The sequence below is a fragment of the Salmo salar genome, chromosome ssa08 (assembly GCF_905237065.1).
Source record: "Salmo salar chromosome ssa08, Ssal_v3.1, whole genome shotgun sequence".
Classification (NCBI taxonomy): domain Eukaryota; kingdom Metazoa; phylum Chordata; class Actinopteri; order Salmoniformes; family Salmonidae; genus Salmo; species Salmo salar.
In genome coordinates, this window is record NC_059449.1 from 7,234,822 (window position 1) to 7,357,529 (window position 122,708).

The 122,708-nt window shown below is 43.3% G+C and overlaps 7 protein-coding genes and 1 pseudogene across 15 annotated transcripts; 4 read left to right on the forward strand and 4 right to left on the reverse strand.

Moving 5' to 3' along the window:
• Positions 1-29,690: 29,690 nt before the first annotated feature.
• LOC106609892 (vacuolar protein sorting-associated protein 37C) lies at positions 29,691-40,082 on the forward strand. 3 transcript variants are annotated; one of them, XM_014208931.2, is made up of 5 exons: positions 29,691-29,940; positions 31,485-31,593; positions 32,651-32,822; positions 36,701-36,783; positions 37,074-40,082. In XM_014208931.2, exons 2-5 carry the CDS (start codon positions 31,501-31,503, stop codon positions 37,797-37,799), a joined length of 1,074 nt encoding a protein of 357 aa, XP_014064406.1. In that variant the 5' UTR covers positions 29,691-29,940; positions 31,485-31,500; the 3' UTR covers positions 37,800-40,082. The 3 variants fall into 3 exon arrangements, with proteins under 3 accessions (XP_014064406.1, XP_014064407.1, XP_014064409.1); XM_014208932.2 differs by having other exon boundaries at positions 29,692-29,917; XM_014208934.2 differs by lacking the exons at positions 29,691-29,940; positions 31,485-31,593; positions 32,651-32,822 and adding an exon at positions 32,841-33,451.
• Positions 40,083-43,542: 3,460 nt separating this feature from the next.
• cd5 (CD5 molecule) lies at positions 43,543-48,692 on the forward strand. Its single transcript, XM_014208960.2, has 6 exons — positions 43,543-43,832; positions 46,339-46,755; positions 47,036-47,152; positions 47,642-47,692; positions 48,034-48,102; positions 48,396-48,692. Exons 1-6 carry the CDS (start codon positions 43,730-43,732, stop codon positions 48,473-48,475), a joined length of 837 nt encoding a protein of 278 aa, XP_014064435.1. The 5' UTR covers positions 43,543-43,729; the 3' UTR covers positions 48,476-48,692.
• Positions 48,693-52,146: 3,454 nt separating this feature from the next.
• On the forward strand, positions 52,147-65,411 carry LOC106609891 (transmembrane protein 132A). Of its 2 annotated transcripts, XM_014208929.2 has the most exons (12): positions 52,147-53,001; positions 53,173-53,438; positions 53,716-53,939; positions 54,138-54,347; positions 54,764-55,308; positions 55,932-56,084; positions 56,410-56,605; positions 56,936-57,079; positions 59,932-60,134; positions 61,633-61,852; positions 62,035-62,226; positions 62,395-65,411. In XM_014208929.2, the coding sequence occupies exons 2-12, from the start codon at positions 53,186-53,188 to the stop codon at positions 63,289-63,291; spliced, it is 3,237 nt and encodes a 1,078-aa protein (XP_014064404.1). In that variant the 5' UTR covers positions 52,147-53,001; positions 53,173-53,185; the 3' UTR covers positions 63,292-65,411. The 2 variants fall into 2 exon arrangements, with proteins under 2 accessions (XP_014064404.1, XP_045578642.1); XM_045722686.1 differs by having other exon boundaries at positions 52,147-53,438.
• A 3,086-nt stretch (positions 65,412-68,497) lies between these two features.
• Positions 68,498-74,751, reverse strand: LOC106609916 (DNA repair protein complementing XP-A cells homolog; annotated as a pseudogene).
• A 2,007-nt stretch (positions 74,752-76,758) lies between these two features.
• LOC106609890 (sodium/potassium/calcium exchanger 2) lies at positions 76,759-97,566 on the forward strand. Of its 4 annotated transcripts, none has more exons than XM_014208924.2 (11): positions 76,759-77,126; positions 78,679-79,802; positions 81,052-81,114; positions 90,805-90,837; positions 92,244-92,367; positions 92,604-92,696; positions 93,152-93,225; positions 93,368-93,502; positions 93,613-93,702; positions 93,977-94,143; positions 94,402-97,566. In XM_014208924.2, the coding sequence occupies exons 2-11, from the start codon at positions 78,861-78,863 to the stop codon at positions 94,649-94,651; spliced, it is 1,971 nt and encodes a 656-aa protein (XP_014064399.1). In that variant the 5' UTR covers positions 76,759-77,126; positions 78,679-78,860; the 3' UTR covers positions 94,652-97,566. The 4 variants fall into 4 exon arrangements, with proteins under 4 accessions (XP_014064399.1, XP_014064402.1, XP_045578644.1 ...); XM_014208927.2 differs by having other exon boundaries at positions 93,155-93,225; XM_045722688.1 differs by lacking the exon at positions 81,052-81,114.
• A 651-nt stretch (positions 97,567-98,217) lies between these two features.
• On the reverse strand, positions 98,218-99,838 carry LOC106609915 (sialic acid synthase-like). The gene is made up of 3 exons (XM_014208958.2): positions 99,605-99,838; positions 98,527-98,742; positions 98,218-98,405 (listed from the first exon to the last, which is right to left on the reverse strand). Exons 1-3 carry the CDS (start codon positions 99,734-99,736, stop codon positions 98,298-98,300), a joined length of 456 nt encoding a protein of 151 aa, XP_014064433.2. The 5' UTR covers positions 99,737-99,838; the 3' UTR covers positions 98,218-98,297.
• A 113-nt stretch (positions 99,839-99,951) lies between these two features.
• LOC123744189 (sialic acid synthase) lies at positions 99,952-111,885 on the reverse strand. The gene is made up of 6 exons (XM_045722689.1): positions 111,652-111,885; positions 110,574-110,789; positions 110,354-110,453; positions 110,022-110,176; positions 105,475-105,741; positions 99,952-102,029 (listed from the first exon to the last, which is right to left on the reverse strand). The coding sequence occupies exons 1-6, from the start codon at positions 111,781-111,783 to the stop codon at positions 101,826-101,828; spliced, it is 1,074 nt and encodes a 357-aa protein (XP_045578645.1). The 5' UTR covers positions 111,784-111,885; the 3' UTR covers positions 99,952-101,825.
• LOC106609889 (sialic acid synthase) lies at positions 99,952-120,341 on the reverse strand. 3 transcript variants are annotated; one of them, XR_006770773.1, is made up of 7 exons: positions 120,098-120,341; positions 119,415-119,630; positions 119,194-119,293; positions 118,864-119,018; positions 118,356-118,622; positions 112,923-114,103; positions 99,952-100,847 (listed from the first exon to the last, which is right to left on the reverse strand). XR_006770773.1 is itself a non-coding variant. In XM_014208923.2 (6 exons), exons 1-6 carry the CDS (start codon positions 120,227-120,229, stop codon positions 113,900-113,902), a joined length of 1,074 nt encoding a protein of 357 aa, XP_014064398.1. In that variant the 5' UTR covers positions 120,230-120,341; the 3' UTR covers positions 111,999-113,899. The 3 variants fall into 3 exon arrangements, 1 of the variants encoding a protein (XP_014064398.1); XR_006770774.1 differs by having other exon boundaries at positions 99,952-100,823; positions 112,872-114,103; XM_014208923.2 differs by lacking the exon at positions 99,952-100,847 and having other exon boundaries at positions 111,999-114,103.
• Between the last annotated feature and the right edge of the window lie 2,367 nt (positions 120,342-122,708).

Here is a 122,708-nt window from a genome sequence, read left to right on the forward strand (position 1 = left end):
GGCCGTGTTAATGTACCGTAGTTCATTGCTATTTCCCCTGTTTTGTTTTCTTTCCTCTCCCCTCTCCTCTTATATCGTTTGCTTGGGCTAAACAAGAAAACCTTTCCCCACTTCGAATCCAGTAGAGCGCAGAGTGCATGCAGTGAGGTCTATGTTTGAAGAGCGTTCTACGCTCTAGAATTATGTTTGGTGTCGTTGGTCTGGAAATGAAATGTTCCCATATCTTGATTTCATAGTAATACATCTCCCTCCTCGCCCCTTCCATCCCCAAGCGCACATCTGTTTTTCATCCAGCGGCAACATTCCACTATATGCAATGGGGACTAGGCCAACTCTGACATGTGGTTTTCATACTCTCTCGGACTCTCTCTCCCCCTCCCTCCCTCCCTGCCTGCCTCCCCCCTCCCCTCTCTCCTTCCCTCCCTCTCCCTCCCTAGCTCTTCTTGTCTCTCTCCTCTCTCCCCCTGTCTCAATCTCTCTGGCTCTCGCTCTCTCTTCCAGTCATTCACACCACTCATTACCTCAATACAAATCCTTGCTAGGTCAAATGCACCTCGCTCCTCTTGCAGTTTCAGCTCAACATAAACATGCACATGCTTAAAGGGATACTTCGGGATTTTGGCAAGATAAATGTACGGTCCAAACAGTTAAAAGACACACCCAATCCCCTCAGCCCTCAAATGAAGTGGACACTTCTGATGATGTATCATGATGTCTGACGAGTATACACTTGCAGGGCAAGGGGCGAGGGAGGGAGGAAATAAAAATTGTTGTATTATTAGTGAATATGATTGGCTTGTTTAGGATTCCTGGCAATGTAAATAGTTTGTATTGTTAGGGTTGAACTGGCTATTTGTTACCATAACCTATATAATATACCGGGGAAGCTATGCTACAATATTAAGTATATAAACTACGGATAAATCAACTGCTGAAGACAAGAACTACACCCGGCGACAGGAAGTGCGTCACGAGGCTGGGACCAGCTTGCACGCCGACGATAGGATGAGCAAGTTTAAACCACGCTCATCCTCCCTCTGACAGGCCAGCATTGAGCGGGAACTATCTCTGTCAGAGTATATAAGGGAAAACAATAGGATGTGACGCTCTCTTCTCTGTCTGCCCTGCGTGGTGTCACAGCGAGACCGTATATATACGAACAACTTATTTACCATACACGTGTTTGCAATAATTAAAGAACAAAGAAAACTTGAGTTACTCTTTGCCAAATAATTTGTTCTAATACCAGATTTGAATTGACGCGACCCGACAGTATGTATGCTTGTTTGCATGTGACTATTCCTCTTTTGTGTGTTGATATTTATTAATACAAAAAAAATTAAAAAGAGGGAGGAAGGAATGATTTTTAAATGGACCATCCTTGGCCGGAAATGTGTTACTTGTTCATCCAGTGTTGCCAACTTAGCAACTTTGTTGTTATATTTAGCGAGTATTCAGACCCCTCTAGCGACACATTTTCAAAAAAACGACTAGCGACAAATCTAGCAAATTTTTCTGGTGTTATTGGAGACTCTGACGTGAAAGCACGTATCGTTCTTACTCTTCTCAGCGAGCAGCGGGTGCTGCCGTGGGCCCCATCCCCGTCCCAAAGCACTCACAGGCGGCCCAGTCCTTGTGCAGCAGTCCCTCCCAGCTGCAGTCAGAGCATCCTGCAAATGAATCGCGCATGTGGGAAGCCGCCGCTGGCTGATCCCGCCCTGGCTTACATTCAGGGCGGGATGTAAATGTAAAATGCTCTTTGTCTAAAATAAATCACTGCACAAAAAATAAATCACTGCATTTGACTCACACAGCCTGTCACTTACTCACCTTGTCCACTGTGTGTGTGCCTCTCTGTGACATAAGCTAAACATCTAGCTGGCTAGCTCATCATGTCTCAGTCTAAACTGTACACTCAAAAATACAGAAAGGAGTGGGAATCAAACCCTGAATTCAAAGGCTGGTTGAAGCCGTTTACTGGAGATGATACACGGGCATACTGCCTGTATTGTAAGGCTGATTTCTACGCCAAACATAGTGATGTAAAACAGCACATGACAACTCAAAAACACACTCAAAAGGCAAAGCCTTATAACAGTTCCACCCAAAACAAGCTGCCATTTATGGTTAAAAAAATTGACTGCAAAAAAGGCTGAGGCCACCATGGCATTAGCTATCACTGAACACTGTTCCATGCTGGCATGTGGTCACATTGGAGAAGCATGTAGAGCTGCTTTCTCAGACTCCACTGCTGCTACCCAATTCAAAATGCACAGGACAAAGTGCACAGAAATGATTAATGGTGTTCTAGCACCATACTTTATGAAAAAGTTGGTCGCAGATGTGGGTGACCAGTGTTTCAGCCTCCTCCTCGATGAGTCCACGGATGTAAGTGTTTCTAAGTACCTGGGGGTTGTGATAAGGTACTTTAGTGACACCAAGCAGACAGTTGTATAAACATTTCTGGGGCTTGTTGAGTTGGAGGGAGGAGATGCCAAATCTATAGCCCGTGCTGTTGTGGCTTTCCTCGAGAAGTGTTGTCTTAAAAAAGAGAAACTCCTGGGAATAGGGACTGACAATGCCTCTGTTATGGCGGGGATTAACAATGGGGTCCATAAAGTGCTGAAGGAGGAGTATGGCCTCAAATATCTGGTTCTTATTCACTGTGTGTGCCACTCTCTGCAGCTTGCTGTAAGTCATGCTTCCAATGACACCATCCCCCGTTGTGTGGAGTACTTGGTACGAGAGACTTATAACTGGTGTTCAGTGTCTCCAAAGCGCAGGGAGGCCTACAAGGCCATATATGATACCATCAACTGTGGGAACAAAACTTTACAGATAACCAAGGTGTGTGCCACACGTTGGCTCTCCATTGAACCCGCGGTTTCACGCATTTTGGACCAGTGGGAGGAGCTTAGGCTGCATTTCGCAGTCACCAAGTCCAGTGAACACTGCTACATGGCTGAGGTTTTATACTCCATGTACAGTGATCCTCAAGACATATCGTATCTGACTTTTTGAAGTCAGTGCTGGGTGAGGTACAGTTGGCCATCAAGGCTTTTGAGGAAGAGCAAGTAGATCCTCTTAAGCTACTTGACAGCTTGGTTAGCCTGATCAAGTCTGTGAGCAGCAGGGTGCTGAATCCACTGGCAAATGTTGATGTACTCAAAGGGCCAATAGCTGGATACATCAGTCCCAAACCGTACCTTGGTTACCTTTTTGAGTCAAAGGCAGCTGAGCTCCACCTTGCGCCTGAGGATGAAAACAATGTCCGAAAGCGGTGTGTAGCCTTCACCATCTCCCTCAATAATGAGTTGAGGGTGATACTGCTGGACAACATCGAAGCATTGCAGTACATGTCAGTTTTCAATGTGGAGGAAACTCTAAAGCCCTGGAGAAATAGAAAAAATAGCCAAGCTCCTTGGCTACTCCCCTGCAGAGATAGACAAGATTGTCCAGCAATGGCGTGCCATCCATCTTAGTAAATGGAATGAGACAAAAAACACACTGGGCTTTTGGAGTGAGAATTGGAAGTTCAGGGATGCAGCTGATATCAACCTGTTTCAAGAACTTGCCATGGCTACTGTGTCTGTGTTGTCCTTGCAACACTCGAATGCTGAAGTCGAAAGAGTATTCAGCCAGATGAGTGTGGTAAAAAGCAAACTTAGAAATCGGATGTCCTTGCAGACCCTGTCGGGTCGCGTCAATTCAAATCTGGTATTAGAACAAAATAGTTAGCAAAGAGTAACTCCTGTTTTCTTTGTACTTTAATTAATGCAAACACTTGAATGGTAAATATGATGTTCGTATATACGGTCTCACTGTAACACCACGCAGGGAAAAACAGCGAAGAGAACGTCACATCCTTTGTTCTCCCTTATATACACTGACAGAGATAGTTCCTGCTCACTGCTGGCCTGTCAGAGGGAGGATGAGCATGGTTTAAACTTACTCATCCTATCGTTGGCGTGCAGGCTGGTCCCAACCTCGTGACGCACTTCCTGTTGCCGGGTGTAGTTATTGTCTTTAGCAGTTGACTTATCTATAGTTTATATACTTAATATTGTAGCATAGCTTCCCTGGTATATTATATAGGTTATGCAAACAAATAGCCAGTTCAACCCTAACAACCCTTAACTCCATCCTGTACATTCGATATATTACATTACATTACATTTAAGTCATTTAGCAGACGCTCTTATCCAGAGCGACTTACAAATTGGTGCATTCACCTTATGATATCCAGTGGAACAACCACTTTACAATAGTGCATCTAAATCTTTTAAGGGGGGGGGGTTAGAAGGATTACTTTATCCTATCCTAGGTATTCCTTAAAGAGGTGGGGTTTAAGGTGTCTCCGGAAGGTGGTGATTGACTCCGCTGTCCTGGCGTCGTGAGGGAGCATGTTCCACCATTGGGGTGCCAGAGCAGCGAACAGTTTTGACTGGGCTGAGCAGGAACTGTGCTTCCTCAGAGGTAGGGGGGCCAGCAGGCCAGAGGTGGATGAACGCAGTGCCCTTGTTTGGGTGTAGGGCCTGATCAGAGCCTGAAGGTAGAGCCTGCGCCGCTTCCTGTGTGAGGCAGGGTCGTACTCTGCGAATGTTGTAGAGCATGAACCTACAGGATCGGGTCACCGCCTTGATGTTAGTGGAGAACGACAGGGTGTTGTCCAGGATCACGCCAAGGTTCTTAGCACTCTGGGAGGAGGGGACAAGGGAGTTGTCAACCGTGATGGCGAGATCATGGAACGGGCAGTCCTTCCCCGGGAGGAAGAGCAGCTCCGTCTTGCCGAGGTTCAGCTTGAGCTGGTGATCCGTCATCCACACTTATATGTCTGACAGACATGCGGAGATGCGATTCGCCGCCTGGTTATCAGAAGGGGGAAAGGAGAAGATTAATTGTGTGTCGTCTGCATAGCAATGATAGGAGAGACCATGTGAGGATATGACAGAGCCAAGTGACTTGGTGTATAGCGAGAATAGGAGAGGGCCTAGAACAGAGCCCTGGGGGACACCAGTGGTGAGAGCGCATGGTGCGGAGACAGATTCTCGCCACGCCACCTGGTAGGAGCGACCTGTCAGGTAAGACGCAATCCAAGCGTGGGCCGCGCCGGAGATGCCCAACTCGGAGAGGGTGGAGAGGAGGATCTGATGGTTCACAGTATCAAAGGCAGCAGAAAGGTCTAGAAGGATGAGAGCAGAGGAGAGAGAGTTAGCTTTAGCAGTGCGGAGAGCCTCCGTGACACAGAGAAGAGCAGTCTCAGTTGAATGCCCAGTCTTGAAACCTGACTGATTAGGATCAAGAAGGTCATTCTGAGAGAGATAGCAAGAGAGCTGGCCAAGGACGGCACGTTCAAGAGTTTTGGAGAGAAAAGAAAGAAGGGATACTGGTCTGTAGTTGTTGACATCGGAGGGATCGAGTGTAGGTTTTTTCAGAAGGGGTGCAACTCTCGCTCTCTTGAAGACGGAAGGGACGTAGCCAGCGGTCAAGGATGAGTTGATGAGCGAGGTGAGAAGGTCTCCGGAAATGGTCTGGAGGAGAGAGGAGGGGATAGGGTCAAGTGGGCAGGTTGTTGGGCGGCCGGCCGTCACAAGACGCGAGATTTCATCTGGAGAGAGAGGGGAGAAAGAGGTCAAAGCACAGGGTAGGGCCGTGTGAGCAGGACCAGCGATGTCGTTTGACTTAGCAAACGAGGATCGGATATTGTCAACCTTCTTTTCAAAATGGTTGACGAAGTCATCCGCAGAGAGGGAGGAGGGGGGGAGGGGGAGGAGGATTCAGGAGGGAGGAGAAGGTAGCAAAGAGCTTCCTAGGGTTAGAGGCAGATGCTTGGAATTTAGAGTATGATATGATATGGTTTAGATATGGACTGAAGCTGTCTGGTGAGGCTTGCTATGAGCACCAGCTGCCTGATAATGTTTTGGCACATCAGCTGCTTACTCATTTAAGTCAGCTCCCTCAGTTGCTGAACCTGCCATAGAGAGCCTTGACCAAAATGACGATGACCTACTCTTTCTGTGAGCCAGCTGTGTGTGTGTGTGTGTGTGTGTGTGTGTGTGTGTGTGTGTGTGTGTGTGTGTGTGTGTGTGTGTGTGTGTGTGTGTGTGTGTGTGTGTGTGTGTGTGTGTGTGTGGAGGGGGGTCTGGAAAAAACAAACAATTAACCCGAATTAGGGCCAGACTAGTTACCATAATTTTCTCACATTGCCATTGACAGTTTTTGCTATTGTCTCTTTTTGGTCCATTTAGATTGCTCATGTAGATTGTATACAATTTTTTAAAATAAAAAATAAAATAAAAAACTAAGTAACTCTGCCAGAGTGTCTCTTTTGGGTCACTTTTGCCGGTCCCAAGCCCGGATAAAGGAGGAGGGTTGGAATTGCGACATTAAAAAAACAAGAATCGGCAGAAGAAAGTTCATTTGTAGTTCTAAACATATTTAGGGTGTTTTTAACTCACTTTTTGTCTCTCCCACGACGTTAATCCTCTCTCCTACAGCCAGTGATGCCAATTTAGCAATTTTGTTGCTAGATTTAGCAACTTTTCAGACAACCCTGGCAACTTTTTTTTCAAACAGCACCTACGTTTAAACATTTATTAGCTACGTTTAAACATTTATTTGGAACTTTTAGCAACTTTTGAAAAGTGACTCAAATGCTAAAATGCACGCATTTTCCCTCTAAATGACACAAAAACGATTTTCTCTGTCACACACTCAGTCACAACACACGTGCCTGCCTGCAAAAGTGCATTGTCCGTGACGTCAGCAGAAGGCCAGCAGCAATTTCAGATAATTGCAAATCATTGTTGGCTGACTGCAGCAGCAGTAGGACGGGTTCAACGAGCCAAACCCAATGAATATAGTTGGTCGCGAATGTTTGATCTTGAACAGAACTTACATCAATCAACATGTCTCAATCAAAATTGTACAGCCAGAAGTACAGAAAAGAGTGGGAGTCTGTACCTGAACAAATGTCGAATCATATTTTTTGCCGAGATGGCCAGTCAATTTGAGTAACGTATTGTGTATTCTACGTAATGACGCAGTTTTACGTTATCACGCAATGACATCACAATGTCATTTAGCAACTTTTGCAACAAATCAACCTGCCTCTAGCAACTTACCCTGAAAATTAGTTGGCAACACTGCCTACAGCGTCCATCACAATTACATGCACATGGCCAATTATGCAAATTAGGTGATGATGACATTTAGCGACTTCTAGCGACTTTTAGGACAGCCAATAGCTTCTTTCCTTACTGAGGAGTTGGCAACACTGTGTTCATCCCGCAATGATTGGGTTTTCAGACACTTCATATGCGCTACAGTCAATTATGAGTGCATGTTTACTAATATTAAATATATAATTATTAATATACGCCTACTGTATGATAGCTAGCAAATGAATTAGCTAACTAATGTTAGCCTGCCTAGCTGGAACTTCTGAAGAAGGAAAATGTTTTATTTCTACAATTTCCAATAGATAACCAAACAAAAACATATTTCCTTTTTACGAGAGGTGTTTGTGCCATCATGTGCATTAGTAGCACAATTTCTAATTTATTTGCATTTGTTTTTTACTTACACTTGTATGTTGACTTCTCCATTGATGTTGTTTTTAAGTTTTCACTGACTTTTCTTAGCGGATGTACAATCGTCGCAAATTGAATTATGGGGAGTTTCAGGCCCCTGAGTGAACATAATTGTACACTCGCAAACTCGACTAAAAACGAGGGCTGAGGGGCTTACGTTGCAAACTTCCCTTGCTTGGCTATTCCCTTGCTTGGCTAATCGTTTGGACCACCCTCCAAGATGGCGACGGGGATTCCCCCAAGGGCATAAGGTGAGGGTAGGTGGATGAGGGTGTGTCTTTTTTATGAGTTTGAACCGCCGGCAAAGGTACTCATTGCCAAAATCCAGAAGTATCCATTTAATAAGCAGAGTTCATATATCATGCTGGAGAGCATAGAACTCTGTGAATCATCAGTCAAACCTTTGAACCCAAAATTGCAAACATGCATTCTACTGTTTGTCTGCGTTCCAGTCCCTGTGATTACATTTTGTGTTTGTATTGGTTACATTTTGTGGTTGATTCTGATAAGCATGTCTCCTCTCCTCTTTCCTTTCTCTTCCTCTCATTTCTCTTTCCTCTCCTCTCTCCTGGACCAAACTCTTTCATTCAGGATGATATCATCCACTGAGTCAGGAACAGATGTTCCTAAACTACATCGCCTCTTCATCAAGTTTGACCCAGAGGTTGTAGCGGTAAGAGAATTGAATGAGTAATGGGCATAAATTGAATGATTACTAAACACTCATACATATAGATAGTCAATACATCTACCAGACTGCTCTCTCCCTCCTTGTTGTACCGTTCAATTGTCTTAAGAGTGGAATTCATATATCTATCGTGTCACCATGCATCAGACATCACTTGCTCCATGGAGTACACACTTGCTCACTCCCCCTCATGGACTTAAAAGCATTGGACTGGTGAAAGCAAGGGCTAGAAGGACCGATTGTCCTCATTATACATTTTGCACTAGTAATTTCTTATGATCAAGACTGAATGGAACTGGGAGAAGGCTAGAATCGGATCACAGAGCTTAGTTTTGTAATCATCAGTTCCTTTACATGCAGTTCTCTCTTTTCTCCACCAGGTGATGTCGATACTCCTGGGTCTAATCCAGGTGCTGTTGGCTGTGCCTCTGTACTACATGGACGTTGGTTTACCCAAACTACACATCGTGCTCCCTTTATTTATTGGCTTCCTGGTAAGATCCTAATTTGATAAAGTCATAAATATCCTTGTTTCTGTCACAGGAGGCTGCTGAGGGGAGGACAGCTCATAATAATGGCTGGAACAGAGCGAATGGAATGGCATCAAAGACATGAAAACCATGTTATTTTATTTTTCTCTATACTTTTTTTCCCCTTACCATACCATCCCTACCCTAATTAGAGTAAACTAATGGACAACAATATGTTTACTGCTACTTACAGCTATTTTGCTCACATCTACGGTACCTGTAGTTAAGAAATTATACATATATTCCTAATTTCTTCAAGTGCTGGATTTTCACCCACAGCGACCAATCCACCACTCATCCAGATCTTAACTCCAACCCTCCGATATCCACAGATTTACTCATCTTTCCCAGTATAATGCTATTTCCTTTTGCAATACATCCCTCCATTTTACTATGATGTCTTACGAGGGTCCTGAACCTAACTATTTCTAACATTTCTACCGATATTGCCCTAAAAATAAATTCTTTACTCGAGTATAATGATATTTCCCATTGACTGCATGTGTTTTCAGATCCCCTAACAATACCGTTTGCAAGTCCATCTGAACCCTGATATTATGACATAACAACCATTCCTGGACCAGAAAATATATTCTATTGATTATGTTTCCTTGTGGCAGAGTCTGCACAAGGCTGACTGTTCAATGCCCCATATACTGTACTGAGCATTCATTTTGTTGCAAGTATTTATATAATAGCTTAAATTAAAGCGAAGGGATTGATGTGTCAGTTCTGGATTTATTTATTTATTTTATTTCACTTTTATTTAACTAGGCAATACAGTGAGCTCCAAAAGTATTGGGATTTGTACAAATTTTTTGTTGTTTTGTCTCTGTACTCCAGCACTTTGGATTAGAAGTGACACAGTGACGATGACGTTAAATTGCAGACTGTCAGCTTTCATTTAAAGGGTGTTTTCATTCATATCGAGTGAACCGTTTAGAAGTTACAGCACTATTTGTACATAGTCCCCCCATTTAGGGGACCAAAAGTATTGGGACAAATTCACTTACAGTACCTATCAAAAGTTTGGACACACCTACTCATTCCAGGGTTTTTCTTTATTTCTACTATTTTCTACATTGTAGAATAATAGTGAAGCTATCAAAACCATGAAATAACACATTTGGAATCATGTAGTCACCAAAAAAGTGTAAAACAAATAACACATGGAATCACCAAAAGAGAGTTAAACAAATCAAAATATAATGTAATGTGGCTGCTACCGTCTCTTATGACCGAAAATAACTTATGAACATCAGAATAGCGATTACTCACCTCAAACTGGACAAAGATTTTTTCTTTAACGAGTCTGACGCAAAGGATATACTGCTTTCTCGGGAACGGGCCAAAATCCCTGTCATATGCATGAAGAAAAGACAGAGAAAAAAGGGGGCAGAGAATTCGTAGGCGAGTGAGTAAACCCCCACTACCATCTGTTCTATTGGCTAACGTGCAATCATTGGAAAACAAAATGGATGATATACGATCAAGGTTATCCTACCAACGGGACATTAAAAACTGTAATATCTTTCACCGAGTCGTGGCTAAACGACGACACGGATAATATAGAGCTGGCAGGGATTTTCCATGCGTCGGTAGGACAGAGAAGCTACGTCCGGTAAGAAGGGGGGTGGGGGTGTGTGTCGATTTGTCAATAACAGCTGGTGCGCAATGTCTAATATTAAAATGGTCTCAAGGTATTACTCACCTGAGGTAGAGTACCTTATGATAAGCTGTAGACCACACTATCTACCAAGAGAGTTCTCATCTATATTATTCGTAGCCGTCTATTTACCACCACAAACCGATGCTGGCACTAAGACTGTACTCAACCAGCTGTATAAGGCCATAAGCAAACAAGAAAATGCTCACCCAGAAGCGGCGCTCCTAGTGGCCGGGGACTTTAATGCAGGCAAACTTAAATCCGTCTTACCTAATTTCTACCAGCATGTCACGTGCAACCAAAGGAAAAAAGACCACCTTTACTCCACACACAGAGAGGCATACAAAGCTCTCCCTCGCCCTCCATTTGGCAAATCTGACCATAATTATATCCTCCTGATTCCTGCTTACAAGCAAAAATAAAGCAGGAAGTACCAGTGACTAGCTCAATACGGAAGTGGTCAGATGACGCAGATGCTACGCTACAGGACTGTTTTTCTAGCACAGACTCATCCAATGGCATCGAGGGGTACACCACCTCAGTCATTGGCTTCGTCAACAAGTGCATCAACGACGTCGTCCCCACAGTGACTGTATGTACATATCCCAACCAGAAGCCATGGATTACAGGCAACATCCGCATCGAGCTAAAGGCTGGAGCTGCCGCTTTCAAGGAGCGCGCCCTCAGACGAACCATCAAACAGGCAAAGCGTCAATACAGGATTAAGATTGAATCTTACTACACCGGCTCCGACACTCGTCGGATGTGGCAGGGCTTGAAAACTATTACGGACTACAAAGGGAAACCCAGCCGCGAGCTGCCCATTGACACGAGCCTACCAGACGAGCTAAATGCCTTTTATGCTCGCTTCGAGGCAAGCAGCACTGAAGAATGCAGGAGGGTACAAGCTGTTCCGGACGTGTGATAACGCTCTCGGTAGCCGTAGTGAGAGAGAGCTTTAAACAGGTCAACTTTCACAGATTACCAGGACGTGTACTCAAAGCATGTGCGGACCAACTGGCAAGTGTCTTCACTGACATTTTCAACCTCTCCCTGACCGTGTTTGTAATACCTACATGTGTCAAGCAGACCACCATAGTCCCTGTGCCCAAGGAAGCGAAGGTAACCTGCCTAAATTTTTACCACCCTGTAGCACTCACGTCGTTAGCCATTAAGTGCTTTGCAAGGCTGGTCATGGCTCACATCAACAGCATCCTCCCGGATACCCTAGACCCACTCCAATTCGCATACCGCCCCAATAGATCCACAGATGACGCAATCTCAATCGCACTCCACACTGCCCTTTCCCACAGGCACAAAAGGAACACCTATGTGAGAATGCTGTTCATTGACTACAGCTCAAAGTTCAACACCATAGTGCCCACAAAGCTCATCACTAAGCTAAGCACCCTGGGACTAAACACATCCCTCTGCAACTGGATCCTGGACTTCCTGACGGGCCACCCCCAGGTGGTAAAGGTAGGCAGCAACACGTCTGCCACGCTGAACCTCAGCACTGGGGCCCCTCAGGGTTGCATGCTTAGTCCCCTCCTGTAGTCCCTGTTCACCCATGACTGCGTGGCCAAACATGACTCCAACACCATCATTAAGTTTGCTGACGACACAACAGTGGTAGGCCTGATTACTGACAACGTTTAGGCAGTCTATAGGGAGGAGGTCAGAGACCTGGCAGTGTGGTGCTAGGACAACAACCTCTCCTTCAACGTGAGCAGGATAAAGGAGCTGATCGTGGACTACAGGAAAAAGCGGGCTGAACAGGCCCCCATTAACATCGACGGGGGCTGTAGTGGAGCGGGTTGAGAGTTTCAAGTTTCTTGGTGTCCAAATCACCAGTGAACTACCATGGTCCAAACACACCAAGACAGTCGTGAAGAGGGCACGACAACACCTTTTCCCCCTCAGGAGACTGAAAAGAATTGGCATGGGTCCCCAGATCCTCAAAAACGTATACAGCTGCACCATTGAGAGCATCCTGACCGGTTGCATCACCGCCTGGTATGGCAACTGCTCGGCATCTGACTGTAAGGCGCTACAGAGGGTTGTGCATACGGCCCAGTACATCACTGGGGCCAAAGCTTCCTGCCATCCAGGACCTATATACTAAGTGGTGTCAGAGGAAAGCCCCAAAAATAGTCAAAGACTCCAGCCACCCTAGTCATAGACTGTTCTTTCTGCTACCGCATGGGAAGCTGTACCGTAGCGTAGGACCAAAAGACTCATTATCAGCTTCTACCTCCAAACCATAAGACTCCTGAACAATTAATCAAATGGCCACCCGGACTATTTACATTGACCCCCCCCCCATTTGATTTTACACTGCTGCTACTTGCTGTTTATAATCTATGCATAGTCACTTGCATAGTCACTACCTACATGCACAAATTACCTCGACTAACCTGCACGTCTGCACATTGACTCGGTACCGTTACCCACTGTATATAGCCTTGTTATTGTTATTTTATTGTGTTACTTTTTATACATTTTTACTTTAGTTTATTTGGTAATTATTTTCTTAACTCTTTCTTGAACTGCATTGTTGGTTAAGGGCTTGTAAGTAAGCATTTCATGGTAAGGTCTATATACCTGTTGTTTTCGGCGCATGTGACATATTTGATTTGATTTACAATCTTGGCATTATCTCAACCATCTTCATGAGAAAGGCTTTTCCACAAGTCTTGAAGGAGTTCCCACATAATCTGAGCACTTGCTGGCTGCTTTTCCTACACTCTGCGGTCCAACTCATCCCAAACCATCTCAGTTAGGTTGAGGTCAGGTGATTGTGGAGGCCAGGTCATCTGATGCAGCACTCTATCACTCTCCTTCTTGGTCAAATAGTCCTTACACAGCCTGGAGGAGTGTTTTCGGTCATTGTCCTGTTGAAAAACAAATGATAGTCCCACAAAGTGCAAAGCCGATGGGATGGCGTATCACTGCAGAATGCTGTGGTAGCCATGCTGGTTAAGTGTACCTTGAATTCTAAATAAATCACTGACAGTGTCAGCAGCAAAGCACCATCACACCTACTCCTCCTCCATGCTTCACAGTGGGAACCACACATGTGGAGATCATCCGTTCACCTACTCTGCGTCTCACAAAGACACAGCGGTTGGAACCAAATATCTCAAATTTGGACTCATCACACCAAAGGACAGATTTCCTCCGGTCTAATGTCCATTGCTCGTGTTTATTGGCCCAAGCAAGTCTCTTCTTCTTATTGGTGTCCTTTAGTAGTGGTTTCTTGGCAGCAATTCGACCATGAAGGCCTGGTTTAGGCAGTCTCTTCTGAACAGTTGATGTTGAGATGTGTCTGTTACTTGAACTCTATGAAGCATTTATTTGGGCTACAATTTCTGTGGCTGGTAACTCTAACAAACTTATCCTCTGCAGCAGATGTAACTCTGGGTCTTCCTTTCCTGGGGCGGTCCTCATGAGAGCCAGTTTCATTATAGCTCTTGATGGTTTTTGCGACTACACTTGAAGAAACGTTCAAAGTTCTTGAAATTTTCCGCATTGACTGACATTCATGTCTTATACAACTTCTTCAGGATCGATGGGTCCCCTGCGGGACGGTTGAGCTAACGTAGGCTAATGTGATTAGCATGAGGTTGTAAGTAACAAGAACATTTCCCAGAACATAGACATATCTGATATTGGCAGAAAGCTTAAATTAATCCAAACTGCACTGTCCAAGTTACAGTAGCTATTACAGAGAAAGAATACCATAGTATTGTTTGAGGAGAGTACACAGTTTTGAACATGAAAGTTATTAACCTGTTAGGGCTAGGGGGCAGTATTTACACGGCCGGATAAAAAACGTACCCGATTTAATCTGGTTATTACTCCTGCCCAGAAACTAGAATATGCATATAATTATTGGCTTTGGATAGAAAACACCCTAAAGTTTCTAAAACTGTTTGAATGGTGTCTGTGAGTATAACAGAACTCATATGGCAGGCAAAAACCAGAGAAGATTCTGTACAGGAAGTGCCCTCTCTGACCATTCCTTGGGCTTCTTGACTCTCTTTATTGAAAACTTAGGATCTTTGCTGTAACGTGACACTTCCTACGGCTCCCATAGGCTCTCAGAACCCGGGAAAAAGCTGAATGACGTCTTTGCAGCCCCTGGCTGAAAAACATTAGCGCCTTTGGTAAGTGGTCTATCAGAGGACAATGAGACTGAGGCGCGTGCACGAGGTGACCCCATGTTTTTATTTTCTCTCTCTTTGAAGTAAAACACAGATTCCTGGTCGGAATATTATCGCTTTTTTACGAGAAAAATGGCATAACAATTGATTTTAAACAGCGGTTGACATTCTTCGAAGTACGGTAATGGAATATTTAGAATTTCTTTTGTCACGAAACGCGTCGGGCGCGTCACCCTTCATAACACTTCGGATAGTGTCTTGAACGCACGAACAAAACAGAGGATATTTGAACATATCTATGGATTATTTTGAACCAAACCAACATTTGTTATTGAAGTAGAAGTCCTGGGAGTGCATTCTGATGAAGAACAGCAAAGGTAATAACATTTTTCTTATAGTAAATCTGACTTTGGTGAGGGCTAAACTTGGTGGGTGTCTAAATAGCTAGCCCTGTGACGCCGGGCTATCTACTTAGAATATTGCAAAATGTGCTTTCACCGAAAAGCTATTTTAAAATCGGATTTCGTCCCACCTTCCCTAGAGAGGTTAATAAACAAATTAGGCACATTTGGGCAGTCTTGATACATTTTGAACAGAACTGCAATGGTTCATTGGATCAGTCTAAAACGTTGTACATACACTGCTGCCATCTAGTGGCCAAATTGTAAATTGCACCTGTGCTGGAATAATACATTATTTTACATTTACATTTAAGTCATTTAGCAGACGCTCTTATCCAGAGCGACTTACAAATTGGTGGATTCACCTTATGATATCCAGTGGAACAACCACTTTACAATAGTGCATCTATATCTTTTTTGGGGGGGAGGGTGGGGGGGGGGGGGGGCTGTTAGAAGGATTACTTAATCCTATCCCAGGTATTCCTTAAAGAGGTGGGGTTTCAGGTGTCTCCGGAAGGTGGTGATTGACTCTTCTGTCCTGGCATTGTGAGGGAGCTTGTTCCACCATTGGGCTGCCAGAGCAGCGAACAGTTTTGTCTGGGCTGAGCGGGAACTGTGCTTCCGCAGAGGTAGGGAGGCGAGCAGGCCAGAGGTGGATGAACGCAGTGCCCTTCTTTGGGTGTAGGGACTGATCAGAGCCTGAAGGTACGGAGGTGCCGTTCCCCTCACAGCTCCGTAGGCAAGCACCATGGTCTTGTAGCAGATGCGAGCTTCAACTGGAAGCCAGTGGAGTGTATGGAGGAGCGGGGTGACGTGAGAGAACTTGGGAAGGTTGAACACCAGACGGGCTGCGCCGTTCTGGATGAGTTGTAGGGGTTTAATGGCACAGGCAGGGAGCCCCGCCAACAGCGAGTTGCAGTAATCCAGACGGGAGATGACAAGTGCCTGGATTAGGACCTGCGCCGCTTCCTGTGTGAGGCAGGGTCGTACTCTGTGAATGTTGTAGAGCAAGGCCTTTCTCTTGCATTTCAAAGATGATGGTGCAAAAAACTTTGTTTTTATCTTTTACCAGATCTAATGTGTTATATTCTCCTACATTCCTTTCACATTTCCACAAACGGCAAAGTGTTTCCTTTCAAATGGTACCAAGAATATGCATAACCTTGCTTCAGCGCCTGAGCTACAGGCAGTTAGATTTGGGTATGTCATTTTAGGCAAAAATTGAAAAAAAGGGTCCGATCCTTAATGATCTGTCATTTCAATTTGCTTATTTGAGCTGTTCTTGCCATAATATGGACTTGGTCTTTTACCAAATAGGGCTATCTTCTGTATACCAACCCTACCTTGTCACAACACAACTGATTGGCTCAAGCTCGTTAAAAAGGAAACAAATTCCACAAATTCACTTTTTTGAAATGCATTCCAGGTGACTACCTCATGAAACTGGTTGAGACAATGGCAAGCCTGTGCAAAGCTGTCATCAAGGCAAAGGGTGACTACTTTGAAGAATCAGAAATATAAAATATATTTTGGTTTGTTTAACACTTTTTTTGTTACTACATGATTCCATATGTGTTATTTCATAGTTTTGATGTCTTCACTATTAGCAGGAGGAGCACTGCCAGAGCCCTGCAAAATGACATCCAGCAGGCTCAAACGGTCAGAAACAGACTCTATGAGGGTGGTATGAGGGCCCGACATCCACAGGTGGTGGTTGTGCTTACAGCCCAACACCGTGCAGGACGTTTGGCATTTGCCAGAGAACACCAAGATTGGCAAATTCACCACTGGCGCCCTGTGCTCTTCACAGATGAAACAGGTTCACACTGAGCACATGTGACAGACGTGACAGAGTCTGGAGACGCCGTGGAGAACGTTCTGCTGCCTGCAACATCCTCCAGCATGACCGGTTTGGCGGTGGGTCAGTCATGGTGTGGGGTGGCATTTCTTTGGGGGACCGCACAGCCCTCCATGTGCTCGCCAGAGGTAGCCTGACTGCCATTAGGTACTGAGATGAGATCCTCAGACCCCTTGTGAGACCATATGCTGATGCGGTTGGCCCTGGGTTCCTCCTAATGCAAGACAATGCTAGACCTCATGTGGCTGGAGTGTGTCAGCAGTTCCTGCAAGAGGAAGGCATTGATGCTATGGACTGGCCCGCCCGTTCCCCAGACCTGAATCCAATTGAGCACATCTGGGACATCATGTCTCGCTCCATCCACCAACGCCACGTTGCACCACAGACTGTCCAGGAGTTGGCGGATGCTTTAGTCCAGGTCTGGGAGGAGATCCCTCAGGAGACCATCCACCACCTCATCAGGAGCATGCCCAGGCATTTTAGAGAGGTCATACAGGCACATGGAGGCCACACACACTACTGAGCCTCATTTTGACTTGTTTTAAGGACATTACATCAAAGTTGGATCAGCCTGTAGTGTGGTTTTCCACTTTAATTTTGAGTGTGACTCCAAATCCAGACCTCCATGGGTTGATGAATTGGATTTCCATTGATTATTTTTGTGTGATTTTGTTGTCAGCACATTCAACTATGTAAAGGAAAAAGTATCCACATTAATGCAGAAGTGTTTAGAAACATATTCTATTGTTATTTACAATAGAAGTGACTCCAAAATTGCACAATATGTTATTTACCATTCAATGGCCATAATAAATAGGTATGGTGACAGAGGGCTACCTTGTTTTATGCCTCTTGACAATTCAAAGTTCTCAGAGGAGTAACTGTTATTTATTATTTCACATAATGGATTGTTGTACATTACTTTTTGTAACGGCTGTCTTCGGGTAGAGAGGACCAAAATGCAGCAGGAATGTGGATGCTCATCTTGACTATTTATTTTAAATAAAGTGAACACCAAAAACGAACAACGACAGTTTAACAGGCTATACACATAACAGCAGTGCTAAATACAACTACCCACAAAATACCAAACCAAACACACACCTATATATAGGACTCTCAATCAGAGGCAACTAGAAACACCTGCCTCCAATTCAGAGTCCAACAACCAATCCTAAACCTAGAAAAACTAAACCAGACAGAACGTAGAAATACATACAAAACACAAGCCCTCTGCCACGTCCTGACCAAAACTAATACAATTACTCCCTCTGCTGGTCAGGACATGACACTTTTACCCATCTTATGAGAGAGTTCAAAAATCCCGGGACTGTATCAAATGCTTTCTAAAAATCTGCTATAAAAATTATACCTGGTTCATTCTCATAGTTTTCCTTTATTTATAGTAGTTGTCTAATGTTGTCTCCAATATATATTACTTTTAACAATCCCGTCTGATCGTGATGAATAATGTCCGGTAGGACCTTTTTTATTCTATCAGAAATACATTTTGCAAATATTTTTGCATCACAACATTGAAGGGTGACCATGTGTTTGATATATTTGATACCATTCTACCAATTCCGCTCCAGCCATTACCAAGAGCCTGTCCTCCCCAATTAAGGTGCCAAGCTGCCTGTGGCTTCTGTTTATTTTATGCATAGGCTATATGTGATATAGTGTACATCATTGGATGGTTTGGCTTTCTTTTTTCACATCTGTAGCAATTGAAACAACACAACAGATATTGTTTATACTTTCTTTTAAAGTTTGTGACGGCAGGGTCGTTCGCCTTGGCCTGTGAGAAGTCTCCCAGCAGACAGCTAGTAAGACATTACAACAGTCACATGTTGCATTGGAATATACACTGCTCTAACCGGGTGTAATAGATTCCATTATTTAAATGTCCACCTGGGTCTACCTGTAAAGTAACCCACATGTTAGGCTGAACATGTTGCCCATAGGCTACTGTGCAATGTAAATACCCTATTACGTGCATGAGAAGATACATCCATTATATAGCAACATTTAGGTCCTATATCTTTTTTCTCTTAGGAACAGTAAAGTTTATCGTATTTCATCTTTGGGGCCAGGAGATTTTCCTATCTTCCATGTTGTGTCTTCCTCCCCAGCTGACGGGCTGTGCCTACACTAACGTGGCCAGCCTGGTAGCGGGCCTACTGGCTCTGTGTTTGTACAGCATCTCCCTACACTCCGTCCAGGGCTCTGCTGCACCCTGCACTCTGCCAAACACCAACCTGTACACATTGACGGCACAAAAGTGCCCAGGAGAGTACCTAGAGGTAAGGAATGATTTGTGGGTGGTTCATAAGCGTGTGTGTGTGTGTGTGCGGTGTGTGTGTGGACAGTTTGTCTTCTTTGCCACTATACTATTTTAGTGCCCTGTATTGTGTGTGGCACTGTGTTTTTTTGTGTTGTTGTTTATCCTTCCTTGTGTTTTTCTCTGTCCCAGGAGTTCTTCAGGAGTCTCACAGTCCTACTCATCGTTTATGACTTGGGGGCTCTTACCCTCCACTCTCTCCTCTCTTTCTCCGCGCTCAAGGGACTCAAAGTGGGACTGTGCCAAATGATCAATTAATCAATTAGTCAAACTGATTAACCAATGGATGCTAATTGAAAAACCTATTTTAGAAAAATATGAATCTGTTTAATCAGATTTTTGTCAGTGACCACATTTCCTTTAACTTGTTTAAGTTAAAGTTTGTTTATTTCATGGGTTTGTTTGTTCCTTTCGAGCTTTACAGGCTTACAATTTTTTGAGAAACCTAATAACATAATTTGTATAAACTCCATGGACTGATGCTTATTTAGATTGAGGGTTGTGTTTTTCAGTGTAAGGTCACTGCTGGCTTTTTATAATAACCTATAAATATCAGTAAAATGATATAGAATCACCTTGATCCCCTCTGTCGAAGACGCTTGGACCTTCTTTTTTTATATTTTCAGTGGTATTGTTAACAAACATGTCCCCATAAAGAAAATGAGAATTAAAACAGGTTCAGCCCCTGGTTCGACCGTGATCTTGCGGAGTTACTCCACCTCAAGAATTGCATTTGGCGAAAGACTCGGCACACGCATACTCAGGCTGACTGGCTCTCGTTCAGGCAAATGACAAATAAGTGCACTCAGGCTATCCGGAAGGCCAAAGTTAGTTACTTTAAGGAGTAGTTCTCGCTCTGTGGGTCTAACCCCAAGAAGTTCTGGAAAACGGTTAAAGACCTGGAGAATAAACCCTCCTCCTCACAGCTGCCCATGTCCCTTAAAGTTCATGATATGGCTGTTACTGACAAGAAGCAAATGGCTGAGCTCTTTCATCACCACTTCATTAAGTCAGGTTCCTATTTGACTCAGCCATGCCTCCTTGCCCATCCAACATTTCCTCATCTTCCACCCCTTCTGATGTGACTACCCCCGATCCTTCTCCCTCTTTTTCCCCTGCCCCACTACAACGTTTCTCTCTGCAGGAGTCACTGAGTCCGAGGTGCTAAAGGACCTCCTAAAACTTGACCCAAAAAAAACATCTGGGTCAGATGGTTTAGACCCTTTCTTCTTTAACTTCTCTAGGGCCAGTGGGACGATTTTGTCCCACCTACGTAACAGCCAGTGGAATCCCGTGGCGCGTTATTCAAATACCTTAGAAATGCTATTACTTCAATTTCTCAATCATGTGACTATTTTACACCATTTTAAAGACAAGACTCTCGTTAATCTAACCACACTGTCCGATTTCAAAAAGGCTTTACAACGAAAGCAAAACATTAGATTATGTCAGCAGAGTACCCAGCCAGAAATAATCAGACACCCATTTTTCAAGCTAGCATATAATGTCACATAAACCCAAACCACAGCTAAATGCAGCACTAACCTTTGATGATCTTCATCAGATGACAATCTTAGGACATTATGTTATACAATACATGCATGTTTTGTTCAATCAAGTTCATATTTATATCAAAAACCAGCTTTTACATTAGCATGTGACGTTCAGAACTAGCATACCCCCCGCAAACTTCCGGTGAATTTACTAAATTACTCACGATAAACGTTCACAAAAAACATAACAATTATTTTAAGAATTATAGATACAGAACTCCTCTATGCACTCGCTATGTCCGATTTTAAAATAGCTTTTCGGTGAAAGCACATTTTGCAATATTCTAAGTAGATAGCCCGGCATCACAGGGCTAGCTATTTAGACACCCACCAAGTTTAGCCCTCACCAAAGTCAGATTTACTATAAGAAAAATGTTATTACCTTTGCTGTTCTTCGTCAGAATGCACTCCCAGGACTTCTACTTCAATAACAAATGTTGGTTTGGTTCAAAATAATCCATAGTTATATCCAAATAGCGGCGTTTTGTTCGTGCGTTCAAGAAACTATCCGAAAGGGTAAAGAAGGGTGACGCGCCCGATGCGTTTCGTGACAAAATAATTCTAAATATTCCATTACCGTACTTCGAAGCATGTCAACCGCTGTTTAAAATCAATTTTTATGCCATTTTTCTTGTAAAAAAGCGATAATATTCTGACCGGGAATCTGTGTTTTAGTACAAAGAGAGAGAAAATAAAAACATGGGGTCGCCTCGTGCACGCGCCTCAGTGTCATTGTCCTCTGATAGACAACTTACCAAAGGCGCTAATGTTTTTCAGCCAGGGGCTGCCTCGACATCATTCAGCTTTTTCCCGGGTTCTGAGAGCCTATGGGAGCCGTAGGAAGTGTCACGTTACAGCAAAGATCCTAAGTTTTCAATAAAAAGAGTCAAGAAGCCCAAGGAATGGTCAGACAGGGCACTTCCTGTACAGAATCTTCTCTGGTTTTTGCCTGCCATAGGAGTTCTGTTATACTCACAGACACCATTCAAACAGTTTTAGAAACTTTAGGGTGTTTTTTATCCAAAGCCAATAATTATATGCATATTCTAGTTTCTGGGCAGTAGTAATAACCAGATTAAATTGGGTACGTTTTTTATCCGGCCGTGTAAATACTGCCCCCTAGCCCTAACAGGTTAAGGTTGCTGCCCCTATCATTGCCAAGCCTATCTCTGACCTTTTTAACCTGTCTCTCCTTTCTGGGGAAGTTCCCATTGCTTGGAAGGCAGCCACGGTTCGTCCTTTATTTAAAGGGGGAGATCCAGCTGATCCTAACTGTTATAGGCTTATTTCTATTTTGCCCTGTTTATCAAAAGTGTTGGAAAAACTTGTCAATAATCAACTGACTGGCTTTCTTGATATCTATAATAGTCTCTCTGGCATGCAATCGGGTTTCCTCTCAGGTTATGGATGTGTCACTGCAACCTTAAAGGTCCGCAATGATGTCACCATTGCCCTTGTTGTGCTGCTATTTTTATTGACTTGCCCAAAGCTTTTGATATGGTAGACCATTCCATTCATGTAGGCCGGCTAAGGAGTATTGGTGTCTCTGAGGGGTCTTTGGCCTGGTTTGCTAACTACCTCTCTCAAATAGTGCATTGCATAAAGTCAGAAAATCTGCTGTCTCAGCCACTGCCTGTCACCAAGGGAGTACCCCAAGGCTCAATCCTAGGCCCCACGCTCTTCTCAATTCACATCAACAACATAGCTCAGACAGTAGGAAGCTCTCTCATACATTTATATGCAGATGATACAGTCTTATACTCAGCTGGCCCCTCCCCGGATTTTGTGTTAAATGCTCTACAACGAAGCTTTCTTAGTGTCCAACAAGCTTTGTCTACCCTTAACCTTGTTCTGAACACCTCCAAAACAAAGGTCATGTGGTTTGGTAAGAAGAATGCCCCTCTCCCCACATGTGTGATTACTAACTCTGAGGGTTTGGAGTTTGAGGTAGTCACCTCATACAAGTACTTGGGAGTATGGCTAGACAGTACACTTTCCTTCTCTCAGCACATATCAAAGCTGCAACCTAAAGTTAAATGTAGACTTGGTTTCCTCTATCGTAGTCGCACCTCTTTCACCCCAGCTGCCAAAATAACCCTGATTCAGATGACCATCCTACCCATGCTAGATTACGGAGACATAATTTATAGATCGGCAGGTAAGGGTGCTCTCGAGCGGCTAGATGTTCTTTACCATTCGGCCATACCTTAGATTGTAAACTGTCATGGTCAAAACATAGATTCAATGGTTACAAAGATGGGGAGAGGTCTAGCCGTAATAAAGAGATGCTCTGCTTTTTTGACACCACACTACAAAAAGCAAGTTCTGCAGGCTCTAGTTTTGTCTAATCTTGATTATTGTCCAGTCGTGTGGTCCAGTGCTGCAAGGAAAGACTTAGTTAAGCTGCAGATGGCCCAGAACAGCACGTTTTGCTCTTAATTGTAATCAGAGGGCTGATATAAATACTATGCATGCCAGACTCTCTTGGCTAAGAGTTGAGGAGAGACTGACTGCATCACTTCTTTTTATAAGAAACATTAATGTGTTGAAAATTCCAAATTGTTTGCAAAGTCAACTTACACACAGCTCTGACACACACACTTATCCCACCAGACATGCCACCAGGGGTCTTTTCATAGTCCCCAAATCCAGAACCAATTCAAGAAAATGTACAGTATTATATAGAGCCCTTATTGCATGGAACTCTGTTCCATCTCATATTGCTCAAATAAACAGCAAACCTGGTTTAAAAAAACAGATAAAGCAACACCTCGCGGCACAACACCTCTCCCCTATTTGACCTAGATAGTTTGTGTGTATGCATTTATATGTAGGCTGAGTGTGCCTTTTTAAAAATGTATGTAGGTCTGTCCTTGAGCTGTTCTTGTTTAATGATGTTCTGTATAATGTCATTCTGTATTATGTGTTATGTTTTGTGTGGACCCCAGGAAGAGTAGCTGCTGCTTTTGCAACAGCTAATGGGGATCCTAATAAAATACCAAATATACCAAATACCATAAGATTTGACAATGCTCTTTATAGGGCACATCACTGCACTCTATTCTCCTCTGTAAACTGGTCATCTGTAATGCTCGGGCATCGTGGGTGAGAAATCAAACGCAGGAAGCAGCGAATACAGGATAGTGGCTGTTAATAGGCCAAATGGCGAAAAACACAAGCCACCCCAAACAGTGATGAGAGCGCACACAAAAACAAAGTGCCCCAAACACAGGGGGAATTACACAGTCGGCGCAAAACTAGCGCAAAAATACAACCAGCGTGTACACAAGCATTCAACAGATAAACGCAATCCCGCACAAAGAAAAGGCTGACCAGCTAATATAAATAGCCCCGCTAATCACCCCCACTCAGAACAGGTGCACACAATCACAAACAGGGGAAAAACAAAAAGGGAATCAGTGGCAGCTAATAGGCCGGTGACGACGACCGCCGAGCGCCACCCGAGCAGGAGGGGGCGCCACCGTCGGTGGGAATCGTGACAGTACCCCCCTCCTGACGCGCGGCTCCTGCAGTGCGCCGACACCGGCCTCGAGGACGACCCGGAGGGCGAGGCGCAGAGCGATCCGGACGGAGGCGATTGAAATCCCTCAACATGGATGGGTCCAAGACGTCCTCCGCCGGCACCCAGCACCTCTCCTCCGGACCGTACCCCTCCCAGTCAACGAGTTACTGCAGGCCCCCCACCCGGCTTCTCGAGTCCAGAATGGCCCGTATGCTGTACGCCGGGGACTCCTGATGTCCAGAGGGGGTGGAGGGACCTCCGGCACCTCACCTTCCTGCAGGGGACCAGCTACCACCGCCCTGAGGAGAGACACATGAAACGAGGGGTTAATGCGGTAATAGGAAGGGAGTTGTAACCGATAACACACCTCGTTTATCCTCCTCAGGACTTTAAAGGGCCCCACACACTGCGGCCCCAGCTTCCGGCAGGGCATGCGGAGGGGCAGGTTCCGGGTCGAGAGCCAGACCCTGTCTCCCGGTACGAACACGGGTGCCTCACTGCGGTGGCGGTCAGCACTCCTCTTCTGCCGTCCACTGGCCTCCTTCAGGGACTCCTGGATGGCTCTCCAGGTTTCCTTGGAGCGCTATACCCAGTCCTCCACCGCAGGAGCCTCGGTCTGGCTCGGGTGCCATGGTGCCAGGACCGGCTGGTAACCCAAAACACACTGAAAGGGTGATAAGTTAGTAGAGGAGTGACGAAGTGAGTTCTGGGCTAAATCCGCCCAAGGAATGTACCTCGCCCACTCCCCTGGCCGGTCCTGGCAATACGACCTCAGAAACCTGCACACCTCCTGGTTCACCCTCTCCGCCTGCCCATTACTCTCGGGGTGATAACCGGAGGTCAAACTGACTGAGACCCCCAGCCGCTCCATAAACGCTTTCCAGACCCTGGATGTGAACTGGGAACCTTGATCAGAGACAATGTCCTCCGGCACCCCGTAGTGCCGGAAGACATGGGTAAATAGGGCCTCCGCAGTCTGTAGGGCCGTAGGGAGACCGGGCAATGGGAGGAGACGGCAGGTCTTTGAAAACCGATCCACAACCACCAGGATCGTAGTGCTCCCCTGAGACGGGGGGAGATCTGTCAGGAAGTCTACTGACAGGTGCGACCATGGCCGATGTGGAACGGGGAGGGGCTGTAACTTCCCTCTAGGGAGATGCCTAGGAGCCTTACTCTGGGCGCACACCGAACAGGAAGAGACATAGAACCTCACGTCCTTAGCTAAGGTGGGCCACCAGTACTTCCCCCTGAGACTCCGCACTGTCCTCGCCACACCAGGATGGCCCGAAGTAGGTAGCGTGTGCGCCCACCGAATCAAAAGATCACGAACACCGAGCGGCACTTACTTGCGACCCACGGGACACCGTGCAGGCGCAGGTTCCAATACTAATGCCCGCTCGATGTCCGCGTCCACCTCCCATACCACAGGTGCCACCAGCCTAGACGCTGGAATGATGGGAGTTGGATCGATGGGCCGGTCCTCCGTGTCATAAAGACGGGACAGCGCGTCGGCCCTCGTGTTCAGGGAGCCTGGTCTATAGGAGATCGTAAACCTAAACCGGGCGAAGAACATGGCCCACCTTGCCTGACGCGGATTCAGTCTCCTAGCTGCCCGGATGTACTCCAGATTTCGATGGTCGGTCCAGATGAGAAAGGGGTGCTTAGCCCCCTCAAGCCAGTGTCGCCACACCCTCAAGGCTTTTACCACCGCTAGCAACTCCCTGTCCCCCACATCATAGTTACGTTCCGCCGAACTGAGCTTCTTCGAAAAGAAAGCGCAGGGGCGGAGTTTCAATGGCGCACCCGAGCGCTGTGATAGCACGGCACCCACCCAAGCCTCGGATGCGTCCACCTCTACTATGAATGCTAGAGACGGGTCCAGATGCGCCAACACGGGTGCTTCGGTGAACAGCGCCTTCAACTTCTTGAAAGCTCCGTCCGCCTCCGTCGACCACCGCAAACGCACCGGCCCCCCCTTCAGCAATGAGGTAATAGGAGCCGCTACCTGGCCAAAACCCCGGATAAACCTCCGGTAGTAATTGGCAAAGCCTAAGAACCGCTGCACTTCCTTCACCGTGGTTGGAGTCGGCCAATTACGCACGGCCTTAACGCGGTCGCATTCCATCACCACCCCCGTGGTGGAAATGCGATAATCCAGGAAGGAAACGGCTCGTTTGGAAAACACACATTTCTCAGCCTTAACGTATAGGTCATGCTCCAGCAGTCTACCAAGCACCTTGCGCACCAGGGACACATGCGCGGAGCGGGTGGCGGAATATATCAGAATATCATCGATATAGACAATCACGCCCTGCCCGTGCTGGTCCCTGAGAATCTCGTCTACAAAGGATTGAAAGACAGTTGGAGCATTCTTCAACCCATACGGCATGACGAGGTACTCATAATGGCCCGATGTGGTACTAAATGCAGTTTTCCACTCGTCTCCCTCCTTGATACACACCAGGTTATACGCGCTCCTGAGATCCGGTTTTGTGAAGAACTTTGCTCCGTGAAATGATTCCACCGCCGTAGCGATGAGAGGTAGCGGGTAACTAAACCCCACCGTGATCGCATTTAGACCTCTGTAATCAATGTACGGACGCAGACCTCCCTCCTTTTTCTTCACAAAAAAGAAACTCGAGGAGGCGGGTGAGATGGAGGGCCGAATGTACCCCTGTCCCAGAGATTCCGTGACATATGTCTCCATAGCCAACGTCTCCTCTCCAGTGGAACTGTAGACTCCCTGACTAGCCCTGACCCTAATGGTCGGCTATCTAGGGAGTGCACGGGGAAGGGAGAATCTATCAGCACTCGTGGAATGCCCAGCTTAATGGCAAGTCCGCGATCCATAAAGTTCCCAGCTGTGCCTGAATCGACTAGCGCCTTATGCTGGGAAGAGGGGGAAAAAATCAGAAAACAAAATAGGTAAGAACACGTGACCAACAGGGGGATCTGGGTGAATCTGGTGCTGACTCACCTGGGGTGACCGAGAAGTGTTCTGCCTGCCCTCTCGACTCCCAGACTGGCTCCTCCAGCACCGGTCGGCCGTGTGTCCTCTCCGACCACAGCTGGTGCAGGAGGACCCACCTCCTCCGGTGCCCCTTGGCACAGCCCCCCCCACCTCCATCGGAGTAGGGCCGGGGGTGCACGGGGGTGGAACGGACAGGACCCTTTCCGAACGCCCGCGGGCAGCCAGCAGATTGTCCAGACGGATGGACATATCGATAAGCTCATCCAGGGACAGAGCGGTGTCTCGACAGGCTAGCTCCCTGCGGACGTCTGCCCGGAGACTGCACCGGTAATGGTCTATAAGGGCCCTGTCGTTCCACCCCGCCCCAGCAGCCAAGGTCCTGAACTCCCGCCGCTCTTCCTTCCAGAGGGTGGTCGAAAACGGCCCGAAAGCGGCGGGTGAACTCTGGGTAGTGGTCCCTCGCCGTGTCTGGACCATTCCAGACAGCATTTGCCCACTCCAGAGCTCGGCCCGTCAGGCAGGAAACGAGGGCACTCACGCTCTCCTTTCCCGAGGGAACAGGTCTAACGGTGGCCAGGTACAGCTCAAGCTGGAGCAGAAATCCCTGGCACCCAGTCGCCGCTCCATCATACTCCCTCGTGAGCGAAAGACGATGCGCGCCAGAGCCAAACGCAGTGGGAGGCGGAGGTGGCTGCGTCGGAGGAGCCGGAGGTGGAGAGAGGAGACCACTCCCTCCCATCTTTCTATCCTCTCCATCATCTGGTCCATCGCGGATCCGATTCGGTGGAGGACAGTAGTGTGGTGGAGCACGCGTTCCTCCATCGAGGGAAGGGGGTTGGCCGCTGCTCCTGCTGACTCCATAGTCGTGGTGCGGGATTCTGTAATGCTCGGGCGTCATGGGTGAGGAATCAAACGCAGGAAGCAGCGAATACAGGGTAGTGGCTGTTAGTAGGCTAAATGGCGAAAAACACAAGCCACCCCAAACAGTGATGAGAGCGCACACAAAAACAAAGTGCCCCAAACACAGGGGGAATTACACAGTCGGCGCAAAACTACCGCAAAAATACAACCAGCGTGTACACAAGCATTCAACAGATAAACGCAATCCCGCACAAAGAAAAGGCGGACCAGCTAATATAAATAGCCCCGCTAATCACCCCCACTCAGAACAGGTGCACACAATCACAAACAGGGGAAAAACAAAAAGGGAATCAGTGGCAGCTAATAGGCCGGTGACGACGACCGCCGAGCGCCACCCGAGCAGGAGGGGGCGCCACCCGAGCAGGAGGGGGCGCCACCGTCTGTGGGAATCGTGACATCATCTCTGTATACCCGTTGCAAAACCCAATGGTTGATGCTTATTTATAAAACCCTCTTAGGCCTCACTCCCCACTATCTGTGATATCTACTGCAGCCCTCATCCTCCACATAACACAACACCCGTTCTGCCAGTCACATTCTGTTAAAGGTCCCCAAAGCACACACATCCCTGGGTCGCTCGTCTTTTCAGTTCGCTGCAGCTAGCGACTGGAACGAGCTGCAACAAACACTCAAACAGGACAGCTTTATCTCAATCTCTTCATTCAAAGACTCAATCATGGACACTCTCACTGACTGTTGTGGCTGCTTTGCGTGATGTATTGTTGTCTCTACCTTACTGCCCTTTGTGCTGTTGTCTGTGCCCAATAATGTTTGTACCATGTTTTGTGCTGCTACCATGTTGTGTTACTACCATGTTGTTGTCATGTTGTGTTGCTACCATGCTGTGGTCATGTGTTCCTGCCTTGCTATGTTGTTGTCTTAGGTCTCTCTTTATGTAGTGTTGTGTTGTCTCTCTTGTCGTGATGTGTGTTTTGTCCTATATTTATATATTTAAAAAAATAAAATAATAATAATTCATCCCAGCCCCGGTCCCCGCAGGAAGATGTTCTTAACTGACTTGTCTAGTTAAATAAAGGTTAAATAAATAAATAAAATAAAAAATAAGGAACAACATATTCTTTCCCTATTGTTAGAATGTTTCACTTGTGGTTAGTCATTATTTTTGGATATAGTGCTGCCAATATGTTTTATTAGTAAGCCTTTATAGTGAGAGTCATGATGACAGGTATTGGCCGTTGACATAATGTTTCCACTTCTTCCAACCAGACTTCCTTTACTTTACTGGTTACCTCCCTGCTGACATTCATGGAATACTCTTGTCACGTCGGGGTGGGTTTCCCTTCAAATCAGCTGCGCGCTGGATGAAACCATTGCCCCAAGAAGTGGACGAACTGTCAAAGAAAACTGTTCATGCTATCTAAAAATGTGTGTGTTAAAAGCAGCAACATGATCACAATATATTTTCATTTTCTTTAGTTAGAAAGGTTATTAAATTATTGACAGTGCATTTAATAACCCCCCCACGGAAGCAGAATATGGGTCATTCCAAAAATGGCGGCTGTTTCTGTTAGTGTGAAGTGAAACTTTCCAAATATTGCTGATAAAACATAGCTATTCTTTAACCTATTTTTATGATTGTCGTCGAGCAGATATTAAAGTAATTATTGTTGGACTACTGCTGTATCTGACATCAAGCAACACGATCGAATGACGTCGTTTTTTTTGAGGATTTGAAGATCGCGAACGGTGGGCTTTCCTCAAAGTTGACGGTAGCAAGATTGCCTTTCATTGAATGTGATCATAACGATTGTTGTTGTCATCCCTACACGGAACTCGAACAACCCGTTAAGGCTAGCTAGCCCGTACAATTACGTTAGATTTGTCTTTTACCGGCTATTGATCCTCAACCATATTGCCTTGTTTGTATATTGGGGTCAGGGCTCCCGTGCCCGTTTTACGTCATCCGTCAATGTTGTGTGCCCTGTCGCAACGAATTTCTTGATTTGCTAGCAGCATAACATAAGTAATTTTTCCCGCTAACTTGCTTTATAATGTGATAGCCAGTCTTCTTAGTGTTGGTCAGCTGATGGCAAGCCATCAATCGAGATAGCTAGGGTGCGTTCAGCAGGGCACAATGTTGTGGAGCGTTACAAACATGCCTTTCTGACATGTAGAATAATAAGGAGCCACGACGACAGATATCAACAAGGGGGTCAGCGCCCACTCAGCCCAGTCAAAGCTCTTCTCTGTCCTGGGACCCCACTGGTGGAACAAGCTTCCCCCTAATGCCAGGACAGCGGCGTCCCAGCCCATCTTTTGCAAATTTATTTGAAACCCTCGTCAAAAGAGTGTCTTAAATAAGAAAACAATTCTCTGCGATTGTCTTTTCCTGCTAGCACTGACTTTGTTGATAATTACTTTATTGAGGGAAAATATACCTACCATGACTGTAGTAGGTTGTCTCACCTAACTATCTTAACATGAATGCCCTAGTCTCTCTGGATATGAGTGTCTGCAAAATGACTAAATGGATCTATTCATGTTATTTCTAACTGCAACGTTCCACAACATTTGCCTACTGAATGTGGCCCATGTTTAATGACTAGGCAAAGATGTAGCCAAGATAGCAAGCAGCTGAAGTAACTTAGGCCTGATCAGGATTTAGCTTGGGTCTGGTTTATCAAAGCATAAAATGTATGTAGTATCGCTTGGGCGATAAACCGAAAATCAGAGACATATCAAATTTGAACACCGACCTTACCGATCACTTATCGCATCCATTTTGCTGATACCGTTCATTACGATAAGTAGCCTATACTAGAGAAATGTGAAGTTTGAAATGAAATAAGTTTGCTAATATGGGTGAATCTAATGGGACAATTGATGGCTACAAATATCAAACTGGTAGTAGTTTAAAGGATAATAAAACATTTAAAAAACTGTGGTGCACATTAATGTTATGAACTTATTGTTCTGTTTATCGTTATTTCATCAATTCAGGCAATTTATTTCGATATAGATTTTTGTCCATATCGCCCAGCACTCCTATGTAGCATCATGGCGGTACAATGCACCATTTTAGTGCTCACATATAACTGCCAATTCTGTCTTGTATGATAATGTTAGATTATAGTCTAGAAAATTGATTTCCCACTTAATATTTAATCAATCTACCAGTTCATTTATCAATTTGTGTGGATCTATTTGGTGTCCTGTCAGTTAGCTTTAAGTTTAATTTCTCAAATTATCTATGTTCGGTAAACTGATGACATTTGACATTGACAGCTCACTTTTCCCTCCATGTGATTGACAGCTGTCCTGGCAAATCAATGGACAAGCTTCAGGACCTCAGCCAATCCGAGTTGGAGGATTTGCTGGACAATACAGAGCGGGTGGAGTCCATGGCATTGGAATCTGATGAGGTAAGCAATCACGTCTTTGCTTTGTCTTATTGTCTGTCGATTGTGTCTTAAATAGATTGAGATGTCGCCTGGTCCCAGATCTGTTTGTGCTCTAACCAACTCCTATGGTCATCTATTATTTTCATACGCCATGTTTGGCGTGACATTGACCACAGGAGTTTGCAAGATGGCACAAAACCGATCTGGGACCAGGCTAGTTGAGATGCGCCTCTTACTGAAATGCCTCCAGTGGTTTTTTGTATCTGAGTAAGGGATAATGACTAGCCAAGTTTGTCTATAGGCCTATCTCTGAGCTGAGGCCTTGCTTTTTCTGTCAGGTCACACGACTTGCTATTACTCAATGTAGGACCTAGATGAGTGATTCATCTGAGGATGGACATCTAGGTCTCATCTCACTCTGACCAGTAGCAATGTCCAAGCTCATCCTGCCATCAACATAATTTTTTTTTTTTAAAGAAATGTTGTATTTTTTATTATTTTTTTCATATTGACTTACTTCTCTTCCACCTTTGTCCATAGGTCCAAAACACTAACCATTGAGTTTCATTTGTTTATCTTCACTCTTCACGTGGGGAGTTATGTTCACTAGATGCAAATGACCTGTTCCTGGCTAACTCGTCTTGTTAAGTTGTTGCTGTCTTGGCTAGCCAAGGTCTGCCTAAAAAAAAAAGATTCCTTTTCTCAAGCAGGTCTCAAAAGGGAGGACCTGGCAGCTTCTGTCATACACCGACTGGTACTGTATGGTAATGTTGTCATTCAACGTATTGCCGTGACGTCCTGATCATAGAGTCACGTACAGGAAGAGAGAGTAGTGCCCCGAGCAGGACTTGAACCCGGGTTGCCTGACCCCCAAGACGAACGCACTATCCACAATCCCAATAACGCTATCCCAAATGGGAGCGATCATAACATGCTGATCAAGGCTAGGGTCGTTATGAGAGTTAGCGAGCTATGGAAGTTAACGTCCGGTCGATACAATGTCTGCCGTGCATAGTCCCGGTCAAAAAGACATGAAGAAAATCCAATGTGTTATCGACTCGTTCTTCCTCGTCTGTAGATTCAGAACATCCAGCTGGAAAGGGAGATGGCACTGGCCTCCAACCGTAACCTGGCAGAGCAGAACCTGGACATGAAGCCTCGCCTGGAGAGACAGAGAGAACATCTAGTGGAGAGATACTCTGAACTGGAGGGAGTCAGAGAGACCTACAGACAGCACTGTGACCAGAAAGGTAAGGAATGAGAGATGGAGAGATACTCTGAACTGGAGGGAGTCGGAGAGACCTGCAGACAACACTGTGACCAGAAAGGTAAGGGATAGAGGGAGGAATGAGAGATGGAGAGATACTCTGAACTGGAGGGAGTCGGAGAGACCTGCAGACAACACTGTGACCAGAAAGGTAAGGGATAGAGGGAGGGATGAGAGATGGAGAGATACTCTGAACTGGAGGGAGTCGGAGAGACCTGCAGACAACACTGTGACCAGAAAGGTAAGGGATGAGAGATGGAGAGATACTCTGAACTGGGAGTCAGAGAGACCTGCAGACAACACTGTGACCAGAAAGGTAATGGATAGAGGGAGGGATGAGAGATACTCTGAACTGGAGGGAGTCAGAGACCTATAGACAACACTGTGACCAGAAAGGTAAGGGATAGATGGATGGAGGGAGTCAGAGAGACCTACAGACAACACTGTGACCAGAAATGTAAGGGATAGAGGGAGGGAAGGAGGGAGTCAGAGAGACCTACAGACAACACTGTGACCAGAAAGGTAAGGGATAGAGGGAGGGATGAGAGATGGAGAGATACTCTGAACTGGAGGGAGTCAGAGAGACCTACAGACAACACTGTGACCAGAAAGGTAAGGGATAGATGGATGGAGGGAGGGAGTCAGAGAGACCTACAGACAGCACTGTAGCCAGGGAGGGAGGGATGAGATGGGGAGGTTATTGATGGATAATAGATAGACAGATTAAGAAAAGCAACATTATAGAGGAAGAGAGAGAGGATATGGAAATAGAAATATCAAGATGGAGAGATGAGAGGGAGGGGGAGACAGACAGATGGCAGGACCAGACTTGAGAGAGAGTGTGTAGTGTAGGGATAGATCTTGTCTGGCCTGTTCAGATCCTGGACACTCAGTTGGTCTCTACTAGTCAAACACAGTGACGGCGTCCCAAAAGTACTCTCTCGCCTATATAGTGCACTACTTAGGTAGTATAGGAAATAGGGTGCCATTTGGGACTAAACCTTGGTCTCTACTGGTTACACAGACACACACAGACAGACCCCCTCCCACCCCCCAGGCTTCCAGATCTGGCCTGTGTTTCTGTCTGGATACCACCTCATCAGCTTCCTTTCCACTGCCATCAGCTCTTGAAGCAGACCAGGCCGTGTGATCTGTGTACATGCACACATACATTCCTGCAGCCTTGTTTTGTAAGCTTTTCACGAGAAGCTGTGTTTGTGATGGTGTCCGTTTGCAGGGCTGGAATTGGATACGGCTCATTATAGTTACGTCATATGTTTTTCCTGAAGGTGATTAGGTAATATGGAATGTGTTGTTATTTCACCCCTGAATCAGTCCTCCTAGTGATTCACCTTGACTGGGTGTTAACCTTTACTCAACCAGCATAATGGTGCGAGCTTGCCCTCAATGAGAAGTCTACCAAAGGTATTTGAAGATGCATGAAAGTAGATTTTCCTGTTGCGTGTGTATCCATGTTTATCCACCATTGAGCTTCATGAGATTTGTTTGTTCTCATTTTTAAAGGTGTTTAATAGGCTTGGGCGGTATCCAGATTTTCATACCGTCCTTCTCTCGTCCCGGGATTTACGGTGTTACCTGTATGGCATACATGGGGGCGCTAAAAACGCAAGGAAACCCATTGTGCCACTATTACCAGAATGCTAACAAAATTAGCACAAACTAATAGTGACATCGCATAGACGCTGTTAGCTAAATGCTAACAAGCGAAAACGAACAAATGAATTGCAAATCCAGCTCATGAAGTTATACAAGCATAGTTAGTAACTACCGAATGATGTTTTTGGAGAGTGTGGACGTTTACGAGAGAAATCGCGCAAATGAACAAAGTTGTGGCACGTGCTTTTCTGAAGGAAGAGCAGCATGTGTACATGGAGCAGATGGGAGAAGAATGGAGGAGAAAGAAAACTATAGTAGGAAGCACAGGGGGTGAAAAATATCCAAATTTAGTAGTGAATTGCGTACAATTGTAACTTCATCACCTCTTGTGTGCCGCACAACTGGGATTCGCCGATAGATATCAAACGCTACAGACTCTCTAGCTCGCTTTCTTCCATTGTGCCATTTACAGACAAACACGTGACTGTCTCAACTGTTCTGCGGAATTATGGTAAGCTTCATAATGTAAAATAATGTGACAGGTGAAATGAACGCAATTTGCTTTATCTCCTAACATATTGCACTAGTTGAGTGCGGGTAATAACTTAAAGTAGCTACAAATGTTCCAATTTATTGAAAAGCTTCAAATAAATAGTTTTGACGGTATTGAAAAAACCAGCCTGTGGCTTTTTCCCAAATACCCCGGTATATACAGTATACCTCCCAAGCCTGGCGTGAGACATTGTGCTGTCGGTGTTATGTGTGTCTACGGGGACTGAGAAGCTTGGCATGACATTGAAGTGTGGGAGGTGTTTATGCGCCTTTCTCTTTCTTTCGCCCTCTTTCTCCCTTTCTTTTTCTCTCTTACACTCCCTCCCTCTATGTCAAATCAAATCACATTTATTTATATAGCCGTTCTTACATCAGCTGATATCTCAAAGTGCTGTACAGAAACCCAGCCTAAAACCCCAAACAGCAAGCAATGCAGGTGTAGAAGCACGGTGGCTAGGAAAAACTCCCTAGAAAGGCCAAAACCTAGGAAGAAACCTAGAGAGGAACCAGGCTATGAGGGGTGGCCAGTCCTCTTCTGGCTGTGCTGGGTGGAGATTATAACAGAACATGGCCAAGATGTTCAAATGTTTATAAATGACCAGCATGGTCAAATAATAATAATAATCACAGTTGTCGAGAGTGCAACAAGTCAGCACCTCGAGTAAATGTCAGTTGGCTTTTCATAGCCGATCATTGAGAGTATCTCTACCGCTCCTGCTGTCTCTAGAGAGTTGAAAACAGCAGGTCTGGGACAGGTAGCATGTCCGGTGAACAGGTCAGGGTTCCATAGCCGCAGGCAGAACAGTTGAAACTGGAGCAGCAGCACGGCCAGGTGGACTGGGGACAGCAAGGAGTCATCATGTCAGGTAGTCCTGAGGCATGGTCCCAGGGCTCAGGTCCTCCGAGAAAGAGATAGAGAATTAGAGAGAGCATACTTAAATTCACACAGGGCACCGGATAAGACAGGAGAAATACTCCAGATATAACAGATTGACCCTAGCCCCCCGACACAAACTACTGCAGCATAAATACTGAAGGCTGAGACAGGAGGGGTCAGGAGACACTGTGGCCCCATCCGACGATACCCCCGGACAGGGCCAAACAGGAAGGATATAACCCCACCCACTTTGCCAAAGCACAGCCCCCACACCACTAGAGGGATACCTTCAACCACCAACTTACCATCCTGAGACAAGGCCGAGTATAGCCCACAAAGATCTCCGCCACGGCACAACCCAAGGGGGGGTGCCAATCCTATGTTGGTCTCTTACACTCCCTCCCTCTATGTTGGCCTCTTACACTCCCTCCCCTCTATGTTGGCCTCTTACACTCCCTCCCCTCTATGTTGGCCTCTTACACTCCCTCCCTTCTATGTTGGTCTCTTACACTCCCTCCCTCCTATGTTGGTCTCTTACACTCCCTCCCTCCCTCCTATGTTGGTCTCTTACACTCCCTCCCTCCCTCCTATGTTGGTCTCTTACACTCCCTCCCTCCCTCCCTCCTATGTTGGTCTCTTACACTCCCTCACTCCTATGTTGGTCTCTTACACTCCCTCCCTCCTATGTTGGTCTCTTACACTCCCTCACTCCTATGTTGGTCTCTTACACTCCCTCCCTCCTATGTTGGTCTCTTATGCTCCCTCTCCATTTCTGCCCCATCTCTTTTATTCTCTACCTCTCTCTCTCCCTCCAGATGGCGTCATGGGGCAGGTATCACCAGAGGGGTTGTTCTCCAGACTCCAGACAGAGGGCGCCAGCACAGAGACGGAGTCAGAGGTGAGAGGCCACAGTGACAGACGACTCCGGCAGATTATACTGTTGGCGAGATTGGGAAATGTCTATCTATCCTTAAACACAGGACCAATGACGACAACGTGATCTACTTATCTCTTACTCTATTGAACGCCGTACAGAGGACCAGCAGTTGGAATAAGACATAATTATAATAATAAATAATACGTTCTCAGACATTGTCAATAGTGTGTCCATATTTACCCCGATCCCCCTCTCCCGTTCTTTAACACTCACTCTGTCTCTTTTTCTCTCTTCATCTCTCTCTCCGTCAGAGTCTGGCAGATGAGTTTCTGGACGGCCAGCTGTCACTGGACTCGTTCCTTGACCGCTTCCTCTCCCTCCGCTCCCTCGCTCACAAAAGACGAGTGCGGATAGAGAAACTGCAGGAGATCCTGCGCCAGAAGAAGGAGACCGCCGTCGGTGACGCCGGCTCCATGACTTCACAAACAAGCGCCAATCAGGACCCAGCGACAACACAGTCATCGCCATGGAATCATCATCATCAAGCTCCTCAGCAACAACAACCGCAGCAGAATTCCAATCCCAACAATCACTCTAGTTTCCAAAACCCTTCTTCCCAAAATGGCCCCGGCTCCACCCTACCTTACACCCCTTACCCCGTCTCCCCTCCTAACCCGACAGCCACTTCCGCAGTATCAGGACCAGGCCCGTCCATTCCTCCAGGTCAATTTCCTCCCTACCCCAGCCCCGGCTCACCTTTCACCCCAGCGGCGGGCTACTCAGCCCGTCCCGCTTTCGGGCCTCCGGCCAATGCCTGCCCGTACCCCACCCAGCCCACGTTCCCTGGCGTCCCCGGCTCAGGGTCTGCGTTCGGGCAGTACAGCGCCCCCAACATCGCCCCCTACCCCTCTGCGTACCCTTACGGTGGGGTAGAGGGGTATAGCTACCCCACGGGCCCCGCTCTGCCCAACTCTCAGTCCTCCACAGGCAGGCCGCTCTACAGGCCCGGGTTTGGAGTGCCACAGCCCTACTCCTGAACCTCCCTCTGCTCTCACCCCGTCACTCCTCTCCCACCACACATTCTCCAGTCTCTCCCTCATTTTGCTCTCTTTTTTTCTGACTCTTTCTTTCTCTCTTTCTTTCTTTCTCTCTTTCTCCTTTCTCTCTCTCTCTCTCTCTCTCGATCTGCCTCTCGATCTGCCTCTTCTCCTCCCCTCCTGTCATTCTCAAGTGCATAACTGTCTCAGGACCTCCCCTTGTGTTCCAATGTGTTGTTAGAAACACACTCCCATTGGCTGTCGTCCCCTTCACTCTCCCCTCTCTCTCCTCCTATTGGCTGTTGGCCCTTTCACTCTTCTCCCTCCCTTTGTGGAATACTGAGCCAATCAACAATACCTTGGCCACGTACGTTTCAGATAGAAATGGAGCTGACGTGACTCCTTATTCTACATGTCAGAGAGTCATGTTCTACATGAAATATATCTACACATGTATTCCTTATCACTGGTTTCACCCCTGTAGCACAAGTCCCTTGTGGCACTGTACGGTATACGCATTGGAGTACATTTGACTTGTTCTAACACCCATATCATTCTACACCGATGTCAGATTACATGTGTTGATCATATTCCTTCGTACATGATGATGTTAACTTAATACCCACCGAAACCAAAACGTTTTACAGGTGCAGTTCTGTTCAGGAATTCTGTTGTTCTGTAAACTGTCTTTGTTGCTCTTCGTTCTGGTTAGGAAGTACTTAAGACAATACTAAAGAAGGAAAAACCTACGAATAGGAACTCTAGGATCTGTCCGTGTAATCTTATTCATTATGATCTAAAAGGCTAAACTGATCCTATATCAGTACTCCTACTCTGAGAGGCTTTATGAATGCGGGCCCTGATCAGTGGTCGTTTTGGAGACTTCAAGCACCCTATCTTCTTTCTTATTCACCTGGCTCTGCATGTATGATGTTTGTTTCTTTGCCTAATCTGGACATCTTTACAGGTGTAGGATCTTAATTTGACCTGTTTCTCACAGCAGGAAAATAATCCTGCAGCAAAATGACACGTGAATTGTGTGGATTATAATTAATGGAGGTTTTTGTAGGGTTTGATAAATTGTCAGGGCAAATGAAGTCTGAAATGAATAACTTTAGAAGCCATTTTTCAACCTTGAATATACTATAAGTTAGAATTTTCTGCTGTGCAGGACATTTCCTGCAAGAACAGGGTGATCAAGTTAAGATCCTACATCTGTATGTCCTAGAAGTTTAGCTTCCAAGTCCTTTCTTGACAGGATGTTTTGGTTGGTTGTTTAGGTATTTTGATGCCTATTGACAATGACGTCATTATTTACAGAATCATATCTGTATTCTCTGTCGAGAATCATGCCTGTTTCTCTTCTCTAAGGTCCCTCTGTTTTCTCACTTCACACTCCGTTTTGTCTCTTCCCCCACGAGGCTCACTTGGCGTTAAACTCACCTCTCGTCTTTCTCACCTCACTCTCTATTTCACCCTGTCTCCATAATCTGCCTGTTGACATGAACTGATGCTTGACAATGATTACAATGAGGAAATTGTTTATTTCTATAAGTTCACTTTCAATGAGAATAATATAATGTGATTTGTATAAATTATTAAAGAGCTGTTATCAATAACGGGTGACATGACATTAAAACAAGGGATTAATAGACTGCACCCCAAATGGAACCCTATTCTCTTAGGGCTCTGGTCAAAAGTAGTGCACTGTATAGGGAAGTGGGGGACATTTGGGACCCATCTGCCTGCTTTAGCTCAGAAAGCACAAGAGGAGAGAGCTGTTACTGGGGGAGGGGGTTCTACAGAGATTCATACGTCTCATACAGCATTCATAGACGCATCTTAAAGTCATGAGCTCTTCAACCTTAAATGGAGCATTACTACATTGGTTGTCATCATGCCCTATGAAGGTGTTATGAAGCTTCTGTTTAGTTGTTATGTAGGGCTTCATCAAGTTAACTGGTTGGACTGACTGGTGTAGTCTACGACCAGGGGCAGTGTCTTACTGGGATTATCACACTACAACTGTCCCAAATAGCACCCTACCCCCTACAAAATGCACTACTTTTGACCAGAGCCCTATGGGCAGAGAATGGGGTTCCGTTTGGGACACAACCTAACACTCCGTATTTAAGGAAGAAACAGATGAGTCAGAAATGGGGTTTTAGAAGCCCAACGGATACGCAGCATTGATAAGTGGGAAATAAAAATACAAGCTTGGAGCTTGTTTTAAGTTTCTTATTTTTTTGTGTGAATATTAATTAAACACTGAACTTGATCTAAGAGGGCTGTGTTCTGACTCGTAATTTGAATTATTTATTTATTATCTACTTATCTTTTTTCTTTTCTCTCGTGTTGGGAGAAAATACAAATACCACGATAACTACCTGACGTGGGGCGAAAGTTAGTTTTGACTGTTACTCCAATTGCTTCAAGATGATTTAAATCGGATAGAACTTGATAGAGTTGAATTGATTTGTTCTGAAAGGCGTGGGCCTTGCTTGTATTGTCTCAAACAGAGTTTACAATCAGGTCTTCCTTCCCCCTCGCTGACTGTGATGATATTTTTCTGATGTGGGCCGAGATGACCTAACCAGGGAGATGACACAGAGAAGAAAGAGAGAGAGCGACGGACCTCTGCGGTGAAAGGAGGGCACTGAAATACTAGGTGACTTCAGTGGAGGAAAAACTCCCACCTAACCTATCAAATATTCCTACTCAGTGATCATTGTCATCAATCAATTGTTGTGGAACGAGTTCTGTAGCCTATAATATATGTGAAGTAAATTAAAGTGTAGTCTATAATATATCATACAGTACAGTAGGTGTATGCAGGCTCAATTGTACATTTACTGATAGACAAACAGAATACAAATCCATACTGTTACAGAATGATTTTTAAAAATGTGATAATTTGAGAAATGTTGATTTTTTTTTTGTTTAACAACTCTAAGAGGAGGGGAAAGCGGGATGGTCCTAGGTTTTGAATATTCAGTCAAAGTACGGAGAGAAGTGTCTCATAGAGAAAGGAGTAGGAGGGCAATTTTTACGGGGCTTTCTACACATCTACGGCTCGGTAAACCAGAGACTAAAGATGAGAGAAAACGAGAGCAAAAGAGGGAGGGAATGGACGGGTGTGAACGAACAGAAAACATGAGTAATGGTTGAATTAAGAGAAGAAAATAAAACATTAAGTACAGTGCCTTTAGAAAGTATTCACAACCACATGACTTTTTCGACATTTTGTTGTGTTACAGCCTGAATTTTAAATGGATTAAATGTTGACTTTTAGTCACTGGCCTACACACAATACCTCATAATGTCAAAATAGAATTATGTTTTTCATATAAATATATATATATTTTTTTACAAACTAGTAAAAAATGAAAAGCTGAAATGTCTTGAATCAATAAGTATTGAACCCCTTTGTTATGACAAGCCTAAATAAATTCAGGAGTAAAAATGTGCTGATCAAGTCACATACATTGCATTGACTCACTCTGTGTGCAATAATAGTGTTTGACATGATATTTGAATGACTACTTCATCTCTGTACCCCACACATTCAATTATCTGTAAGGTCCCTAAGTCGAGCAGTGACTTTCAAACGCAGATTCAACCACGAAGACCAGGGAGGTTTTCCAATGCCTCGCAAAGATGGGCAACATAAAAAAAAAAGCAGACATTGAATATCCCGTTGAGCATGGTGAAGTTATTAATTACACTTTGGATGGTATATCAATTCACCCAGTCTCTTCAAAGATACAGGCTTCCTTCCTAACTCAGTTGCCGGAGATGAAGGAAACCACTCAGGGATTTTCACCATGAGGCCAATGGTGACTTTAAAACAGTTACGGAGTTTAAGGGCTGTGAAAGGAGAAAACTGAAGATGGATAAACATTGTTGTTGCTCCACAATACTAATATTTCAAAACATGCATCCTGTTTGCAACAAGGCACTAAAGTAATACTGGGGGAAAAAATGGAATAGCAATTAACTTTTTGTCCTGAACACAAAGTGTTATGTTTGGGGAAAATCCAATACAACACATTACTGAGTACAACTCTTCATATTTTCAAACATAGTTGTGGCTGCATCATGTTATGTGTATGCTTGTATTTGACTGGGGAGTTTTTCAGGATAAAAAAAGGAACGGAATGGAGCTAAGCACAGGCAAAATCCTAGAGGAAAACCTGGTTCGTTTTGCTTTCCACCAGACACTGGGAGATGAATTCACCTTTCAGCAGGACAATAACTTTAAACACAAGGCCAAATCTACGCTGGAATTGCTTACCAAGAAGACAGTGAATGTTCTTGAGTGACCGAGTTACAGCTTTGATTTAAATCTACTTGAAAATCTATGGCAAGACCTGAAAATGGTTGTCTAGCAATGATCAACAACCAATTTGACAGCTTGAAGAATTTTGAAATGGATAATGGGTAAATGTTGCACAATCAAGGTGTGGAAAGCTCTTAGAGACTTACCCAGAAAGACTCTCAGCTCTAATTGCTGCCAAAGGTGCTTTTACAAAGCATTGATTCAGGGGTGTGAATACCTATGTAAATTCGATATTTCTGTATTTCATTTTTAATAAATTAGCAACAATTTCTAAAAACATGTTTTCACTTTGTCATTATAGGGTATTGTGTGTAGATGGCTGAGATAAAAACCATTTTTTTTTAAAGTAGTCCATTTTGAATTTCTGCTGTAACATAACAAAATGTGGAACAAGTCAAGGGGTATAAATATTTTCTGAAGGCACTGTAGGATAACAAAGAATATAATAATAATAATATAGTTATTAATTAGGATATGAAATAATATGGTCATTTAGCAGACACTTTAATCCACAGTTAATGTATTAAGTTACAGTTAAAGAGAAGGTTGTACACAACACTATCCACAAACTAACAACAGATTTATAATATCCCCCTTAAATTCTCTAAATTCCCAAACAATATAAATTATAATTAATACACAGTGTACAGGTAACTGCCAAAGTAAAAGAAACACTTGAGTAAATGAGGGATACAAAATATATTGAAAGCAGGTGCTTCCACACAAGATGCTTCCTGAGTATATTAAGCAGTTAACATCCCATCATGCTTATCATCCTTTATTAAAATGCCCAGTTGCCCAAGTATTTTGGCTACCATGGCTAGAAGAATAGATCTCAGTGACTTTGAAAGAGGGGTCTCAAAGATACATACTGTAGGGTGTTTAAAGCATGTGTGAAATCTCAACCTAATTGAACACTTATGGGAGATTCTTGAGCGGTGCCTGAGACAGCGTTTTCCACCACCATCAACAAAACACCGAATGATGGAATTTCCCGTGGAAGGATGGCGTCGCATCCCTCCAGTTCCAGACAGAATCTATGCCAAGGCGCTTTGAAGCTGTTCTGACGGCTCGTGGAGGCCCAGTGCCCTATTGACACTTTGTGTTGGTGTTTCCTTCATTTTGGCAGTTACCTGTAGATGTGGCCTATGCAGGAATCAAACTCATAATAGGGATATTGCTGCAAACAACTGGTGTACCTGGCAGTGGTGTGTACCATGATCTATTGGAGAACACATACACACACACACAGGTGCACAGGTGTTGGAAGGCGTATGAAAATCAGGGTCATGACCTGACTCAACAAAAATGTCTAAAGGTGAAGAATTCTCATTTTTCTTTCTGCCCCTTCCTCCCACTTATCCTCCACTCTTCTTCATTTCACTTCTTTCTTTTCTTCTTCTCTCTTTCTCTTTGTACCTGTCTTTGAAGTGAGGAAGTTTGCAGAAAATCTTGCAGAAGAAAAGCAGCAAACGCCGAAGATGAAGAGAAGGCTTTATGGATAGAGAAAGAGAGGGTGGGGAGAAAGGAGAGCGAGGAGTTTAGACTTCTGCACCGTTTCCTCTCTCTTCAGTCTTTCTGTCGTTTTTGCATGCATTGTCTCTCTTCTCTTCTTCTCTCCCCTGTTTTTCTCAAGCTGGTCATCTCCAGGATGAATAGAAGGCTTGTACTTACAATCCTGGCCCTGAATGTTGGTAAGTCTTTATTTAAATAGAGTCTCGTGTTATCCGTGAGTCCATTATGATACACCATTTTCTCATGTTCGGATACACTATACTGACACTGACAGTTGAACTTGAAGCAGCAGAAGTGTAGTCATTGGCTGCGTCCCTATTCCCTATCAGAGATGGGCAGTATTTCTGTTACATGTATTTGATATATGTATTTCAATTACTTCTGAGTATTTTAAAATGTGTATTTAACTGGGCTAAACTCCAATGTATTTTGTAACAAGATACTTTCGAGAGCTGTCATTTTTATTTTCAAAATACTTTTCTATACCATTTGTTTTATAGCGGTTCACAATTTTGTGTCCCCCTTTCTCCCTGCATTGGTATCAGCATTTTGATGGCACTATGGTGTACTAAAAGCATCTGCTAAATCAATTAAATATAAATGTAAATGTGAAATTGTACAATTGCAAAGGATGCTGAGTATTATTCTAATTAAGTTCAACCCGAAACAAGGCCAATAATAATCAGTGTGCTTTGCAGATAATTTTGGTATGTTCATTTTCACATATTTATTTACATTTTGGTCATTTAGCAGACACTCTTATAGAGAGTGATTTACACTCAGTGCATTCAACTAAAGTAGATAAACAACAACATATCAAAGAAAATACATTTGTTTTTGTCACATGCTTTGTAAACAAAAGGTGTAGACCAACAATGAAATGCTTACTTACGGGTCCTTTTCCAACAATGCAGAGTTAAAGATAAAATATAAATAACAAAAATAAAGAGTGACACGAGGAATAAATACACAGGGAAAAACGAATAACAATAATGAGTAAAAATGGCTATATACAGGGAATACCAGTACCGAGTCGATGTGCAAGGCAATTGAGACACAGTGCATTCAGAAAGTATTCAGACCCCTTGACTTTCTCCATTTTTTTTATATTCTAGTCATTTAACAGACACTCTTATCCAAAGCAACTTACAGTAGTGAATGCATACATTTCATGCATATTTTTATTTACTTTTATTTTTTATTTTTTGTACTGGGCCCCCGTGGGAATCAAACCCGCAACCCTGGCATTGCAAACACAATGCTCTACCAACTGAGCCACAGGGAAGACATTCTCCAAATGTTGTTACGTTACAGCCTTATTCTAAAATGGATTAAATAGATTTTTTTCCCTCATCAATCTACACACAAATATCACATTTACATAAGACCCTTTACGCAGTACTTTGTTGAAGCACCTTTGGCAGCGATTACAGCCTTGAGTCTTCTTGGGTATGACGCTACAAGCTTGGCACACCTGTATTTGGGGAGTTTCTCCCATTCTTCTCTGCAGGTCCTCTCAAGCTCTGTCAGGTTGGCTGGGGAGCGTCGCTGCACAGCTATTTTCAGGTCTCTCGGGTTCAAGTCCGGGCTCTGGCTTAGCCACTCAGGGACATTCAGAGACTTGTTCCGAAGCCACTCCTGCATTGTCTTGGCTGTGTGCTTAGGGTGATTGTCCTGTTGGAAGGTGAACCTTCGTCCCAGTCTGAGGTCCTGAGCGCTCTGGAGCAGGTTTTCACCAAGGATCTCTCTGTTCTTTGCCCTGTTCATCTTTCCCTAGATCTTGACTAGTCTCCCAGTCCCTACATTTGCAAACATTTCTAAAAACCTGTTTTCATTTTGTCATTATGGAGAATTGTGTGTAGATTGATGAGGATTTGTATTTATTTAATCCATTTTAGATTAAGGCTGTAACGTAACACAATGTGGAAAAAGGAAAAGGGTCTGAATACTTTCCGAAGGCGCTGTAGCTATGTACATATAGGTAGAGTGACTAGGCAACATGATCACAGTCACAGCACGTAAGACATTTCTGTAACTGTTACTGAGAATGTTGACGCTGTTCGGGCCGGCTACTTGCAAGTGTATTTCTGTATTTTAAAAAGCAAAGTACATGTATTTTAATAAAATACATTTCTAAATACAAGTATTTTGTAGTTGATACATTGATCTTTATCGTATTTTGTAATTGTATTTTGTCATTTATGCCCATCCTTGTTCCCTATGGGCCCTGCTTAAAGGTAGTACACTATAGGATGCTGTTTGTTGTTGTTGTTGTAGTAGTAGTAGTAGTAGTAGTAGTAGTAGTAGTAGTAGTAGTAGTAGTAGTAGTAGTAGTAGTAGTAGTAGTAGTAGTAGTAGTAGTAGTAGTAGTAGTAGTAGTAGTAGTAGTAGTAGTAGTAAATATCATCCATTTATCCATTGAGCATTTCCTTAATTTGTTGGATTAATTGATAGATTACAGAGGGTTTAGGCTAATCCAGGCCAATTTTAGTCCTCGCTGCAGGCGGCCAAACATTGCCCGTTAGACTGCCTTGGTGATTAGTACCTACGGCATGACATGTAATATTGATTTTAAAAAATCAAATCAAAATATTTTTGGTTGATATAGATTCCAAGATACCAATTTACTTTCTTTGTTGTTGTTTCCGTGGTATGAATAATCTCTCTCTCTCTCTCTCTCTCTAGTAACCAATGAAATCAAGGCATCCACCTCCCAACTTCTCACACCATCCAACTCCACTCCTGCTACCACCAGTCCCCCTGCTCCCACCACTTCCTGTGTGTGTAATATCTCCACTTCCTGTTCCTCTCCGACCCAGCCCGAGGCTCCGCCACCTGCGCTGGGTGTTATCAAGGTCAAATGGGAAGAAACGTCCTGTAAGGGGGACGTACACCTGTCTCTCCTCTCGTCTCATTCCTTACCACTCTGCTTTAACAGTTTGACCCATCGTAGCCTTCAACATGCAGGGTTGTGTAACAGGAAGGGCTGTGAGGGCTCCCCAAAGTGGACGAAGATCAATCCTAACACTTTGGGTTACCAGATCAATATGAATGGAAGTGTTACCAACAACCCCTGTACAACACTGAGGATCCAATGCGAAGGTGAGTCCTGTATGTTTGTGCGTCCTTTCTGCATATATTTCTCTAAGTGTCTGACAGTGGGTTTAAATACCACACATGTACTTGAATATCTTTGTAAGTACACTTTTCATATATTTTTGTCAATGTTTTATAAGGTGCTGTAAAACAATAGCCTGGTCCCATATCTGTTTAGGTTGTCTTGCCAAAAGACCATAGGAGTTGGTAAGACTGTACAAACAGATCTGGGACCAGCCTAGTAAAGTCATGGTTAAATATGAATCTCATCTCCTGTCCACTCCAGTCATCCCAGATCAGTTAGTGGGCTATAAGGTGGTGACTGGTCTGCTGTGTGTTCTGGTGCTGGTGGTGCTGGTGGTGCGTTTCGGGCAGCCCTCCCTCAAGGCCCTCCGTAGGAGACGTGAGTACCAGAGACCTGGGCCCGTATCCACGAAGCGTCGCAGAGTAGGAGTGCTGATCTAGGGTCTGTCCATGTACTCGTATTCATTATGATCCAAAAGGCCAAACTGATCCTCGATCAGCACTTTTACTCTGAGATGCTGTGTGGTAACGGGCTCAGATCTAAACACTTAACACACGAACATACATTTAGGATGACAACAAAGCACTTAAATGACTGCAATAAAGTACTTAAAGAAAAAAGTCCACAGTGCTTGGACCAATCCAATAGCAGTTGATCAAATAATGTGTCATCAGGTCATTGCAGAAAAGAAAAGCATATTGATACCAGGGTTGGTATGGTGGCATGTGGCATTTATTTTATTCATATTTTGTCAGTTACGGATCAAGTGTTTATTTTGTCATTGAGGCATGCTATCTCGGTATTGTGCGTTGGTAATATAACATTCTCACATGACCTCTAATCAACATGTTAATGTCTGTGATTCAGTGTCAGACAAGAGACAGAGTCAGTGGATCGGACCGACGCAGAGCCAAAGTGGTGAGTCAGTGACTCGTAGACACACGCACACCCACCAGGCCAAGGTGCAGGCCTAAGTAGGAGAGACGTGGAGTCGTTGAATAAGGCGTTGAGTTGATGAGTTCATGTTACACACACACAGATTTCGGTTGTTCTCTCTCAAATAATGCAATATCTTGGCAAGCGATGTAATCCATAACCACCTCTTCCCCTCTGTCTCTGTCTGTCTGTCTGTCTGTCTGTCTGTCTGTCTGTCTGTCTGTCTGTCTGTCTGTCTGTCTGTCTGTCTGTCTGTCTGTCTGTCTGTCTGTCTGTCTGTCTGTCTGTCTGTCTGTCTGTCTGTCTGTCTGTCTGTCTCACAGTCTCCTACCATAGAGGGAAGGCTGGACTCCAACTTAACGACAACACAGACAAGAGACACTCCTACCCTGGTGAGGCACACACACACACACACACACACACACACACACACACACACACACACACACACACACACACACGCACACACACACTCGCACACGCACACACACACTCGCACACACACTCAAACACACACACAAACACACACACACACACACTCTTCCTCTCTCCACTCTTCTGTTAACACGGGCGGAAGCCTAACCTGAGAATTGTGTGAATTACACAAACTTTGAATGACGCATGCAAAGGTATCTCAGGTTTAGTACTGGACCCTAAAGCGTTACATTCCCTCTCGTTCTCCCAGGATTGGAGAGGCTGACGGTGAACAACAGCCGAGAGCCTTCGTCTAACAGAAACAGTGACTATGACTCTTATAACTTGTGATCATCATCATCATCATCAGTCATATCCTTCATCCGCTATGACAATATACTGTACATGTATTTTTCATATTTTATAATATTTTTTATATTTTGTTATTTTTTTATGCTAAATGTAATATTTTTTAAGCACATAATATCATTGTTTGGGGGGTTTCTGTACGTAATTCAATCATTCACTTCTTTTATTGAATAAATGTAAAGTTTGTTGTTGAATAAAACGTTGGGACCTCATACTTATAAGTGAACAGGATGCACAAGAAGGCAATGAAAAGCAGGATGAAAGAAAGAGGGAGAGAAAATAATGTTGTGAGAAAGAAAGGGGGATAAAAAAAGATGTAGAGACAATAGAAGTGATGAGTGAGGGGTCTCGCGCGCGCACAAACTTCTGATTTCTGCAACGATGTGGCTTCCTGTGCCGTTGACACCAACATCCTGTTTCTGTTATTTCTGTCACACTGCCGTTCCCCTCGTTCTCTCGTTCTAAATTGATGTTCACCTTACACCTCTGTCGCTCTTCTCATCCTCAAATAACCTCCATCACCCTTTTGTGTTCTTGTTCCTCCATCCGTCGTTCCTTTCTTCATAATCCCCCTCTTTTTCTCCATCTTCCTGTCTATTCATTTGGCTGTCGTGTTTCCATTTTTCTCATTTACTTTCTCAAAATAAGACTATTGTTGTAGAGGAGCTTGTTCTTCCGCATCTTTTCATGTCTCTTTTGAGTTGAATGAAAGAATGTTTTCTGTCTGGAATTGAAGTGGAGAAGATTGTGCTGACGCCATCTTATTGTAGAAAAACATTGTCTGGCAAACCGAGCCGCAGTCAGTCTTCCACGTGTGTGTGCGTGTGTGTCAAAAGGTCAAATACAGGGTGCTTATACATGTCCTGTTTCACACATGTACAAGAGTGCAACCTATAGAGGTTGTGGTGAAATGGAAATGTTTTTTGCATCTCCCATTCCCCCTGAGACACCCTTGGAGAGTGGGGTCACGGTGTGTGTGTGTGTGTGTGTGTGTGTGTGTGTGTGTGTGTGTGTGTGTGTGTGTGTGTGTGTGTGTGTGTGTGTGTGTGTGTGTGTGTGTGTGTGTGTGTGTGTGTGTGTGTGTGTGTGCGTGTGCATGCGCGTGCGTGCCTGCGTGCGTGTGTGTGCATGCATGAGTCTCTCTCTCTCTCTCACACACACAACTATACATTGTATGTGTGTGTGTGTGTGTGTACATGTGAGTGCATGCAGGGCAGTGTGTAACATAATATGTGTGTCTGTGAGCGAGAGTGTGTGGGTGTAGTTCTGTGTCTTCCTCTCTGTCAGGTCACGCTAGACTAGACGATTAAATCTGTCCCGTCAGAGGAACAATGACAGATGACAACAGATTACACACAGAGATTATCTCAGAAAGAGGGAGAGATGTGGAGTGAGAGGGTGATGAAAGAGGGGAGAGAGGAGAGAGAAAGAGGAAAGAGAGAGGAGAGAGAGAGGAGAGAGAGAGGAAAGAGAGAGGAGAGAGAAAGGAGAGAGAGGAGAGAGAGAGGAGATGAGAGAGGAGAGAGAGGGGAGAGAAAGGGGAGAGAGAGGAGATGAGAGGGGAGAGAAAGGGGAGAGAGAGGAGAGAGAGAGGAGAGAGAGAGGAGAGAGAGAGGAAAGAGAGGAGAGAGAGAGGAGATGAGAGAGGAGAGAGGGGAGATGAGAGAGGAGAGAGGAGAGGAGAGAGGAGAGAGAGGAGAGAGAGAGGAGATGAGAGAGGAGAGAGAGGAGATGAGAGAGGAGAGAGGAGAGGAGAGAGGAGAGAGAGGAGAGAGAGAGGAGATGAGAGAGGAGAGAGAAGGGAGAGAAAGGGGAGAGAAAGAGGAGAGAGGATGGAAAAACTGAAGTATGATCAAGTGAACCTGCTGTAAATACAGTCACTTTGACACATTGAGTGAGTGAGTACAAACAAAATACAACACCCATGATGAGCTTTAACAGGCATCCAAATATTAAAATGGCACTCTCACTCACACACATGTCATGCAGTATACACACTCACTGAAATATCTGTACTCGGTCAAGTCCAGTCCATGTAAATAAAGATGATTAAGTTATTAGGATGTAATAACACCTCATCTTATACTGCTTCTTGTGATAGTTCTTCATTTCTTGTTTTGACTTTTTTAGTGTGATTATTTGTGTGTTCATATTGTACTGTTAGACACATACTGCCCTGCTGGAGCAAGAAACGTAAACATTTCACTGCAGCTGCTTTAACGTCTGCTCATCTGTGTACGTGACAAATACAATTTGGTTTGACCAAGATCAAATTTTTTTTAAAACATGTTAAGAAAAGAGAGAACGGGAGAAAAAGAGAAATGAAGTCAGTGAAGTAAATGAAGAAGCTTGAGGATGCCGGGTAAAAGAAAGGAGGCAGTACGAAGAGAAAAACAGATGGATCCAGGAAGACATCTGGGAGTGTTTGTACTAGTAATATGAGAAAGCTTTGTGAAACGTAATGCTATGGGTTTTACACTAATCCAGCCGTGTCGGGGACGTGGGTTACGTCTCAAATGTCACCCTATTCCCTATATAGTGCTCTACTTAGTGCACTGTGTAGGGAATAGGGTGCAATTTGGGGCGCAGGCATTGTCCCTAAGCCCCTTCTGTTGGCCTATTACAGGTGTGTCACTGCACAGAAATGCGGAGAGAGGGGGCGAGAGGGAGCAAAACTATCCCGAATTAAATGAATATAGCAACTCTCTCTGAGTCCTCTCAATCTCTCCGCATTTCTCTATCTTGTTCTCCTCCTCTCTCTCCCCCTTTAGTTTCGATCCATCCTCCTCTCATCTCAACATGTTTCCAGACAGATATTCAACCGCCCACCTCCAGTTTTGTTTGTGTGTACACTACCTGTGTTCTGTAATGGCTGCCGTCAGATGATGATGTCGCAGTTATGATATCACGGTGTGACACCATCAGACACCATTTGAACTGTGATGGGGGAATCAGAGAAGTAACATGAAAACATGGAACAGTGGGTGTTTATACGGTGGTGGGAAATGATGGTAATACCATAGTTAGAGAGAGAGAGGTGGGGGAGAGAGAGAGAGAGAATGGTGGGGGAGAGCGAGAGAGAGAATGGTGGGGGAGAGAGTGGCGGGAGAGAGAGAGAGAGAATGGTGGGGGAGAGAGTGACAGGGGAGAGAAAGAGAGAGAGTGGTGGGGGAGAGAGTGGTGGGGGAGAGAGAGAGAGTGGTGGGGGGAGAGTGGTGGGGGAGAGAGAGAGAGTGGTGGGGGGGAGAGTGGTGGGGGAGAGAGAGAGAGTGGTGGGAGAGAGAGTGGCGGGGGAGAGAGAGAGAGAGAGTGGTGGGGGGAGAGAGAGAGAGAGTGGTGGGGGAGAGAGAGAGAGTGGTGGGGGAGAGAGGGAGAGTGGTGGGGGAGAGAGGGAGAGTGGTGGGGGGAGAGAGTGGTGGGGGAGAGAGAGAGAGTGGTGGGGGGAGAGAGGGAGAGTGGTGGGGGGGAGAGTGGTGGGGGAGATAGGGAGAGTGGTGGGGGAGAGAGTGGTGGGGGAGATAGGGAGAGTGGTGGGGGAGAGAGTGGTGGGGGAGATAGGGAGAGTGGTGGGGGAGAGAGTGGTGGGGGAGATAGGGATTGGGGAAAAGCAAGGAGGAGAGGAGAAGAGGTGGGGGGGGAAGGTTTAGCGGGTTCACTTACAGATATGTCATTTAATCAAACCATGATTAGTAAAGGATAGACGGAGAGAGAGAGAGAGAGAGAGAGAGAGAGCGAGAGAGAGAGAGAAAACATAAAAAGATATAAAACAATCTGGCCACTAGCTGAAAAAAAAAGAAGAGAGGAGAGAGCAGGGGATGGATGGAGCGATAAAGAGTGGGGGAAGGGGGGTGCTTAGCTAAAAACTTTAGGGCGAATCAATCTTGCAGAGAAAGGGGGGAGTACGTAAGAAAGACGGGAGAAGAAGAAAGAGGAGAAGGGAGGGGGAGGGATGCGGTAGAGGGAGAGGGATTATTCACCGTTTCAAATGAATAATTCCGTATTGTGTGAATCTGGCACACACAGAGAGAAAGGGAGGAAACGAGAGAGAGCATCACATCGAAAAAGACCTAAAGATCAAAGAGATCCACCAAAAAAATAGAGAGAAAGAATTCTCAACTGCCAAGAAAAGGGGAAGAACAAGAACTGAATTTTTTTTTTAAAGTGTTTTCATGACCTCTAAAATCTCTCTGCGTTGGACTTGGAATAAGCTTCTCTGCCGTTACAACCACCAGATACCAACCAACTAAAGAAGACTTCGCTTTAACATAAACTTTGGAACAGCGAACAGGAGCTGAAGCCCTGAACATACGATAACAGAACATGAAAGAGAAACGAACAAACATGGCATTGGAATAAAGAGAAACTCAGAGTGAGCACAGGTGCCGAAGAGAAGAGAACAGAGAGAGAGAGAGAGAGAGAGAGAATCGAGTGAAGAGAAAAAAAGAAAAGAGAAGGAAAGCATCAGAGGGTATATTATTTCTGGGTCATGAGAGTACAACACCTGCCAGGTGAGTTATGTTGTTAAGCACAGCAGAATGATGTAAAATATATGTCACGTTTTAGTTTTGATAGTTGTAACTATATGAGGCGCTGTCAGTGTATATGTGGTCCATGTAGTAAAACACTGTTTTATCAACCACTAACGAGCCTGCCGTTTCATGAGGATGTTGATGATATAGGACCTACTGGTTTATGAACGACAGTTTTTGGATGTATGGCCAATGTAAGCCTACTCCCCGGACGCATTTTTTGAACGTGTGTGAACCTGAACCATCGCAGCACCTCTCAACACCTCAGAGCTGTAAGGATGTTATGGCACTTTTGAGGTTGTGTGGTTTTTCGGGATCCTTCGGGGGTGCAGTGATGGGTGAGCTCAGCTGCCCCAGTGCATCGTGGGGGAGAGAGGGCGTGAAGGCGCTTGTGCTCTATTCGCTCCTAGTACTCGGTGAGTGAGGTTATTTTTCTTCCAAAAATCTATGCGTTTGTTATGAAAAATCTATTGTATTTATATACGTTTTTTATGAGTATATATATATATATACCAACAATTTATCTGCTACCCTTTTCATGTGTTTAAAATAGCTGATATTTGTGATTTACAGTAGGTGTAGGCCTAAAAATGTGTGTGAAATTGATGTGAAATATACCAAAGAGAAGAGATACAAAACAATCAATATTTCCCTCCTCTCCTTTTCTGTCGATCTCTTTGTCTCATCCACCAGTACACACATCCCATGCCCAGCCTCCCCTCCCTCTCTCCCTCCTGGCCAAAATCGTTGTCCCCCCTCCCTGGCACGCTCTGCCCCTGTCGCAGGCTGATCTTGGCCCACTGTTCTCCAACTCCAGCCCCTTCGCCTTCACCCAGTCCCTGCTCATGGTGCCTCCGGCTGGGGAAGCCTCCAAAGCTGGGGTTCGGGCTTCATTCGGGCCTTACTCTGTCAGCCAGGTAAATCAATTGGGATGGGGATCCTTGACAATCAGCAGAATGCTGTAGATCTCCGCTTATACATTTGGAGAATTAGTTCCATAGATTTTATGTTGCAAGATAATATGTAACGCAGAGATCTTCCTCTAGCCCTCTCTCTAAGTAATCCTGTACTCTAACAGTGTAACCCTCTCTCTCTCTCCTTCTCTCACTCCTCAGCTGGTCTCTGGGCCCATCCTCCCCCTCTCCCCTCCTCTGTCTGCATCTCTCCTCTCTAAACACGTGGAGAGAGAGAGGGATGAAGGAGGAAAGGAGAGGTACAGGGTGAGGGTGTTGTTCCATGTGCGAGGGGACACCAGCAGAGGGAGCTGTATCACCCTCCACGCCTTCAAAGAGACCGAGGAGCAGAAGGCTTCCTGTATCACACAGGTGTGTTCGTGCCACACACTATATTTAGCCGCCATCACCTGTGACCATTCAAAAGACTGACGCCGGACTGAAAGTTCTCTTTGGAACTCTAGTGGGACTCTGAATGATGGATATGTTGTATTGTGTTTTTGTTACACTGGCCAATACACTGAAATGTTCTGTTCTATATAAAGTATGACGCCTGTTCTATATAAAGTATGACACGTGTTCTATATAAAGTATGACACGTGTTCTATATAAAGTATGACCCTTGTTCTGTATAAAGTATGACACTTGTTCAATATAAAGTATGACACATGTTCTATATAAAGTATGACACTTGTTCTGTATAAAGTATGACACCTGTTCTATATAAAGTATGACGCCAAATGCTCACCAATCACTCTCTTCATCCATTCCTCCTCTCTCCTTCCCAGCCTCCACTGGGTCTATGTGTGGTGACCCTGGCCCTACCTAAGGACTGGTTTGAGGCGGACCAGACCAGCCAGCCCTACCTCATCCCCAACCAGCGTGCCAGGCACACACACCGACACCGCACCCGTAATCGGGGACGACGGCACGAGGGTGTTGTCGTCGGTGGAGCCGGTGGCATCCCCTTCCCAGGCACTCTCCGATACAGCCCCGCTCACGCCGGCGACCGAATCCAGCTGTTCTACTCATTGTTCGGCACAGCATCCAACCTCAAACTAGCACCCTCTAGGTGTGTGCAAGACAAATTACCACAGTCTCAGAGAGAGTTGTTTTATATAGGATCTGTGACTCTGAGGGAGTACAGTAAGCGGAAAGAGGCCAACGGGACCAAAGAGGAAATAGGCTGTTGCAATGGACAGGAAGAGGAGGAGCTACGGTTGGATTCCAACGTGCTGATTCGCTATTGCAGGGGACCGGTCCAAGCGGGACAGCCAATAAGGGTTTCTGTGAACCTGAGGGCCAATTTCAGTGCAGAGTTTGTTGTTATCCGGTAAGTCTTTGTTACGTGATGCTCTGTGATGTAAGTGATAATCCAGCAAATTTAAAAGGGAGACCTGATGACGACTTAAATACATATAGGAACGTAGCAGTGTGCTGGTTCTTCTCTTTTACTGATAAGTACTATATTCATATTTCCATATCAAACCATGTCTCTCATTGCCAGTGTATCTGTCTAGTATGAATAGTATGTATACAGTATGTAGTACATGTACGTTGGGGACGGCAGGTAGCCTAGCGGTTAGAGAGGAGAGCCAGCAACCAGAGGTTTGCCACTTCGATTCCTGGGTCCGACGGGAAAAATCTGTCAGGAAGTGAGCAGGCATCCGGAAGGTTACTGGTATCAAATCCTAGATGCCATTGTCTGCCGTTGTGCCCTTGAGCAAGGCACGTAACCCCCCCACAACAACAGCTGAACGGGCGCCTAGTGTGACAGCCCCCCGCTCCTCTCCAGAACCTGTGCATGTGTCTTTCAGAGGGGTTGGGTTAAAAGTGGAAGTCAAATTTCATTTGAACAATAAAGTGGTCTTAATTTCCATTTGAGTAATTTCCCAGACGCTCTTATTCAGGGCGACAAACAGTAAGTCACACTATATCTGTATGTATCTATCCCAGACTGAAGGTGAAGAAAGGCCTTTTGTCTCTGGTTGCCCAGCGCTCCCTGAACTCTGACCTCTGGGTTGTGAGCCTGGAGAGAACCCAGGGCTCCAAGCATGATGTCATCTCCATCATCTGCCACAAACTGGCCGGACACATGGACAGCGACAGGTATTACTTCATCATATATATTACTGTACAATATTACTCAGGTACACTATTACCTCAGTGAAGGAACGTATTCAATTGAACCGGTTTGTAACATGTCGGTTACATTTTTGACTATATACATTATTCAAATTGCATGCAAGTGATACCACATATGTGGGAGAATGTTACTCTATTAAATATTCCAACATATGTGATTTATTTCCATCAAATCACTTTTTTCTTACCCTCCCCACCTCTTCTCCCTACTCTCTCTCTCCTCCCCACTCCTCACCCCTTTTCCCACCCTCTTTCTTCTGCCGCCGTCCTCCCGCCTCCTCTCCCTCAGTCCCGCTGCTCTGCAGCAGGTTGCCTGTCTGTCAGTCGACAGCTTGCGAAGGAGTTTCGGGGTTGCCATGACGGTATCGGCCAGCTGGCGGGTAGAGTACTCAGGCCGTAAAAACCCTCCGCCACCACACGGCGGAGTAGTGAGCAGCTTCTCCTTCACAGACAGAGAGATAGTGGGCATCTCTCCCATAACTGAAGTAGGTAGAACTTTATTCAATCAGGGTTCGTTTCCCGGGACACAGAATCTCCATTGAACATGCCTCTTAGTCCAAAACTCTTAGCCAGGGGGGAAAAAAAGAGTCCAGAACTCTTAGTCCGGGAAATTGGTTTCTTCTTGTTACATAGCCTGTATGTACTGTATGTACTATGCAGTAGACTAATGGATAGTGTGATAGCTACAACCAGCACATATCCATACATCTACGGATCTCTTAGTGTTGCGGTGGACTGTTTCTGCCTTAAAAAAGCTCATTATGCTTATTCCTAAGTAAGGCCAATAAACTGAACTTGTTGTCATCAACACACAGAGTGGCATGATCATCAACACGGCCATCTTGACCAGCGAGCCCGTGTCACTTCCTGTCATTGTGCTGGCAGTGGGGCATGATGGGAAGGTGTCTGACATCACCGCGGCGGTGAAGTGCCAGTCGTCCAACGATGATATCGTCAAGGTAACCAGACACGACTCTACACACTGTATACACACACGCACACAGGGCTCCTGTCCAATTCCGTTGTTTTCTGTATTTTTTTTACGCTGATATCAACTTTTTTAGTACATAATGTCTCCGCCATCATTTTCTATGACCGAAAAGAGCTTCTGTACATCAGAACAGCGATCACTAACCACGATTTGGATGACAATTTCTACTTCAACGAGTTGGCACCTCTGGACGTCGGCACCTCTGGACTATCCCTAATCCCTGGGACGCGAAAGAGGAAGCAACGGCGCAAGAGAGGCAAACGAGCTGGCATCCTGACGAAACTACGTTGGCGAGCAAATAAACTACCTCTGCTCTCCTTTCTATTGGCGAACGTACGATCACTAGAGAACAAACTGGATGAGCTCCGTCTGAGATGATCCTATCAATTGGACCTGAAGAATGTTTTTTTGTTAACAACAGCTGGTGCGCGATCTCTAATGTTAAGGAAATCTCGAGTTTTTGCTCGCCTGAGTTAGAATACCTCATGATAAGCTACAGACCCTAATTTACCAAGAAAGTTTTCATATATATTTTTCCTAGCTGTCTATTTAGCACCACAAACTGATACTGGCACTAAGATTGCACTCCACGAGCTGTATAGGGTCATAAGCAAACAAGAAAATGCACATCCTTTGGCAGCGCTCCTAGTGGCCGGTGATTTTAATGCACGGAAACTGAAATCCGTTTTACCTCATTTTTACCAGCATGTCACTGTGCAACTAGAGGCGACAAAACTCTTGCTCACCTTTACTCTTCACGCAGAAACACATACAAGGCTCTCTCTTGCCCTTCCTTTGGCAAATCTGACCATATCCTCCTTATTCCTGTTTAAAAGCAAAAACTCAAACAGGAAGTACCAGTGACGTGCTCAATACGGAAGTGGTCCACAGAAGCAGATGCTAAGCTACAGGAGTGTTTTGCTAGCATAGGCTGCAATATGTTCCGGGAATTCATTCAATAACATTGAGGAGTCTTCCACATCAGTCACCGGCTTCATTAACAAGTGCATTGATGAGTCGACAACGTCGTCCCCACAGTAACCGTACGTACATATCCCAACCAGAAGCCATAGATTACAGGCAATATTCTCTCTGAGCTAAAGGCTAGAGCTGACACTTTCTAGGAGAGGGACACTAATCTGGACGTTTATAAAAAATCCTGCTATGATCTCCAATGAGCCATTGAACAGGCAAGCGTCAAATGAGGACTAAGATCGAATCCTACTACGCCAGCTCTAACGCTTGTCGGATGTGGCAGGGCTTGCAAACTATCACAGATTACAAAGGGAAACCCAGCCGCGAGATGCCCAGTGACACCAGCCTACCAGACTAGCTAAATGCCTTCTATGCTCGCTTCGAGACAAGCAACACTGAAGCATGCAACACTGAAAGGCTGGTCATGGCTCACATCAGCACCATCATCTCTGACACCCTGGACCAACTCCAATTCACCTACCGCCCCAACAGATCCACAGATGACGCAATCTCTTTTGCACTCCACACTGCCCTTTACCATCTGGATAAGATGAACACCTATGTGAGAATGCTGTTTATTGACTACAGCTCAGCATTCAACAACATGGTGCTCTCCAAGCTCATCACTAAGCTCAGGACACTGGGACTGAACACCTCCCTCTGCAACTGGATCCTGGATTTCCTGACGGGCTGTCCTCAGGTGATGAGGGTAGACAACAACACATCCGCCACACTGAGGGGCCCCTCAGGGGTGAGTGCTTAGTCCCCTCTTGTATTACCTGTTCACCCACGACTGCACGGCCACATATGACTCCAAAACCATAATTAAGTTTGCAGATGACAATGAGACAGCTTATAGAGAGGAGGTCAGTGACCTGGCAGTGTGGTGCCAGGACAACAACCTACCATCAACGTCAGCAAGACAAAGGAGCTGATTGTGGAATACAGGAAACGGAGGGCCGAGCACGCCCCCATCCATATCGACGGAGTTCCTCTGTGTCCAAATCACTAAGGAATGAACATGTTCCATGCACACCAAGACAGTCGTGAAGAAAGCACGACAGGAAATCTTCACCCACAGGAGGCTGAAAAGATTTTGGCATGGGGCCTCAGATCCTCAAAAAGTTATACAGCTGCACCATTGAGAGCATCTTGACTGGCTGCATCACCACTTTGTATGGCAACTGCCTGGTATCCGATCGCAAGGCGCTACAGAGGGTAGTGCTTACAGCCCAGTACATCACTGGGGCCGAGCTCCCTGCCATCCAGGACCTCTATACCAGGCGGTGTCAGAGGAAGGCTCAAAAAATGGTCAAAGACTCCAGCCACCCAAGTCATAGACTGTTCTCTCTGCTTCCGCACGGCAGGCGGTACCGATGCACCAGGTCTGGAACCAACAGAACCCTTAACAGCTTCTACCCCCAACCCTTAAAAATGCTAAATAGTTAACCAAATATCTATCCGGACTATCTACATTGACCCCCCTTTTGACTCATCACATATGCTGCTGCTACTGTTTATTATCTATCCTGTTGTCTAGTCACTTTACCCCTTCCTATAGGTACGTATCTACCTCAATTACCTTGTACCCCTGCACATCGACTGGGTACTGGTACCCTGTATATTTAGCCAAGTTATCATTACTCTTTGTGGATTTATTCCTCTTGTTATTATTTGTATATTTTTCTCTCTGCATTGATGGGAAGGGCCCGTAAGTAAGCATTTCACTGTTAGTGTACACCTGTTGTTTTACTAAGCATGTGACAAATACAATTTCATTTGTTTAGATTGATTTGACACACAATCCTCCAATCCCTTTATCACCATCTGACTTTATTCAACAAGGTGTCAAGCGACTGCTCCACCCTCTTCGTCGACGGAAGTGAATCAGGGGTGGGCAGCACCTGTGTAGGGGTGGAGTTTCTCCTGGGCACGCTCAGTGGGTCCCTGTGTCTGTCCGTATGGGCTCCTGTCGTCCCGCTGCGCGTCACACTGTCCGACAACGAGCTGAGCGCCATCGAGGGCTGGAACCACTACACGGAGAACGGGTGAGTCCCTGTACGCGTGTGTGCGTGCGTGTGTTTAGAGAAAGATGAAGACACATTGAGCAGGAATTACATAAAAGCAGGATTAGACATGGCCATGTCATTAACATCAAGATTCCTAAATCAGTTGATAGAACGATGGGGATTGGAACAGTTGGAACTCCCATTTTGATCTATTTTTATTTAACCTTTATTTATCTAGGCAAGTCAGTTAAGAACAAATTCTTATTTACAATGATGGCTTGGCAATATGTTCTTCTTTTAGCATAATCTCCTTTCCTAATCCATTTTTGTCTGTCTCAAGACCGAGCAGGAGGTTGAAACACCAAACCAGGAATGTCCAGTGGTGTAAAAAGTACTCAATTGTCATACTTGAGTAAAAGTAAAGATACCTTAATAGAAAATTACTCAAGTAAAAGTAAAAGTCACCCAGTAAAATACTAGAGTAAAAGTCTAAAAGTATTTATATTTAAATGTACTTAAGTATCAAAAGTTAAAGTACAAATAATACAAAAAAAAATACTTATATTAAGAAAACCAGACAGCACAATTTAAAAACTTTTTTTTTTACGCATAGCCAGGGTCACACTCCAACACTCAGACATAATTTAAAAACAAAGCATTTGGGATGTTCTCTTGATAAGTGTGCGAATTGTACAATTTTCTGTCCTGCTAAGCATTCAAAGTGTAACGAGTACTTTTGGGTGTCAGGGAAAATGTATGGAGTAAAAAGTACATCATTTTCTTTAGGAATGTAGTGAAGTAAAAGTTCTCAAAAATAGAAATAGTAAAGTAAAGTACAGGTACCCCAAAAAATGACATAAGTAGTACTTTACACCACTGGCAATGTCTGGTAGAACACTGAAGGGCTTGTGTTCCACTTGGCACACTAATCCCTATATAGTGCAGTACTTTTTACCTTAGCCATATGAACCCTTGTCAAAAGTAGTGAACTATATAGGGAATAAGGTGTGATTTGGTCTACTGCCAAAAAGCTTCATTCACCGTACAAACACTTCAGGCAAACAGCTAGTAGAAGAGACTACTAATTCCCTAACCCAGAGCTTTAAAATAGGCTCTCTGCATTATCCACCTCTAATTCCTAGATGGCAACTCAACATTTCAAACACTAACATTATGACTTGCTGTCACATCTCAACCAGGGGTCAAATGGGGTCAATTCTATTTCAATTCCAGTCAATTCAGAAAGTACACCAAAATTCCAATTATCTGCATGCTTTTCATGAGGAAAAATTGGAATTTGATTGGAGTTTGGTTTACTTTTTGAATTGACTGGAATTGAAATGGAATTTACCCGAACCCTCAACATATTAAAGCTTATGATGTCTCCATTTTTGGTTTTACCCAGCTTCTATGCCACATTCAGATTTGTGTAATAGCTCTCTCTCCTCCTCATCCATCCATCCTTCTCTCTACCCCCCACCCCCTCTCTCATACCCCCCTCTCTCTCCCTCCCTCCCTTTCTTTCCCTGCTCCCCAGCTGTTCTCCAGTGTACCAGAGGTCCACGGTTCAGGTTCTGGCCCAGTTCAGTGCTCAGGGGGGCCAGGGTCAGCTGACCTACCTGCTGGGCTCCTCTGATTGGTTTGTGGATGCCACAGAGATGGTCCGTAATTGGCTGAGGGTAGAGAATCCTCGCGTGGCGGTCTTCGACAAGCAGAGCAATCTGATTGGTCTACACCCGGGGAAAACTTCAGTTCATGTGAGTATCATGTGATACGAACAAGTAATATGATGTTGTATTTTGAATAGCGTGGTGAATTTTAGTTGAGGGATAGTCATTACAAATGATGAAATCTGAAATATATGTATTACCTATGGAAAGTAAACTTGAACAAGACACAAACAGCCAATACATTTATTGGCACCTCTCTCGTCTCTCAGGTCATATCAAGCCAATGGGACGGTGTTCTGGGTAGCTGTGATGTCATCGTGACCTCTGAACACGTGACCCCAGGTGACCTCTCCGTGCAGGTTGTGGGAGGACTCGGTATGTCAATCAATGCAAGCCCTGCCCATCCTGCTGTTGTCACGGCAACCGTGACAGCATACAACATCCTCTACCAGCATGGGCAGGTGAGTTCAGTGTTTTTCTTGACCCACTAACTTCACTAAAACGTTTTAGTTTTACATAACAGTAACTTCAGTGGGACATTTTTGCTTCAATGGTATGACACTGAACGTTTCTCTCTTTCTCTCCCCCCCTCCTTATCTTCATTGTCCTTCTCGCTCTCTCTCCACCAGGAAGCGTCCATCAGTGTCTGGCTCCAGTTCAGCGATGATAGCGCCACGTTGCTCCCCACCTTCAGCCGTGGTACCTTCGCCCTTCGCCTCTCCTCATTGGCAGAGACCGTGGTTGCCGTGATGCCCGGCCCATCGCCGCGTGTCGTCGCACAGGGCGAAGGGGGCGGGCCTTTACTGAAAGCGGAACTCCTGGTCACCACCTGCAAGCCAATGACGAACTCCGTTGACGGGGACCTGGCCAATTCGAAGGAAGGAAGCGGGACCAAGAGGCTGGCTAAAGGATCAGGCTGGATCAGGGTGAACCTGGACTCGGACCTTCGTCCAATGGGGAGCGAGGAGGCGGACTTTGAGCTGCTTGACATTTCGGACATGCTGGTGGAGTCATCGGACAGGGATGTTAAGTACAGCAACTTCCTGGACAATGACATCATCATAGGGAACGTCACCACCGTCAAAGGTGACGACTATTATGACAAGGCCGGCGATGGGATGATCGCCAGGAATGACCTGGAGAGAGCGGTGTTGACCCCGAATCACAAAGAGAGCGCTGTGTTCTTCTCTCCCGGGTTGGAGAGAGAGAGGGAGGAGAAACCGGAGGATACAGAGCTGGGGCTGGGTGTCGGGGCAGTTCTCTCCCTTCTCTGCCTCTCCGTACTCCTCTTCCTGGTGAATTGTCTGCCCTGCGCTTTGAGGGTGAGGAGGATGAGGAGGAAGGACATGAACATGGAGGGGGTGGAGGGAGTGGTGAAGGAAGAGGGGGAGGAAGGAAAAGAGGAGGAGGCAAAGGATGTTGCAGAAAAGATCGACAAAATAACATCGTACCCCAGGGTAATATCACTCCATGAGACTATTCCAGAAGAGAAAGAGGGGCAGTCAGATCAAAGCATTGACCATTAAGGCTGCATCCGAATAGGCACCTTAATCCTTTTAAGAGTTAAGAGCCCTGGTCAAAAGTAGTGCACTATGTAGGGAATACGGTGCCATTTTATTCAGGAGAGAAAGGTTGTTGATAAAATCATCATTAGGAAAATTGACTGTACAGTGTCACCAACAATGTATCTTAACGTCTTACAAGGTCATCTTCGTGTAGGCTAGTCTTTTTCTCAGTTATTTATTTATTTCTGAATGTTTGTCTAAGTTAAATATGTGTCCAGAAACAATGCACGTACACGACTGTACATATCTGCCATATTTATTTTATTGGTATTGTTTCACATTCATCCATATACAATTGGCTGTCATATCTTTTCGATTTAGGACTCAATGCAATCCGTATCGCTGAAGTTCACCGCTATATTGCAATTGAATTTTAAAGGCAGCGTTCCCACGTTCGCGGAGACTGAATTCACGATTAATACTGCACGTGTCAGCTCAATCGGAAACGACCTTTACATTTCAAGCGCGCTGTAGCGCTGAACTTCGGTGATACGGAATGAATCAAGACCTTTTAGGCCTATTGACGGAATAGTATAGGGTTGCAAAATCCTGGTAATTTTCCCCAAACCAGTTGTAGGATGCCGACATGCTTATTCCCTCCTGATTCCAGAGATTCTCCAACTGGGATTTCCGTAAAAACTGGGATTTTGGGGCATGTTACCAGAATGTGCAAATCTATTCCTGCACATGATATTGTTCTGGTTGATCTCATCAACCAAAAGGAAAACCCACTAAATACACATTATAGAATAACTCATGTGAAACTCATTATTCTCCTGCTTGGCAAAGGTTGTAAATTAACTTAAAATGACATCCTAACAATAAAATATGTATTTTTCCATTTGATTTAGTGATTAGGAAATAGTTTGATTCCTTGATCAACTTAAAAACAAAAGAACAATTATCTGGTCTAATTTATCAGTCAATCTGTCCAGAGTTTGGCTGTGTTTGCACCCAGAGGTATTGTTCTGATATGGCCAGAGAGAGAGAGCTGTCTGGCCCATATGGATGCCTTAGAGATGTCATGTATCCAGCTACCTCCAACTGATGCTGGGTGCCACAGAGCACTTTGTACTGGGAAATACTCTCCAACTAGTTCCAACCCAAGCAGGTTGTCTGCCTCAAACACCAACCTCCAGGTGTTTCTTGGACTATGAACCTGGCCAGTAGAGCTCACTAACAGAGTGCTATTTCCAACTCCCATGTGGCAACCAAGTAGGAACAATCAGTGGCTTCATTTTGTATTTATTTAACTAGGCACGTCAGTTAAGAACAAATTCTTATTTACAATGACGGCCTACACCAGCCAAACCTGGACGACGCTGGGCCAATTATGCGCCGCCCTATGGGACTCCCAATTACGGCCGGATGTAGCCTGGATTCAAACCAGGAACTACAGGGATGCCTCTTGCACTGAGATGCAGTGCCTTAGACGGCTGTGCCACACGGGAGTGTAAGGCTCTCACCTCATACGCGTGGAGTTGTAGGTTTGATCCCAGGTAGTCGCTGTGGTTGTGTTGACACTGATGATTGATGGGCTGTGACAACTGATGAGGGTTTAATATTTGAGGGTCCCCTTCCTGTGAACACCAGCGGTGATGAAGGGAAACTTCTGGAAAGAGTAGACACTTAGTATTTTAAGAGATTTTTGCCTTTTTCTTTAAAAAAAAACAACACGTGTCTACTTTTTCTGTAGGTTTCCCTTCATAACCGCTGCTGGTGACTGTTCTAGAATCACAGGGGGAACCCCAGGATTTGTGTTGTTGTTGAAAACTCTGTTTATTCAGTTTTACACACAAGACAACACAAAGCAATATAAAGAATATACTCAACTAGAAAAATACAAATAAAAAAATAATAAGAATTAGCTTTAAAGATACCGTACTTTAGACAAGTTAAACACAGCGGGCAGAAGGCTACAAAGGTTAAAGGGCAATCTGTAGTACAGGGACAGAGCAAACACCTCACCATTGATCCTGTAAACAGACAAGGGATAGGGGTGGAGAAATGTAACCTATCACAGACAATCATGGCCACAGACCGACCATCCACTGGACCAAAAATAAAGTTTACAATGCTTTAAAAGAAAAAAATGAATAATAATTTTATGTAAGCGTGTGGTGGAATATTGACTCAGAAATATAACACTTTTACTAGAACCTGTGAATTCAATATAGACTTTAATACAGAGTAGAAAAGCCGAGCCCTTCCATGGAAGGACTCTTTTACAAACTTAACTGAGGCGAGCCCCTCCATGAAAGGACTAAATTCTGATATTACAGAGTCCTGCCTTTATAGGATTCTGTCTTTGCATAACGTATAGAGTCCCCTCCCTCTATATGAAAATAGCTTCCCTTGACCTTTCTCCATCTCAGTTCTTGCTTGTTAAACGCCCACATCTGACAGCTGTATAGGTTATAATGGTAGTGGGGCCCTGGTCATATGTGTTCCATTCCTTATATAGCCATTCTGTCTCAGCTCTTCAAACTGGACAGGCTAGATGCTGCTAATAATGGAAATGTAACCATAGTCATGAGATTTGCTCCAACAAGTGTGAACAAAATGTTTTAAAAAAACAAACCTTAAAAAAAACAGGGCAAAACAAGCTCACATTTTAGTCTCTGACCAGGCAAGATGAACACGGCCTCCGCAAGTCACAATCAATAAGCACATCAAACTTAATGGTTATTTTTGTTTTAATATGAATGGCATCAGAGGATGGACTGTTGTAAGGAAGACCAGAATGGAGCCCAGGCCTCATAAAACAGTTTGGGGTTCCCACGTTTATTGAATTACATTTTTTCTAGTTTCAGAGAGCACAACACATCTCCCACCCAATATTTATAAGATGGGGGAGCTGCCATCTTCCAGTTCTGTAGTATTAGCCGTCTAGCTAAAAGAGATGTATAAGCAACAGTGTCCGACTGGATTCTTGACAGGGGGGGTACCTATGGGCAGTAAGGGGAGACGGATCAATAACAGTGTCATATATAAGTCAGAGAAATATTTAAATATTAATTCCCAGAAACCTGACAGTTTATGACAGCCCCAAAACATATGCAACAGTGTGGCTGGTTCCATTTAACATTGACACAGGTAGGATCAAAATCAGAGAATATTCTTCCAAGTTTGGCCCCGGACCAGTGGGTACAGTGAACCACCTTGAATTGAATGAGGCTGTGTCTAGTGCTAAAAGAGGACAAATGCACCTTTTGCAGCACAGATTCCCAGGTGTCTACCCCAATTTCCTCCCCCAAATCCTTTTCCCATCGAGTCTTTAAAGGCAGCAAAGAAGGGTTCTGTAAGTCATTAATGATTGCATATACATCTGAAATTGCTCCCCTAGGAAGCTTGTACAGCTCAAAGATGCTCTCTATAGCTGTATTCGCAGGCCTATGGGGAAATTCAGGTGTGTTAGTTCTGACAAACACAGAAGAAAGTACAACAGGTTTAAACGATTCAGACAACATCTGGACCCAGAGTGGTCTTAGGCCAGTAAATTCAGTCTGCAGCCAGTACAAAAGGGCTCTGAAATGCACAGCCCAATAGTATGTCTGAAAATTTGGTAGAGCTAAACCACCCAATGCCTTAGGCTTCTGTAAATGTTTTCTACCAATCTGTGGTACCTTGCCATCCCAAATCAAATTAATTAATTTGACCATTTCCCTGTCCTGCTAGGCATTCAAAATGTAACAAGTACTTTTGGGTGTCAGGGAAAATGTATGGAGTAAAAAGTAAATAATTTTCCTTAGGAATGTAGTGAAGTAAAAGTTGTCAAAAATATACATGGTAAAGTACAGATACTCAAAAAAACAACTTAAGTAGTATTTTTACTTAAGTACTTTACACCACTGCAGACTACTTCATTAGTTGCTTGGAGGGAGGCATCAGCATTATTCTTTTATGCCACTCTAGAGCTCTAATATCAAGTGTTTGACCATCAGACTTGCCAGTCTTAACTTTGCATGAGTAAGGCTTTGAATCCCCCATTGTCGGTTGTATTAAATTGTCTAGGCATATTGCACTAGCGTTTATGATGCGAATGCAGTAGTTTAAACCTCGCATTCATGTAGCCCCTAAGAAATATGATGGTCAATTTGCCATGGGCGTGATGTGACTGACTGCTTGGGGATATAGTTAAAATTATCTTTTGACCACACCAGTCTATCAAAAGCTCATGTCATAACAGTACATTATCAATAGCATAGATTAGGGTTATATTCTTCTTATAAAACTCACCGAAAATGTTGGAGCTTGCAGATTGTGATTCTGGACAGGACGTCTCTTTGAAACAATTCAGTACACGTCTATAGCCTGTACCCACATTTTAGGTATGCTTTAGGCCTACACTAGCCTTTAGGCCAGGGTCCGCCAAATGGCGGCCTGAACTTTGCCTGTGCGTGGTTTTATTTGGCTCCCCAAGTTCTCTGTGCAATGACTGATTTATTATAGAGATGTGCTCGTATACAAAATGAAAGCAATGTTGGAAACGATTATGTTTTAGTCAAATATACCCGTTTGGGCTTCTTGCGGTCAATTTGCAGTTTACAAAATTATTTGAAAAAAAATAAAAATAATTGGCCCGCGACTGAACGTAGTTGACGACCCCTGCTTTAGACCTGTCCCCCCCCTTAATAAAAAGTCAACCACAAAGCGCTGCATTTAAAGTGATATAGCGCGACATGCTGAGTCACATCCAACAAATGTTGCATAAAAGAAAGACACGACGATACGCGTTACATTAACTATATTGTTGGACAAAATAATACAATTGAAATTTTAAAAAGGGGGAGTAATATTGTGCCTTCACAGGAGTCCTTCACTCGTTAGATGTACCACGTGCAGGTGGTTATGACCAGAGGTTGCTTCAGAAGCCTGGGACGGCGCACAAATATTTCAAGTACGAGCACGGATTGGAGCTGGCGACCAAAATCAAACACAGATCATAAAAACGACCCCATTACTTACAGCGCGATTCGGGCAACGGAATGCAAAGAAGAAAAAAGTTTGACTACCATTTTCAATGAGTGTTATGCAAATTAAATAAATTCTTATTTGGATTAATAAAATTTCTATCAAACTTAACCAAGAGGGGGGGAACGGCACATTCGTTTTAGAGATTGTCTACAGATCTAAAACAAGTCAAGTACAGAGGCAAAAGAAGTGATCACATTATGGAAAAATATATTTATTTTGCACATCCTTCTAAACATAATCTTATAATCGTTAAATACAAAATGGAAGTTAACATGCGAAACAGTTGATAACGTAACATTACAGCCATCACCAGCTTCTGAGCAGTACGTTTCTCTGTAAAAATGTGTTGATGTATTAATGCTCTCTTGTGGTGGCTTTGTGTATGGCATGTGCTGAGACGATTTCAGGTAGGCCTCCTCGCTTCAGCTTCAAGGCATGTGTTAAGTATGAGGTATCAGTCATTTGAATCTCAGTTTTACATGTCAGGTGTATTACCAGGGGTCCACAAAACATTAAAAAAAAAAAAAATTACCCTGTGAGCCGCCGGGATCCGATTTAAAAGACTCTAGGCTACATCTTCTCATAGGTCAGTTCGTGTCAACAGGTGTTACAGACCTTCCTGTAGAGATCCTCCTCTTCATGCACTAGTTCCTCAGGGCCGTGCTGGTGAGCACTGGTGTCCTTTGTCCACACGCTGCTCCTCACCGCACGGCGGAGCTCCAGTCACAACAGAGAAACGAACAAGCTAAGAAATGATCAATAACAGGTGTAGGAATTATTCGATAATGACTTAAAAAGAAAAATCGGCACACTGTTTGCCAGTATCACTTGTGTTTACAGCCTTCTGATAAGTGAGCTCAGTAAACACAAATAGAATGGCAAGCACAGCGTGTAGCTTTTTAGGTTTAAGTCAATAAAGAAGAAATACAACTGAAGGACCCGTTTTCTACAATCCACAGGAGGTGCTAGTGTTCTCTCTGTCACTATCTCTCAGATAGTTTTGTAATGAGAAAAGGTGACAAAAATGGGGAAATTTAAGATCACTAAAGTTCATATTCAGTTTAGAGTGGTTAAAACAATGTTTAGCTAAAATATATTTTCACTTTCTGTAATACACATGATTTCCAGTGTTCCGTTTGTGACACTCAAGGTTCAGGTTGATGGTCACTAGACTTGATACTGAATGTTATGGATTATTCTCCTGTCTGTTGATAGTGGTTGACGCCAGACTGGAAGTACAAGGACCGAGGACACACTGATTATTCACTGTTGTATTGTACTGATGACATCCTGTAAACACTGTGATTCTGGAGCAGCTGAGACACTCACTGCCTTTTGTTTTGTCTTCCTACAAGCCTCTTGGGCTGGTGTTCACAGAACATTTAGTGCTGTCTGATTAGGATATAAAAGCCCTGTCTCCAAGAGGCCAGTTAGACATTATCTCTGCTTCAACTAGATTTTTAAAATGGACTTTACCAACAATTGGTCTTCTTCTTGTTATTCTGGGAATTCCTATTACAATGACTTATTTGTTGAAGTGACATTGTGTCTGAGTGGGAATCAGAAAACAGTGTTACCGACCTTTGACCTTTTGGTTGACGCGCTTCTGCACCTCCCTGGTCTCCTCGGAGCCCCACACCTCTAAAGAGCGCTTCTCCACCTGGAAACACACAGCACAATATCATGTTTACTTAGATAACCTAAATACATATTTACCATCAAATACACATTCATCATTAAGAAATGCATGCAACATTTTGAAACTGAACACAGTCAGTTTTCTTCCGTTTGGTGCCTAATGAACAAACCCCGGAACACACCGAGGTAGGGGGAAACTGGTACAGCGGCAGTACGTTCAGGACAAGGTGAGGGAAAGCTAGCCTGGCATTCAAACTGATTGAAACAATATTGGTGAGAGCAGCATGTAGTCTGATTTCACCAGGCTAAGGGAAAGCAGCCGGTTAGAAACAGTGATGTTGGGTATTGGTTAGCTCGTCCTACCTGCAGCCTGAGGTAGAGTTTGATGTCTCCCCAGTGAGGGTTGAGTGGGTTCTTCCTCAGGACAAACCTCAGCACTGGCTCCCTCTGGTCCAGGTCACAGTCCTTCAGTAGGTAGAGCTGCTTAGCCTCCGTACGGGATATCAGCTTGTGTTTCACCTCGTCGTCTCTGATCAGGGGGACATTAACAAGATATAATACCTGTTCAGATGCATTTTTGCATCCTCTTACCACTGAAGCACAATGCGAAACAAAGCAAGTTAAAGCACTGTATGTAATACTACAGTGCACTCCGTTTATAGTGAATATATGGTTCTAGCAATCAACCAGTCATACTGATCAACTTGTCCTGCACATATGTGAACACTATTATGAGAAGCACACAGTACAATAATAAGTATATATTTATATATTACAATATAGTTATTTGTGTTGGCTGTCATTGACACGAGAAGTAAGACTTTACCTGCAGTTGTCACAGACTGCCAGGTCGAAGCCGTTGCCGAGGTAGGAATCCATAAAACGGCGTGTCACAGTCATCACACAGCAGATAGTCTGCCTCCATCGCCGGGGCTAGGAGGAGGACGGAGTCAGAGAGAGCAGCAGAGGTCAACACTAAGCCTGAATGCCAGTTAGTCTCTGCTCTCCTGAAAACTACTTATGGAATTGCCAGTAGACAATGCCAAGTAGACTGGCACCCAGGCTCAACACTGCCAATACACTACTAGTACATTTAAAATGACTACGTTCTAGTCATTTTAGCACACACACACACACACTTATCCCGAATCACAGGCAGTGCAGAGAGAGAGTGAGAGGGCTAGGAGGGAGAGGTCAGCCAAGGTGTCTTGTCAGTAAAAACAGATCTACTAGTCATTCAGATAGTGGTTGGTCGATTGTCACTGTGCCATAAATAATGTATTAGGAACTTCATTTATAATAGGGGACGTCTAATACCTGAAACTGACTCCACTCAGAAATTGGAATGTGGTATTACATGAATCCACAAAGGGCCACATGAACCAACAAAGCATATTTCTCTGTTACACCAGACATGCAGAGGATCTGCAGATAAGATTCATTATATTTACATCATGCAACAAATGTGAATACTTCCCCCTGCCATATTTGATCGACTATTATTGGACATACCTGGTTGATGCACAACTTGACTTGTCCTTTGCTCCTTCTGTCGCTGTCCTTCTTCATCAATGAAGAACCCTCCTCCAGACTCGACTGTCTTGGCGACTTTAGCCGAGGTTCCACCCCCTTCTCCCATCGATGGTCTGTTGGCCAGTCGGGCTTGCCTCAGCATCACAGCCCGCTGTCTGTTTCGTTCGATCTTGGCTCTCATCGCGGGGGACAGATCGCAGTTCTTGGCTTTGGACTCCGAATGAGAAGAAGCATTTATCATTCACCGGCGTGTAAGGCTCCAACAGATCCATTGCAAAAAAGCATGTGCTAAATAACTGAGCTGTAAGCTAAACTCTCCAGCGTCTTGGAAATTGCAATTAAGTAAAGTTGTTTACCAGCAAGACAGCGGGCAGAGGGGGTACATTTGTTTGTGTTTTTAATTTTAACGTGTGGGCTCGAGTTGCCGGCGGCTGCCATTTATCGGTTGCACAACCAACTTCCGGGTTTTTATCGTGTCAAAATAAAAGCCCTGTTATGAACCCGCTGCTGCTTCTCTATGTGACCGCGACGTGTCGCCGGAGAGCGGACATATACCACCTTCACCCAGCACTAGTAGTTCTTCACAGCTTTATCCTGTTCTTTACTGACTATGTCTTCATTGCTGGTCCATATCCTGAGAGACCCAGTGGCAATGTGCCATATTTGATGTAATGGGCTTGCTGTAGCAATATCTCTGCTTGGTGAAGCGCTAAACATATGGCTCTGACTCTATCTGCGGTGTGACCTGGCTGTTGTCATGTTCATTATAAATGTTTATTCACTGTTTTTAACTCGATACTCATGAATGCGAGACAACATTTTTTTGAAAAGATCAAGTTAAGTTAACGGAATGTGTCATCGAATAGACATGGCGTTGTGTATGATGTGATGTTTTTAAATCATTATTGTAGGTATAATAAATACAAATAAAACAAAGTTAAATTGTATTCTATTCTACCACGACCAACCATGTTCTCTTTCCTTCCAGAGACTCTTATCAGGTAGTCCACACATACATAGGCTAATCTGGTAATGGTTCCCACCTAGCAACAAAGTCATTCTCACCCAAAGTCGGAGGGAACTGCAGTGGGGTGGCCCAGAAAAAACTATACATATATCGATATTTCTTAAGGAACAAAACATTAAGAGTACAGATTATTGTGTGGGACAATATACAAACGTTTTTGAGAAAGATCTATTAAAAAAAATGACATTTTATTGAGTAAATGTATTTCATTTGGATAACAGATGAAAATGTAATGAATTGAAGATTATTTGTTGATGTAAAATCTAAATTTAGCGATTTTAGGTTGTGTCATGAGATTTGGGGCGGAAAAAAATAGAATCCCCGCTGAAAAAGTTTGAATATTCACTGCAGTAAGGGTGTCCATACACGATGCTTAGCGTCTATTTAAAGCAGTGCAGGACAGGAGCTTTAGTCATTACCGATCTTAATCTCATTTTAACAGAGTTGCATTAATCTATTGCTCTTTTTAGGGTACCACGGAGAGTGCTGCCAATACACTGAAATAGAGACTATATTCCCCCGTGTATTAGAAAAACAACAGTCTTAATATGGTATCCCGAATAGAAGACAGTTCAATTCAGTGTTAAATGGAGACTTACTGTGGGCTATATCGGTATTCCATATGCTTGTGGTCCCAATGTCAATAATATCAATGCTTCATGCAGTTACTTTTGAACCCTTGGGATTGACAAATTGGCATTGACTTTACATGCCTCTAAAAACAAAATGATTTAAAAAAAAATAAGAAATATAATTTCACATTTAAAGGAAAATAAGAATCCTGTTTTTTTTATAACACCTCAGTTTGAGCATTATAAGAGTTCTACCTTAAATGACAATTTAGCCATTATGTAATATATTTAGCCTGCCTTGGTTCTTCTTAATATAGCCGTGATGGCCGGTTACATAGGCCTAACCAAGGTCAGCTACAAAGTAACCTAACCTGTAAAGTAGTTTAGCTGCCTTCCCACACAACCTCATGTCATCTAGGGCCAAAGGGCAAGGACACTACCTTATGCTGTATACTAGTACCACAGGTGGCTGGTGGCACATGAATTGGGGAGGACGGGCTCATAATAACATCTGGAATGGAATGAATGGTATCAAACACAACGAACACATGGAAACCATACCATTCCATTCACTCCATTCAAGACGTTATTATGAGCCGTCCTCCCCTCACCAGCCTCCTGTAACTAGTGCCCTTCTCTACCACACTTCTATCCTATATGTCTGCTATACAGTACCTACTTACACTTATAAAAGTCAGGAGCATATTATTTTATCTCGGCATGGTAATAGCATTTGATGATGTTCAGTACTTTGGTGCAGGTTCGAAAACCATGTCATGTATTCATTCGGTAAATATTTGTGTCAAAAGGCTCACGGTTCCTGTACTGAAATCCATATGCATGCAATTGTACAGCCAACAGGTTCACAGCCCAAAGAACAGGCACCCAGCAGACCAAACATGTATTTCCCTTCTTTACCCCATTCTACCTATTCTAACAGGTGATGGCTAACTGCTGCCTCACGGCCTGCCTATGTAAGAGGTAGGCCGTGGGGAGGGGGGAGAGACCTGAAGAGAGCCAGCACAGGTCAGATAAGTCGAGCTCACCTTCAGCAGAGAGGCTGCAGAGCATTACAGCGCTAATGGCTCACGTGTTTAGCCTGTCCTCACCACCACAAGCTTTAGTCTCCAGAAGAAGAAGAAAAATCTGTTGGAAGGATTCTAATACACCCCCCCCGCCCTCTGTCCATCCCTGAGTGTGCTTACTTACAGCGCCATATGACGATGAGCCTCCGTAAGGGACAGGTCTTTGACAGACGCCCAATTCTCACACACGGACTGGTACTGTAGGCCTATTACGAACACAACATGGCTTTTGAGTCTTGGTGACATTGTATTATAAACTGGCTACCTGGGGAGGCAGGTAGCCTAGTGGTTAGAGCATTGGGCCCGTAACTGAAAGGTTGCTAGATCAAATCCCCGAGCTGACAAGGTAAAAATCTGTTGTGCTGCCCCTGAACAAGGCAGTTAACCCACTTTACCTAAGCCATCATTGTAAATAAGACTTTGTTCTTAACTGACTTGCCTAGTTAAATAAACCATGTTGTTTATAAAAATAAAACAAGTCCACTGATGTTACCACAGTAAACAGCTATGTCTTTGAAAATGGGCAACAAGTGTAGTACATTTGCATTTTGGTAATTTAGCAGACACTCTTATCCAAAGCGACTTACAGTCAGTGCTTTCAACCCAGCTCTAGGAAGAGTCTTGGTGGTTCCAAACTTCTTCCATTTAAGAATGATGGAGGCCACGGTGTTCTCTGGGACCTTCAATGCTTCAGACATTTTTTTGGTACCCTTCCCCAGATCTGTGCCTCGACACAATCCTGTTTCGGAGCTCAATTTCAAGTCTCATAGCAAAGGGTCTGAATACTTATGTAAATATGGTATTTCTGGTTTTAATTTTTAATACATTTGCAAAAAAATTGAAAACCCGTTTCTGCTTTGTCATTATGGCATATTGTGTGATGAGGGAAAAAAGTATATGGACACCCCTTCAAATGAGTGGATTCGGCTATTTCAGCCACACTAGTTGCTGACAGGTCTATAAAAGCGAGCACACAGCCATGCAATCTCCATAGACAAGTCAGTTCACAAAATGCATGCCCTGCTAGAGCTGCCCTGGTTAACTGTAAATGTTATCGGGAAGTGGAATTGTCTAGGAGCAACAACGGCTCAGCCGCGAAGTGGTAGGCCACACAAGCTCACAGATCGAGACTGCCGAGTACTGAAGCGAGTACAAATTGTCTGTCTTCAGTTGCAGCGCTCATGACCAAGTTCCAAACTTCTTTACTTAACTGTTATTTTACCAGGTGAGTTGACTGAGAAAACATTCTCATTTACAGCAACAACCTGGGGGATATTCACAGGGGGATGAAGGAACCAATTGTAAGCTGGGGATGATTAGGTGATAGTATGAGGGTCAGATTGGGAATTTAGCCAGGACACAGGGGTTAACACACCTACTCTTACAATAAGTGCCATGGGATCTTTAGTGACAACAGAGAGTCAGGACACCCATTTAACATCCCATCCGAAAGACAGCCCCCTACACAGGGCAATGTCCCCAATCACTGCCTTGGGCTATTTGGATATTATTTTAGACCAGAGGAAAGAGAGCCTCCTACTGGCCCTCCAACACCACTTCCAGGAGTATCTGGTCTCCCATCTAGGAAGTGACCAGAAACAACCCTGCTTAGCTTCAGAAGCAAGCCAGCAGTGGGATGGAAGGTGGTATGCTGCTGGCTCTGGAAGCAACGTCAGCACAATAACTGTTCGTCGGTAGCTTCATGAAATGGGTTTAGACGCACACAAGCCTAAGATCACCATGCGCAGTACCAAGCATCGGCTGGAGTGGTGTAAACTCGCTGCCATTGGACTCTGGAGCAGTGGAAACGCGTTCTCTGGAGTGATGAATCACGTTTCACCATCTGGCAGTCCGATGTACAAATCTGGGTTTGGCGGATGCCAGTAGTGCGCAACCTGCCTTAATGCATACTGCCAACTGTAAAGTTTGGTGGAGGAGGAATAATGGTCTGGGGCTGTTTTTCATGGTTCGAGCTAGGCCCCTTAGTTCCAGTGAAGGGAAATCTTAACACTACAGCATACAATGACATTCTAGATGATTCTGTGCTTCCAACTTTGTGGCAACAGTTTGGGGAAGGCCCTTTCCTGGTTCAGCATGCACAAAGCGAGATCCATTCAGAAATGGTTTGTCGAGATCGGTGTGGAAGAACTTGACTGGCCTGTACAGAGCCCTGACCTCAACGAACATCTTTGGGATGAATTGTATCGCAGACTGTGAGCCAGGCCTAATCGCCCAACATCTATGCCGACCTCACTAATGCTATTGTGGCTGAATGGAAGCAAGTCCCTGTCACAATGTGCCAACATGTAGTGGAAAGCCTTCCCAGAAGAGTGGAGGCTGTTATAGTAGCAAAGGGGGGACCAACTCCATATTAATTCCCATGATTTTGGTATAAGATGTTTGACGCGCAGGTGTGCACATACATGTCATTTAGTATGTGTATCAACCTACTGGTACAGCTCTTTTGGTTAGTACACTATACAAACTGTCTTATGTAACCATTCCAAAAGTACCAAATCATACTCATTTGAGAGTCATAGATTTACGTTAACTATGTTACGTCTAGTCTTTGAGGCCAGGCTACAATACGCTGGCCTGGTAGGATAAGGCCTATCAATAGGTTTGGGCTCTGGTCTTTCAAGCAACATGATCTCACTTTTTCCCCCTCAAGTCAAATAAAGACAGAAGAAGACCTTAGGTAAGGTTGATTCCTGTCACGTGGCGGGTAGGCAGGTACACAAGGTAGAGGGGGAGGAGTCACCTCACCATAGGATTGACTGTTAGTTTCTGTAATCTCCACCCCGTCGGTGCTAAGGAAATTTTAGAGCAGATTTACATGAGCTATTCACAGTCTACAGTTGGAGCCTACGGGAACTTGTCACTCAGGATTGGCTTTACTGGCAAATTCTTCGCCACCTACCTTATTTTCTTCTGTACAGCGTCCAACAGGAGACTGCAAGTGTGGTAAATTAGTACTTTCATTTAAATTGTTATGCATTGTTTTGTGTTTTATATTGCATTGGTTTGGATGGTGGTTTGCAAGGTGGACTAGGTGATTAGTTGATTGGCTTTGGTCTGTGTTCTGCAACTATGCAAGAGAATAGGGCTCATTGTAAATAGAAAATATATCATTCGATCAACAATGTTTTACATTCCTTTTGAGTCTTATCGTTGGAGGAAATTGCCAGTAAAAATGATGAACTGTAAGTTTGGAGGTGCTAAATTAGCCTAATTGGTTTAACAATTCTAAGCAGCACCTATCACCTCACCTAACACACGGCTTCTGTTTTTAGATAGCTGCTCTGTCATAACCACACTAATAGACACATGTTTTAAAGATACTGGACAGATTTTCAAGATACCTTCCCAGGGTTTGATCATCATAATAGCCTGGGCTAAGCTTGGTTACGCTTAGCTTGTGGGCACTGATGCAGGAACATGGAGAAATCAAACTGTAATCGAGTCAACTGAGCGGTTATGGAATAATTTGCTTCATGCAAAGTATTCATCTTTCAAAATCAATATCTATTATGTTTAATTAAGCAATGATTTATTGATTTATGTGAGATAGCCATTCAGCGATAGAGCTGCTGAGATTTGATTTTAAACAGGACAGGACTTTAAAAGTCAGCGTGTTTACAAGTACTAGAGATAGCTGGGTAGGATTCATCTGTAAGGTAACACAGCTGCATTTCATTTATGGTTAGGCCAATGTACAAACACACCAACTAGAGGACATACATTCGATTGGACAGAAAGTAGTGATCTATCGCAGTGTTTCTCAAGCCCTGGTCTGTGAGCGGCACCGGTCCCTGGGATAGTGCTGAACAATCCCTGAAACCAATTTAGCCTGTAGTAATGTGCCAATTTTTATTTAAGCAGCCCTCAAAGAAAGAAGGACTAGGCCTATAGCTTATTGGTCCCTGGTAGGCGTACAGTAAATGTTGATACACAGGGCTTGTACACTGAGTGTACAAAACATTAAGAGCACCTTTCCAATATTGCATTGCACCCCCACACCCCTTTAGGCCCTCAGAACAGACGAAATTAGTCGGGGCATGAACTCTAGAAGGTGTCGAAAGCATTCCACAGGGACGCTGGCCAATGTTGACTCCAATGCTTCCCACAGTTCTGTGAAGTTGGCTGGATGTACTTTGGGTGGTGGACCATTCTTGATACACAAGAAACTGTTGAGCGTTTAAGTTCTTGACACCTACTACCATACCTCTCAATTGTCTCAAGGCTTAAAAATCCTTCTTTAACCTGTCTCCTCGCCTTCATCTACACTGATTGAAGTGGATTTAACAAGTTACATCAACAAGGGATCATAGATTTCACCTGGTCAGTCATGGAAACAGCAGCTGTTCAAAATGTTTTGTACACTCAGTGTATATAAATCTAGGCCTATAACTTAGTCTAAACTAAGGTTCACATTGGGCCTATTGATATTTCTACAAATGTGATGTGATGATTTACCTTGTAATAATCCTCTCTCTTCCCTGTTTGTGTTTTCCAGACACTAATATGAGGAAACCTTTATATGCCCCAGATCCTGGAGAACGTCAGGGGCCCGTCGGTTGTTGTGTTTGAGGACTATGCTCTCCTCGACACCGGAAGGCAAGCGCTCGTGCTAAACCAGCCAGAGCCAGAGCAGCCTCACAGCCAGCCTGAGCCTCAGCCTCCACCTATGCAACAGCGATGGAACTGATGCTCCCAGGTGCTGACATGGGGCCCCAGAAGGACTCCTTCCCCCTGAGCAGAAGGCATCACTACCTCCACGTCCGGAGAAAACTGAGGCCCATAAGGATTCTAGCTTTCGTCCTCAGCATTGGGACTCTCAGCACAGTCTTCTCATTGGGTGCCTTCCAGTGGACTACTTCTTCTACTGGGCTTGCTGGAAATGGAGGTGATCTACTTTCCTCCTCCCCCGCTGCTATGTCCGAGGGAGACCTACTGCAGTCGGCCCCCCGCAGAACTCTGCTCACCACCAAGCACCAGGGAGGCCACAACGTCTCTATGATGGAGGACATGCCCGTGGCCATGAAGTCTTCCATGGATGAGATGAGCCCGGGGGACTACCCCACGGATCTCTTCAACCTGGAGCAGAGAAGGCAGGGGGCTGTGGGTCTGCACATGTTTGGGATGTTGTACATGTTCATCGCCTTAGCCATTGTGTGCGACGAGTTCTTTGTCCCGGCCCTAACTGTGATCACAGAGAAACTTCAGATCTCGGACGACGTTGCCGGGGCAACCTTCATGGCGGCCGGGGGTTCTGCCCCGGAACTCTTCACCTCCGTCATCGGGGTGTTCATCTCCCACAGCAACGTGGGCATAGGAACCATTGTGGGTTCGGCCGTGTTCAACATCCTGTTTGTCATCGGGATGTGCGCATTGTTCTCCAAGGAGGTTCTCCAGCTGACCTGGTGGCCCCTCTTTAGAGACGTCTCCTTCTACATCATTGGTCTGTTGATGCTCATCCTGTTTTTTTTGGATAACCAGATCTTTCTGTGGGAAAGTATCGCCTTGCTGATGTGCTACATTTGTTATGTGACATTTATGAAGTTCAACGCAAATGTAGAGACCTTCATAAAGAGTAAATTGGGCCAGAATCAAGTGGATGAGGTGCAGGCTGCTCCTAAGGTGAGTTTTGCCGCCACCTTTTCTTAACTCGCGTTCCTTTTGCTTTTGGCAGGAGGCTGCACGCATGCAGCGTAATGAAAGGGTATTTAAAAGTCATCCTGCGGGCCAGGTAGACGGACAGACGCCAAACCTCTGCCTGCCCAGGGATTAACACTGGGTTTAGCTGCATGTCACCTGTGCATGGCCTCACAGAGATGGCCCTCCCTATTCGTGCTGACTAAGTCAAACCACCAAGCAGGTCGCTCCATGGAGTCTTCCATCCACTCCCATATTAAATACCAGGCCTCTGAGCCCTTTGCTAAGCTGGGTCATCATACATACATCACTCGCAGTAGTTAGTCAACTAACTTTACGCAAATCTAGTGTTCCCTTAAACGTTTTAAACATACTACTATACACAAGACACATTTACACAGCCAATGTTTAGGAAATGTATATGCCATTTAAGTAATAAATATGCAGACTTTATATCTTCTTGATGATGGCTACTGTAATTACACAATTTATTAACTTTGTCATTAACTTCGACATTCATCGACCTATAGGAAATCGGTTACACATTAACTGGTTTACTGAATTCAGTGGTCTGTGGTTATCTGAGGGAGTTTTAAACATGGGAACAAACCAACTGTCGACTTATACCAGGAATTGTCAATATCTGTAATGGGCTGAAAATGGGGGAGGGTGGTTGCTCTGACGAGGTCTCAATGTTTGGAGCTTCCAATTCTTATTATCAACATGGCTCCAGAGGGTAGTTTGGTGTGGCCACATTTCTTCAAAGGATCGACACGTTGGAGTGGATAGGCCCAACAATGTGCACTGCACAGTGTGTCCCCTTGAATCAACTTCACAACAGCTTGCATTCATTCAACATCTCTTCATGACCAGAGTTGAGATAAAGACAGTAGGTTAAAGTAGGTTGAGCACTCATCGTTTTCTTAAAACTCCCACGTGTACTTTATTATCAAGATCGGCTAGCTAGTATTTTTCCAGAAATGCTAGTACTAATGTACGAAAACAACAACAGCCCAACTTCAGATTTTAAGGAGGCTACACATACATTTCCATTGGATAAAACATTTAGGGGCCGACCCCAAAAGACACAGCGAATAAATTGATGTGCGTAGATATAGATGGAATACGTTTTTTTAATTATTTTTTAAACTGCATCATTATCATTCAAAACTCTACTGTTGTGACATATCTCCTACACGTGTCCAACCTGCTGTGTTCTTGTCTTTGTCTTCAGTTGGAGTCTGACTCATTGCTCTCAGATGTTATATACTCAGAGTCACACTCTTACGGAGCCCAGGTGAACCCTAGCTGGATGTTGGCTGTGATTGTTAGGGCTTACCTGTAGCTTTTTGACCTGTATTGCATCCCAATTCCAGATCTTCAGGGGTTTATACTTTAACACTACTGTGCAATTTGGACTAGATTATAGGCCTGTATTTGGCATTTAGAAGAAAATAATATCCATATGTACTAATTATTATTAGCGTCACACCACATTGAGACACTAGATATTGTAAAGAAATATCTAGCAATGAGGTTTGATATATGATTCCAGCAAGCAGTACTTTAAAAATACTTAGTTAAATGAATTAATGATAACTAAATTACGTGCCAGTTTTTTTGTAAATATAAGGACCAATGTTGTAGTGACAGCAACATTTAGTGGCAAGCAGCAAACTTTGCTCTTACATCTTTGCATAACATACAGTATCTGATCAGTAGTTATTTGATGTGTGGTATGTTCAGTTTACACCTCGGATCTTAACGTTGAGATGCGAGTGCCATTATTAAACCCAACTTGAAGAGCTGGTTACTATTTCTATCATCAAGGGGATAGAAAAACTCTTGTTTGTATTCCGTCCTTCTGAGAAAAACTGCTCTGTTCACAGGAAGTCTCTCATCCTTGTACTGGTCTGACTCCTCAGGGCTTTCTTTTAACCAGCCAGCACATGATGTACGACTTGCTTGCCCTCATATGTCTGCAGTTCTTAAGTAATCCCTCTGCAAATCCTCCAATCCATTTACCACAGCTAATTTTAGCCAGGTGCTACTGCTGGTGTGGAGATCAAAACTCACCCAACACTAGGAAAAGTTTTTTTTTTTTTTAAATGTTAACCAATTGTGTTTATTGTTTTGTCATTCAGAGTAAAGTCTGTGCTTTTAACCCAAGCCATATATATGTAGAGAGAGAGAGAGAGATGTATAAATATGTAAGACGGTGGAAGTCAGGAAGAACTCACCATACTTGATTATTCTAAGACTCCAATCCTTCTTAAACCCTTATCTGATTACCATTTGTGACGACAGTAAATATAAAGCGACAGACTCCTGGGCTGGGCCCCGTTTCCCCAAAGCATATCAAGGCTGAGTTCATTGTTAGAACCTTCGTAGGAGCATCGTTAAAGCTCCGAGCTGTTTTCCCACAACCATCGTTAGTCAAGTTGCACTTGAAAACGTTCGTTATTTACCAACTGCCTCCAGACCACTCGTACAACAGCTAAGTGTGTCGTTAAATGCTTAACTGCCCTTCTGCGTTACTTTATAGTTACTCTATACACCGAAGATCTCCACTAAACATAGGCCTTAACGTCTTGATGCTATCTGAATCTTCTGTGACCACCCGCCGATAACTTCAGAACGAAGCTACAAATTGGCCAATGTTTTTGCAATTGTTACAAACATGCAAGGGATACAAATATTCTTAAATTAAAAACAAGATGACTGCATTAAAATATAAGTGCAGTGTAGACCTATATATTTAAACCATACCGAAATCAATTTCATGTTCAGTCAACTGTATGTAATTGCCTCAATATATTTAATGTTGTGCATTATTATAGGGTTAGTATTAAAATAATCTGCCTCAATATTTGCAGCCATAAGTGATAATATCTATATAGGTGCTGAACCGTCGTCAGTATTGTGGAATAACTACTGTTAAAGTAAGACTTGAAAGGCGAAAGCTGATCCGACAGCAGTGTTGTCTTTCTTTCGATCCTATCAGTATCGCTACATGATCCAACAACACTGAACGTTTTGGGAAACGCATATGATCTTCAGCTGCTATAGGCACGATGCATCGTTAAAACACTCCTAAGCTTAATGCTGCATTCTAGCCAAGTGGAAAGGTGGTATTTACCACATATGACTGGGGAAATTCTATTAAATGCCCCTCCAACTCGTAATTAGTAGTGGGAAACGTGTCTATCATCGCTGAGCGCCAACTCATGCTACATGCTGACCTCTGACGTCACCTACTAAGGAAATAACAGCATTTTCAATAACAGCATTTTCGGCAGTTAAATGTAACAACTAAACATTCTTTTTTTTAAAGCAATCTATTAATATGGTTTTGGAACACTATAATTCGTTTACAAGCATGATAGCTGTAGTTATAGTTTATGGTTGACGCAGCTTGTTGGCCACCATCCAATCAACGTTTCTTGACAAAGTTCAAAACACGTGAATGCATGATGCATCCAACTGGATCTATGACTTCACAACTGAACTTACGTCTTTCCCACTTGGTTATGAACGCAGCATTAGTTCCATCGTTGTCGGGAATCGGGCCCTGGGCATGATGTGACTAACCTGCTGCAGCTGACTGACTAAAGCTGAATACCTAAAGACACAGCAGCGAACAGTAGAGGATCTTTTCCACATTGCGTTTCTCTATATCCACTATATATACACACTGAACCAAAATGTAAACGCATATGTAAAGTGTTGGTCTCATGTTTCATGAGCTAAAATTAAAGATCCCAAAAATGTTCCATATGCACAAAAAGCTTATTTCTCAAAAATGTTGTGCACATCCCTATTGGTGAGTATTTCTCCTTTGCCAAGCTAATCCATTCACCTGACAGGTGGGGCATATCAAGAAGCTGATTAAACAGCATGATCATTACACAGGTGCACCTTGTGCTCGGGACAATAAAAGGCCACTACGATGTGTAGCTTTTTCACACAATGTCTTGAGGGAGCGTGTAATTGGCATGCTGGCTGCAGGAATGTCGAACAGAGCTGTTGCCGGAAAATGTCATCTTCATTTCTCTACCAAAAGCTGCATCCAATGTTGTTTTAGAGAATTTGGCAGTACGTCCAACTGGCCTCACAACCGGAGACCACGTGTATGGTGCTGTGTGGGCGAGCGGTTTGCTGATGTCAATGTTGTGAACAGAGTGGGGTTATGGTATGGGCAGGCATAAGCTATGGACAATGAACACAATTGCATTTTATCGATGGCAATTGAATGCACAGAGATACCGTGACGAGATCCCGAGACCCATTGTCGTGCCATTCATCCGTGGCCATCAACACATATTTCAGCATGATAATGCACAGCCCCATGTCGCAAGGATCTATAAGCTGAATATGTCCTAGTTTTCCATGGCCCGCATACTCACCAGACATGTCACCCATTGAGCAGCTTTGGGATGCTCTGGATCGACGTGTATGACAGCGTGTTTCGAAGTTCACGCCAATATCCAGAAACTTCGCACAGCCATTGAAGAGATGTGGGACAACATTCTACAGACCACAAACAACAAGGGCGGCAGGTAGCCTAGTGGTTAGAGCATTGGGCCAGTAACCGAAAGGTTGCTAGATCAAATTCTTGAGCTGACAAGGTAAAAATCTGTCGTTCTGCCAGGCAGTTAACCCACTGTTCCTAGGCTATCATTGTAAATAAGAATTAGTTCTTAACTGACTTGCCTAGTTAAATCAATTTAAAAAAGCCTGATCAATTCCATGTGAAGGAGATGTGTTACGCTGAATGAGGTAAATGGTGGTCACACCCGATACGGACTGGTTTTCTGATCCACGCCCCTACTTATTTTAAAAGGTATCTGTGGCCAACAGATCTGTATCCCCAGTCATGTGAAATCCATAGATTAGGGCCTAATTTATTTATTTCAATTGACTGATTTCCTTATATGAACTGTAACTCAGTAAAATCGTTGAAATTGTTGCATGTTCCGTTTATATTTTTGTTCAGTATAATACACTAGCGTATAGTACTTAGAATGAAGCAATGTATTGGGAATGCATTCTAAATAGTATGGACATTGAAACTCATATGTAAGAGCTTTTGATCAGCATGATCTGACTGCACTAGGAAGTGTTTGTTGGCGATTTTTTGTTGTTGTTGCAAGAGACAAGAAGACTGCATGCTTATTTTGCAGGGCAAAATTCTCACTGACGTTTTAGATAGAAAGCAACCACCAGTGTTCACGTATTTCCATCAACATTTTTCCTTTCAATCATGCCTCTCAATGACATGTAAATGATTGTGGACCATGTTGTAAATGTCCATGCTTCCATAATCTTTAGTACAGGGCTCTACCACCCTGTTCCTGGAAAGCTACCGTCCTGTAGATTTTCACTTTAAACCTAATCAAGCACACCTGATTCTAATAATTACCTTGTTGATAAGCTGAAATCAGGTTAGTTACAACTGGGGTTGGAACAAAAACCTACAGCTTTCCAGGAGAAGGGTTGGAGAGCCCTGCTTTATTGTAATGTTTACCTTAATTGTAAGGGTTCACTTCCTGTGCTAAATCCTAGGGCCACAACTGACCAATCAGCTACACTGCGTTTCATTGTCTCCGAAACAGGGTTATGCTCCAGTCTTTATTATTAATTGTAACTAAAAGTGTACTTGTATTGTTATTGAGTTAACTTCTTTCCCATGAAGAAAGGGTTGCCTTAACACACTTTACATTTTATTCTATATCCAATATCTTCTATATCCAATGGACACTGGGGCCCTTAAGGGTTGTAACACCACCCAAGTAACAACCATTATTCAACCCAATACAGAATAAGTGTAATAAAAGTGTGAGGTTCGAATCAAACGCCACATTGTGACATGTGAAGGTTGTTATGAGAGTTAACATGAAGGGGTTGAAATTACTGTTCTAAATACGGTTATCTCTGAGGATTAATCCTCTCTAAGTCTGGGAGCTTGGCGGGTCAGGTGGACACAAAGATGACTTCTGCCTTGCAAGGATACTTGCAGAAACTCCCGGCTTCGCAGAAAGTCTTGGCTGGCTGGCTGTCAGCCTTATGGCATTTACAGCTACAGTATACTGTGAATAATAGTTATTTCGAAAAGCATCACGTGTTCCTTATAAAGCTCTTAAAGATCATTTTGATTGGCAGTTTGAATTAATTACACTTCAATTAATCGCATTACATAACAAGGCATTTAACCCACTGTTCCCTGGGTGCCGAAGACGTGGATGTCGATTAAGGCAGCCCCCCCGCACCTCTCTGATTCGGAGATGTGGAAGACACATTTCAGTTGAATGCATTCAGTTGTACAACTGACTAGGTATCCCCCTTTCCCTTCCCTAACATGCACTTTCCAATGGTGCAGTTACCTTCTGCAGTGCAAGTTTGATTGAATTCCAGGCGTAGCTATTTCCTGTTATTGAGGCACTGAAAGAAGTAAAAAAATATGCATTTGATATATGTTGATTTTCTCTTCCAGATATTTGTTTTAGTACAGTGTGTGCATGTATGTATGTCCAGTTTGTGTGTTTGCTTGTATGTTTATGTATGGAGAATATGAAAACCCTGCAAATTCCCTCTCCAAGCCATTCCCCAGCATTTTGGTAAATATTGTTTTCGCTATGAGGGCATGTCTAGTGTTTGATTGCGCTTCTACAGCAAAAACACTTTGTGGAAAATAGTACTTAAAGTAACAAAAAAAAAAGTATATTTCCATCATTATTGCAGAGGTATAAAGGGAGTTAGGGTGCCCAAGCTACTTGATATAAAAACAATGGCAGTGAATGTATAGATCCCTATTAATCAATTAACTTTAATTAACTTCAATTACCCTGTTTGTAGATCAAATGGATCATCCATTAGTGCATTGTTTACTCTATCCCAGATTCTGTACCTAGAGACATCTATGCCCCTGTTATCATTTTGGCAAGAGTTAATAACTATCAATTTGATGATGTTCTATTATAATGATATTAATCACAGTTCATCCTGTGCTCCTGTGTTCTTTTTGGTATCTTTTTTTGTATTTGTTTTTATATATAGACTCATACATAATTCACCTCAAAATATGTTTGTCTAGACAGGCCTACGGAATTTGTCAAATCATTATTTGTTCTTTAATAAATCCCTTTCCTGCAGTCAAATGACCAAATTGCCCTCCAGTGGCCTCGTTGGTGGAATGTTAAAATCTTTCATAATTAATCAACATAAAAAAACAAAAAGATTCAACACAGAAAATCCAGTGTTTGTATGACAAATAGTTTTGTTATATTTCAGTCTTCTGTGATGTATATAAAGTGTAATATCGGGATGGAAACTCAAAACTGAATACATTTCATCTCTATATCTGACATGGTACAGGTGTCTTCTTTTATTAAGCCCATAACCATGTGTGTGAGGTGTACACTTTTGTTTCAAAGTAGATCTGTTTAAGACTAACAAGAAACACTGTGTGACCCGGATTTATCCCACTGCAGTAAAGGCTTAATGCTATAAGCTATAGCCAGTATAAGGCCAATGTCTTTTCAGTTGAACAAAGATGGATTTGTAAAATATTATTGCTATATTTGCATTGTGTCTACCCAATTTGTTTCTACCCTATTTGTGGCTACGCCGAAAACCTTGAGTATTCTCCAAACCCACTCCCCTCCTGACCTAGGTGGGAGTTCTGTTAAGAATCTATTTCTACACTGTCAGTGTTTATGCCCTGCCGACGTCAAATCCAAAATCAAACGCATTCATCACATACACAGTTTACAAAAGGTGCAGTGAAATGCTGATGTGCTAGTGACGATTGGCTCCCATTTCAGATCACATTACACACAGCAGACCAACTGTTAAGAAAACTGGTCAGTGTGGTGAGAACGGGACAGGTTGGAAATGTGGCGGTGTTTTGGCGGTGGTTTCAGAGGGGATAAAACGCACCATGTCTGTACATTTGACATTTTAGTCATTTAGCAGGCGCCCTTATCCAGAGCGACTTACAGGAGCAATGAGTTAATTGCTTTGCTCAAGGGCAAACCGGCAGATTTTTCACCTAGTCGGCTCGGTGATTCGAACCAGCCGGCCTTTCGGTTACTGGCCCAATATTGTTAAAACCTGTTGGGGCTACAGGTTAGCAATGAACCCCGAGTCGGGATTGCTAACAAGGCTGGAAATTCAAAACATCAAAAATCTAATAATTTCAATTTCTCAAACCATCAACTATTTTACACAATTTAAAAGATAAACATCTCCTTAATCTAACCACATTGTTCGATTTTCAAAGAGGCTTTACGGCAAAAGCATAAAGTTAGATTATGTTAGGACAGTACATAGCCACAAAAGTACAAACATCCATTTTCAATTCAAGGTCAGGCGTCACCAAAAGCAGAAACCAGCTAGAATTATGCACTAACCTTTGTCAATCTCCATCAGATGACACTCCTAGGACATTATGTAATACAATACATGCATTTTTTGTTCCATCAAGTTCATATTTATATCCAAAAACAGCATTTTACAGTAGCGTGAAATTCAGATTTTTTCTTCTCTGAAATGCTTCCGGTGAACATAACAAAATTACTATTCGACAACATTGGTAAATTATAATATTGTCATTCAAAGAATAATATATTATCATCTCGTAATTGCTACCGAATGGCCAGATCTCAAAATAACTTTACTGGGAAATCACATTTTGCAATAAACGGGGTGCTATGCTAAGAACAACAGGCTATGCTATACAGTTAGCATCATCTAAAATCGATAATAACATTGTAAATACCCCCTTACCTTTGATTATCTCCATCAGAAGGCAGGATCCCAGGTCCGGAAGGCATTCCAGGTCCGGAACAAATGTGGTTTCTTTTGACAAAGTTCATAATTTATGTCCAAATAACACTAAGTACTTAGCGTTCATTATGCTCCCACAAAACGTGGTTGGGGGCTGGTAAAATCACGCCCGAAAAGCTAAAAAAAACCTAGTAAATAATCTATTTATGTTCGTTCAAACATGTCAAATGTTGTTTAGCATTAATCTTTTGGTCCATTTTTAACGTTAAACATCAGTAATATTTTCACACAACCTATCCTATGTCTAGATAAAAAATGATGACAAACTCACGTTTCTCAGATTTATGCGCAGGCGCAAAAAAATGAAGTGATGACATGTCAACTTCCTTGGATTCTAATTTGCTCTCTGTTTATCATAGACGCTTCAAACAAATTTATAAAGATCGTTGACATCTAGTGGAAGCCGTAGGTGTTGCGAAATGAATCCTTTCTCACTATGGTATCTATAAAACAATGACACTAAATAGTACAGTCACAAAATTCACATTTTTTTTCTTCTATTTTTCACAGGTTTTTGCCTGCAATATGAGTTTTGTTATACTTACAGATACCATTCAAACTGTTTTAGAAAATTCAGAGTGTTTTCTATCCGAATGTGTTAATAATATGCATATCCTAGCTTCTGAGTTGGTGTAGGAGGCAGTTAAAAATGGGCACATATTTTTTTCAAAATGTCTCAATACTGCCCCCGAGCCCCAACAGGTTATTAACTGCTAGACTACCTGCCTCCCACAGTAAGCCAGGCTACAATGCAAACCTCCAGCAGTTCTCCATCTCGCCAATCCATCCATTCCTAACCCTAAGCTCCGGCAGCAGATGCTCTGCAGGTTATTAGGCTCAATGCCCAATAAATAACCTGGATGACCCGTTATGGCCATGTGAGCATTAGGCAACAGCCAACCGCCGGGAATCAAACACAGCGCAGGGCCTTAGCCTGCCTTACTGGAAAGGCCTAAGTTTGGGCGCTCACATGGCTAACGCTCATCCGCTAACACTTTGAGCTACTAGTGGCTCTGGATGGATCCTCCTAACCCCAATGAAATCCTTAACTAGACGACATGACTCGGTCTACATTGATACAAAATGGTTGCGTAATTGTTGTCGCATTTTCTGGTAGACAAATAGCAGGGCTGTTCAGGGTTTCAACTCTACTAATTGAAGAAAATAGTTGAAATTCAGTATTTGTTTTTTTATTGGTAATCATAATCTAGAATTTTTTTACATTGAAACATACAATAGTTGACTACAGTATGGCTAACACTTGGCCTGTCTGCTTAGTCAAATTGCTCCTGTAACTCAAGACTTTCAGCTCCTATAATTCAAGATGTTCCTTCTTCCATTTTAAAAAGGTAATAAGTATTTGGATTGCCATGTATTCCTATTCTCTTGTTTTGTGGTGTGAAGATACGTCGTTAGCTATAGTATAACACTGACCACAGCAAGCTGCTGAGGCGTTGCGTAGTTGTGTTGTCTTTGCGCAGGGTTTCATCGACGTTATTCATTCATTTCATATCATTGATTTACAGTGCCTTCAGAAAGTATTCAAACCCCTTTACTTTTTTTTCCACATTTTGTTGTGTTACAGCCCAAATTTAAAATGGATTACATTTAGATTTTTTTTGTCACTTACCTACATGCAACACCATGATGTCAATGTTTTTCACATTTTCTCAAATTAATTCAAAAGGGAGACCTACTGCTTGCTATGGTATCATACTGTACCTTACATTCAAACCAGAAAAGCAGTATGCTTTCTCAATTTAATTTCTCTCTCAAACAGTTGTGTAGATGGGATTCTGTCTCCAAAACTGTAATGTATATGTCCTCTGAAGAACTGTTGGCTTTAGATTAGAGGAGCTGCATCTGTAGGTTTCAAAAGCTTTTTGTCTTCCCAGCTGCCAAGTACTCCCAGCTGCATTCCAACCTGTACATTCTCTATGGATCATTTTGAAACCGGCTTACCTAGTGACAGTTTAATATCCTGATAATTTATCACGACGGCTGCTTTTATTTTAATTCATTAGGCCACATTGTCTTGTCAATAACTAGCATTTCTTGGCAGATTCTATTTTCTGTTTTAAGTGCGATTTCGTGTGACTTCATACATGCACGTCTTTTTCTTTACTTCTTTCCTTTGAAGGCAACCACGGGTGACGACGAAAACAAGTTGACGGTATGTTTGTGTTCTGCTGTGGCATCTTAATCTGTATTTATATGTGTACTGTCATGTTGACAGTGCTGAATATCCAGTGTTCCTAAGCAAGCACACAAAGCATGTTGCCATAGACGGCAATGCTGCATGAATACAATGAAATGTAATGCATCATTTAGTTTGCGCCAGACCCATGTATTTAGAGTGTTGGGCCAATGCCGTTTCTGCATTATGACACATTTAGCATGACACTTCAACATTCAACATGGCAGCCATGTTAGCTCCCCACTAATGAATTAATTACTTGGGGAATATATTTTTTAAATATTATAAAACTGAATGTCTAGGAGCATTATGATACATTTACATGACACTACAACATTCTATAGCAACCATGTTAGCTCCCCATTAACATTACATGGGCAATATTTAAACAATGCCATGTAACTGAATGCCCAGAATTAGAACAAAAGTTGACCTAACTCTAAATATATGAACTCTCTAAATATATGCCGCTGGTTTGCACTACAGGGCACTGCATTATTGACACTCACGCACTTGACACGTCACACTGTGCATTCACTGTGCATACCACTTTGTTTAACTGCCTCATTGTTACACCACTGTGTACCAAAGACACATATGCATTGTGAGTTCAGGGTTGGGGTCAATCCAGGAAGGTAAAATCGAAACTCAATTCATACATTGAATTTCAGTTCACTTGACTGAATTGAAAACCAAATTGACTCCACCCCTGCAGTTTTAGATTAGAGCTATGCATAGGAGCTATATATGATCTAGTATTGAAGCTATAGATGATCTAGTATTGAAGCTATAGATTAGAGCTATGTATAGAAGCTATAGATGATCTAGTATTGAAGCTATAGATTAGAGCTATGTATTAAAGCTATAGATGATCTGGTATTGAAGCTGTAGATTAGAGCTATGTATTGAAGCTATAGATGATCTAGTATTGAAGCTATAGATTAGAGCTATGTATTAAAGCTATAGATGATCTAGTATTGAAGCTGTAGATTAGAGCTATGCATTAAAGCTATAGATGATCTAGTATTGAAGCTATAGATGATCTAGTATTGAAGCTATAGATTAGAGCTATGCATAGAAGCTATAGATCTAGTATTGAAGCTATAGATTAGAGCTATGTATTGAAGCTATAGATGATCTAGTATTGAAGCTGTAGATTAGAGCTATGTATAGAAGCTATAGATGATCTAGTATTGAAGCTGTAGATTAGAGCTGTGTATAGAAGCTATAGATGATCTAGTATTGAAGCTATAGATTAGAGCTATGTATTAAAGCTATAGATGATCTAGTATTGAAGCTATTGATGATCTAGTATTGAAGCTATAGATGATCATCTGGTATAGAGACGTTAAAGCAGCCTATGACCTTGGTCTCCACTGCAGGCTAAGCCCCGTCTCCAGAGAGGAGGCTCATCGGCCTCCCTCCACAACACCCTGATGAGGAATAGCATCTTCCAGCTCATGATCCACACCCTGGACCCTCTCACTGAGGGTGAGGGACTGGGGGGTAAAACAACGTTTTTTGTCACACCTTCAATATAGACACACTTCCAATATTTATATTTCATGTATTTGTTTCAGTATGTTTCTGTATTAGACATGTTTTCATAATTTGTCATTAATGGAAACCAAATCAAATATTTGTAATGTTTTGTTTGATGTTTCCATTAGTGGGGAATCCGTAGCTAGGTTCATATCGTTAGGGTTTATCACTGACTCTATGCAGCAATGATTGTGTTTCAGGGCAATTCAAAGAGAAGGCCTCCATTCTCCACAAAATGGCCAAACAGAAATGTCAAGATGGCGGGGAGGGGGAAAAACCCAACGGTGTCGCAGGTGAGCTTTACATTTTAAATGTACGTAAATGTTAAATATGTTAAAATACTTTATACGTGTTATATACTATATTATAAACTGGGTGGTTCCAGCCATGAATGCTGATTGCCTGAAAGCCGTGGTATATGAGACCGTATACCATGGGTATGACAAAACATCTATTTTTACTGTTTGAACTACATTTGTAACCAGTTTATAATAGCAATAAGGCACCTCAGGGTTTTGTGGTATATGGTCAATATACCATGGCTAAGGGCTGTGTCCAGGCACTCCGCGTTGCGTCATGCAAAAGAACAGCCCTTAGCCGTGGTATATTGGCCATATACCACACCCCCTCAGGCCTTATTGCTTAAACATACTGTATATACATAATATATATTGTATTACATCCTCCAGTGACTCTCACTGTCTCTCCTTCAAGTCTAACTCCTGGCCTCTCTATCTGTCTCTCTAAGCAGACAAAAACGTCCCCAACAGTTCCAACGTAACAGTGGAAGTCACTTCGCCTGCGAACGGCGACGTAGGACCGGTAGGCTTTGTCTACCAAGTACCTCCAAAATCAGTGACATGATGTTTAAGAGAGTAACTGACACACACTGGATGAATTAGTTCTGCCTTGGTATTTCTGTCACAGTTTCCCTCTACCACCCCCACTCCTCTCTGTTTGGTAGGCTGAGGAGGAGGAAGATGAGGATACTCCTCTGAGTTTGGAGTGGCCGGGGACGACCCGCAAACGAATAACGTATCTCCTTATCCTCCCCATTGTCTTCCCCCTGTGGTTGTCTCTGCCGGATGTCAGGAGAGAGGCAAGTGGAGCTGCTAATTTCCTCAGACTACATTAACATTTGGGGTGTAGCTACGATTGGTTGATTGACTTGTGAAAATCTAAGAACCTTTGTTTTTGTTGTTGTTGCAGACTTCCAAAAAATTCTTCCCCATAACTTTCACTGGTTCCATCTGTTGGATTGCTGCCTTCTCCTACCTCATGGTGTGGTGGGCTCATCAGGTAAGCCCCTCCCTGACACATGTCACTTTCATTCTGAGCCAATCAAAACATAGGGTTTGGTGTCAGTCATTACCTCACCTCACCTATGGCCTTTTGATTGTGGTGGAAGCATATCAGTCTGTGTGACCACGACACATAATCAAGAGCCAACCAATCCAAACATGATCCAGTCATTCGATTGAGTTCTAGCCGTGTCTATCGCCAGACGTAATAACGCCAAATCTGATTCTTTGTCTTTGTTTGAACAATGTAGTTAACCCATTTTCACTCTCAGGTTGGAGAGACCTTCTGGATTACAGAGGAGATCATGGGATTGACCATATTAGCAGCTGGTACATCAATCCCTGATCTAATCACCAGTGTCATTGTAGCCCGGAAAGGCCTTGGTGACATGGCTGTGTCCAGCTCTGTGGGCTCCAACATATTTGACATTACCGTGGGGTAAGTCGGTCCAAAAGCACATTTAAAATGCTGTTTCCATGAATGAGTCATTTAAAAAAAAATGTTTTCTCGGGCAAGCTCTATCGCTGCACATTTGCAATGTTACAGTAGCTTTGCACAGATCTATGCTCTTTTGCATGGCAAAAATGTCAACCTAGAAGTCAAAGGATCAACTGCAACTATGTTTTCACTTTACCACCATATAGTCTACTCTAGACAGTACATGTGATTTCTCTGTTTCTCCTTCTACCCTTGCAGCCTGCCGTTCCCTTGGCTCATCTACGGCCTAGTCAATGACTTCAAGGCGGTGCAGGTGAGCAGCAACGGCCTGTTCTGCGCCATCGTGCTCCTCTTCCTCATGTTGCTCTTCGTCATCATCTCCATCGCCTCCTGCAAGTGGAAGATGAGCAAGGTTCTGGGAGGCCTCATGTTTTTACTGTATATCTTCTTCCTGGTAACCAGCGTCATGCTGGAAGACAAGATCATCGTGTGTCCCATCTCCATCTGAAGGCCCCCCCCCTTCAACCCCAACCTCCTGGAAACACAAACACACCTCTCTCACACACACACATACAGTAAACACAATCATTTGATCCTCCCGTTATCAATGGGGGCTTCCATTGGGAGGAGCAGTAGAAAACTAGCCTGACTTGATTGATTGATTTCAAATGCCCGAGCACAACCTGCAAATGATAATTTGTGAACTTTGAGCAGGGCAGACGGACCTGTCGATGAGTGATTGATTCACGATGCGACTGCCCAATGGGACTTGTTTCTCTCCACGTCACATGACCACATCTGAGAGCTTCCATTGGTTTAAATCCGTCGTTGACTGACAAACAGGCGATTGTAATCACGCCCATGTCGGAGAGTAGGGGACCACGTCTGGTTACTCCAATCCAGAGGACTATGTGATATGATTAGAGAATACATTTGAATTAGTCAGGTATCAACTGTCCATCTGTCAAAAACGTTGATGGCTGTATGAAGTGGAGCTCTGGAAAAGGTCCTGCATGTCCTAACCAGAAAGTGGAACTTGGCGGGGAAATGGAAGAGAAGTTCAACGGATGCAAGAAATATCAATGCATGAGGAACATGGTTGGATCCACCAACAGGCAGATCAAAGAGCAGCTCCTCAGCTTTCATTAAGTTTACCGAACTCCAGTAAATCGAGATCAATTTGCACAGGTCCTTGTTATAAGAGTGTCTGAAGATTGAGTGGATCAAGCGGAAGCGTTTTTCTTGATTTTTGTAAATTAGTTTTCAGTTGTATTTATATTACAATTGCTTAATTTGCAAAACCCAAAAGGTTTTTGTTCTCAAATCAAAATCTAGAATTTGTACAGTTCTGATTTGGTTTATAACTGTTACATGTTTGTATGAACTTGCAAAGTTTGGAAAGGTACAACTGTAAATGAAGAGAAAATTGTAGTAAGATGACGGGGGTGGTTTTGTTTGGGACAATTTTGTTAAGTAAATATAATGTAGTATTTCTAATTTATCTTCTGTTTCTTAAGCCCAACACCCATATTTTCAAACTTGTTTGACATTTAATATTAAGGTAAATCCAGTTGAGCAAATCTATTGTACCTAATGCTACAACATTTTTATGGTTGAAAATGTAACAATACACATTTTTTTCCCGGTAAAAGATATATACACAGTACTCCACTTATTCTATATGCAAATCAGCTGAGGAACATGACAAATGTAAATAGTTAAAATGATCGACAGGTGTGATGTAGAGACACACTATATTAAATCACTTTCCGTGTACAACAACCCCTTTCAATCAATCAAATGTATTTATAAAGCCCTTTTTACATCAGCAGATGTCACAAAGTCCTATACAGAAATCAAGACTAAAGCCCCCAAACAATGCAGACGTAGAAGCAGATGTGAGGTGAAGAGCAGGTGAAGGGTTTGAGAACTCTTGTACAAATGATCAGTTTTCCATGTTTGATACAGTTTGTATGCTTCAGAATCATATTGGGATATAAATATATATTTTTGATACGTTATTTGTTTGCTTGTTTTCTCTGTATAATACAGCAAACAGTAACATGTATATCTGAATAACATCCTGGTTTTTTTCTCACTTTTGATCAACTGAACAGAATAAGGGGTTTAAGATTTTATATTGACCAAAGCAAAATAGCATGTGAATGATTCTCAGAATAATCAATAGTTCTACTCTGTAAAAAAAAAATAAAAAAAAATCGATATGTCGATCATAAAACATGTCTAACTATTTAGTTGCTTCAGAATTGTTATTGTATGGGGCTTGCCTTTTGACTGGCAATGGCAAAACATCTATCACAGGATTCTCCAACCATGTTCCTGGAGCGCTACCTAGGTTTTCAATCCAACCACAGATGTAACTAACCTGAGTCAGTTTATAAACCAGCTAATTATTAGAATCAGGTGCGCTAGATTAGGGTTTGACGTTAGCTCTCCGGGAACAGGTTTGGAGAGCCCTGCTCTAGCACATGACGCATACAGTATGTGCATCACCACAATTAAGTTGTTTTCTTATAAATAATTGTTAAGATAACAAGCCCAATTTTGCAATACTTGTACCATAATAGCGACTTGTTATATTATCACATCCTAGTGGGCAAAACTGATGTAAAATCTGTCTTTTCGAAAGAGATGTGCCGTGGAAACAACGTATTTTGAACCATATTTGCTAACTGGGATATACTATCTGTGATTTTTAACAATAATATTTTAACCACCTGAGACAGACTGAATAGGCAAAAAAGGGAAAAAATGAGCTACTATATTGACAACTAAAATAATGGATTATCTTTGTTAATTAAAAGATTTTCCATGTATTACTGTAACCCCCTTCACTTTTTGTTAATTTCTCTAAGCCAATTTCATCATTGTCAATTTGTTTTCTCTCGTGTATGCAATGTTTATGCATACAAACAGTTTGTAAACTGTAATGTAAACTCAAAAACATGATAATTCCATCTTATGTTTATACCAATATCGCTTCCACTGCTTTAGGGTTTAATGTTATTGATATGTATAGAACATGTTTAAATTACAGATAACTTCATAACTTTAGACATCCACGTTGCGTTAATAAAGAAAGCACTTTCATATAGTGGGTTATTTCTTGATATTTTTTCCAATGGATCTTATGCGTGTGTAACATTTAATGTATGGATTAGTAGGAAGGAAAAACGGTCAATATACAGAACTATATGGACGGTGTGGAAGTCTATCATAATAATACAGAACAAACAATGGATGGCAAAGCTTTTATATTTCTGTTACATACCATATATTTAAGTATGAATCATGTATATGAATCATAATCATGTATACTTGAATCATGTAAAATATTGTAAAAATCATATCAGTCATTCTGTATAAAATGTCATATGATAATAAATGAAACTTTGTTTGAAATGTAGGTGTAAATAGCTTTATTTCAGAATCAAATCACCCAAAACGAACCTATCAAAACGATCCAATAAATGTCCTCTACAATATAAAATATAGAAATATTCATTATTGGGTGCAATGGTGCATACATTATTAATTTGGATACCCAAGAATACAAATTTGATATGCACACGTACATAACCCGGTAGCTCCACCTAGTGGTTAAAAAGAAACCCTGCAACCCGGGCTACATTCAGATGGCAAATATTGAAATAGAAATGTCATGAATAGCGCTGTTAGGATTCCTTATTCTACTTGTCAGAGGCATCTTTGTTCTTCATTAAATATTTATATCTGAACGTTCCACAAAGTTTCTCCCTGCTGAACGCACCCCTGATTTTTGGTGGCAGTGGTGGTATTTGTAACATAATTTCGAAAGGGTTTTCTAATGATCAATTAGCCTTTTAAAATGATAAACTTGGATTAGCTAACACAAATTGCCATTGGAACACAGTAGTGATGATTGCTGATAATGGGCCTCTGTACACCTATGTAGATATTCCATAAAAAAAAAAAAAATGCTGTTTCCAGCTACAATAGTCATTTACAACATTAACAATGTCTACACTGTATTTCTGATCAATTTGATGTTATTTTAATGGACAAAAAAAATGTTTTTCTTTAAAAAACAAGGACATTTCTAAGTGACCCCAAACTTTTGAATGGTAGTGAATATAACACAGTGTTAACTTAAATCACTGACCTTTTTTTGCAGTCAGTTCCAGATAGGGGAAATTGTTGGCATCGCACGAGGCAACTTTGAAGAAGGGCACATCAAGCTCATCCAGGAACTCCACAGCCATCTAACAAGCGATGCAAAGCAGTTGGGATAGTCATGCATGTTTTGCTTGAAATCATGCTTGAATATAAACACAGTCACAGCAGACAAATACAATAGACATTTATCATGGAATAACCTCTTACCTCGTCCATTCCAGAAGCGGTGAAGAAGATTCCAACCTCCTTTGCATATTTCTGGAGCTCTCTATATTGTTCATGACTGAACTCAAGGTGGCGCTTGTGCTCACCGTATGTCTTTCCCCAGGAATGTTTGGAGGTGTACTGACGCTCCAGAGCACCTTTGTTGAACTTGTACTCAAGTTCACTCTTCTGAAACTTGGCGCAGTCTGCCCCACAGTCCTGTGAATTGATTTTCAATATGAGTAGGGTAAAATAGTTGTAAAATGTGTTGCCAATGAGGATGAGGAGGGAACCTTGTTTAAAATCTTCTCTCATTGATTGAGACAGGTGGGTCCACACCCCAAAGTGCCACATGTCATGATGACACTCACCTGTCTCGAACAATGAGAGAAGATTTGAAATAGACAAGATGGCGACAAAGACATTGTTGGATTACTCATGGAGCAAAACCTTAATACATTTAAATGCATCACCTGCAACTGGACACTGACATTTTAGAAGATAGATGTTTGGCTGAATCAAAAACAAAAGATAGTATCGCCAAGTTAAGGTTGGTCGAAATGTCACTGTGCTACACCAAACAGTACCTAACCTGTAACTATGGCAAGAAAGGCATTTCACTACTTGTGCACGTGAAATTAAAAAGCTTAAACTTGACTTGAAACTTGAATGGATACCAAAAATCTTTGGTTAAATCACATTATATCGTAAATCTGTAGCTAACACACCCACTGCCTTTTCATAAAACAGTCAAATGGTGTGATAATTGTGTATATGAGGTTGGGCATCTGTGCCACATCTCTGGCTCTGGTAGGAATTCCGTATCCACCATTATTAGTCCTGACTAAATTGACCAATAGATGCCCATGGTCTCAATGTCACAAATTCACCATTTTAAATACAGCCCCAGCAAGCAACAGCAGTTAGTAGCAGAACTACTGTCATTTTACAGTTCTGTGGGCACTGGAATCTACTTTATACTAAAGTAGCTGCTAGTTTACTAGCAAGTAAGTCAGTACCATGGTCCCCAATACAGCAGCTGAGCTAAGAAAACTCATTCAAATGTTGCTACTAACATTACCTTGGCCATCTTGATCATTTTCTTGGCAATTTCGATATCTCCCTGGTGGTTCTGTCCAATTTCTGCAATAATGAAACAGGGGTTAGAACCCCCAATCATCCTGCCAGGGCAAAGCTCGAATTTCAGAGGCATTTTGGAAATGTGATAAATGCGGTTTCCTAAACTTTTTGTAGCGATAAGATGTTCGCTTGCTCTGAGCCAGAAGTAATGAGACAGTCAGGTGTTGGTTCTCGCGGAAAAAGTCAAGCTAATTTACACGTTGTGGATTCCTCCACTCATGTTTCAAAATAAAGGTTCTCCATTCACTCACAGGTCAGGATTCTCAAGAGTCAAAATGTGAGACATTGTAATGAATAATGTTTTATTATAGGAGTAGTCAATCATTATTTGTATACATTGTATTTGACCTTTTAAACACCAAATTCTATTTCACATCCTCTGATATAGAAAAGTAAAGTAAACATCCACCACACATATGTAAATAAATGCACCTTATATAGACAGTCAAGTCTACTATATTCTAATCTGTTTGTTTCCATCAATATTATTATTTTTTTAAACTTACTTCTGATTATACATCGCCCAGTGCCATGTTCAGTAGTCAAACGTTGCAGATAGAAATGCAATTAATAGAGCCAACGTGATTCCTAACAAGCAAACCTCACCGATCACCAAAGTTACTTGGTTTTGTAATTTAATATAAAACCTTTATTTGTTTTTTGATTTTTATTTGAAATTAAGTTTAGTTTAGTTAGTTTTCAGACTTGAAATTGTAGTTTCAATATAGTTTTAGCTTTTCAAATGTTTTTCTTGCTTATTTTATTTCAGGTTACTAAATAGTTTTTCCAATTTGAGTTTTTACTTGAAGTTTTTGTTCCACTTACATGTTATTCAATCATTTCCCCCACATCTCTGCGTGGCCAAGAGCTACAGTAGAACTTGGTTCTATTTGAGATGCACAGTGTGTTGATTGTCGCCTCCTTATTGGATATCAGGAAAAAGATACAAACACACGAGGAGAGATTCATTGAAGATAATTAACTAGGTGTCTCTTTTCATCTGTGGATTTATCGTTGGAGTAGAGAAACACGCGATTTTGTACGACTCCGGGTCAAAATTGTACAAAGAAACAGCTAAATTCAGGAAAAGATGCATGTCAGGTAAAATAACAACTCAATGTTCATCTCACAGGACAAACTAACTAGCAACAGCTAGCTACCTAAATGTCCATGATTGTTTCGACCTGTCCACAAATGAATATAGTTTGTTCACAGTTGGCTTTGATATTTTAACCTTAGTGTCATGATCGCATCTGATGTGGATGGACAAAATCAACATGCGAATGCCGCTTCACCAAACCAGCCCCTCAAGTGCGTCCACCATGAACATATTCATTTCAACTATCCCCATCAGACACGTTCATACACTCAGGTTAAATCAGCAAAACAAACTACACTATATTATTTTGGGGACAGGTTGAAACACACGACTCATTCATGGTTATGGAACTATTGCTAGCTAATTTGCCCTGGGTCATAACATTGGTTTGTTAGTTTAATTAAAAAATAGCGTCCCTTTTTTTGATGGATCTTTTTAGAATTTTTGGGGTCATACAAAATCATGTTCTCCACTCCGACAATGAATCCACAGATGAAAGGGGAAGCCTAGTTCGTTTTCAGATAGCGTTCTTTGATGAATCTCTTCTCGTTCGTCTTTCAGTCACCCAGGTGGGTTAGTATGCTCGTGAAAACCAATGAGCAGATGGGAGAGGAGGGACTTGCAGGCATTAAGGGTCTGAAATAGAACCAAGTTCTATTTATCGCCTGGCTATGCAGACGCCCATTGATGCGCATGAGCAGTTAAATGATTGAATAATGGGCACATTGATTTTGCAACGCTCCCGCAGGCATCGTGGCCGTCTGGTGATACTGATCGTATGTTGGATTGATGGTCTGTTTACATAGCTGGTTGCGGAAATTAACGTGGCTGATTAGGGGAACCAACACATTAGGTTTGGTGAAATAACATAGCAGGTTAGGAGACTGAGGTTAAAGTGAGGAAAATGATAAGGGTTAGGCGTTGCTACAATGCTGACATGACCACTAGATGAAGATGTAGGACTACTCCATCTAGCCACAATGGTAGACATGTAAACAGACCATCTGTCCTGACATACCATCAGTATCATAACACTGGTCTAGTCAGCATGTTAACATGTTTGTCAGCCCTTGTTGTTGTAGCCGTCCACCATACGTGGCGTGATGCTCCCATCCTCCTCCACGTCCTCTGTGACGGCCTTGCCCACCAGCTGAGCCATGTCTTCAGGAGAGACGCCCCTCGGCTCGCCCACCTTCACCCCCAGCATATCCATACTCAGCACCGTGCCTTTGGGGATCGCCACCTTAGCCACCACTGACTTCCCCAGCTGAAAGAGAAAATAATATGGAGATTTCCTCCTGCAGTATGTGCTGTTGTAGGTTATACAGTACAAAGAGAATACTTGATGTAAGGGAGGTTTATGACAAACATAATGGGCCTACCTTTTAAATGAAAGTGAATATAACAATTTTGGGAGAAAGTTATTATTACAAATGTCAATGGGAAAAATACTGATTTAGTATATTATTGGTACATTTTGTATATACAGTGCCTTCGGAAACTATTCAGAGCCAAGCACTTTTTCCAGATTTTGTTACATTATAGCTTTACTCTAAACTGTATTAAATAAAACTTTTCCTCATCAATCTACACACAATACACCATAATGACAACGCAAAATCAGGTTTTTAGAAATGTTTGCAAAACATAAATACCTTATTCACATTAGTATTCAGACCCTTTGCTATGAAACTCGAAATGTGTATTTTGTATTTATTATGGATCCCCAGCTACTCTTCCTGGGTTCCAGCAAAATTAAGGCAGTTTATACAATTTTAAAAACATTACAATACATTCACAGATTTCACAACACACTGTGTGCCCTCAGGCACCTACTCCACCACTACCACATATCTACAGTACTAAATCCATGTGTATGTATAGTGCGTATGTTATCGTGTGTGTGTATGCATGTGCCTGTGCCAATGTTTGTGGTTCTTCACAGTCCCCGCTGTTCCATGAGGTGTTTTAAAAAAAATCAAATTCTACTGCTTTAGTCAGTTACTTGATGTGGAATAAAGTTCCATGTAGTCATGGCTCTATGTAGCACTGTGTGCCTCCCATAATCTGTTCTGGACTTGGGGACTGTGAAGAGACCTCTTGTGGCATGTCTTGTAGGGTATGCATGGGTGTCCGAGCTGTATGCCAGTAGTTTAGACAGACAGCTCGGTGTATTCAACATGTCAATACCTCTCATAAATAAAAGTAGTGATGAAGTCAATCTCTCCTCCACTTTGAGCCAGGAGAGATTGACATGCATATTATTAATATTATCTCTCTGTACATCCAAGGGCCAGCCATGCTGCCCTGTTCTGAGCCAATTGCAATTTTCCTAAGTCATTTTTTGTGGCACCTGACCACGTGACTGAACAGTAGTCCAGATGAGACAAAGCTAGGGCCTGTAGGACCTGCCTTGTTGATCGTGTTGTTAAAAAGGCAGAGCATAATTTATTATAGACATACTTCTCCCCATCTTAGCTACTACTGCATCAATATGTTTTGACCATGACAGTTTACAATCTAGGGTTCCTCCAAGCAGTTTAGTCATCTCAACTTGCTCAATTTCCACATTATTTATTGCAATATTTAGTTGAGCTTAAATTAGTGTTTTGTTCCAAATATAATGCTTATAGTTTTAGAAATATTTAGGGCTAACTTATTCCTTGCCACCCACTCTGAAACTAGCTGCAGCTCTTTGTTGAGTGTTGCAGTCATTTCAGTCACTGTAGTAGCTGACGTGAATAGTGTTGAGTCATCCGCATACATAGACACTGGCTTTACTCAGAGTCAGTGACCCTAAGCACACAGAAATTGAGCTCAGGTGCATCCTGTTTCCATTGATCGTCCTTGAGATGTTGCTGCAACTTGATTGGAGTCCACCTGTGGTAAACTAAATTGATTCGACATGATTTGGAAAGGTACTTACCTATCTGTATAAGGTCACAGAGTTGACAGTGCATGTCAGAGCAAAAACCAAGCCATGAGATTGAAGGAATTGTCTGTAGCTCCAAGACAGGATTATGTCGAGGGACAGATCTGGGGAAGGGTACCAAAACATTTCTGCAGCATTAAAGGTCCCCAAGAACACAGTGGCCTCCATCATTCATAAATGGAAGAAGTTTGGAACCACCAGACTCTTCCTAGAGCTGGCTGCCCGGCCAAACTGAGCAATCGGGGGAGAAGGGCCTTGGTCAGGGATGTGACCAAGAACCCGATGGTCACTCTGACAGAGCTCCAGCATTCCTCTGTGGAGATGGGAGGACCTTCCAGAAGGACAACCATCTCTGCAGCACTCCACCAATCAGGCCTTTATGGTAGAGTGACCAGACAGAAGCCACTCCTCAGTAAAAGGCACATGTCATCGCGCTTGGAGTTTGCCAAAAAGCACCTAAAGGACTCTGAGAAACAAGATTCTCTGATCTGATGAAACCAAGATTGAACTATTTGGCTTGAATGCAAGCACTGCGCATCATCTGGCCAATACCATACCTACTGTGAAGCATGGTGGTGGCAGCATCATGCTGTGGGGATGTTTTTCAGAAGCAGGGACTGGGAGACTAGTCAGGATCGAGGGAAAGATGAACTGAGCAAAGTACAGAGAGATCCTTGATGAAAACCTTCTCCAGAGCGCTCAGGACCTCAGACCGGGGCGAAGTTCACCTTCCCACAAGACAACGACCCTAAGCACACATTATTGGTGTCCTTTACTAGTGGTTTCTTTGCAGCAATTCGACCATAAAGGCCTGATTCATGCAGTCTTCTCTGAACAGTTGATGTTGAGATGTGTCTGTTACTTGAACTTTGTGATGCATTCATTTGGGCTGCAATCTGAAGTGCAGTTAACTCTAATGAATTTATCCTCTGCAGCAGAGGTAACTCTGGGTCTTCCTTTCCTGTGGCGGTCCTCATGAGAGCCAGTTTCACCATAGTGCTTGATGGTTTTTTCAACTGCACTTGAATAAACTTTTCACTGACCTTCATGTCTTAAAGTAATTATGCTTATTTGAGCTGTTCTTGCCATGATAAGGACTTGGTCTTTTACCAAATATGGCTATCTTCTGTATACCGCCCCTACCTTGTCACAACACAACTGATTGGCTCAAATGCATTATGAAGGAAAGAAATTCCACAAATTAACCTTTAACAAGGCACACATGTTAATTGAAATGCATTCCAGGTGACTACCTCATGAAGCTGGTTGAGAGAATGTCAAGAGTGTGCAGAGCTGTCATCAAGGCAAAGATGGCTACTTTGAAGAATCTCAAATATAAATATGTTTTGATTTGTTTAACACTTTTTTGGTTACTACATGATTCCATATGTGTTATTTCGTCGTTTTGTTGAAAATAGTAAAAATAAATAAAAAGGTGTGTCCAAACTTTTGACTGGTACTGTATGTAAATGTGTTATTTCAGTTTTACATTTTTTATTAATTAGCAAAAATGTCTAAAACCCTTTTTTTTGTCTTTGTCATTATGGGGTATTGTGTGTAGATTGATGAGAGGAGAAAAAAAAAACGATTTAATACATTTTAGAATAAGGCTGTAACGTAACAAAATGTGGAAAAAGGGAAGGGGTCTGAATACTTTCTGAATGCACTGTATGTCAAAAATATACGAAATAAATATTTTCCCTTTACCATTCATAGTAATAACAGTCTCCAAAAATGACGTCATATTTTTTTTCATTTAAACCTCCCGAGGCTAACTCACCTTGACATGGCAGGCTTTCTCACAGGGTAGCATCTGTTTGATGCCCGTGCCTTGGGCCCGCCCCACCAGGCGGATGGCTCTGACCAGCTCTGTCAGCTCAGAAGGCTCCAGTGATGCCTCGTGGTCGTTGCCCTTCCAGCTCTTGTCCAGGGTCACGTGACGCTCCACGACTTTTGCCCCCATTGCCACTGCTGCCACGGTGATGCTGATTCCCCTCTCATGGCCAGAATATCCGATGGGAATATCAGGGAATTCCTTCTGGTATTCCTACAGTATGTCAGGAAAAGGGAGAGTAAAATTCCATGGGTCAATTCATTTCCTTCAGTGGTGGCCTGAACAGAAATCTGTCAAATTCTTGTTCTCTCTCTCTTGTTCTCATTCTCTCTCTCTCTTGTTCTCATTCTACCTCTCTCTCGTTCTCTTTCTCTCTCTCTTGTTCTCGTTCTCTCTCTCTCTTGTTCTCGTTCTCTCTCTCTCTCTTGTTCTCGTTCTCTCTATCTTGTTCTCGTTCTCTCTCTCTCTTGTTCTCGTTCTCTCTCTCTCTCGTTCTCTCTCTTGTTCTCATTTTCTCTCTCTCTTGTTCTCTCTTGTTCTCTCTCTTTCTCTCTCTCTTGTTCTCGTTCTCTCTCTCTCTCTCTTGTTCTCGTTCTCTCACTTGTTCTCGTTCTCTCTCTTGTTGTCTTTCTCTCTCTCTTGATCTCGTTCTCGTTCTCTCTTGTTCTCGTTCTCTCTCTCTTGTTCTCGTTCTCTCTCGTTCTCTCTCTCTCTTGTTCTCTCTCTTGTTCTCTAATTCTCTCTCTCGGTCTCTCTTGTTCTCGTCCTCTCTCTCTCTTGTTCTCGTTCTCTCTCTCTTGTTCTAGTGCTCTCTTTCTCGTTCTCTCTTGTTCTCGTTCTCTCTTGTTCTCGTTCTCATTCGCTCTCTCGTTCTTTGTCTCTTGTTTTCTCTCTCTCTTGTTCTCTCTCTCGTTCTCTCTCTCTTGTTCTCATTATCTCTCTTGTTCTCATTCTCGTTCTCTTTCTCTCTCGTACTCGCTCGTTCTCTCTCTCTTGTTCTCGTTTTCTCTTGTTCTCTCTTGTTCTCTCTCTGTTGTTCTCTCTCTGTTGTTCTCTCTCGTTCTCTCTCTCTCTCTTGTTCTATCTCTCTCGTTCTCGTTCTCTCTCGTTCTCTCTCGTTCTCTCTCTCGTTCTCTCTCTTGTTCTCGTTCTCTCTCTCTCTCGTTCTCATTCTCTCTCTCTTGTTCTCGTTCTCTCTCTTGTTCTCGTCCTCTCTCTTGGTCTCGTTCTCTCTCTCTTGTTCTCTCTTTCTCGTTCTCTCACTCTCTCTTGTTCTCTCTCTCTCTTGTTCTCTCACTCTCTCTTGTTCTCTCTCTCTCTCTTGTTCTCTCACTCTCTCTTGTTCTCTCTCAATTGTTCTCTCTCTCGCTCTCTTGTTCTCGTTCTCTCTCTCTCTTGTTCTCGTTCTCTCTCTCTTGTTCTCGTTCCCACTCTCTTGTTCTCTCGCTCTCTCTTGTTCTCGTTCTCTCTCTCTCTTGTTCTCGTTCTCTCTTGTTCTCGTTCTCTCTCTCTTGTTCTCTCTCTCTCTTGTTCTCTCTCAATTGTTCTCTCTCTCGCTCTCTTGTTCTCGTTCTCTCTCTCTCTTGTTCTCGTTCTCTCTCTCTCTTGTTCTCGTTCCCACTCTCTTGTTCTCTCGCTCTCTCTTGTTCTCGTTCTCTCTCTCTCTTGTTCTCTCTCTCTCTCTTGTTCTCTCTCTCTTGTTCTCTCTCTCTCTTGTTCTCTCACTCTCTTGTTCTCTCTCTCTCCCTCTTGTTCTCTCTCTCTCTTGTTCTCGTTCTCTCTCTCTCTTGTTCTCGTTCTCTCTCTATCTTGTTCTTGTTCCCACTCTCGTTCTCTCCTTCTCTCTTGTTCTCGTTCTCTCTCTCTCTTGTTCTCTCTCTCTCTTGTTCTCGTTCTCTCTCTCTCTTGTTCTCGTTCTCTTTCTCTTGTTCTCTCACTCTCTTGTTCTCGTTCTCTCTCTCTCGTTCTCATTCTCTCTCTCATTCTCTCTCTCTCTTGTTCTCTCTCTCTTGTTCTCTCTCTTGTTCTCTCTCACTTGTTCTCTCTCTCGCTCTCTCGTTTTCGTTCTCTTTTGTTCTCGTTTTCTCTTGTTCTCTCTCTTGTCCTCTCTCGTTCTCTCGTTCTCTCTCTCTCTTGTTCTCTCTCTCGTTCTCTCTCTTGTTCTCGTCCTCTCTCTTGTTCTCATTCTCTCTCTCTTGTTCTCTCTCTCTCTCGTTCTCTCTCTTGTTCTCTCACTCTCTCTTGTTCTCTCTCTCACTTGTTCTCTCTCTCGCTCTCTTGTTCTCGTTCTCTCTCTCTCTTGTTCTTGTTCTCTCTCTCTCTTGTACTCTCGCTCTCTCTTGTTCTCGTTCTCTTGTTCTCGCTCTCTCTTGTCCTCGTCCTCTCTCTTGTTCTCGTTCTCTCTCTCGTTCTCTCTCTCTCTCTTGTTCACTCTCTCGCTCTTGTTCACTCTCTCGCTCTTGTTCACTCTCTCGCTCTTGTTCTCGTTCTCTCGCTCTCTCTTGTTCTCGCTCTCTCTTGTTCTCGTCCTCTCTCTTGTTCTCGTTCTCTCTCTCGTTCTCTCTCTCTCTCTTGTTCTCTCTCTCTCTCTTGTTCTCTCTCTCTCTCTTGTTCACTCTCTCGCTCTTGTTCACTCTCTCGCTCTCTTGTTCTCGTTCTCTCGCTCTCTCTTGTTCTCGTTCTCTCGCTCTCTCTTGTTCTCGTTCTCTCTCTCTCTTGTTCTCGTTCTCTCTCTTGTTCTCTCTCTCTCTCTTGTTCTCGTTCTCTCTCTCTCTCTTGTTCTTGTTCTCTCTCTCTTGTTCTCGTTCTCTCTCTCTTGTTCTCGTTCTCTTTCTCTTGTTCTCTCACTCTCTTGTTCTCGTTCTCTCTCTCTCGTTCTCATTCTCTCTCTCATTCTCTCTCTCTCTTGTTCTCTCTCTCGTTCTCTCTCACTTGTTCTCTCTCTCGCTCTCTCGTTTTCGTTCTCTTTTGTTCTCGTTTTCTCTTGTTCTCTCTCTTGTCCTCTCTCGTTCTCTCGTTCTCTCTCTCTCTTGTTCTCTCTCTCGTTCTCTCTCTTGTTCTCGTCCTCTCTCTTGTTCTCATTCTCTCTCTCTTGTTCTCTCTCTCTCTCTCGTTCTCTCTCTTGTTCTCTCACTCTCTCTTGTTCTCTCTCTCACTTGTTCTCTCTCTCGCTCTCTTGTTCTCGTTCTCTCTCTCTCTTGTTCTTGTTCTCTCTCTCTCTTGTACTCTCGCTCTCTCTTGTTCTCGTTCTCTCTTGTTCTCGTCCTCTCTCTTGTTCTCGTTCTCTCTCTCTCTTGTTCTCTCTCTCTCTCTTGTTCTCTCTCTCTCTTGTTCACTCTCTCGCTCTCTTGTTCTCGTTCTCTCGATCTCTCTCGTTCTCGTTCTCTCGCTCTCTCTTGTTCTCGTTCTCTCTCTCTCTCTTGTTCTCGTTCTCTCTCTCTCTTGTTCTCGTTCTCTCTCTTGTTCTCGTTCTCTATCTCTCCCTCTCTTGTTCTCTCTCTCTTGTTCTCTCTCTCTTGTTCTCGTTCTCTCGCTCTCTCTTGTTCTCGTTCTCTCGCTCTCTCTTGTTCTCGTTCTCTTTCTCTCTCTTGTTCTCGTTCTCTCTCTCTCTTGTTCTCTCGCTCTCTCTCTTGTTCTCGTTCTCTCTCTTGTTCTCGTTCTCTATCTCTCGCTCTCTCTCTCGTTCTCTCTCTCTCACTCTCTCTTGTTGTCGTTCTCTCTCGTTCTATCTCTCTTGTTGTCGTTCTCTCTCGTTCTCTCTCTCTCTCTTGTTCTCCCTTCTCTCTTGTTCTCTCTCTCTCTTGTTCTCGTTCTCTCTCTCGTTCTCGTTCTCTCTCTCTTGTTCTCATTCTCTCTCTCGTTCTCTCTCTTGTTCTCATTCTCTCTCTCTCGTTCTCTCTCTCTCTCGTTCTCTCTCTCTCTCGTTCTCATTCTCTCTCGTTCTCATTCGCTCTCTCTCTCGTTCTCTCTCTCGTTCTCTCTCGTTCTCTCTCGCTTGTTCTCGTTCTCTCTCTCTTGTTCTCGTTCTCTCTCGTTCTCTCTCGTTCTCTCTCTTGTTCTCGTTCTCTCTCGTTCTCTCTCTCTCTTGTTCTCGTTCTCTCTCGTTCTTATTCTCTCTCGTTCTCTCTCTTGTTCTCTCTCTCTCGTTCTCTCTCTATTTCCCTCTCTCTCTCGGTCTTCTCTCTCTCGTTCTCGTTCTCATTCTCTCTCATTCTCTCGTTCTCTCTCTCTCTTGTTCTCGTTCTCTCTCTTGTTCTCGTTCTCTCTCTCTTGTTCTCGTTCTCTCTCTCTCTCGTTCTCATTCTCTCTCTCATTCTCTCTCTCATTGCCGTGCATTTGACGCACCCTCATTGCGGTGCACTTGACACACCCTATATTTCCTTATGATATTACTCGGGTGACAACAGATAACCTGCTGATCCTGCCTGACAACAGATAACCTGCTGATCCTGCCTGACAATCCTTTTTTGTAATAAACCAATGGGAAATCTTACTGCTATGACACATAGGTTGACATCCTCAGGGTCCAATGGGTAGGCACTGGTGCACTGTAGGATGGTGAAGTTCTGATTGTGTTCCTTGACGGTCTGATAGACCCGTCTCATTGTCGCCATTGACTGCATCCCACTGGATATCACCATAGGCCGTCCTGAGGTTAAACAAAGTTGTAATTTCAACAGAAACTAACTTTACTGATATGCCACATATTACACATGTTGACTGCACATTCAGAGTATATCAAATTGGTAACATTTCACTTTTATCACAGTAACAGGTGGCAAAGATGTAGTACATATATAACACAGTGTTAACTTAAATCACTGACCTTTTTTTGCAGTCAGTTCCAGATAGGGGAAATTGTTGGCATCGCACGAGGCAACTTTGAAGAAGGGCACATCAAGCTCATCCAGGAACTCCACAGCCATCTAACAAGCGATGCAAAGCAGTGGGATAGTCATGCATGTTTTGCTTGAAATCATGCTTGAATATAAACACAGTCACAGCAGACAAATACAATAGACATTTATCATGGAATAACCTCTTACCTCGTCCATTCCAGAAGCGGTGAAGAAGATTCCAACCTCCTTTGCATATTTCTGGAGCTCTCTATATTGTTCATGACTGAACTCAAGGTGGCGCTTGTGCTCACCGTATGTCTTTCCCCAGGAATGTTTGGAGGTGTACGGACGCTCCAGAGCACCTTTGTTGAACTTGTACTCAAGTTCACTCTTCTGAAACTTGGCGCAGTCTGCCCCACAGTCCTGTGAATTGATTTTCAATATGAGTAGGGTAAAATAGTTGTAAAATGTGTTGCCAATGAGGATGAGGAGGGAACCTTGTTTAAAATCTTCTCTCATTGATTGAGACAGGTGGGTCCACACCCCAAAGTGCCACATGTCATGATGACACTCACCTGTCTCGAACAATGAGAGAAGATTTGAAATAGACAAGATGGCGACAAAGACATTGTTGGATTACTCATGGAGCAAAACCTTAATACATTTAAATGCATCACCTGCAACTGGACACTGACATTTTAGAAGATAGATGTTTGGCTGAATCAAAAACAAAAGATAGTATCGCCAAGTTAAGGTTGGTCGAAATGTCACTGTGCTACACCAAACAGTACCTAACCTGTAACTATGGCAAGAAAGGCATTTCACTACTTGTGCACGTGAAATTAAAAAGCTTAAACTTGACTTGAAACTTGAATGGATACCAAAAATCTTTGGTTAAATCACATTATATCGTAAATCTGTAGCTAACACACCCACTGCCTTTTCATAAAACAGTCAAATGGTGTGATAATTGTGTATATGAGGTTGGGCATCTGTGCCACATCTCTGGCTCTGGTAGGAATTCCGTATCCACCATTATTAGTCCTGACTAAATTGACCAATAGATGCCCATGGTCTCAATGTCACAAATTCACCATTTTAAATACAGCCCCAGCAAGCAACAGCAGTTAGTAGCAGAACTACTGTCATTTTACAGTTCTGTGGGCACTGGAATCTACTTTATACTAAAGTAGCTGCTAGTTTACTAGCAAGTAAGTCAGTACCATGGTCCCCAATACAGCAGCTGAGCTAAGAAAACTCATTCAAATGTTGCTACTAACATTACCTTGGCCATCTTGATCATTTTCTTGGCAATTTCGATATCTCCCTGGTGGTTCTGTCCAATTTCTGCAATAATGAAACAGGGGTTAGAACCCCCAATCATCCTGCCAGGGCAAAGCTCGAATTTCAGAGGCATTTTGGAAATGTGATAAATGCGGTTTCCTAAACTTTTTGTAGCGATAAGATGTTCGCTTGCTCTGAGCCAGAAGTAATGAGACAGTCAGGTGTTGGTTCTCGCGGAAAAAGTCAAGCTAATTTACACGTTGTGGATTCCTCCACTCATGTTTCAAAATAAAGGTTCTCCATTCACTCACAGGTCAGGATTCTCAAGAGTCAAAATGTGAGACATTGTAATGAATAATGTTTTATTATAGGAGTAGTCAATCATTATTTGTATACATTGTATTTGACCTTTTAAACACCAAATTCTATTTCACATCCTCTGATATAGAAAAGTAAAGTAAACATCCACCACACATATGTAAATAAATGTACCTTATATAGACAGTCAAGTCTACTATATTCTAATCTGTTTGTTTCCATCAATATTATTATTTTTTTAAACTTACTTCTGATTATACATCGCCCAGTGCCATGTTCAGTAGTCAAACGTTGCAGATAGAAATGCAATTAATAGAGCCAACGTGATTCCTAACAAGCAAACCTCACCGATCACCAAAGTTACTTGGTTTTGTAATTTAATATAAAACCTTTATTTGTTTTTTGATTTTTTATTTGAAATTAAGTTTAGTTTAGTTAGTTTTCAGACTTGAAATTGTAGTTTCAATATAGTTTTAGCTTTTCAAATGTTTTTCTTGCTTATTTTATTTCAGGTTACTAAATAGTTTTTCCAATTTGAGTTTTTACTTGAAGTTTTTGTTCCACTTACATGTTATTCAATCATTTCCCCCACATCTCTGCGTGGCCAAGAGCTACAGTAGAACTTGGTTCTATTTGAGATGCACAGTGTGTTGATTGTCGCCTCCTTATTGGATATCAGGAAAAAGATACAAACACACGAGGAGAGATTCATTGAAGATAATTAACTAGGTGTCTCTTTTCATCTGTGGATTTATCGTTGGAGTAGAGAAACACGCGATTTTGTACGACTCCGGGTCAAAATTGTACAAAGAAACAGCTAAATTCAGGAAAAGATGCATGTCAGGTAAAATAACAACTCAATGTTCATCTCACAGGACAAACTAACTAGCAACAGCTAGCTACCTAAATGTTCTGAGCCAATTGCAATTTTCCTAAGTCATTTTTTGTTTCGACCTGTCCACAAATGAATATAGTTTGTTCACAGTTGGCTTTGATATTTTAACCTTAGTGTCATGATCGCATCTGATGTGGATGGACAAAATCAACATGCGAATGCCGCTTCACCAAACCAGCCCCTCAAGTGCGTCCACCATGAACATATTCATTTCAACTATCCCCATCAGACACGTTCATACACGCAGGTTAAATCAGCAAAACAAACTACACTATATTATTTTGGGGACAGGTTGAAACACACGACTCATTCATGGTTATGGAACTATTGCTAGCTAATTTGCCCTGGGTCATAACATTGGTTTGTTAGTTTAATTAAAAAATAGCGTCCCTTTTTTTGATGGATCTTTTTAGAATTTTTGGGGTCATACAAAATCATGTTCTCCACTCCGACAATGAATCCACAGATGAAAGGGGAAGCCTAGTTCGTTTTCAGATAGCGTTCTTTGATGAATCTCTTCTCGTTCGTCTTTCAGTCACCCAGGTGGGTTAGTATGCTCGTGAAAACCAATGAGCAGATGGGAGAGGAGGGACTTGCAGGCATTAAGGGTCTGAAATAGAACCAAGTTCTATTTATCGCCTGGCTATGCAGACGCCCATTGATGCGCATGAGCAGTTAAATGATTGAATAATAGCACATTGATTTTGCAACGCTCCCGCAGGCATCGTGGCCGTCTGGTGATACTGATCGTATGTTGGATTGATGGTCTGTTTACATAGCTGGTTGCGGAAATTAACGTGGCTGATTAGGGGAACCAACACATTAGGTTTGGTGAAATAACATAGCAGGTTAGGAGACTGAGGTTAAAGTGAGGAAAATGATAAGGGTTAGGCGTTGCTACAATGCTGACATGACCACTAGATGAAGATGTAGGCCTACTCCATCTAGCCACAATGGTAGACATGTAAACAGACCATTTGTCCTGACATACCATCAGTATCATAACACTGGTCTAGTCAGCATGTTAACATGTTTGTCAGCCCTTGTTGTTGTAGCCGTCCACCATACGTGGCGTGATGCTCCCATCCTCCTCCACATCCTCTGTGACGGCCTTGCCCACCAGCTGAGCCATGTCTTCAGGAGAGACGCCCCTCGGCTCGCCCACCTTCACCCCCAGCATATCCATACTCAGCACCGTGCCTTTGGGGATCGCCACCTTAGCCACCACTGACTTCCCCAGCTGAAAGAGAAAATAATATGGAGATTTCCTCCTGCAGTATGTGCTGTTGTAGGTTATACAGTACAAAGATAATACTTGATGTAAGGGAGGTTTATGACAAACATAATGGGCCTACCTTTTAAATGAAAGTGAATATAACAATTTTGGGAGAAAGTTATTATTACAAATGTCAATGGGAAAAATATTTATTTAGTATATTATTGGTACATTTTGTATATACAGTGCCTTCGGAAACTATTCAGAGCCAAGCACTTTTTCCAGATTTTGTTACATTACAGCTTTACTCTAAACTGTATTAAATAAAACTTTTCCTCATCAATCTACACACAATACACCATAATGACAACGCAAAATCAGGTTTTTAGAAATGTTTGCAAAACATAAATACCTTATTCACATTAGTATTCAGACCCTTTGCTATGAAACTCAAAATGTGTATTTTGTATTTATTATGGATCCCCAGCTACTCTTCCTGGGTTCCAGCAAAATTAAGGCAGTTTATACCATTTTAAAAACATTACAATACATTCACAGATTTCACAACACACTGTGTGCCCTCAAGCCCCTACTCCACTACCACATATCTACAGTACTAAATCCATGTGTATGTATAGTGCGTATGTTATCGTGTGTGTGTATGCATGTGCCTGTGCCAATGTTTGTGTTGCTTCACAGTCCCCGCTGTTCCATAAGGTGTTTTTTTAAAATCAAATTCTACTGCTTTAGTCAGTTACTTGATGTGGAATAGAGTTCCATGTAGTCATGGCTCTATGTAGCACTGTGTGCCTCCCATAATCTGTTCTGGACTTGGGGACTGTGAAGAGACCTCTTGTGGCATGTCTTGTGGGGTATGCATGGGTGTCCGAGCTGTATGCCAGTAGTTTAGACAGACAGCTCGGTGCATTCAACATGTCAATACCTCTCATAAATAAAAGTAGTGATGAAGTCAATCTCTCCTCCACTTTGAGCCAGGAGAGATTGACATGCATATTATTAATATTATCTCTCTGTACATCCAAGGGCCAGCCATGCTACCCTGTTCTGAGCCAATTGCAATTTTCCTAAGTCATTTTTTGTGACTGAACAGTGACTGAACAGTAGTCCAGATGAGACAAAGCTAGGGCCTGTAGGACCTGCCTTGTTGATCGTGTTGTTAAAAAGGCAGAGCATCATTTATTATAGACATACTTCTCCCCATCTTAGCTACTACTGCATCAATATGTTTTGACCATGACAGTTTACAATCTAGGGTTCCTCCAAGCAGTTTAGTCATCTCAACTTGATCAATTTCCACATTATTTATTGCAATATTTAGTTGAGCTGTAGTGAGTGTTTTGTTCCAAATGTAATGCTTATAGTTTTAGAAATATTTAGGGCTAACTTATTCCTTGCCACCCACTCTGAAACTAACTGCAGCTCTTTGTTGAGTGTTGCAGTCATTTCAGTCACTGTAGTAGCTGACGTGTATAGTGTTGAGTCATCCGCATACATAGACACTGGCTTTACTCAGAGTCAGTGACCCTAAGCACACAGAAATTGAGCTCAGGTGCATCCTGTTTCCATTGATCGTCCTTGAGATGTTGCTGCAACTTGATTGGAGTCCACCTGTGGTAAACTAAATTGATTCGACATGATTTGGAAAGGTACTTACCTATCTGTATAAGGTCACAGAGTTGACAGTGCATGTCAGAGCAAAAACCAAGCCATGAGATTGAAGGAATTGTCTGTAGCTCCAAGACAGGATTATGTCGAGGGACAGATCTGGGGAAGGGTACCAAAACATTTCTGCAGCATTAAAGGTCCCCAAGAACACAGTGGCCTCCATCATTCATAAATGGAAGAAGTTTAGAACCACCAAAACTCTTCCTAGAGCTGGCTGCCCGGCCAAACTGAGCAATCGGGGGAGAAGGGCCTTGGTCAGGGATGTGACCAAGAACCCGATGGTCACTCTGACAGAGCTCCAGCATTCCTCTGTGGAGATGGGAGGACCTTCCAGAAGGACAACCATCTCTGCAGCACTCCACCAATCAGGCCTTTATGGTAGAGTGACCAGACAGAAGCCACTCCTCAGTAAAAGGCACATGTCATCGCGCTTGGAGTTTGCCAAAAAGCACCTAAAGGACTCTGACTATGAGAAACAAGATTCTCTGATCTGATGAAACCAAGATTGAACTATTTGGCTTGAATGCAAGCACCGCTCATCACCTGGCCAATACCATACCTACTGTGAAGCATGGTGGTGGCAGCATCATGCTGCGGGGATGTTTTTCAGAAGCAGGGACTGGGAGACTAGTCAGGATCGAGGGAAAGATGAACTGAGCAAAGTACAGAGAGATCCTTGATGAAAACCTTCTCCAGAGCGCTCAGGACCTCAGACCGGGGCGAAGTTCACCTTCCCACAAGACAACGACCCTAAGCACACAGCCAAGACAACATAGGAGTGGCTTCGAGCAGGTCTCTGAATGTCCTTGAGTGGCCCAGCCACAGCCCAGACTTGAACCTGATCGAACATCTCTGGAGAGACCCGAAAATAGCTGTCTAGCTGTCCCCATCCAACCTGACAGAGCTTGAGAGGATCTGCAGAGAAGAATGGGTGAAATACCCCAAATACAGGTGTGCCAAGCTTGTAGCTTCATAACCAAGAAGACCTGAGACTGTAATCGCTCCCACACTCTTGGCATTATCTCAACCAGTTTCACCTGGAATCTTTTTCCAACAGTCTTTTCCAACAGTTCTCACATATGCTGAGCAATTGTTGATTGCTTTTCCTTCACTCTGCGGTCAAACTCATCCCAAACCATCTCAATTGGACTGAGGTTGGGTGATAGTGGAGGCCAGGTCATCTGATGCAGCACTCTATCACTCTCCTTATTGGTCAAATAGCCCTTACACAGCCTGGAGGTGTGTTGGGTCATTGTCCTGTTGAAAAACAAATGATAGTCCCACTAAGCACAAACCAGATGGGATGGTGTATGGCTGCAGAATGCTGTGGTAGCCATGCTGGTTAAGTGGGCCTTGAATTCTAAATAAATCAGATGGTGTCACAAGCAAAGCACTGTTACTCCTCCTCCTCCATGCTTCACGGTGGGAACCACACATGCAGAGATCATCTGTTCACTTACTCTGCGTCTCACAAAGACACAGTAGTCGGAACCAAAAATCTAAAATTTGGACTCATCAGACCAAAGGACAGATTTTCACCGGTCTAATGTCCAATGCTCGTTTTTCTTGACCCAAGCAAGTCTCTTCTTATTATTGGTGTCCTTTACTAGTGGTTTCTTTGCAGCAATTCGACCATAAAGGCCTGATTCATGCAGTATTCTCTGAAAAGTTGATGTTGAGATGTGTCTGTTACTTGAACTTTGTGATGCATTCATTTGGGCTGCAATCTGAAGTGCAGTTAACTCTAATGAATTTATCCTCTGCAGCAGAGGTAACTCTGGGTCTTCCTTTCCTGTGGCGGTCCTCATGAGAGCCAGTTTCACCATAGTGCTTGATGGTTTTTTGAACTGCACTTGAATAAACTTTTCACTGACCTTCATGTCTTAAAGTAATTATGCTTATTTGAGCTGTTCTTGCCATGATAAGGACTTGGTCTTTTACCAAATATGGCTATCTTCTGTATACCGCCCCTACCTTGTCACAACACAACTGATTGGCTCAAATGCATTATGAAGGAAAGAAATTCCACAAATTAACCTTTAACAAGGCACACATGTTAATTGAAATGCATTCCAGGTGACTACCTCATGAAGCTGGTTGAGAGAATGTCAAGAGTGTGCAGAGCTGTCATCAAGGCAAAGATGGCTACTTTGAAGAATCTCAAATATAAATATGTTTTGATTTGTTTAACACTTTTTTGGTTACTACATTATTCCATATATGTTATTTCATAGTTTTGTTGAAAATAGTAAAAATAAATAAAAAGGTGTGTCCAAACTTTTGACTGGTACTGTATGTAAATGTGTTATTTCAGTTTTACATTTTTTATTAATTAGCAAAAATGTCTTTGTCATTATGGAGTATTGTGTGTAGATTGATGAGAGGAGAAAAAAAACGATTTAATACATTTTAGAATAAGGCTGTAACGTAACAAAATGTGGAAAAAGGGAAGGGGTCTGAATACTTTCTGAATGCACTGTATGTCAAAAATATACGAAATAAATATTTTCCCTTTACCATTCATAGTAATAACAGTCTCCAAAAATGACGTCATATTTATTTTCATTTAATCCTCCCGAGGCTAACTCACCTTGACATGGCAGGCTTTCTCACAGGGTAGCATCTGTTTGATGCCCGTGCCTTGGGCCCGCCCCACCAGGCGGATGGCTCTGACCAGCTCTGTCAGCTCAGAAGGCTCCAGTGACGCCTCGTGGTCGTTGCCCTTCCAGCTCTTGTCCAGGGTCACGTGACGCTCCACGACTTTTGCCCCCATTGCCACTGCTGCCACGGTGATGCTGATTCCCCTCTCATGGCCAGAATATCCGATAGGAATATCAGGGAATTCCTTCTGGTATTCCTACAGTATGTCAGGAAAAGGGAGAGTAAAAATCCATGGGTCAATTAATTAATCTCTCTCTCTCTCACTCGCTCTCTCTCTCTCTCTCTCTCTCTCTCTCGCTCTCTCGCTCTCTCTCTCTCTCATTGCTGAGCACTTGTTTCCTATGTTTCCCTATGATATTACTCTGGGGTGACAACAGATAACCTGCTGATCCTGCCTGACAACCCTTTCCTTGTAATAAACCAATGGGATGTCTTACTGCTATGACACATAGGTTGACATCCTCAGGGTCCAATGGGTAGGCACTGGTGCACTGTAGGATGGTGAAGTTCTGATTGTGTTCCTTGACGGTCTGATAGACCCGTCTCATTGTCGCCATTGACTGCATCCCACTGGATATCACCATAGGCCGTCCTGAGGTTAAACAAAGTTGTAATTTCAACAGAAACTAACTTTACTGATATGCCACATATTACACATGTTGACTGCACATTCAGAGTATATCAAATTGGTAACATTTCACTTTTATCACAGTAACAGGTGGCAAAGATAGTACATATATAACACAGTGTTAACTTAAATCACTGACCTTTTTTTGCAGTCAGTTCCAGATAGGGGAAATTGTTGGCATCGCATGAGGCAACTTTGAAGAAGGGCACATCAAGCTCATCCAGGAACTCCACAGCCATCTAACAAGCGATGCAAAGCAGTTGGGATAGTCATGCATGTTTTGCTTGAAATCATGCTTGAATATCTACACAGTCACAGCAGACAAATACAATAGACATTTATCATGGAATAACCTCTTACCTCGTCCATTCCAGAAGCGGTGAAGAAGATTCCAACCTCCTTTGCATATTTCTGGAGCTCTCTATATTGTTCATGACTGAACTCAAGGTGGCGCTTGTGGTCACCGTATGTCTTTCCCCAGGAATGTTTGGAGGTGTACGGACGCTCCAGAGCACGCTTGTTGAACTTGTACTCAAGTTCACTCTTCTGAAACTTGGCGCAGTCTGCCCCACAGTCCTGTGAATTGATGCCAACGTGAGTTATAGTGTCAAACACACACACACACACACCTTCCATTTATGCAAATCCATGCACAGCAGCAGTACAGTATCAGCATCACAGCAGAAAATACCGTTTCCCCTCAGTCCTGCCATTTCTACATTAGCTTTTGATTTGAGGTTATTAAAGCAAGATTTACATGGGAGGGATCCAGGATGGCTAAGTTGCCCCACACTCATACATGCATATGTGTTCCTTTCTATCCGATTCTCCCAGAGAATCTTGTCACCCAACCTATTGTATTAAACTGAAGCTTAAGCCACACTAAAGCCACACTTACGCTAACACAGATTAAGCCTAGTCCTGGACAAAAATTACTTTCAATGAAGACCATATTCTGTATTCAGCATGCTTTTTGTCCATAACTGTGTCCAGGAAACCAGTCCTTAAAGTCTTACAATGTCTCTTCATTTAGCTTCCATTACCTTGGCCATCTTGATCATTTTCTTTGCGATTTCAATATCTCCCTGATGGTTCTGTCCTATTTCTGCAATAATGAAACAGGGGTTAGAACCCCCAATCATCCTGCCAGGACCAAGTTCGAATTTCAGAGGCATTTTCCAAATAAAGTGATAAATTAAGTTGCTAAATGATTAATAGTCTATGGCAAATCAATGTTTAAGGATGAGATTGTGAGAGGCAATCTTGCACGGTGGAAAAAGGAAGAAATTGCTTATCGCCTGCCCTTTTATCCAAATCCTTAAAGTCAGCCCATCCAATGATATGCCAGTATCCTGACCAGTTATGCAAAAAGTGACAGGTAGGGTTTATTGTTTTATTTAGCCTGGGTGCCGGTCTGTTTCTTTTCACCTCATGGAATTGTTCTCACGTTATTGTCATTTGACAAGAGCTCAAACAAACCTGGAACCAGTCAACAAAAAAAACGCAAATAAGATGTAAATAAGGATATTTGCAAATATATTCAATAAGGACATGGGTACAGTGATACCAAGTTCTCTCTCATGCACAGTTTAGACAATTAGTGTAGGAGATAGTCTTATACGTAGGCTGTTGTTTTTTTTACTGGTAGAAAGACCCACGTTGAACGCAGCTTTTTTTAAACATTTATGTTGAGTGTAAAATACTGTTTTATATTACTGCTTTATATCTTTACCTTTGCATAGCATTATATCCTCTTTGATTGTTTTTATATATCCTTAGAGATTGAAAGTAGTGCTAGGTTTAAGCTCTTTGTGTATGACAAGTTTAGTGGACTGCAGTGGACTGTAGGAATGCGCACTCCCAATAACTCAAGGCCTCTCCTGACTGATTAGAAGTCCTGTGACATGCACAGAGAAATCCTGGGTGGTGGAAAAGTACCGAAGTACATCTTTGTGGAAGGGAGGGGGGGGCTGAGGGTGTAAGTGGACACGGCACTGTATTGAATGTATTTATTCAGCTGGACATCTTTGTTGAGTACACGTTTGAAACGTCCCTTTGAGTTTGGGATCTTTTGTATGATAAATATCAAATCAAATCAAATGTATTTATATAGCCCTTCTTACATCAGCTGATATCTCAAAGTGCTGTACAGAAACCCAGCCTAAAACCCCAAACAGCAAGCAATGCAGGTGTAGAAGCACGGTGGCTAGGAAAAACTCCCTAGAAAGGACAAAACCTAGGAAGAAACCTAGAGAGGAACCAGGCTATGAGGGGTGGCCAGTCCTCTTCTGGCTGTGCCGGGTGGAGATTATAACAGCACATGGCCAAGATGTTCAAATGTTCATAAATGACCAGCATGGTCAAATAATAATAATCATAGCAGTTGTCGAGGGTGCAACAAGTCAGCAACACGAGTAAGTGTCAGTTGGCTTTTTCATAGCCGATCTTTGAGAGTATCTCTACCGCTCCTGCTATCTCTAGAGAGTTGAAAACAGCAGGTCTGGGACAGGTGGCACGTCCGGTGAAGAGGTCAGGGTTCCAGCAGGTCTGGGACAGCAGGTCTGGGACAGGTAGCACGTCCGGTGAATAGGTTAGGGTTCCATAGCCGCAGGCAAAACAGTTGGAACTGGAGCAACAGCACGGCCAGGTGGACTGGGGACAGCAAGGAGTCATCATGCCAGGTAGTCCTGAGGTATGGTCCTAGGGCTGAGGTCCTCCGAGAGAGAGAGAAAAGAGAATTAGAGAGAGCATATTTAAATTCACACAGGACACCTGATAAGACAAGAGAAATACTCCAGATGTGACAGACTGACCCTAGCCCCCCGACACATAAACTACTGCAGCATAAATACTGGAGGCTGAGACAGGAGGGGTCAGGAGACACTGTGGCCCCATCCGATGAAACCCCCGGACAGGGCCAAACAGGTAGGATATAACCCCACCCACTTTGCCAATGCACAGCCCCCACACCACTGGAGGGATATCTTCAACCACCAACTTACCATCCCGAGACAAGGCCGAGTATAGCCCACAAAGATCTCCGCCACGGCACAACCAAAGGGGGGGGGGGGCGCCAACCCAGACAGGAAGACCACGTCAGTGACTCAACCCACTCAAGTGACGCACCCCTCCCAGGGACGGCATGGAAGAACACCAGTCAGCCAGTGACTCAGCCCCTGTAATAGGGTTAAAGGCAGAGAATCCCAGTGGAGAGAGGGGAACCGGCCAGGCAGAGACAGCAAGGGCGTCTTGCTAAATATGTTTATGGTATATTGAGATATTGGTCTTCTTATCAATTGGCATTGTCGCCAGGATATCACGCTTAAGGAACAGAGAGTTTTCTGTAGAGAGTGAATGTTCAAAAGTTTAAACAAATCTTAGATATGGCCATTTAGGAAACATCCTGTGTGTGTGTGTGTGTGTGTGTGCGTGCGTGCGTGCGTTTGTGCTTGTGACAGTTGGATGCATCCTGTCAGTAACAAGTGGATAGTGCAACCATTACTAAATCCGAGGGGATAGAGAAAGTATTTAGGACTTAACAGCGTACGGTTCTGGGGTGGGAATTGTATCTAGTACAGATTCCCACAGGAGAAGAATATATTGTACATGTACAAAATATTCCTAAATAAATGAATGAATCCAGAATTTTAGACT

Excerpts from the sequence above, each read along its gene's own strand:
- LOC106609892 (XM_014208931.2), top strand. The coding sequence starts at position 31,501 with ATGGACAAGCTTCAGGACCTCAGCCAATCCGAGTTGGAGGATTTGCTG. Across the intron at positions 31,594-32,650 it reads TGGCATTGGAATCTGATGAG|ATTCAGAACATCCAGCTGGA; the intron begins GTAAGCAATCAC and ends CCTCGTCTGTAG. Across the intron at positions 36,784-37,073 it reads GCACAGAGACGGAGTCAGAG|AGTCTGGCAGATGAGTTTCT; the intron begins GTGAGAGGCCAC and ends TCTCTCCGTCAG.
- cd5 (XM_014208960.2), top strand. The coding sequence starts at position 43,730 with ATGCATTGTCTCTCTTCTCTTCTTCTCTCCCCTGTTTTTCTCAAGCTG. Across the intron at positions 47,153-47,641 it reads CAAGGCCCTCCGTAGGAGAC|TGTCAGACAAGAGACAGAGT; the intron begins GTGAGTACCAGA and ends TCTGTGATTCAG. Across the intron at positions 47,693-48,033 it reads ACCGACGCAGAGCCAAAGTG|TCTCCTACCATAGAGGGAAG; the intron begins GTGAGTCAGTGA and ends TCTGTCTCACAG.
- LOC106609891 (XM_045722686.1), top strand. The coding sequence starts at position 53,186 with ATGAACGACAGTTTTTGGATGTATGGCCAATGTAAGCCTACTCCCCGG. Across the intron at positions 54,348-54,763 it reads AGGCTTCCTGTATCACACAG|CCTCCACTGGGTCTATGTGT; the intron begins GTGTGTTCGTGC and ends TCTCCTTCCCAG. Across the intron at positions 56,606-56,935 it reads GCATCTCTCCCATAACTGAA|AGTGGCATGATCATCAACAC; the intron begins GTAGGTAGAACT and ends ATCAACACACAG.
- LOC106609890 (XM_014208924.2), top strand. The coding sequence starts at position 78,861 with ATGGAACTGATGCTCCCAGGTGCTGACATGGGGCCCCAGAAGGACTCC. Across the intron at positions 93,226-93,367 it reads CGAACGGCGACGTAGGACCG|GCTGAGGAGGAGGAAGATGA; the intron begins GTAGGCTTTGTC and ends TCTGTTTGGTAG. Across the intron at positions 93,703-93,976 it reads TGGTGTGGTGGGCTCATCAG|GTTGGAGAGACCTTCTGGAT; the intron begins GTAAGCCCCTCC and ends TTTCACTCTCAG.
- LOC106609915 (XM_014208958.2), bottom strand. The coding sequence starts at position 99,736 with ATGCCTCTGAAATTCGAGCTTTGCCCTGGCAGGATGATTGGGGGTTCT. Across the intron at positions 98,743-99,604 it reads AAATGATCAAGATGGCCAAG|GACTGTGGGGCAGACTGCGC; the intron begins GTAATGTTAGTA and ends ATCAATTCACAG. Across the intron at positions 98,406-98,526 it reads CCGCTTCTGGAATGGACGAG|ATGGCTGTGGAGTTCCTGGA; the intron begins GTAAGAGGTTAT and ends ATCGCTTGTTAG.
- LOC123744189 (XM_045722689.1), bottom strand. The coding sequence starts at position 111,783 with ATGCCTCTGAAATTCGAGCTTTGCCCTGGCAGGATGATTGGGGGTTCT. Across the intron at positions 110,454-110,573 it reads CCGCTTCTGGAATGGACGAG|ATGGCTGTGGAGTTCCTGGA; the intron begins GTAAGAGGTTAT and ends ATCGCTTGTTAG. Across the intron at positions 110,177-110,353 it reads GGAACTGACTGCAAAAAAAG|GACGGCCTATGGTGATATCC; the intron begins GTCAGTGATTTA and ends GTTTAACCTCAG.
- LOC106609889 (XM_014208923.2), bottom strand. The coding sequence starts at position 120,229 with ATGCCTCTGAAATTCGAACTTGGTCCTGGCAGGATGATTGGGGGTTCT. Across the intron at positions 118,623-118,863 it reads TCAACCTATGTGTCATAGCA|GAATACCAGAAGGAATTCCC; the intron begins GTAAGACATCCC and ends GACATACTGTAG. Across the intron at positions 114,104-118,355 it reads AGAAAGCCTGCCATGTCAAG|CTGGGGAAGTCAGTGGTGGC; the intron begins GTGAGTTAGCCT and ends TTTCTCTTTCAG.